This window comes from Ceratotherium simum, chromosome 20 (genome assembly GCF_057802395.1).
Source record: "Ceratotherium simum simum isolate JZ-2026a chromosome 20, ASM5780239v1, whole genome shotgun sequence".
Taxonomy (NCBI): domain Eukaryota; kingdom Metazoa; phylum Chordata; class Mammalia; order Perissodactyla; family Rhinocerotidae; genus Ceratotherium; species Ceratotherium simum.
This window is the reverse complement of record NC_141919.1, coordinates 4,172,391-4,316,569: the sequence shown is the minus strand read 5'-3', so window position 1 is coordinate 4,316,569 and position 144,179 is coordinate 4,172,391. Positions and strand designations below refer to the sequence as shown.

The 144,179-nt window shown below is 40.2% G+C and overlaps 2 protein-coding genes across 8 annotated transcripts; both read right to left on the bottom strand.

Annotated features, from left to right (window-relative positions):
• Nucleotides 1-17,083: 17,083 nt before the first annotated feature.
• Nucleotides 17,084-29,969, bottom strand: ISCA1 (iron-sulfur cluster assembly 1). The gene is made up of 4 exons (XM_004440806.3): nt 29,757-29,969; nt 22,961-23,014; nt 20,249-20,354; nt 17,084-18,801 (listed from the first exon to the last, which is right to left on the bottom strand). Exons 1-4 carry the CDS (start codon nt 29,967-29,969, stop codon nt 18,653-18,655), a joined length of 522 nt encoding a protein of 173 aa, XP_004440863.2. The 3' UTR covers nt 17,084-18,652.
• Nucleotides 29,970-33,994: 4,025 nt separating this feature from the next.
• TUT7 (terminal uridylyl transferase 7) lies at nt 33,995-99,111 on the bottom strand. 7 transcript variants are annotated; one of them, XM_087444315.1, is made up of 29 exons: nt 99,093-99,111; nt 97,148-97,698; nt 91,375-91,556; nt 90,941-91,057; nt 90,257-90,434; nt 88,325-88,413; nt 86,478-86,529; nt 85,471-85,540; nt 84,535-84,661; nt 83,280-83,399; nt 73,610-73,762; nt 70,590-70,770; nt 68,124-69,220; nt 66,986-67,136; nt 65,635-65,721; nt 64,937-65,037; nt 63,298-63,355; nt 58,732-58,835; nt 58,011-58,100; nt 57,490-57,603; nt 57,239-57,316; nt 56,444-56,621; nt 53,665-53,712; nt 53,492-53,583; nt 51,714-51,829; nt 50,000-50,325; nt 47,825-47,901; nt 47,409-47,472; nt 33,995-35,017 (listed from the first exon to the last, which is right to left on the bottom strand). In XM_087444315.1, the coding sequence occupies exons 2-29, from the start codon at nt 97,665-97,667 to the stop codon at nt 34,950-34,952; spliced, it is 4,638 nt and encodes a 1,545-aa protein (XP_087300441.1). In that variant the 5' UTR covers nt 97,668-97,698; nt 99,093-99,111; the 3' UTR covers nt 33,995-34,949. The 7 variants fall into 7 exon arrangements, with proteins under 7 accessions (XP_087300441.1, XP_014651055.2, XP_014651056.2 ...); XM_014795569.2 differs by lacking the exon at nt 99,093-99,111 and adding an exon at nt 98,789-98,949; XM_014795570.2 differs by lacking the exon at nt 99,093-99,111 and adding an exon at nt 98,852-98,949.
• Between the last annotated feature and the right edge of the window lie 45,068 nt (nt 99,112-144,179).

Below are 144,179 nucleotides of genomic sequence, written 5' to 3'. Positions count from 1 at the left end.
CGGGGCATAGAGAGTTTTCTCTCTCCCTCCTGAACCTAAAATAATGACAATAAAGGAATTAGTTAAGTATAAATCTACTACTACAACAAAACAACAAAGAAAAACCTAGGAGGTGGACCAGGAAGTGGTCTCCCAGAGAGGAGGTTTGGTTTTGCACACACCGCTCTCTAACACGTACATCTCACGGGGGTAAATGTGCAGACATGAAATCAGGGCACGGGAAGCAGTTGGCTATTCTGGGTTTATTGAGAGTGGCAGCTCAGGCCTCCCCAGCCGCCTCACGGGCTGTGCTTTCTTGCTGTCTGAGGTCACCAAGCCCCTCAGATCCTTGACCAGGCTCCCACAGGCCCTGGTAGCCTGACATGGTTATAAAAACCCCTTTAGCAAGCACATCTCCGAACCTAACATTCAAGTTCCAGGTTTACTTTCTCACATGCGTCCACCACCATCTCCCTGCGTCATCCTCAGGTTTAGTAATCATAACTGGTCCTCACACCACAGGCCATTGCATTACAACTACTGTATCGTCTCAACTTCACATTTTAACATCTCTGAAAAGCAGGATGCATTTTACAATCAATGGGGTCTCACAGTTGATGTTGACCCAGTGGCTGTCAAGACTATTCTCATGGACTGTGTCTGTGTGAAATTGGATATGGCTGTTGATATCACATCCATTCACCATGGATCTACGCATTATGGATAGTACAGGTTGAGCTTAATTGCTGTTTTCAAAACCTGCACTGTCCAATATGGTAGCTATATGTGGCTATTGAGCACTTGAAATGTGACTCGTCCAAATTGAGATATGCTATTGTATGAAAAAAGAACCAAACTATCTCATTAAGGATTTATATATTGGTTACCTGCTGAAAGTATACTATTTGAGATATATTGGGTTAAGTAAAATATGTTAAAATTAATTTTGCCTGTTTCTTTTACTTTTTCTAATGTGGCTACTAGAAAATTTAAAATGACTTGCATTCTATTCTATTGGACAACACTGATCTAAAACAAAGACCAATTTAGGAATGATCATAGGCAGGCGATGAATAGAGCAGCAGATATAAAATAACAGTCAATGTCTAAACAGTCTAAAAGAGCTCTTCTTCTCTAAAAGAAAGTAGGCATAAAATAAAAATACTTGATAACAAAGCATGTCAGAGTTTAAATGGGGATTAATAATTCTGAAATTCCATGTGCCCAAAACCCAGCCTAAGAAAAAGTGTCAGGAACGCCACTGAAGTCCTGGGATCACCCTCAACTCCGTCTCCTGCCTCTTCACTCCCAGAAATAACCCTCCTGAATTTTGTGTTGAGCATTCTCTTCCTTTTTTTCCCCAGCTTTCTTCTGTATGTATCCCTAAATGACATACTGTCTTTTTAGCATGTATTTGAACTTTATGTAAATAAAAGCATCCTATAGATTTTTCCTGCAACTTGCTTGCCTCTTTTAAAAATTTTATTTGTGGTAAAATACACATAACATAAAATTTACTGTCATAACCATTTCTAAGTGTACACTTCAGTAGTGTTAAGCAAATTCACATTGTTATGCAACCAATCTCCAGAACTTTTTCATCTTGCGAAACTGAAACTCTGTACGCATTGAACAATAACTTCCCATTTCCCCCCTCCCTGTAACCCCTGGCAACCGCCAGTCTACTTTCTGTCTCTATGAATTTGTCTACTCTAGGTGCTTCATATAAGCGGAATCATACAATATTTGTCCTTTTGTGACTGGCTTATTTCACGTAGCATAATGTCCTCAAGGTTGATGCATGTTGTAGCATATGACAGCATTTCCTTCCTTTTTTAAGGCTGAATAATATTCCATCACATGTATATATACCGTGTTGTGTTTATCCACTCATCTGTTGACGACACTTGGGTGGCTTTCCCCTCTTGGCTACTGTGAATTGTGCTGTTATGAACAGGGGTGTACACTTCCTCGTTTTAGTGTCAGCTGGAATTGAGTTTTCTTTTACTCACCTCCAAATCATTCTAATTGATCCATTTGGGGGATCACCACACAATTCTAGGGAAAAAGGAATACTTATCACAATTCTCAAAGCAGAAATATGACCTAAAAATGATTCTTTCCTATGAATGAGAGGAGATGCTCTTGTTCTTATCTTTCCCCCAGGAATCTTGATGATACTTGGGTCCTAGGTCTGTTTCCACATCCACCAGATTTCTTTTGACCATATTTCTATTAAATTAGAAAACCTCAGCTCCCAGGTATAGGTCTCCTGAAATGACAGCTAGTGTGTGGTGGCCCTGTCAGGGGGCTTACGACCTTAGAGCAAACAAGATGGGGCGATTTCTCTCTGCAGGTCCCTCCCACCACCACCTTATGGGCAGGAGCTGGACGGCTGACCATCTCAGCTGAGGAGAGTGCGGCAAACAGTGTGTGGATCCGAGCTTCGCCTGCACTGGACTCTGAGAAGGATTTCTTCAGCGTCTCTTGCAGCATTTTGATGAAATTGTAAAGGACTCTAAATTACACGCGTTGATTTCTTTCACTGAGGGCTGGAGGAATAAATCACAGGTTGGGCAAAAGTAAAACACTCAGCAATTCGGTCAATCATTCTATAATTTGGATTGTAGAAGCTTCATACTGTGTGCTCCACATTCATAGTCCGGATTTTTCAGTTGAGACGTGCAGGTTCAGGCTATGCAGGGTACTGATTTTATGGCAAAGATCCGCCTCATATTGGCATTATCAACACATGGCAGACTTTTTAAAAAAAAATCTCATTCCCATTTCAAAACTTTTCTTTCAACATCCGCTATTCTTGAGCATGAAAACAGAGTATAAAATGTATATGTATTATTTAAAGAGTAAAAATAAAAGGAACCAGCATGTACTTACCACCAAGTTAAAAACAGAACATTTCCAGAACCTTGGAACCCGTGGATGGCCCTCTCCAAATGAGCCCCCTCCCTCCGACCATCAGTCTCACTTCTGTGGACATCATTCTCTTGTTTTTCTCTGAAGTTTTACCATAGACTTATGTATCTGTAACACAAGAGTATTTCCTTTTGAAGACAGAATGGCAAGCCACTGTGAAACGAGAAAATACTATTGCCAGTCAGATGTGGCTCCAGTGGAAAGTGACCTGCACAGAGTCCAGGTCCTCGTCCGGCCTCAGCTTCCCTGCGTTTCAGGGGCCTCTGTACGGAAGTCAGAGGCAACGTGGGGACTGAGTCCTGGGTAACAAAGAGTTCACCCCAGTGGAGGCGTCTGGCGGGACTCTGAGGTGGGCCAGAGAAGGCAATCCAGCGGAAACACAGGCAGGGCAGGGCGCTGCTCCATAGTTTATGTATTTTCTGCAATTTCCACTCACGGTGGCCAAACTTCGATTCTCAGGAGTGGGTCAAACAGAACTTCTCGTTGGGGTGCAGTAAATACCTCTGTCCATCTTTTCTCTCTTGTTTTTTATCTGGCTGTCTTTTTCTGCTTTTTTGAGCATTTTCCTCTACCTCATCTCCTAACCCTTCATATTTTTGTGGCCATGCATTTAGTTTGTAAGAGCTCTTCTTATTCTGAGTGTTCCTGTTCACGTCATTGCTTCCTGTTTCATGATGCAATAGCTTCTCTTTTCCCTCTGAAGATGCTATGGCTGTTCTTTTGAAGTTTTCTTTTCCCAACATAGTCTCTTTCCCTTTTTTGTTAGTTTTGGCCCATAACTTCCAGATAGAGGCAGTCCTCCAATGTCTGGTGAGCTTTGTTTGTCAGCTCACAAATAAGAATGGGATGCTAAAAAGCTGGCAGGAAGCCCTACACACATTAATGGGGCTCGCAGACTTTGGATGGACCATGTGGGGGAGAGTCCCTTGATGTGAGTATCTTTAGATCTTTCCTGGGTTGGTAAGGTTCCCCAGAGAAGATTTCCATTCTCCAACAAGGAGGTAAGTGTCTCACTGCTAGAGAACATTGAATGCAGAGTTGGGGAAGTGGCCGGGGGTGCTTGTATCCAGCATTTATTGTGCATGTATTCACATAATCCCTTGTTTAGTTTGTGTGTCTGTTTGTGTTTTTTAGTATGATACTTACACCCTCTGCCGAGCCTGGCCTCCCCCTGTCTTAGCGTCTCCATAGAGAAAACCATTAGATTTCAGCCAGAGGCATCAAGCGGGGGAGGGCATGTAGGGATCACTCTTCTCACCCAGTGCTCACTCAGTCAACCTCCTGGCCCACCTTCCCCTTCATCCTTAGTTCCAGGAATACTCGGTGTCACCTGTAATGGAGCCGTCTGAGAATTGTGAGGCGTTAATAAGGTCACCCGGTTCCCAATTTTCTCAAGTCCACCAAGCCAGTAACCCCTCATCCATCTGCCTTCCAGCTTCCAAATGTTATTTCTGTTAGCATCTCTCCAGATCTCATTTTTGTGTTATGTCTTTAAAAAAATAAATCCTTGTATTGCAGTTTTGTTCAGGCGTCAAGAGTCATGAAATTACTCAGGTTTCAATCCATCATCTAAACTTACGTTCAGGAGTCTCACTCTTTCCTCATTTCTTTACGTGGCAGGATGAAAATGCAGTGGCCACAACTTGATTGTGTGTGCATTTTCACAGTGTCTTCCAAAACGAAATCAAAACCAAGAGGTAACACCCTGGGCGTGAGATTGTGTGTGGACGGACATTCAGAAACAGTTCCTTTCTTTCCAGATAGCGTTCCTCACTGCCCCCCTCCAGGTCCCCTTCCTTCACTGCGGACCCTTGGGCGTCTATCTCAGTCTACAGCCCACCCCTACGATGGCTTTTCAGTGGGGTTTCAGTGGCAAAGAGAACAAAGCATCACTGTGGCTTTCTTTTTCACGTCGGTATACAACATATACATCAGCAGCTGTAAACTAGCTCACATTCGCAATTTGAAATGCTGTGTCACATTTTATACTGTTAATATTTGTAGAATAAGGTCTTTGATGAAACTGTGTTGCCAATTGCTCATTGTTTCTCTCTGAGCATAACATATGTGATTAACTCTGTAGCCAGGTTCACAAGGTTCTTAACATTAATGTAACATGTACTTATTTTTGCTTGAGTAAGTAAAGCTTTTGCGTAACAGGTTGGACATTTTTGTCTTCACTCTGTGTTTAGCAATGAAATTAGTCAGTTTTGTCCTAGAAAGCAATTTTCTTGTTCTGGAAAAACTCCCTTGGTTGATGAGAATGTCACTGCCTTTGCTCGTTGAATGAGTCCAGACCTCTGACCAGGTTTGTAACTTGGGCAAGGGGAGCTTTGATCTAATCAAATTCGGTTTTCCGACATTCACTGCGGCACCTCCTGTGCAGTTTCAGTTTTCACCTGCTCTGTGTAAAATCATCGCCCCTGCAGATCCGCTCCACCCAGTGAGTCCTGGCTAACACTCTGCATCATTCTGGAGTCCGCGTTCCCTTGTGTGTTCATAAGACTATTCTGATCTGCAGGATCTACAATGCTGTTTCCCTCACGATTTTATGCTTCAGTGAACACTTTTGAGCCACTGATCCCTTTTTTAGAAATGAGATTGAGTCAAATATAACCCAATAGCAATAATAAAGAATGCAAATTTGATACACATAAACAAGCCAATGGTGTGAAGAATACCTGAACCAGGATGACCCGTTAACTGAATGTTAAGACAATCTGATTAATGGAGTCCTTGTGAAAAATGCTCAACATTTAAACATGCAATGGTTTCTGAGAACACAAGGGGATTTCTGTGAAATCATTACAGTCTTACATTTCTAATTCACAAAGTGCGACTACAACAGTTTCATTGCTTTTTCCTCCGAAGCCCCCAAGTGCCTGTGGCCCACTGGAGAGATTACTGGGTTCCCTGCTTTGAGAATGCTGCTCTAAGTGAGAAGAGCGCTCCTGGGGAAGCAGGTGAGAGCTCGCAGGGACTCGAGGATTCGTCTGGGCTTCATTTTCTTGCCTGACCTCTCACCAAAATGCCTAATGGGCTTTCCTGACGGATTCCCCTGGATTCCTTAGCCTTGGAGTCTGTCTGTCTTCCCATAGGGTCCACGTGCCTGGCATGGCAGCTGGCACAGAGTAGGTACTCAACAATTATAGGCCTTCTCTTGGGTTGCCAGAAGACGAAGTGAAGATAACACAATTGATTAGGGAATACAATTTGCTACTATTGATTATAACACACAATCAGAATTGGAAACATGGAGCAGATCAGTGGAGTGGCTTTGTTTATCAACACAATGGATGAGGACGCTGACAACATTGCCTCAGGGAGTGGGTGGTGGAAGGCAGCTCACACCCCCTCCTGGTGCTGATGGCCAGGAGAGTTCATCAGTCTCCAGCAGATAGTAGATGCAAAGGCCAGGTTGCTTTTTGATCTGTGGATTTTTATGGCTGTACACACCCAACTATTAAAAATGACCTTTATTATTGAAATTTTTGTAAGAAAATGAACTTTAGAGTATAAAACTCTCAATTCTCCCTTTGAAATAATTGCTCTTAAAATGCAATTTTTGGAGCCAGCCTGTGGCCTAGTGGTTAAGTTGGGCATGCTCTGCTTTGGCAGCCTGGGTTCGGTTCCGGGTGCGGACCTAGACCACTCATCAGCGGCCATGCTGTGGCAGCGACCCACATACAAAACAGAGGAAGATTGGCAATAGATGTTAGCTCAGGGTGAATCTTCCTCAGCAAAAAAAAAAAAAAAAAAAAAAAGCAATTTTTGAAAACCTGAGTTTTCTTAGGAATGCAACTATCCTATTATTTTGCTAATTTAATAAAATACTTCTTTTTATATATAATTATGGGGTTTGGCTTTTTAAGAGCAGTTTTAGGTTCACAGAAAAATTGTTAGGAAAGTACAGAGTGTTCACACATGCCCCTCCCACCATCATACACACAGTCTTCCCTATTATTAAATCTTGCATTAGTGTGATACATTTGTTATAATTGAGGAACCAATACTGATACATTATTATTAACTAAAGCCCACAGTTTACCTGAGAGTTCACTCTGTGTGTGGTACATTCTATGGGTGTTGACAAATGGATACTGTCAGGTATCCACCATTGCCTATCATACAGAACAGTTTCAGTGCCCTAAAATTCCCATGCTCCAACTTCTCTCTCACTTTCTATAAGCCTCGCTGGGTGACGCTTCCTAAAAGAGAATTCTGATCAAGATTTGCTCTTGCTTGAAACCTTCAGTGGCTTTCCCCCGGTCCACAAAGCATGGGCTCATCAGCCGAGTGCTCAGGGCTTTTCACAAGCTGCAACTCCACCTGGGCCCACCACGACTTCCCTTTCAGGCCGACTTCCCTTTCAGGCCGTGTGTTTCTGACACGCCCCACACATGCCCCTCTTTCCTGCTTCCCTGCCTGTGTGTGGGTCTGTCCACACGAGGGCCCTCTCCTCATAGCTGCAGTTCCTGTCAAAGCCCATCTCAGCAGCTGCTCCTCTGACAGTCTCTGTCCCTCCTAGTCATCCCCTACTCCTCTGACCTCCCTGACCATGTCCCCGTGTCTCCTCAATGGCATTTTTCATCTTCCACCTTGTTTAGTTGTACTCGTCATTTCTTCCCCAGTTGAGCTAAATGGATAAGAGGACATGCTCTGAGATCAAAGCCCGTAGTGCTGGCCTCTGGCCTCAGTGTTCAGGATACACATATGTAACCTGGGGCATGGACTACCTAGAGTCGTGTGAGGATTAAATGAGCTAGTTCACAAGGAGTGTTTACAAGACGGCCTGGCCCCCAGGAAGCGCTCTCATCAGCGTTAGCTGTTTAATTATGGCCACCCCCGCCAACTGCTACCATGCTCCTCCCCCTGTCCCCCACCCCTCCTCCTGGAGGGCAGGCTCTTGGGGCACTGGGTCCGTCACCCCCATCTTTGTGTCCTCCATACCAGGCAGGATTCTTACAGCAGGGGCTCAGTAAACACTTAAGGCTAAACTGCTGGAGCCTGTGGCCCCACACAGAAAGCAAGCTTAAAACAAACCACCGAGACCGATGTGCGAGTGGGAACAGCGGCATTTCTCAGAGCAGTCACCAACTGACCAGCCCCCGTCCTCCCGAGCCCACCAGAGAGAACGTGGTAGTGTGCACCTTGTTGTGATGCTAGCAGGTCAGAGCTTGTCGTGTCACAAGGCCTCAGGGATGGGAGCAGTTCAGGTGCCTCAGAAAAGGGCAATGGAGGAAGCCAGCATTTTCAGAAGTGGGAGGGAATCGGTATGTGGTGTAGGCTCCAGGGGAGACCTCTGCTCGCTTCTGGGTTGCTGGTTGGCGGCAGGAGCCCTTGACCTATAGATGGGAATCCCAAAAGGAAGCGGGATCCCCAAGGCGGAAACCAGAGGAGGGGGATACTGTCCCACTCAGCAACCTGAAGGAGGAGGCACAGATCTCCTTGGTGTTTCCTGAGAGTAATTCCAACTGTGCCTACCCATCTCTGCACCTACAGTGTTTCTACTCTGCTTCCTTTGATGCCAAAGAAAAGCCGTGCAGCTGCAGTGGGGCTAACCTCCCACCTCTCCTCCAGGGGACCAGCTAATGGACTGAGCCGGATTCTGGGCCAGTCTGGAAACACCGGCAGGGGGCACCAGCCTTAGCCTCCTGTGCCATCTACAACACCACGGTGTGCCTATAGGCGCTCTTGGCACCTGAAACGTAAGGTAGCACAGGGGAAGGGAAGAAGGAAGTGAAGCCGCTGGGTGGGCAGCAGCAGGGGGCGGAGAGGGTGGGGCGGATCAGAGCTGCATGGAAAGCCGTCTGTGCTGACTGTTCTGAGCTGTGCGCACAGTCCCCAGGGACCCGCGCCTGCTCAGGGCCTTCACTGGGTGGATGGATGGTGGCCTCAATGACAGCCTTGAGGGCTGACAGGGCTGCGGGGGCAGGGGGAGGAGGTAACACCTGGCAGCTTTGGGTGGAAGCCAGTTTGACTGGTTCTTTTATTTCCACCATTCAGTTTTGGCCCAAGAGAAGCAGCTTGTCCCCGTGTGCTGGTTCTGGAAGAGGGGAGAGGGAGCTCTCTGCTGGTCTTTGATCTCCTCCTCATTCAGATTCTCATCTCTACTGACGGTTTATACTCTCAAGGCTGGACGCAGGGAGAGGGAGGAAAAAGGACGCCTGGTGTGGCGAGAGCAGAGCAAGGTCCAGGCCAAGCGTTGGTGGGAACATGGTGGGGAAGGAAGAGGCACAGAAATCTCGGGAGAGGGCAGGGTGTTAGCGGAGAAGGCCCCAAGGAAGGGGAGATTGTGCAGGCTCAGTCCCCACCCCCCCGAGGAGATGACGGTCCCTCAACCCCGATCTGTAGGAATGAACCCAGCCACCATCTCATCTCTCTGCTCTGGCCTTTCCTGTCTCTCTCCACCACCCACTTCACTCCACCTCTCCTCGCCAAGCCCAGACTAGATTAATTTTCACTTTTCTGTTCTCTCATTATGCCCCCCGGGGTATATCAGTCATTGCACTTACCACTTGCTTTACAATTATCTGTTTCTGTGGCCATCTCTTCCTTGAATTTCTGCACCTGGGGGCAGGGGCTGGGTCTTACTCACCTGGTAGCCCTGGGGCCTTGCCCGGCATCTGGCAGATGCTAATGCTGAATAAGTATTCACTAAATGAGCAACTGTCCATTGTGACGTGTGGGCATTCTCGAGGTCACATAAAGAGCTATGTGACACGAAGGGTCAGGGGATTATCTTCCTGCAAGAGGGTAATGGGTGGAGGAAGGAAAGACATTTTTTAAAAAAGTGAACGTTAAATAGTTAAATTGTGGGTATAATTTCTAATAAGTTTTTCCTCCTATAGATAGCAGCAAGGTGCAGAGGAGAAATCGAGGCAGTTCAATAGACAGGAGACAGACCTGTGCTCCCTGCATCTGCCCAGGTGATCCGGCTGGAAGTGGACGGGGGCTGCATCGCCCTGCTGACTCTCTGTGTGGGCCGTGCTGCCATGCTCTGGACTCTGCCCCACCCTTGGATGGCTCCCCCTCGGGAGATTCGTGCAGCTACCACTGAAGACTTTCCAGATGACCGTTTCCCCAGAATGGACTCTGGGGATCCCAGACCTGATACATGTACAATATATAAATGTAGAATTGGCTCACACAATTATGGAGGCCAGGAAACCCACCAGCTGAAGACAGAAGAGAGCCAGTCATGTGATATGGTGTGAGTCAGAAGGCCTGAGAACTAGAGGAGCTGATGGTGTAAATCCCAGTCCTAGAACAGAGGATGAAATGAGATGCCTCAGCTCAGCAGGGACGCAGAAGAAGCGGCCGACTCGTCCTTCCTCTGTCTTTTGGTCTATTCAGGCTTTTGATGGGTTGGATGATGCCCACCCACATTGGGGAGGGAATTTATTGAGTCCACGGATTCAAATGCTAATCTCATCTGGAAACCTCCTCCCAGTCACACCTGGAAATAATGTTTAATCTGGGCATCCCTTGGCCAGTCAAGCTGACACGTAAAATTAACCATCACAATTGGGTAATTAAGCAGTCTGGTTAACTGAGAGTTACCAACTTTAAAAAACTGTGGCAAAATATATATAACATAAAATTTAACATTTTAACCATTTTTAAGTGTACAGTTTAGTGGCATTAAGTGCATTCACATTGTTGTGCAACCATCACGACCATCCATCTCCAGAACTTTTTCATCTGTTTGCACTAAACAATAACTACCCATTCGTCCTCTCCCACCCCCGGCAACCACCACTCTACTTACCGTCTCTATGAGTTTGACCACTCTATGTACTACATATAAGTAGACTCATACAATGTTTGTCCTTTTGTGACTGGTTTATTTCACTTAGTATAATGTCTTCAAGATTCATCCATGTTGTAGCATGTGTCAGAATTTCCTTCCTTTTTAAGGCTGAATAATATTCCTTTGTATGGATACACTATATTTTGTTTATCCAATCATCCATCAGTGGACACTTGGGTTGCTTTTGGGTATTGGGAATAATGCTGCTATGAACATAGGTGTACAAGAAAGTTAACAATTTTTTTTTTTTTGCTGAGGAAGATTGTCCCTGAGCTAACATCTGTGCCAATCTTCCTCTATTTTTGAATGTGGGATGCTGCCACAGCATGGCTTGACGAGCGGTGTGTAGGTCCACACCCGGAATCCAAACCCGCGAACCCCAGGCAGCCGAAGCGGAGCATGCGACCATAACCGCTATGCCACTGGGCCGGCCCCAGAAAGTTAACAATTTTATACAGAGTTCAATAAATATAGAAAACCTTAGACATGTTTTGATGTTGATGTAATCTTTAGTAGGCTGACCATATAATTTATCAGCCAAATGTGGTCACTTCTGAGAGTGGACGGGGCCTCTGTGAATAATTCTGCTGGGACATCAGGCATATACTAGGACTGTCAGGGCAAACCAGGCTACAGGCTCACCCTCATCTGTGAGGATGCAGCGTGTGTAGGAAAAACCACCCAGTCTTCCTCCTGCGTTTCTCCTTTAGTCTCCTCTACCATACTCACAACACTTCTCACGTGTTGGTTTTTCCCCACGGCAAGCAATTCTGTGACACAAGCTGGTGTCCTACAAATTAACTCAATTCTGACAGTGTCTACCTAGAGATAGCGTCAGACCCCACAGGCTAAGGGCTCACAAGACTGCTCCTCACTTCAGATGCCAGTTGCAAGTAGTAGGATGCCAGGTTACCCACAACTTCTTCTGTCTGACAACTACAAATTGGAGGTTCCCATGACCTCTTCCTCCTTGGACTTGATTATTTGCTAGAGTGGCTCAGAGAACTCAGGGAAACACGTTGACTGGTTTATTCAAGGATACTGGCGAACAGCCAGGTGAAAAGGTACATAGGGCAAGGTCTGGGAGAGTCCTGAGTGCAGGAGCTTCTGTCCCCATAGAGTTGGGGTGCGTCACCCTCCCTGTACATAGGTATGTTCACCCACCTGGAAGCTCACTGAACCCCATACTATTGGGGTTTTATGGAGGCTTCCTCATGTAGGCATGATCAATCACTAACTCCATTTCTAGCCTCTCCTCCCTCTCTGGAGAATGAGTGGGGCTGAAAATTCCAAGCTTCTAATTACGGTTTGGTCTCTCTGGTGACCAGCCTCCATCCAGGAGTCGCCTCATTAGAACAAGAGACGCTCCTAGTGCTCTTATCACTTAGGAATTGACAAGGGTTTCTGGAGCTCTGTGCCAGGAACCAGGGACAGAGACCAACATGTATATTTCTCATGCTCTCACAAAGAGGCAGCGTTTTGGGGCTGTTAATAATGAACGTGAGTGACTGCACACAGGTGTGGAGTGAGCCAGGTGTAGCCTTTACAGTGACTTGGGTAGATCCCTTACGTGCCTAAGCTCCTTTATTTTTTGTAACACAGACTTGATATCGTTTGTTGTTTTCCTCTAAGAGGAGAAAAAATATTTGAATTTTTGTAGTATTTTTGAGTTTAAGATATAGAGAAGTTTGCTATGTTGAGAGTAAAGAAACATAATTTCCTAAAACAATCTGGGTTTTCTTCCCTGTAAATTGACAATGCTAAATTGCTTTGTTTTTTAAAAATGCTATCTTTCTCTAGCCTGACAAATTTACCTTTTAAAATAAAATTTGAAAGAATCATAGGTTCTCAGGTTGGTAGGCATGGAGAAATCTATTTCATCCCACACTTTTGTCATGCATACACTTCTTCTGAAATATCAGATGCCCCACCCTTCTCCACTTGAGTGCCCCAGAGGTAGGGGGTCCCCCTCCGTGGCAGCCCCTGGCAGTTGTTACAGCCTTCTCTCTCTGCTTTCCAGAGAACAAACACCAACCTTTCACCGTATGTTTTACTCATTTTTAGTAAATTGTATGTGTAAGATCCAGAGACCTAAGATATAGGTTTTGTCAACTCTGGAATCTCCAGGGCCTCAAAAGGTCCTAGCCCATGCCATTCCTAGGCGTGGAATACATTTTTGTTGACTGATGGAATGAATGAGTGAATAGATTAAATATTGGAAAATAAGGAATAAAAAGCGATCTGTTGCAGCATCAATTAGTCTGCTTGACTTGATTTCCTGACAAGTGTGAGGGACTTCTTACATATTTAACTCATTTCATTACACCTGCTAACATTTCTGCCCCAGAGTCCTCATGAGGAATTTCATCTAGGTGAGTGGAGTGTTAATCTTTTGATGCTTTCTTAAAATGCCCCCAACCAGCAGCAGACGTATCATCAAAGGAAATTTCACAGCTGAATAATGAAGGATTCCATCAGCGTGGCTTAAATAGCAACAGGAATAGCCGGTCAGTATTTAGGCACTTCTCACGCTGACAAAGCAGATTAATATATATCTCCTCACCAGACAGAAAAGGACAAGTGTGTAATTCCACGGATACGAGGGGCCTAGAGCAGACAAATTCATGGAGACAGGAGGTAGACGGTGGTTACCAGGCTGCGGGGTGGGGGGAGGGGAGAACGGGAAGTTAGTGTTTGGGTACAGAGTTTCAACTGGGGAAAACGAAAAAGTTCTGGAGAAGGATGGTGTTGATGGCTGCACAACAACGTGAATGTACTTAGTGCCACTGAACTGTACACTTAAAAATGGTTAAAATGGCAAATTTTATGTTATGTATATTTTACCACAAAACAAGACTAACATATCTTCTGAGAAAGGTGGGGCCCTGAGCCACCTTATGTGGGCGTTCAAAGAAGAGCTATGCAAGCCTTTTCCCTTCCTGTTATGTCGCCCTGAGATGGCAAACTTAGTCTTTCTACTTGAGAGGACTCTGGTTCAAAAGTGTTAGGATAAAAATGACTGTGGACCCTCCACGTCGCCTGGTTCTGCTGGCTAAAGCAGTGGTGGCCGAGCTGGGGACCCCAGCTACCAAGGAAGCTACTAGGTGGAAATGGGGCTGGGGGTCCCGGAGATGCTTTTAGTGTTTCAGAATACCTCAAGGCAGTCATAGACAGCACTTACAGGTAAAACTGCCAGGCAAACTGTCCTGGCCTTCAAGTTCGTCTTCTCAGGGGGCAACACCACGGGAAACCCTGAACGCCATGGTGGGTGTTGAGAAAAACAAATGCTTGCATGAATTATCACCTAAATCAACCAGGTTCTTCCAGAGAAAAATAATTTAAAAGCTTGCTACTCAAAGGTGGTCTGCAGAGCAACAGTGGGGGCTTCACTTGGGCCTTGGCTAGGTGTGTGGGACCCCAGGCCTGCCCCAGACCTTTGGAATCAGGTCTGCATTTTAACAAGATCCCCAGGTGACTTATTTACACCTTCAAGCTTGAGAAGAACTGCTTCAAGACATGGACTCCACGGAGAACAATAAGTGAGTACTTTATAGGGAACAGTTTGGAATGACTTGTTTACGGAAGTAAAACCATGAAGTAACCCGCTAAGGCTGTCAAAGAAATAGGCGAGTTAGAAGCTGGGGGACTACTGCTGCCCAGAGCCCTCGCCTCGGAGAGGCAAAATTTCATGCCATTGATGAGAATCGTAGCCGTTACCTAAGATTTTGTAGCGGAGCAAGCGAATAAGTTGACATCACATCTCCCACAGTGATAACTCCCCAGTGGGCCCCACCTCTCAAAGGAGGCTGAGCGGAGGGGAGGGCCACAGCAGCCCTGCTCTCGCCCTGAGGTCTGGTGCCGGCCCCTCCCAGCCCAGGGCTTCAACCACCACTCCTCGAGTGAGGCAGGTTTCTCCCTACACGGGAATTCCCTAATAGTTAATCAGCCACTAAGAGAATACAATTTCTCTGTATGATTATAGTTTTTTTCAAACAAGTTACTGTGGTCATTTCAAAGAAATACAGCAAATTTCCCCTAGATTTTAATATGGACAGTAACTCTTAGAGAGTTCCACACAATTAGATTGTGTGGAAACTCGCATTTCCCTCAACTCTTGCTCTGATTGATAATTCATAAGTAAAGGGACCAGAACTCTGTGTTGTCTACTCTAAGCTGGATGCTGTTTATGTGGTTAGTTCATCAAATTTCCCCAAATGCTGAGACTATTTTACAGAAGGGGAAACAGACTTAGGAAGTTACCTAACCTGTCTCAGGTCACAAGGCCACGAGACGACAGAAGCCATGATTCAGATCCAGGTGCATTTCATCCCTGGACCTCCACGTCTGCACACCAGCTGCCCACGCACTGCAGACCCGGACAGCTGCCTCGGGCGGGCCGCGTTTGTATTCCCTCTGGGCTGAAGCCGTCTCTCTGGCCCAGGTCACGTCTGCCGAGGCACCAAAAGGACACTGACGGTTACAGGGCCCCACAGGCCGCAAGGGTCCTTACAGCTATTAGGTGGCATGGGAAAAGCCAGGCAGCTCAATAACACAGGCTTTTGCATTTCCTGATCTCTCAGGCATCAAACAAGACAAGAAACGCTGTTTTTTAAAGGTATTTCCTGCTGAACAAAACCTAGGAAGTAGTGGAAATCTTAGGGACATTTGATCTTGAAGGGATTATTCCAACCCCCGTTCTCGTCTTCAAGAAAAAAATGTGGCTCCAGATACAGGGCAGGGAGACGCCCTGGAGCTGGGCAGCACGGCAGCCCCCTCTCCTGAAATTCTTCAAGGGGTATTTTAGCCGTGGTGGCCTGAACCATCCAATTAGCACCCTGATATGGAAGAGTGGGCTTCCAACGGCGATAAACCAATGGCTCTGCCTCTTTTGAGCAGCTCCTCCCACAGCAGCGGATGGCCTGCATGTCGCAGAGCGCACCACGAAGTGACCTCTTGCAGGATGCCTGGGGTTTGGAGTGGAGCTTGAATGAACATGAGGCAGGACGGACAGAACACGACGTGGCTGAAATGGCTGTAGCAGTCATTTGCCAAAAATAATTATGACGTGCCTGGTGCTAAATGAACATCAAAGAAATGCTACAGCTCCTGTCTTCAAGAACCTTGCAACATTGCACAAGAGACAAAAACCTACACCAAAACACAAGTATTGCTAGTCGGCCAGCCAGTAGCCAGGAAATGCGGGCCCTGCTGAGGCCGGGCTGTGCATGGAGCCCCTCCGAGCAGCGAGGTTGACACATCTAGAAGCAGTTGTTTTGATGACTCCCCTGTAAAAACCTATAGTGGCTCCAGCACCTACAGAACCTAGACAGAGCCCCGGTGACCTAGCCCCCTCGCCCTCAGTCCTGTCTACTGCCCCGTCTGTGCCTCACGTTCTCCTGAGCGCTGAGCTCCTCTGTATGGTTTCAGACCTCTTCAGTTCTGTTCATTCTCTTCCCTCTTCCCCCAAACCTCCTGTCTTTGAAGACTCCGCTCAGGTGTTATAACCTCTAGGAGACTTTTTCACAAGTGCACTCCCGTCTTGGTTCTTACGACATGCAGTGGCCTAACTGCCAGGAGCACGGGCTGGGGCCAGACGGCGTGGACTGTCGTTCCGGCCTGGCCACTTACTGTGTTACCGTAGGTCAACTATTTCATCTGTGCCATGCCCAACTTCTCATCTACGAAAGACAGCAGTCAGACCTACTTCACTGGATTGTTGTGAAGATCATGTTAGTTAGACCAGTTCCTGGCATGTAGCAAGTATGCAATAAATGCTATTAGCAACACTTAACCATGTTCTCTTCATTGGTGTCTGTCTCACTTGTCACAAACTCTAAGACCTTGCAAGTCCGGGACTGTGTCTGGTATCTGTGAGACCTCAGGGCTGGTGGAGAGCAGGTGCTCACGCACATGCCTGGCGTGAACTGTGAAGAACCTTTGTGGAGGTGAACATAAAGCTTGGAAGACAGACTTGGAACAAGCACTCCAGGTAGGGACAAAGAGATGTGAGAATGTAAGGAAGAAATCTGGGTGGGAGGCCGCAGGAAGCAGCTTGGATGACATGAATGACCCTTATAGTGAAACAGGGAGAGAGACAGGCTGAAGAAGAAAGGGAATGAGGACGGCTGGAGCCAAGAGCCATCTGAAATGGTTCTGTCAAAGGGCCCACGAGGACTGTAGCAACTAAGACTGGATGCAACAGAATCAGGTGGAGAAAATTCTTGGCAGCAGGGAGACTAGTTAGAACAATATGGCAATTATTTATTAGCAATTATTTATTACTATTAATAGTAGCTATGACAGCTATTACCAAACCGTTCTTCCTTAAAAAAAAAACAACGCAATTTTATAATCAGAAAGAGGCCACTTTCTTTTATTGACAACCCGATCTCTACATACATCCAGTATTGTACAGATTGTAAGTGGACTGACAATTCTATTAATGATACAAACTCTTGAGCATTACACAGAGCTACTGCTCTAGGTTTCGGTGTATCTTATGCCAGGTACTTTAAGAGAGAGGACCAACATAAAGGAACCAGCTACTTTACTTCATGAGACTCAGCTTTCAAAAAAAGCATATATGTCATCTCACAGAACACTTAATATGTCTAAACCAGGAAAACCAGTAACTGAAAGACAAAAGGAACTCTGTTAAAGAAAGGTTGGTGATAAAAATGTTAGGTTTAAAAATTTCAGTAATTGGATTTAGGATCCAGAAAGTGCACACATACTGGGAATTTTAAGAAAAGCCCCCCAAGTTCAGCTTCATGATTACTACTACATTCTGAAAGGGTATTTCTGGGTTGCTCCAACGTCTCCCCTGCTACTATAAACCACTCTTTCATCGTTCTAAAGAAACAAGATGGTAATTCACATAAATGGATTTTACAATAACATTCTTCTCACTCAAAATAAAATAAAACTAAATATGATCTTCACCAAATTACAAAGAAATCTGATCAAAATGTTGAGCAGATAAAGAAGCCAGACCATCCACTTACCTTCCCTGACTGCCTATGGTGCAGAGCAGCGGTGTTGCCTACACAGAAGGGGAGATGTGAGTGGGCCCCGCCCTGCCCCTACCCAGCCTGCAGTGTGAGGGCAGACAAAGCCCTTCAGCTTTCCTGAGGTTTTGCCTTCCCAGGTATAGAATTGAGGGGTTGGGCCAAATGGCGCTTAAGAGACCTTTTGAATAAAAGGCTCTTAGTCAGCTCGAGATCCCACCTTTGAGCAAACAGTTAGCATGGCAACAGAAACAGATTAGAAACGGTGGGTGAAGTACTTCTTATCTTTCAATGCCATCACCCAGAACTATTCTGTACTGCAGTTCAAGGACATCTTCTTCTGATACGTTCATCTAATGGCTGGTGCTGCTAAAGGGTAAGCAAATAAGGCACCTGACAGCAAAATTTTGGATAAAAACGTAGAAAGGCTGTGCCAAGTTTGGATAGAAAACCAATGTACCACATCACAGCAGCAGTCAGGACTTTCTGCCTCTGAATTTTAAGAGCCATCAATCTGGCTGGGAGATGCACATTCAAGCCATTCAACAGAGATCTATGGAGCATAAGAATACGTTTCCTGAAATCCTCCCAGGAAGGCGACTTGCATGAAACTGGTTCAAACAGAAAGGATGCAACAGAATTACGTGCAGGGTAGGATTTTTTTTTTTTTTTTTACAGATAAGAAAAATGACCCAAAGAGAGTGATGGCTTCTCATTCTGGCTGCTAAAAAGAATACAAATATCATTTCTTCTGGAATCTAACACACTGGCTTCATTTTCAAAATGCATCACTTTATTGTCCTCAAAAGGCAGCCATACATGATAGACCTTAAGCACGTGACAGTCACATGATTTCTTCAGTGAGCCCCAGAACTTCCACGAGCTCTCCTGGGCTTACAGTCAGAGCAGTCCCAAGGAGTCAAATATTAAAGCTTTCTCCACAGCCACATGTTCCTTTGATGTTTGGGTTATTGAAAACAAACTCACTGGACAATTTGTCTTCAACATAGTCCATTTCTGTTCCTAAAAGTGTTAGCTGTGCCTTCTTCTCGATGAACACTCTGACTCCTTGGGGAGAAGAAAACACGTGTCACACGAAGCCTGCACACCTATGAAACCTGCTGATTCAAAGCACAGTGAACTTTAAACGGTAACCACTCACGAAAGCCACACAGGAGGCTCCAGAATCTGTCTCAGCATCTCCTTTAAGGGATTTAGTGCCCGGTTTCCCGTCTGTCCCCTCTTTCCCACACAATAATCTATGTCAAGAACAATTATATTAGGCTAGATAGGTGGACACGAGCAAATTCCACAATAATTCTATGCAAAACTAGAATTTGCTTTTCACTCTACTTCACTCATCTTTCCAATTTGCAACAGGAAGAAAATGTGTATATTCTCAGTGCGAGTTTTGTAAAGACGGAGTCAATAAAATGTATGAAAACCTTGCAATGACACCTGTACACAATGCGACCTGGAGACACACAAGGACTGTGATACACTGGGCTGGTTTAACAAGACCAATCACTACAACACAGCAGTTTTGTCCTTCTGCTTATGGGCTGGAAAACTGGTGACAACATAACCCCTAGTCATTACGTAGGGAGAGGTCGGCATCTTCGTAAATATAATTGGTTTAAGAAAACTTTCTTCCTTATAAGAAATCGGAGTAATTACTTAAATACAAACTACACATAAGTTATTAGATCTCTTCTTCTTTAGGATGAAAAATTTAAGGTTTAAGATATTTTATGTATTGACTTTAACAATGTATTCACAAACGTCTTTACTGGTCAGTCCCTTCAGTTTAATAAAGTGAACCCACACAGGGAGCACACGCACGCTGGCTAACGGTACGCCTCTGACGCACAAAGCACCCCCATGGAACCCGTGGACACTGCCGTTCCCCTCAAGTTGCAGCATGAGTTACTTTGTTTTAAATAGGTTTAATCAGATTACCAGGTAGGGGCAGGGAGTGGGGGCAAAATGTAATTAAAGCACTGAAATTTTTAATAAAAATGGGAAATACAGCTTCTTCCAAAGCATGAAATGACATTATTATTTGACATAGATGTCAAACTGGTGCTTCACACAAAAACAGTTGGTTCACTCTGAAGTTTCATCACCTTAAAGCCTCTCTGCACACAATGATGGTCTTTCATAACTGAAAGTTTATCCAATAACCTATCAGCTCCTAAAAGGACGGCCTCTGGAGCGAGCTTGATTAGGTTCAACTTTTCACTAGGTCACTTTACTAGCTGTGTGACCTGAGGCAAACGATCGAAGCTCTCCGTGCCTCAGTTTCTTCATCTGCAAAACGGGGACCAGATGGTCCGTTCTCACCTGGCTGCTCCGTATAAATCAGTTAACATATGCAAGTCTGTCAAACCACACCTACTCACAGTGACTACTATACACGCCATTCCTACTATTACTCTCATTATGCTTCATGCTGCGCAAGGCTAAACGTTTTAGGCAAAACACAGTGTCCAGAAAAAGTCTGCTCAAAACTCACCATCTTGAACAACTTCTTCATCAGAATCTCCTTTTGTCTTCGTATATTCTAGAGTATATGAAAGGCCATTACAACCTCTAGTTCGGACACCAACTTTCAAACCTACCTGAAAAAGTATTGTAAATATAAACTGAGTTTTAAAGTAGCACAGATTAAATAATTACTTAATAAAAATCCTGGCTATTTGATATTATTAATTTCTTCATAAGCGAAAAGATAAATATTAGATTTCTGGCTATAAAATGTCCCTTTAAGAAGTGTAAGTGGAATGGGGAAGAAGCATTAAAAAAATTTAACTTTGTACAAACATCATTACAACACTAGCAGGGATCCAAAAAGAATAAAACTAATTATATAGAAAGAAAATAATACAGACCAAAAAAACCCCCCAAAACCAGTCATGACTATCCTAAAAAAACAGATATTTTTTTTTCCTATTTTCTTCCAGTCCCTGTCATATATATAATCTAAACATAGTTTTTATTATAGCAGAGAGAAAAATTCTATTCTCTGTTTTTTCCACTTAAGATATCATTTTTCCATGTAATTAGCCTTCACAATGATCATTTGCAAGTAATGCCTAAATATCCCACTATACCAATGTACGTTTATTACTTAACCCTTAGTATTAGCCATCTAGGCTGAGAATAACATTTTTAAGGAAAGAGTTTTAATTCCAAAAATGAATTATCACTTTTTTTTTTAAAGGAAAAAGAAAAGTATCTGATGGCAGAGATGACTATCTAAAAAAATCAGACTTTCTCAAAAACGTTTGTGCTCCACCTCATTGTGCGAGATGTTCTTGGAAGTTTCTCTATGGTTTGGTTCACAAGGTTCACAGGCCATCACCTGGCAATCACACCGCCTCTCCACGGGCCTTAATTCTAGGGCAGATCTGTGTAAACATTCTCAAATACCAGAAATCAAAAGACTGCAGCCAAGATAGAGGTAAGAACTTTAAAAAGTGCCCAAATAGCACTTTTAAAATATCAGTCTACCTTAATACAATTTTCTAACAATATCTACTGAATTTCTATTCTTGGAGCCTATCTGCTTTTGCATTTAAGTATACAATAAAAGTATTATCATAAAAAGTATTATTTCACCAAGCAGATCCTGGTTCTCTTAAAAACAGCAATGTGTACTTGCTTCAGGAAAGCAGTCATCTAGTAGGGAGACATTTGGGGAAGAGCGAGAGTTAGAATGTTAAGCTGCCTGGGAGGTGTCATGCGTTGAAGCATTCAGAGAGTAGTTTCCTCTGTCCTTAAACAACAACAAGGAGACACAACTATGGTTTTATTCACCTTCAGAGCGACAGCTTAGAGAACGTGGGAGGGAATTTCACATATTCAGTATGATAAATAATGAACTGCCTAGCTGAAATTCTGGAGCACATATCACCAGTATTTGTTTAACTCAGCTTTTATCTTTGTAAACAGGAAGATTCAAGCCAGCAGGGAGTCCAACTATTAGGAATGGCTACAGACACTTAAAGAGTATGTGAAAATACAGCTTTAGGTAACTGGAGTTTGGAAAAGGGATTGCTTTTGCCATAAATTATACTCAATGAAGTGTTTGCTCAATCCTTTTCATGTCAATATGAACAAACATCCCTCAAACCTACAAAGCTAAACTCTTGTTTCATTTGGTCACTGCATATTCTAGTCAGTCTATCCAAATGGAACTGGAACACTGATACACTTGAGCATTTAATAATTCTTAGGAGGAATATGCTAGAACTTCATTACATTGTAATACAGGATGTACAACGGAACACAGAAACCACTCCATAGTCTAATTATGAAATATTAATTGTCTATTACTTGGAAGTAACTTACACTATTCCATAGGCAATTAACGCACTAAGATTAAGATGATGCCCACACTCCTTACTCCACAACTCTATATTCAGGAATACAGCCTACGTAGGTGCACTTCACAGGCTTGGCCCTCTACAACAACGGGCCTGGCACACTACAGACACTGAACATTAGCTGAATGATGTTTGTGGCAGCACTGAATGAAAACAACCCAAAGACCTTTAATATGGGGGATTGGTTAAATAAATCAAACCTGTACAATGGAATATGTTATCATATGCAGTCACAAAAAAGAATGAGGTGGATCTTTCTGTAATGATACGGGAAAATCTTCAAGCTATATTATTAGGTGCAAAAGGCAAAGTGTAAGTACAGCATGTATGGAATGCTCTCATCTAAGTAGGGAGAGAGATACACAAACGTAACAAGCATAGTCTACGCCAGCGGGTCCCCTCAGGGAATTAGTATTGGTTGTCACAGCTCAGGAGTGTGGCGGTGCCACTGGCTATCTAGTGGGCAGAGGCCAGAGACGCCAGTAAGCACTCTGCAATCCACTCCCAACAAAGAACTATCTGGCCCAAAACATAAACAGTGCTGAGCCTGAGAAATCCTGGTGGAGGCAGATAAAATGCATGGATTATCTCTGGAAAGACACTAAGAGGCTGCTGCTTAGACGGAAGAATGACCATGAAGAGTTGGGGGTCAGAGAATGACTTCCTTTTCATTGAATATGCTGTTATACTACTTGAATTTTTAAAAATCATGAGCATATTTTCCTTTTTAAATAAAAACTCCCAATCAATGAAAGCATACTGTTTATCACAAGATAAATTCATTGTGAAAATACAACTTCAATTTTTCACTAAATATTTTTCTGATTGGGTTTACTCACGTGTTCAGGCTTATCTTTAAGAAGTTGTTTTATCTTGTTTACTGCTGAAGGTGTCTGAAAAAAGAAAATGTTATTCAGTTTGCAGCCACAAAACCTGCATTCTTCAAAGCCTTATATTTCCTAGTCTTTAAGACTATTCAAGTCTACCTTTAGCAAACTCACGTGACAAATTTACGTTCCATTCTTTCTAGAGCCTTGTTGATTTTATACACAAACATATGAACTCTACTTAATTCAAAGCATTCTCTTTATTTTTAAAATACCTTCTAGGAACATCCTTTTAACCTTGCTCCCCCCAGTCAAGGTCAGCTCCCTGTAATAAGCTCTACGGTACTATCTACTTCCACCACAAATGTAACTTTCCCGGGCAGCATCTGTTTTGTGCTCCTACTGTATGTCCAGCAACAAGCACACTGTCTGACAAAACCGAGGTACTCAACAGCCAATGACTGAATCAAGTACCTCACTGGGAAAGCCAACCTCCAGGCATTTTTCCTGTTGGTTATTATTAACTCTACTGCTTTTTTGCTTACCCCAATTTCAAATCCATCAAAACGCATAGTAGAGGAAAGAGTGTACCAGCATCAACCCAAAGTGTGTTTCTTGTACCAGTCAGACAGATGTTCACACAGATTTCTAAATGTGGCTTAACTCAACATCTTACAATACCTAGATGAATACAACCAAGCTAGACAACTATAGAAACAAGAACAGGGAAGAGTCTTTTCAGGAGAAATACTGTTTAATCTAGCCTCATTGTCCTCAAAAGGAGAAAAATACCACAACGTATTGTATGTATAGGTCAGCATCACCAACCCCACTTTCCTGGGAAGGAGGCTGTTGGGGACATATGCCAGGGCATTCCTGGTCCACTTCCTAGCTGTGTCACAGCTCATTTCTTGGCTTAAATGGAGATAACAGTCCTCCTCTTCAGGGTTCTTGTGAGGATTAAAGAAATGAGTTCATGAAGAGCATTCAGAACAGTGCCGGGGCAGAGATCAATATAAGCCAGCTATTATTACAACGATGAGAGTCTCTCATCACCGGGAGACCACGTCCCTCCTACTTTCTGTTTTATTAGCTCCTCTAGCTGGCAATGCTGTGTTGGTCCTCTAGTTTTTGTATTGGCATTTTACCGGTTTGTGAAATCCCAAAGAGTGGACATTACGACCTGCAACTAAGTAGTAACTGTGCCCAGAGCTCCAGCCTGTGCTGAGAAAGCAGACCCAACGGACGGCCCCAGAGTGTGCTCTTCTGCCCCGTCTGGTGGGGGCTCGGCCAGGTGAGGATGTTGAAGCAGAGTCTGGTCCCAGTTTAGAGAGGTCATGAAACCAATTTAGAGGGTTGAGACTAGCATTTTTTAAAAACACAAAATAGAAAAGAAAACAATGCTTTACACTTAATAAAGATGAATGTTTAGTAAAACTTTTATTTCTTATTACTATGAAGTGAGTATGTACATATACATTTCTTATCTTTACAGTGACACTTTAAAAAAAAAAGGTTAAAAAAAATCACTACCAATAGGTGGTCTGTAAAGGCCTCGTCCCACGACTCCATCAGAACAGGAGCCAAGCAGCATGAAAACACAGGGGACAGCACACAGGGGAGGAAGAAGGAAACGCACAAGAGCAGAATAAGGGCTTTTTTTTGGAGATCACAGCTTATCAATATCAAATAGTTACAGAAATATTTATGAAAAAAATTTTTTTAAAAAGTGCTCATTTACCCTTCTAAATGATTGCCAGCAGAAACTAACTTTCATAATTTTCATGGTCATATTTCCCATGTGAGTTTTAAAGAAATTAATCTAATTACTGTCAAATGGTAAAAGATATCTGATAAGTTTAAAAAAAGAAAAAGGCCCAGCCATGGGAAACATTTGTTGGAACTACAACTGGATGTGTAGCTGGCAGGTCAAATTGCGGAGAGGCACCACCGGATGATCTGAAGGCACACACTACGCTGTCAACAGCCCCACGCGACTTTCTAAATGATCTAATTTGGTTTTATAAAATATTTTCTTCTTTTCCCAACTCTCAGTCGAAAACAAACAGTAAACGAAGGAAAGCACTTCAGAGAGTGCTCCACTCATTATCACACAGTGGTGATGTTCAAATAGTAGGCTGAAAGGCGCTTCAGGGAAAAGTGACCTGTGTGCCTGGGAACTGTGGTACCCAAACGTGTCAATTTTCCTGTGTCAGGCAAAACCAAATACACTCCATTGAGAGGAGTGTTACTAATGATGGACAACCCTGCTGAGTACTCACTTAAGGGGTAAGATACGGTTCTTATAACTTTCCAAGTGATGGATTTGATCTTTAGAACAAGTCAGAATGACTAAACTGGGAACATTTGGGACTTAAAAAAAAAAGTTCTAGCGATAAAAAGTACTTTCTGTATCTCAGTCCCAGGCAGAAGCCAAGGATCCCACTTTGCTCTAGGTCTGTTTGCATACTCTGGCAGCTTTGCGCTGAAGTAAAACCAACCTGGGAAACAGTAAGAACTTCAAGTCAACAACATGCTCAGGCCTAGCAGCCCTCCAATCTCAATGCACTCCCCACACAACTAAGAAACCCACACCTTTCCAAGAGATTGATGTACAATTAACAACTCTAATTCACCTGAGATCTGGCCAGTGAAATAAAATTTAAGAGATTCTTGAAACTCAATGAAATATAATGATGATTTTTAATCTGCTCATACATATTTGATAAGAACACAAAAATATCTTTGAGTGAGACATTTTGGCCTTTTAAAAAAAGACTTTCAGGGCCAGCCCCGTGGCTTAGCTGTTAACTGCGGGTGCTCCGCTACTGGGGGCCTGGGTTCGGATCCCGGGCGCACACCAACGCACCGCTTCTCCGGCCATGCTGAGGCCGCATCCCACATACAGCAACTAGAAGGACGTGCAACTATGACATACAACTATCTACTGGGTCTTTGGGGGAAAAAAGGAGGAGGCAACAGATGTTAGCTCAGGGCTGATCTTCCTCACCAAAAAAAAAAAAAAAAGACTTCCAGTCTATTTTTGTTAAAATTATGGCAAAAGGCACTGTAGATGAACGTATTTTATAACTGCTTCATAGCAACACACTTTTACTTTATCCAATGCCACAGGGTGTAGCAAAAATTTTTCATCCTCAATACTGTATTTCCTTAAGCATTCCCCAGGTGATTTTGATTTTTTTGCTAAGAACTCAAAAGTAAAACAAACTCCATCATTAATGTATACTAAACTTCTGCCCATGACTACAACCTATTTCAATTTCATTATAAAGCTGACATTTTTATTTTCTTCTACTTCTAAAACTAGCGTTTTAACATTTAAAAGATGCTAGATAACCAGTAGCCAATGAACAAGTTATGGTATATTTTGTTTAACTCATTCTTTAACGGGTATAGCTGCCATTATGGTGTTGTTTCCTTTCTGTCTTTTCCTGTTCATGTATGTGTGTATGTATATCTATGTATACGTATATATATAAAATCATATACACAATTTTGTAGCCTACATTTTAAAAGCTTAACATGTTTCTCATGTGATACATAGAAATAAACATATACTCACCACTTATTGAGTACCTTTTAGGCGTTTAATGGTTTATATGCACCATCTCTTTATTCTTACAATTCTGTGATTCAGGTATTAAAGATCAAAATAATTTGCTCAGGGCTAGTAAGTCAAAGAATGAAGAGTTGTGACTCACAAACTTAAAAAAAAAATCATTATTTACAATGACCACATAGTATTTCACCAACAGATTTTACTTAACCAATCGCTCATTGTAGACATTCAGGCTACTTACAGTTGTTTCCTGTGCAATACTCCTTAAATTGCCTACATATAGCAATCTTATTGCTTGGTCACTGTTCCAAAGGCCTTGTGGTGCTAGTCCTCCAATGAATTAACAGCTCCTTATTGAGCCCCAATGTATTTATCATCATATTGTTTCCCAGCTGCTCTCAACCAACTTAACTAGAAAGTTAAGCCCTAAGGCACCCACTGTACATAATGAATTAACTTCTCTCCTGTGCATCAAGAATGACGCTGGCTATGTACCACCACGTTCTCACAGTTTCGGGTGAGCTTTACGCACAGCTGTGGGCACATCTCTAATCCTAAATTAGGGTTGCAGTGATTCTGATTTGTACAATGATGGAAATAAAGGCCTCTGCCAGCAGGGTAATGTTAAATCATGGGGTTCTTCAACTGTATTTTACTCTGGCTCCTACAAATTCAACTCCATTTGTCGATTCCCAGGTATGTAGGGAAGTACGGGGAGGGGAGGGGTGACATCATCTTCTTTGGATGTTCTCTGCAGGTGTCCAAGGGTACTCACTTTGATGTGGTGGGTTGGAGTCTTAAAACATTCAATCAAGGAACCATCTCTGGTTTGCATAAAAGTGTGATGGGCAGCCTGTCACCAGTCTCTCCAGCAAACCATCAGTCCTCGCCTGGATTAACATCAGCTAATGCAGCTAATTTGGTGCTGACAACATGGAACCATGTTTTCATTTTATCAATTCCTTTTCAACATGGAACCATGTTTTCATTTTATCAATTCCTTTTCCTAGCCTCTCGCTGACCTCTGGTAGACTGCACAGGTACAGCCCTTTGCAAAGGTTGCAACATGTCAAATTCTTGATGTCAAAATTTATTATCTAGGTCACATTTACCTCTTCTTATCCATTTTATTGAATCGTCTCTAGTTTCATTTGTTCTCATCTGTCTCCACTCATTTGCCCTTTGATGACCTCACTGCTTTTGCACTGAACACATCTTGGGATTACAAATGTTGCAAAAGCACTTGAAAACTGAGCACAAACAGCAATATGTGCATGCCATAGTGTCTTGAGACCAGGGAACATATGCTAGGATTAAAATGACTGCAAGCCTGCTAACATACGCCCGTGGTGGAAAGCAGAACTAACGCGCTTTTTCTCTGTACCGGCTTCTAAGATCACAGGGAAAGGAACACCTAGTCACCAGGTAAGTAGGATGAGTTCAGACAATGGACTCCTACAAGTTTATCACAACAGCTGATTAAAGGCAACAGGGAGCCCTTGTGAACTGAGAACTGATATAATAAAGCAGTGCTGGTAGCAGAATTAGCCTGCTAAGAGGTAACATATGATGCAGCAGAACGAGCAAGTGTGGAGAGAGCCCAGGTCTCAGACTCTGGACTGTGTTATTATTCCTAGTAATTCCTAGAGGCGGCAAAAGCCAGACCTACGACTATCCCTAGAGAGTGGGAACTATATAACATTTACTTTGTGTCTTGAAACACAGCAGGTCTTAAATGTGTGCTGAAGGAGAACCAACGGAGAGGAAGGGGAGGACTCAGAAATTTAGAAGAAACAGGTAACATGCCAAATGGTGGCGCAAGAAAAGGCCAAAAAGTGTCTCGGCTCTTTCTGACTCCTCCTGGCTTTACCATTACCAGTGGTAGAATTCTTTCGAATTCCAAATAACTTTTACTGAGATTTAAAGGAGACACAAAGCATGAGTTGTGCTCTCCAGTTCTTGTGGTTTCAAGACCTTGGAGAATTCTAAGACTCAACGGCGTATCTTTCAGAAAATGGGCTTGGTGGTACAGAAAAAATATAGAATACATACCACATATAATCAGGATAACTTCCTTATGGGCATAAAACATTGATCCATTATAAAATGACTTCTCCCACCTTATCTCGACTTTCTTCTATTTTGCTACAACTGATTTTCTGGCAACAGGCCTTCTTATGGCATTAGATTGAATGGAATCCATTATTCAATGAAAATAACCTATTTTCCCAGTCTCTAGGTGGGAAAGCTTACACAAAGGCATCCTGACCAAGAATGGGGTGTGTGTGAGAAGAATGCTGAGTAATCATAAGCTTTCCTATGAAATTAACCTCTTTCAAAACTGCAAATACAGGGGACTGCTCAATGGATAGGAGATTTTCTTTTGGAACTACACAGAGGTGATGGCTGCACAACATTGTGAACGTACTAAATGCCACTGAACCGAACACTCTGGAATGGTCAATTTTACACATGACTTTTCCCTCAGTTAAAAAAACACCGCACAGGACGCCGGGGACGCAGCATGCACGGTGAATTCTCGATGCCTGGTCTGGTGCCCTTCGAGCGTCTGACCTTTGACCCGGAACACGCCGTAAACCCACGCAGGGCAGAAACCCTCACCCCGCTTTGTCCTTTGTCAGAGCCGCCCTCAGCCTGGGATGGCCCGAGGCACGGAGGGTGCTCTAGACGCCCCGGCCCCCGCCGCCAGGAAGCCCCCGCCGCGCGCAGCAGCCGCGATCCCAGGGCGGGCGGGGTGGCGGCCGCGCTCCCCGCACCGCACGGGGGTCCTCCGCGGGCTCCGGCCCCACAGGCACCTCCGGCGGGGGTTCTGGTTGACTCGTCCAGCTACGCCGGCTCCCCGCACACCCAACCTCTAACAACCCGCGCCCTGCAGCTCCGCAGCCGGGCATGGCCCTAGGGCGGGTCCCGCGCTCTCAGCGGGCCGGGTGGGCCGGGGGTCGCGCAGGCACACAGCCCCCTCCCCTCCCTGTTCATCCACCGCCCCCCCCCGCGCGGTGGCGCGCGGCCTGCTGGGAAACGTAGTCCCAGGGCGCCGGCCGCGGGGCAGCCCCGCCCGCACTTGTTTATCTCTGGCGGGGGCCGAGCGGGGAGCGCGGCGACCCTGCGGGGCGGGCCCGGGTCCCCGCGGACCCGCCGCCGCGACCTCCTCGCGCGGGGCGGAGGTGAACCAATGTCACGGACGCGGCCGCGCGCCCGGCCACTCACCAAGGTGAGGGCGGCCCGGGTGGGCTGCAGCTTCCTCTTGCTCACGGCCCGGACGGTGGCTCGGACTAACGAAGCCGACATCCTGGCCGTCCCGGCGCCCCGGCCAAAGCTCGGCCACCTCAGCCTCTCTCCATGGACACGGCGGGCGCATTGACGCCACAAGCTGCGGCGCACGGCCCCAGGCCCCGCCCCGCGCGGCCCCCGCGCCGCCATTGGGCGGGCCGCGTGAGTGACGGGCGGGGGGCGGGGCCGGGCGCCGGCCGTGGGCACGTGACTCGCGGCGCCGCGGCCAGGAGGAAGGTCGTCCCGGCGAGGACAGTCGCAGCGTGGCGTCAGGAGGGGGCTGCAACACGCGGAGTGACCGCCGGCCTGGGGACGCCAGAGGCGCGTCGCTCCGCGACTGCCCCCTGGGCAAGGTGCGGCGCTGCCGCTTAAGAACGTGAGGAGTGCAGCCAGTGCGGGTGCTGGTGCTCTCAAAGCAGCACGGTTCCACGCCCAGACAGCTACAGACGTTTCAGCCTTCCGTTTTGGTCTAGCTAGATCGTTCTCAAGAGCGTAGAACTACCGCAGAGAATTGTATAATAAATAAAGAACCCCCTTCCCCCGCCCCGCGTGCTGTACTAGTTGAGATGTTGAAGGATGGTGCTAATGCAATTTTCTCTTTAGATGCTCACTTTGGAACCCTACCCTAGGATGTGACTGGGCAGCTCCGTGAATACTCACACTTACAACTAGTACCAGTCAATACGCTTGTCGTTTGTCAGACTCTGTGGTGGCTGCTCAGGGGCTTCTGCCTTTTAATTCTGCCTATTCAGCAAATATTCCTGAGCACCAGGCCCTGTCCCCGGGCATATACAGGAAGCCTGGTAAACGGAGGTCCAGGAAAGAACGAGAGATGCTGGCAGGACAGAAGTGCAGCAGGGTTAGCAGATGGGAGGAGAGCAGGATAGGCTGCGTTTCTCAAGAAGTGCTAGAGGTGAAGAGAAAAAGGAAAGAGGGGTTGGTTTTGTGGAGTGCTGCTGGGAGGACAGATTCTCGCTGTGTTTTGGTGCAGAAAGAACTAATCAGTGCAGTGTGTTTTACAGCCCGGTTTATCTTTCATCCCCTAGAGCCAACAGGGTTGGATAGTTCAAAATTCCGTTAAGTAGTTAATGCAATCACATTGAAAATAAGAGAATGGTTTTTTCCTTAAGCCCCACTGCACACAAGAAACTGTGGGATTAGGAGATGATAAGAGTGGAGGGTTTCTCTTGGCTTCATCTGACTAGCTGGGTGATTTGGGATAAGGCATTTTACTTCTCATGCCTTTCTCCTACAGATACTGTGAAGATTAAATGAAAAGCCCCCAGAAGACTACATGGTACCTAGCAGCACTCAATAAATGCTGCTAATTGTCAGAAGATATTTAAAGATACCATACATTGTGAAACTGTTCTTTCTGTAGGATGCTGTACAGTGGTGGATACGTGTCATTCTACATTGTCCAAACCCACTGAATGTACCACTCCAAGAATGAATCCTAATGTAAACAATGGCCTTTGGGTGATAATGACGTGTCCCTGTAGGTTCATCAGTTGTAACAAATGTACCACTCTGGTGCTGGATGTGGATAGTGGGAGAGGTTGGCGCGTGTGGGGACAAGTGGGCCTATAGGAACTCTCTACATTATACTTAATTTTGCTGTGAACCTAAAACTGCTCTAAAAGATAAAGTTCATTAATACAAATCTAAAAAAAGATGCCGGGCATCATTTTTATCCATTATGGAAATAATGTTATACAGTTGTGTAGCACTTGACAGGTTTCAGAGGAACCCTCGAGCACATCATCTCATAGTAGCCTCACAACTTTGAGCTGTGTAGGGCAGGAGCACTGGCACGGCTATTTTACAAATGATCCTTAAATTCAAGCCTTTTAATATAGTGCATTAGATACTATTTTTAAAATCTAGTCCTAAATTTTCTGATTCAGGATCTGGTATATATTTACCAGCCTTCTTTCCTGTATTTAATAGACACTACAGTTTTTAACCTGGTGAGCTGTTTTGCATGTAAGTGCTAAATCACATAATCTACTTGTCAGTGGATCAGGCATACATAATGTTATTTGAAACTGGCACAGGTCCCTGAAATAAATTGGTGTGTTAGAAGGAAGAGTTTTCCTGACTATCTCAGACAAGCAGCTGTCCTGTGGTGTCTAAATGAGGTGGGTGTGGAAACTGTTGAAGGAGATTACAAGCTATAACCATTTTTAGATTTCCACTAATAGGTTAAAAACTTACTATAGGGAAATGTTCGACACTGCATTTCAGGATTTAGCTTCAGGGTTTTACACATTTAAAAAAGTGTTTTCCTAGTAAGACCTCACTTGATCCTCGCTATTCTGTGGAAGGGCAGGTATGATTTCCATTTTATAGGCAAGGAAACTGAACTGCCAAGAGGTTAGGGGGACTGCCCACACTCTCAGCTGGAAAACTGGCAGAGCCGGACCCTAATTAAGTCTAGAATTCCACTTAGTGAAAAGTGTGCTAAATTCTTGACTGCTGCTGTCCAAACAAGCCTGCTTTCAAAGAAAAAAGTACCGAGCACATCTTTACTTTCATGGGGGTTTGTTGAATTCTGTGTTTTCTTGTCATCAATTTTTTGCCTGTAACACTATGAACCCTACTAATCTATCTACTCAGGAGTTTTTCCTGTAGGTAAAGATTTTTTTTAACAGAACCATTTGTGAAACACACTTCAAGATGAAAAATAAACTGAAGTTATCTCAGACCATTTTGGTAAGATCTCTAACGTGCACGCTGCTGATACTGTACACGCTGAGCAAGACATTAAAAAGTGTAGACTGGGGCTATAAAAAATGAATTTCATAGTTTTGTTTGTTCCTGAAAGAAGAAATGAGAATCCTGGTAGTGGGGCATCTGTGGAGCTTGTGAAGAGAGATAGGCCAGCTGTATTTGAAAGATAACTCCGCCCTGGGAACTGGACTCAGCATGGAGCAAGCAGATGCACCTGCCCCCTTGCTGGGGCGCTGAGAAGGGGCTGCGACCAGCATCCAAGTACAGGAAGCAAAGAAGCAAGGGCAGGCCGTTCTCCAGGTCTGCTGGTAAATACTGGTCATTGTCCCACTGATCCAGTGTGAGGGGTCAAAAATCAAACAAAAAGCCCAATACACTGGCAGAATCTACTATAGGAATCAGAATAAAATGTAGGAAACTTTAACGTACTTAAAAAGATATAAGAAAACATGGTTTCTATGAAAAGGAAGATAATAAGAATAAACTAAAAGAAATGAGAGGAAAGGACAGTGAGTAAGTTTAAGAAAATTAGAAGTGAAATGACAAAATTCATGTTACAAACAGCAAACAGCAGAATGACACTAAAAATCAAGCCAGTGATGTGTGTGTGGAGATTAAACCTGAGAAGTTTTCCAAGAAGGAGAGAGATGATAGAGGGAGGAATATTGAGAAGAGACGAATATGTTTTTGAAAAAAAAATTAACAACAGAGATACTTTCTCAAATTGCAAAAAAAATTGGGTAGGGAAATGTATTGACAAAAGTCACTGACACAAAAATTACAGGGATAAATAAACACAGTAGCATCCAAGTAGAAAAATAAAACCTACAAGGGAACAAAAATTAGGCTGGCCTCAGACTTCTGCTATCCTGCATCAATAGGCTCTCCAAAGAAAGTGTGACAAGAATTGTAAGCCCAGTCAAGCTGACTTTCATGCACGAGGGCAAGAGAAGAAATCAGAAGAGGAGCAGCAGAGGAAAGTCATGTACAGCGGTTTCAGCCAAGGTTACATAATTCACCTGTTAATTCATGAGTTTGTGTTCATTCAAACTGAGTAGGGAATGATGACTAATTCCTTCTACTACAGCTTCCCAATTCTGAAGTTAATTTTGATATGATTCTTCTTTGGCTGGAATATGTCAAGTAATTTGTTTAAAAGAAGGGCACACAGGTGTGTATTTTCTGATCCCGCTCCTGTGTGAAAATGCTTGCCCCACAAGCTCTCTCTGCATCCTTCTCTAGGCAGTCATCCCCCGAGTCTATGCCTCCTACCTGCACGTTCCCAGTGCCTGTGTCAGCTGGTGTCAGTGCCCCCCCCAGTTGCCGCATGAGCACAAGCAAAGGGAGCGTGAGATAAAGAGGGACAGGTCTGTGCTGCCCTTACTCCTCAGTCTAATTTCCTCAGGAAATCTAGATCCTCACTGGAAGGAATGTGGATAAAATTACAGGTTGAAATTTTGATTTTATTTCAAAATGATAAATAAACCGAGGCGTAGTTCTGACCACGTACTACTTCTGAAGGGCTTGTGATGTTAGAGAAACAGTTCCATGAGGGCTCCAGTCAGACTCAAAATGATGCCAAGCAAACTTCTGATTGGCAGAGTTAGCCTCTTTAATCTTCAAGGATGTTTAAAAGTTCTCCACCCTAATTTCTGAATATCATAAAAAGTAAAAAGCACTTTTATTTTGTCATTTTTCCTTTGAAAATTTTTTTAGCAGCAAACAGGACTACTTGTTTTCCTTACTTCATTTTTATGAGCATAGTAGTTACATGTCAACTTACTTAAAATTAGAGAGGGAAAAAAACAGAAGCCCCTCAGTGGCACTGCTCATCCATGGAAGGCTCACATAAATAGGTACTCATGTTCATGTTATCTCTTCTACAAATATCAATAAAATAAAGTTTGTAAATCTGTAAATACAGTAGTAGCAGTTCACACATATTTGATACTCTTTCACACAAGGATTCAGTAAACAACAATAAATATAATTTCCCCTCGTCAAAACAAAAAAGGGATTTATAGGGAAAAAAAGGTTAATTTACTTGGGGTTTATCAGCACACCACTTTTAGTGTGCTTTGAAAGAATTAAAAACCATGAAATTGTATTCAGTAAATACTGGCTCACAGTTACTTATTTTTTTTAACCTGGCTTAAATACATATACATCATGGCTTTCTATTAAAATCCTTAAATCTGTGGGGATTTGTGGCAGGTAAGACTATATTAAAATTTTTTTTCCTCATTAACAATTTCATTAAGTTAAAAAAAATCTGACATTTCCCTTAAATGTTAAGTTGAAGCCTGATCTATGCTGCTGTGTCCTATGAAATGAACCTAATTTTCAAAGCGAATAGGCACGCCTGAGTGGCCATTGAGAGTGCTGCATTTCCTTCCCTCATGATTCCTGCTGGGTCCTCTTCGCTGAGGCTTTTCCCTGAGTCATATATTTACTGGAAAGGCTACCTAGAGGAGGGGAAAAAACAAAACCCAACATAAATAAAACAAGCCTCACTTTACCACAAAAGCCATAAAATTACTTCTTATTGTTAACTATTTACAAAAACTTTCACACTGGCATTAGTCATTTGTTTTGAATCAGTTAATTAGGCTAAATATAAAAAAGTTCTATATTAAACATAAGCCTAGTCAAAATTCTTCCTAATGCAGACAGTTGCTAGACTGACATCATTTTAATACAGTTGCATGTTCACTATCTCCAAGTTGGTGCAGAGGATCAGGTGAAGTTTTCAAAGGCTCTGCTTTGCATAAATCAGTGTCTTCATTTGCAAGCACACAGAACAGATTGCAAAGAATTCTTTGGTCAGAAATAAATATCTTGCATCATTACTCTGCAGACATGAAGCCATGAATGGTGACATTCTAGCAATAACTGATATAAAAGGAAATTTATTATATTTATAGGTGAAGGATAGAAATGAGGATTACTAATTAACACCATATCACAGAACAGTTAAATTTTATTCTGGAGTCTAAATAAATAGATCAATGAAACAAGAAAATTGAGAAATTCTTAAGTTACTACGTATAAGAAAGTAGTATATAATAAATGTTGCATTTCAAACCAATGGGGAAAGTATGAATTGTTCAATAACTGGTATTGTGTCAAATAAATTAATTTTGGGGAGGGTAGGGGGAGTTGGTTTCCTTCCTTACATCATCCCCTTCCTCCCCACCCAATTCCAAATGAATTACAGAATTAAACATAAGAGAGTCAAAGTACAAGAAGTAGTGAATACTGATATAATCTTGGGGTAGCGAAAAGTTTCCTAAGCATACCATGAAAAAGGCTTGCTATGCTTAGTACTAAAGAACTTAAAGCTCAATAGAGACAAGATGAACACCAACAGATGGTTGGGGAAAGAAAACGCAATATACGAAAGAGAAAAAAACAGCATATGGGGCTGGCCCCGTGGCGCAGTGGTTAAGTTCAGCGTGCTCCACTTCGGCGGCCCGGGGTTCACGGGTCTGGATCCCAGGTGCGGCCCTACACTACTCATCAGCTACGCTGTGACGGCAACCCACGTACAAAATACAGGAAGAGTGGCACAGATGTTAGCTCAGGGCTAATCCTCCTCAAGCAAAAAAAGAGGAAGACTGGCAACAGATGTTAGCTCAAGGCTAATCCTCCTCAAGCCAAAAAAGAGGAAGACTGGCAACAGATGTTAGCTCAGGCAGAATCTTCCTCACCAAAAAAAGAAAGAAAAAAAAAAAAAGCATATGAGTATATGAAAAAATATCAGTATCGGTAATCAAAGAAATGTAAATTAAAACAAGATACCAATTTTTGATCACCAAATTGTTTGAAACAAGAGCAGGACAGGAAGGTGGGTATAAATTTTGCTAAATGAATATTCATAGAAAGCTTATAATAACTTAAGTATGCAAACAACTTAAATGTCCAAAACTTGTGATATGACTAAGTATATTATAAACACAATAGAATACTAGGTATGCAAAGAAGGATAATTAATAACATGAAAAAAGCAGATTATAAAACCACATGAATAGTATTTTCATAAAAACTAACAAAAATAAACACACACATGAAAAACCCCACCAATCATATATTTGGTGCCTCATTTTCCTTATCTGTAAAATGAGGGCAATAATATCTACCCCTTTGGAGTAATTGTGAAGATTAAATCAATTAATGCATGTAAAGCAACTGGAACAGTATCTGGCACACAGAAAGTACTCCATAAATGTTAACTATTATTATTACATTGATGTAAAAAGATGGGAAGACTTTAACTCCAAAACCTAAATAGTAGTTAATGTTCGAGAATGGAGCAAGTATAAATGGCTTTTATTTTCATTTTGCTTAACTATACTTTCCAAATTTCCTAAAGCAAACGTATTAAGTATGCAAATAAAAACGTATGCCCCCAAAGCAAACTTTTCAAAGCAGGGCATCTAGATAGTCAACACACAGTGAAAAATGAGTGATACCAGTCAGGAAGAAAGAAAGCACGGTAGTGCTGGAGTATTTACACCACAGAACGTCTACTGGTCTACAGGCATACATCTTCAATATTCTGAACTGTGCAAAGTGTTGAGGATTATTAGAAGAAAATATAGACGGATATCTTCATGACCTCAGGTTAGGGAAGAATTTCTTAAAGATGACCCTAAAATCATGAACCACATGACCATGAAAACTAATCATGGAAAACCAATCATTTGATTATCTCAAAATTATAAACTCTGGAGTGGCAATAGACACAAGGTGAAAGACAAGATGGAGTGACATCAGCATCGTGGTGGAATGAGCTGTTCCCTTAGTCTCTCCCCACGAAGATACACCCAAATGGACACTCATTAACCAACAGAGGAGTCCCTACGAAGCACAATAGGAAGTCTGAGAGATCCACAGAGCCATATATCTGAAGGTGGGATACTGGATCCCTGGGAAGCAGTGCAAAGAGGTGAGGGATGCCCTCCCCAACCCCAGTGGCAGTGATCTAGGTCATGGGTCCTCACACAGCAGCCGGCACATGACTGTAAGAGGAGACAGGGGAGCAGGCAGGCCACGGCCCACTGCACGAACGCTTTTGCTTTCGGAGTTGCAGCCTGGCCTGCGGGACGCTCCACATCAAGTGGTGTGGCTCAGCCACTGTGTGGGTGCCCCAACCAAGCACAGCAGCCCAGGCAAAACCACCCCCTCCCCACCTAGCACAACAGCTCAGCTGGTCCCCAGCCAAGGCAGTGGACCCAGACCAGAGTGCTTGTGCGTGCATATATGGCCTGCCAAGCAGCTGTGGTCAGTGGACAAATGCAGATGAGCCCTATCGGGCACAACTTTCAGCAGACGTGGGGGGTTCAGAAAACACAGCACCTGTTCCCCCAGTAGTGGCAGGTGGAATCTGTGACCTGATACTACCACTATGTGCCAGCAAAGAATCACTTCATCAAACATCATGAAGAACTACAGTAACACTTCAGAGCAGAGGGAAAATGACAAGTCTCCAGAAATCAATCCTGAAGTCACAGAAATTTACAATCTAAATGACAGAGAATTCAAAATAGTTGTCATAAAGAAACTCAATGAGTTACAAGAAAACTCAGACAGTTCAATGAACTCAGGAATAAAGTTAATGAGCAGAAGGAATTCTTCACCAAAAAGATTGAAACTCTTAAAAAAAAAAACCAAACAAATTCTGGAGATGAAGAACACAATGAATGAGATAAAAAACAATCTAGAAACCTTAAAAAACAGAGCTGATGTTATGGATGACAGAATTAGTAATTTAGAGGACAGAAATACAGAAATGCTTCAGGTGGAGGAGGAGAGAGAACTGACTTTAAAAAATGAAGAAGTTCTTTGACAAATATCCGACTCAATTAGGAAATGCAACATAAGGATTATAGGTATTTTAGAGGGAGAAGAGAGAGAGAAAGGAACAGAGAGCTTGTTCAAAGAAATAATAGCTGAGAACTTCCCAAACCTGGGTAAGGAACTGGACATACATGTATATGAAGCCAATAGAACTCTTAATTACATCAATGCAAAAAAAGACTGTCTTCCATGCATACAATAGTAAAACTGGCAAAAGTCAATGACAAAGAAAGACAAGATAGGGGGCTGGCCCCGTGGCCTAGTGGTTGAGTTTGGAGCGCTCTGCTTTGGTGGTCCAGGTTCAGAACTACACCACTCGTCAGCCATGCTATGCCAGGATGATTGGCATGGATGTTAGCTCAGGGTGAATCTTCCTCAGCAAACAAACAAACAAACAAAACAAACAAAGACAAGATATACTGGAGGGAGATATTTAGAATGTACATAATAATAAAGGAGCAGTATTTGGAACAAATGCAGAACCCTCACAAATTAACAAGGAAATGATAATGCAACAGGAAAATGGGCAAATGATCTGAACAGGCTATTCACAGAAGAGGAACTCCAACTGGCCAGTCAACATAAAAAGGTGCTTAGCATCACCAGAATCAAGAAAATATACATTTGAATACCATTAAAGTATTTTTCACTTATCAGATTTGCAAAAATAAACACTGCTGATGGAAGTGGCAATTGTTTCAACCAATAGGAGGATAATTTGACAATATTTAACTAAACTGAAAATGCACATAATGCTATGACCTAACAATTTGACTTCTAGGTACACAAACCCCATAGACTCTCTCATACATGCTCCATGAGACTCGCACGAGAATGTTAACTACAACACTGTTTATAACAGCAAAGAATCAGACCCAATCTAAGCGCTCATGTACTAGGTAACGGATTCATAAAATATTGTGTATTCACATGATGGAATACTATAAAGAAAAAAACTAAATCTATATACAGCAACATATATAAATTTCAAAATAATTTCATTAAATAGATATGAAAAAGCAGGTTGTAGAACATTCCTATTATACATTATGATATGGTATTTAAATTTAAAAATCCACCAAGGATACACATGTTAGATGATACATATGTAAGAGCTTAAAAAAAGAACTGGAAGGGTACCTGCACTCATAATAACAGACGCCTCTGGGATGGAGAAGTACAGGACAGACAGAATGAGCCTGGGGATGGCAGTCAAAGGCGACTTCCATTATCTTAATCTTTTATTAAATATAAGTTGAAAAGAAAATGTGAAACAAATAATGCCAATTCTCTAGCAGATGGGTAGTTGTTATATTATTTGTATCTTTTGATATTTTTCTGCAAATGTTAAAAAATCATTCTTTTCTAGGAACAGTATAGTACTAATAGTCTTATTACTGCATCACTTAAACATCTTATCTGTTATACATAAAAATAAATCTCATCATACTTAAAGAAACTTCATATAAAAATTCGCAAGTAGGGGCAGGCCTAGTGGCATAGTGGTTAAGTTCGCGTGCTCTGCTTTAGTGGTGCAGGTTCGGATCCTGGGCGCAGACCTACGCACTGCTCATCAAGCCATGCTGTGGTGGCGTCCCACACACAAAATAGAGGAAGATTGGCACAGATGTTAGCTCAGCGACAATTTTCCCCGAGCAAAAAGAGGAGGACTGGCAACGGATGTTAGCTCAGGGCCAATCTTCCTCACCAGAAAAAAAAAAAAATTTGCTTGTAAAAAAACTACTAGAAATAAAATATGAATGAACTTTTATGTAATCTGGGGGAAGAACATGAAATTCATAAAATTGTGTAAGCATGACTTGAAACTACGCAGAAGTTGGCTGATCAAACTACTAAACTACCCAGAAGCAGATCAAACAACTAAAACAAACGAACAAACGTCTGTAAGGCAAAACAAATCATAAATGAGGCTGAAAGAATAATAAAACAAAAAGAAAAGCACTCATTAAAAAATACAAAAATTTAACATGAAGATATACAAATGACAACGTGAAAAATGTTATTAGAGTTCAATGGTAATAATAGAAATTCCAGCAGATGGACAAAAAAGATTACCCCAGTGAAGTGAGGGTACGGGAAACAGGCTGTGAATGACTCTCTGGGATTGTCAACAATCACAAGTTGGCATTATTGGTATCATTGTCGAAATGTGCACATTTTTTAACCTATCAGTCTCATAACTGGGAATTTATCCTGAGGAAATAACTAGGCAGATATGTAAATATTCATATAGTGTTTTACACAAATAGTTGGTTTTCAAACCTGGGTACATGTACTCCTGGGCCAATTTAACAGGACAAGTGGGCAAGGAGTTTTAAGATAGTCCACTGCAGCACCTCAATTTCTATCTGAATTCCTTCTGAGAACGCCTTTGTGGCCAAGGCTTTGGGCTGGTTCTCAGGAATCACACCAGTTTTCCTCCCAACTTCCCTTACATAATTTTTTCCTCCCACTTTATAAAAGAGAAGCATATCTCCTAACCATCCAAATCTGGAGTGAAACAGGCTGGGGAGGCAGAGAGGCAAACAAAAACGCTGCTATCTGTGATAAACGTGAATGCCTCCAATCAAAATCCAAATTTTTAGCTTTCATAAAATTACACTGATAGCTGATGATTATCACAAATAATTTCTGATGATACATTACTTTGTGATTTTGGTCATTCAATTAAAAAAGAATGAAAATAACTGAGTGGCATTGTTGTCATATGTCTTCCATTCCCAAAATCTTAAAAAGTATTTCTATTGTTTTTAATTTGCTGTCATAGACTACTGAGGTTTCTCAATGTTTACCAACTATAAAAACAAAAGGATAAGGAATAGAAATGATAAAGAACACTGTTTCATTCCTGCAATAAGTAGTACTGACCCAAAGATACACAAATGCATGAGGAACAATCCCATCAACCTCATTAAATGACAGTCATTGTCAGTAAGCAAACATAGAAAGTAATTTTTAATCAAAATTTGTAACATTTATTTTGACCCATTATACTAATAATTCTAAAAACCATTTACAAGAAATTTTTACACTTTAAGATTTAATAAAAAGTGTAAAAATCCAATTTATATAAATATTTTTGCTGCAGATAAGTATGATAGGCTGATCAATAAAATGCTTCAAATATATATGATAAAAATATATCATCTTCAGATAAAATTCTGTGGAAGTGAAACAAAGGAATTCAAAGAAAAAAGGAAATAATATAAAATTTCTGCAATGATATTTACATTTCATTTGATACATTTAAAGCTGATTTAAAAGTTTTATTTTAAAATGCAATATTTACAAGAAAAACCCCAGAAATTACATGCTTTGCAGCTATAATGAAAAATTTAGATGTCAACTTAAAAATATACAAGGAGCTATATGGGCTTTCAACACTTTGGGGGAGAGTATGCAAGCAAAAAAGTTTGGAAGACAGTGCTATACCAAATATTTGAAAACAGCTTGTCCATTAATAAGGAATGATTAAGTAATGGTATATTCGTATACTGGAATATCAAGAAGGTTATCCAAAAGAATGATCTATATTCACTGATGATAAGATCCTCCCATACTGTTTAAAAAAATACTAATATTATTTTAAATTTACTATCATAAAGACTACAGATTTGGTTTTGGCTTTGTTTTTTATAATAAGTAGGCCTTAAAATTCTGGTCAAGGAAAAAAGTGGTATAAGTATCATGAGGGAGCATCATGAGGGAGAAAAGATATCCACCTATCTCTTACAGCATCTCCAATTTTTAAGATTTCAAATAATAATAAATGAAGAGAATAAATAAATAAATGAAGAGAAATAGAATAAATGAAGAGAGAGAGGTTGTTTCTTCTAAAAAGTTCATTTTCTTTGCAAAAAAGGGGAAGATTAAGGAATAGAAAAATGTTAGCTTCTTGAGATTCTCATACTGAATAAATTGTTATATGTAAATGAGAGTAATTAACTTACGCATAAAAATCTGTTTATGATGGTTCTGCAATCTCCACATACTCTTGTTTTGTTAAAAATTTCCATTACATATTTGTCTTATAAGTTAGAAGAGAGAAATCACAGCAAGGTTGGAGACTTCCTGCTAATTACAGTAACAAAGGTGGCAACAATGTATTGAGTGATATGTGCCAGATGCTGTGTTAAGGGCTTTACATATATGAAGTTAATTCTTACAATTGCTCTGTGAGGTGTCAGCCCCAATATCGATAGGGAAACAGGCACAGAGAGGTTCGATAATTTGACAGGGGTGACACAGTTAGTAAATGCTTGGGCTGGTTTTCAAACTCAAGTATGTCTGACTTTAAAGCTCATGTTCTTGACCATTCTCCCACTAAGTCTTCTGTATTCCTTCAAAATGAGTACACCTCTAATCAATAAAACTTATTGAATATCTAAGGCATTGCGTTAGCTGTGCGTAGACAGAGGAGAGAGGTAACAATGAAGAACAAGGAAATTCATGGAATTTTCTATCTACTACTAACTCGTTTGGGAGTTAAGAACTATTTGCAGCCTAGTGGAAAGGAATGGAGGCAGGAATTAGGAGAGGAAAGAGAACTTGGCTGAGTGCTTACTACAGACTGGGTGCTTTAATCTTCACAGACCGTGGGAGACATGGTGCTGTCACCAATTTTACAGATGAGACATCTGGAGCTCAGAGAAGCTAACCTCTTGCCTAAGTTCAATAGAGGCGATGTGCGAGAGCAGGGGCTGTCCATAACAACAGGCTCTCGCCAGGAAACTACTTGTGAAATGATTTGTGCGTCACTATGGAAAGGAAGACCTCTGGGGAAACTTAACAATATGTACAGTTGAGACATATTTCACATTTATAACAACATAGATAATTTGGATAAATTTATCATGGAGAAATTTGACAGCCTTAACAGCTGTCATATACTTACTTGAAGAATTTATTAGAAAGGCTAGCTATTAACCACCTATACATGTTGCCTTTTTTTCTGATATAAAGTAGACATATTTATTGTAATAATTTTTTTCTGTAGTAAACTTTTTAAGTTTTACAGTTGCTCAAAAGATTTATAAATATGTAAGTCTTTTACTCAGAAGATAATTACAGAAATCCTAACTTACTATCAATTGGTAATGCCATTTCTAGGTATATGTCTAGCATCTGTATTTCTCTCCCACTTAAAAAAAAAAGTATGGGGACCTGCCCCGTGGCCTAGCAGTTAAGTGCGTGCGCTCCACTGCTGGCGGCCCAGGTTCGGATCCCAGGCGTGCACCAATGCACCCCCTGTCAGGCCATGCTGTGGCGGTGTCCCATATAAAGTGGAGAAAGATAGGCACAGATGTTAGCCCAGGGCCAGTCTTCCTCAGCAAAAAGAGGAGGATTGGCATGGATATTAGCTCAGGGCTGATCTTCCTCACAAAAAACAAAAAAGTATGAAATTATAATAAAATTCTACTTTCAAGATGTGTAAACCTTTCAGCAGGTGCAATACTGATGGATGCCCTCCAGGAATATCAACACAGTCCCCACCCCTAAAATCTCTGCTCTGCTCTCACTATAGGCCGGTGCTGTTCTCAGTGCTTTTACACGGATTTCTCAACACCCCTACAAGTCAAGGATGATGATGATGATTACTATCCCCTTGTAACAGATGAGGAAACTTGAGGCAAGCGGAGGCTAAGTAGCTTTTTCAAGATCACAAAGCTAGAAATTATGCCATGCGATCTGACTGCAGAGCCGATGTTCTGAAATACCTTACCCTTGGCAAAATGAACATCTTGACTAAACAAGGATCAGTATCTTTCCTATGTAAAATGTTCTGGAAATATCTATTCAAGGCTGAAGCTTGTAAAAACAACACTCTTGGCTTGTTTACGTATGGTACCTATGTGACCCTCGAACTCTCAGAGGATCTATGGGAAACTATCCCATAAACTGCAATGGAGTCTGCTTCCCAAACACTTTCATCTGCTGAGGATGCTTCCAGAGGCAGCCTGTCAATCTCCTCATTCATCTTCAATGGTTGCCCTCACTGTCAATCAAATCATCTCACAATAGGCTCCATTCTCATTTTGCTTCTATTTGATTTGGGGGTTTCCCAGTAGAACTTTCCGTATTTTTAAGTCCATGCCTTCTACTGAGAGCAACTACAAAGCCGTCCCAGGACACAGCTGCTCTTGCACTTTCTCAGCGATTGAGCCTCCTGCGTCTTTCCCTCTCATGGACACCATTGCCCTTTTGGGTAAGGTGGCAATTCTGTGAAGATCGCTGTTTCTCTTTGAATCATCCAAGCTCATTCTGCTGACCAACCTCAACCCCCATGCCTTTTAAATTTTAATTGTAAAGAGATTTGATGTCACTTCAAATGTTTTCCCCAATCATTATAAAAAGAAAAAACCAACTATAAAATTCACGTATCATAAAAATCAATGCCTATTTCTATTTAGATTATTTTATATACTTGAGATAATTCATCTTGGTATGGATAGAAATGGAAGTACTTAGGTAACTTAATAATTCCATTTATTTGTCTCTTGTTAACAACATTCAAAGTAGACACAACCAAACAGTCCTTGCCTGGAGCCTTCTTAGCTCTCCCAGGGTGAGATCTCTGTGCCCTGGCTTATTCCAGACTGGGCTGGTGAAAGCAGGGAAGAACTCTCTAGTGTGGGGTGTAGGAGGCAGCAAGGATCTGGGAGCGCTATTCCTCAATAACTGACACCTGATGGTAGAGACAGCCTAGACCAGTCACACTCTGTAACTAACACAGGGATCTCTCCAGTCTAAAAGCAAACAGTGTTTGCATTAGCAATAAGATACAATACATAAAAGCTGAGCATAAAACTGTGGATTGTTTTACATTATATACAAAAATGTTAGGTTACATCAATGACGTTTTAAAATTTAAAAAATTTAACTTTTCCCATAAAGTATACATTAAAAGACTACACACGCTCTATTTGCCCTCCCCTCCCTTAACCTTGCTTTACTGAAGAAGATGAGAAAGAGATACAGGAGAGAGAGGAGGGAGGGGAAAGGGTAGGGGGAAGGGGGGAGAGGGAGAGGGAGAGTAAAAAAAAGCTGAAAAAGTTACTCAGTATGTTGAAATTACTTTGTTTTTTCTTTTCCCCCTCAATTTTCTCCCTTTCCTTTTAGGACTCAAAAGCACTCTTGAAATACCAGAAAAAGGCCTTCAGAGCCTCCCGGTTTCCCTTTCCTTTTAGCATCTGTCTGTAGGCCTGGGGAACTGGTAGGAATGGGGGCCCTGGCACGTTGTACCCACACCTGAAGTTAGGTTGCCTACAATTCCTCTTCCAGCATTTCTCATCAGAACACAGGTTTTCCTCCTCTCCACTCCAAAGAAATGGTTCTTTGCAAAGTCACCAGTGACTTCTGCGTTGCCAAATGCAATGCTTAATTCTCAGTCTAGGACCACAACAGACCTATGAGCAGCAACTGATAAATGGTCAATCTTCTCTTTGAGGCACGTTCTCTATTTGGATTCTAGGACCCAGCTCTCTTGCTGCTTCTGCTCCCTCACTGATCATTTTTTCCTCAGTCTCCTTTGTTTATTTTCCCTGAGTCTCTAAATGCTTTTCCCTTTTCTAGCTGCATTTACTTCCTAGGCGATCTCACTCAGACCAGGCCTTTGCATACTATCTATACACTGATAATACTCAAATTTTTCTCTAGCCTGCACCTCTGCTCTCAAGGCCAGGCTGGTATATCCATTTGGCTACTTGGCATCTCCACCTGGGTATCTAGCAGGTCTCTTAAACTCACATGTCTAAAACTCAACTCTTTCTCCCTGCAGTCTGCTCTTCCTGAGTCTTCCCCAGCACAGGAAATTCAACCTCCATTCTTCTAGTTGCCCAGGCCAAAAATCGTAGTGTCATCTCTGATTCATTTTCTGTCAGACTTTATCATCCGATCCATCAACGAGTCATGTTGGCACTGCCTTCAAAATATCCAGAGCATGACCAGGCCTCCCTTCCTCCACCACTTGCACCCACGTCTACGCCGTCACCTCTCCCCTGAACTACCCAGAGCCTGCTCGTTGGTTTGAGTTTCCACTCTCACCTCCTCACAGCAGCCATCATTCAGATAATACCACTGCTTTGCTCAAAACCCTCTAATAGCTGCTCATCTCAGAGAAAAAAATCCCTCTCTACCATCGCTAAAGGTGCTACGTGATCCAGCCCCATCTACCCTGACTCACCTCCTACCACGCTCCCCCTGTTCACTCCACCAAGCAGGGGCGCCAGAGGACAGCATCTGTTTTTAGTTCTGCTCTAACAGTCAGTCTAACTCCAATTGCCCCTTGACTTGTCCCTTCCTTTCATTTGATTCTTTGCTTAAATGTTACTTTATCAGAGGCTGCCTCTCTATCCAACATTCTCTTTCCCTTTTCCTGCTTTTGCATTTCTCAGCACCTGCTGCCACATGACATATTTAGATATCTCTTCTGACAAAAATAGAGAGTAAATGAGAGAAGGAGCTTTGCTGGTTCACTGCTGTATCTTTAGTGTTTAGGCCCACAGCCTGCACTTAGCAAGGGGGAGGTTTTAATAAACATTTGTTGAAGGAATGAATAAATGACATAGCTGAGAGAGACAGTGGAGTTCAGGCCAACAGTACTTTCTTACTTTGGAGCACAGCAAATAATCTCCCTGAGGAGAGTACATTGCTGACAAGATGGTGGCAATTTCAAATCAGAAACAAAAAGCAGGGAAGAGGAACAAATAATTAAAGACTATGGTTCCTAGGGATGGTATAAGAATCACCTAGAACACTTAAAAAACACACAGGCCCAAGGCTAACCACTGAAGAATCTGATTTAGGAAAGGAAGGTGGGGGCAGGGCAACTGTATTTTCAAGGGTTCCCCAAGTGATTCTGATGTCCAATCCCTGTTAAAATTACATATTCAAAGGAAGCATCTCAAAGGGCATGTGGTAAACAAACTATGCAGTAAATAAAACAACACACATTTGTTTTTTTTTAAACCCACATACCTGACTGGGGACTCAAAAATACAGTTGTTTTTTGTTTCTTTTTGTCTTCATGTAAAAGCACTGCCTAAAAAATGAAATAGACTGATTTACAAAATCGAAAGGAAGAGCATCAAAACAGCCTTAAAACTGCAACCATATCCAAGGAGAGCTGAAATTAGGCATGTGGTGGCAGAACTCAGCAAGTTAACTGAAAAGCAAGACACATAGGCAGGAATCCTTAGAGCAGGCCCTGCCATCCGCGGAGAGCCAGCCTCACGCACACAGCACTGGGCGGAGCGAGGGAGCCAGGAGGGGGAGCCAGCAGGAAGGAGGAGGGCAGGGCCAGGGGCCCGGCACAGAGCTGCTAGCACTCAGTAAGTGTTTGCTGAAGAGACAGGTGAGGCAGCACTTCCTGCTCAGGTCTGAGCTAGGTTTACCTGCACAAATGTGCCAGCTGGTCTCAAAGGACTAGGTGAAGAAGGGGATCCAAACACACAGTCTGATTTAGACACACCTGAGAAAGAAATTAGCATTTTTTCTTCCTACTTTAAACTGAAAGCAGTGGCCCTGTTTTCAAACTTTCACAGAAAGATTTTCTGTTGATATAACAGAAGCTCCACTCAGTATATTGTGTGGACAAAATAATAACATATTTGAAGAAAGGAGAGGGAGCAGCATAATTTTTAGACAGGAAGAAGCAGCTGATTACTTTGAATTGCTACTGGAGGAAATTCACCTACTCTAGCCCCACTCCTCCCTTCTTATTTTACTTCCATAATATGATGACTACTTGATTTAATGTGTAACTATTGCATTCTGAAGAAACCAAGACTCTAGGGCTTTCCCTTAGGTGTGATAATACTCCAGACTCGCCCCAGGGTAACCCCTCTCTCTCTGATTTGCTGCCCCCCCAGCCTGCCAGAATCACTGCTCTATTTGGAGCATCACTAGCAGGCAAATTAACTACTAGCTAGAAGGAAGAAATCCACGAAAGCTAGGCAAAGGCAAGGGCATTCCTTCACCACTTGGCTGTACCAGAGAGGAAGACAATGATCATGTGCTTCATGCTAAGTAAACACGGATCTTGAGTTCTTCTGAAGGGTAGCCTACAAAAATAGTTTTGGTAAAGCTTGATTACATCTTATCTATATGTTCAGTTTCCTCATCTGTAAACTGGGGACATCAATAATACCACATAATTGGGGCTGTGGTGAAAATTAGATGAGATTACCCATGTAAAGTACTTAAAATAGTGCCTGATCCATAATAAGTGCTTAATGAATGGAAGCTATTGCTATTATTTTCTTTTAAATATATTTATCTCTTATAACCATAAAGGAAAATCATTTTATTCTGGTATATGTCCCATGCCAGGACAAGAAAGTTTGAATGTGAATTTGTATGAGTTCCTTAGGAGTAGAGCAAGCTATATCTTCCACAAACATTTAAGTCCTACTTTAAAATAAATAAATAATTTAAAAATATACTTCTTTCCATATAAAGCGCCTTTAAAAAAAAATAAGGATAGGTGATCTATAAATTTTCTGTCTTAAAAAAAGAGACACTATTTTGCTGATATAATAAAATGGAAGAGAGGTATCAGTGTTCCAGGAACAATAAACACAGAGTGAGCATTTTAAGGAAACTGTCAGCAGGGCTCACTTTTTTTATGCTGTCCACAAACATATACAATTGAGGATAGGAATAGAGTTACTACTTTAATTAAAAAAAATGACTTCTCAGGGTCTCTTTTCTATGCTAATCAGATTTCACCCACTTTCACAGGTTTGTTCTGAGAAACAAAGTGAGAGCGTATAAACAGATTTGTAAATCTTATCCTACTATACACGTACAAGGTACCCTTCCTCTTAACAGTCAGTTAAAAAGGTGCCCACAAAGGACCCTTCACCCATTTCATAAAAAGGGCCAATTTAGATCCAACAACTCAAAGGGGCAGGATTTATGGATGATTTTCAACTAAAGACTGATAATATATTTTTCCTCATCATAAGAATAATCACGCTCACTGCAGAAAAGTATTTAAATGATAAAATCCAAAGCTAAAGCTAAATCCATCATAACACTCCTCTGCAGTTAGAACCACCATCAACTGTCTAACACATTTCCTTCTCGTCCTTTTCAGGCATGTGCATGTATATGTGTTTAAACAAACATACACGTGGCTCACTGCACACACAGTGTGGTGTCCTGAGATGCCGTGAGCTACGCACCCCGGCGGGCAGTGCTTCTATTCAGAAGCGCACGTGCTGAGCAGCGAAGCTCAAGGTGTAGCTTGTTTTCTGGTCGCCGAGGCTACACATTTTAGGTACTGGGGATGACCAGGTTTTCATCTCCTTGATAATCTTAGGAGAAAAGTCAACCAAATGACTTCCATAAGCCTCTACATAAAACCAGGAATAAGTGTTTAAGACATATAGAGGATCAGAATTAAAGATGGGGGGAAGGGAGATTTCACTTTTTTAAAAACAAAATCTTTTTGAATAAATAGATTCATTAAAGAAATAAATATAACTAAAATAGTGAAGAACTCTAAAAGAGAGATTTCCCTTGAGATGTGAGTGTAGACATCAAGGTGTGACTGGTGAACATACCTGGAGAGCCTTTAAACTGTGGGCATTCCTTTTTAATGTGCCCTTCTCTTCCACAAATAAAACAGCGTTTTTCTCTTAACTCTTTGTCATCTTGTCTCTTCCATTTTTCCACTGGTGGCCTGAGAATTTTCTCTCTCCCCAGGTCGACGGCTACCCTCACTGGCTTGGCTTTCTGAGGTGTGCATGGCACGGGCTTATCTTCTTTTGTTGATACCTCCCTCTCTGTGTACTTGTTTTGAATTTCTTTGTCCTCTTTGCTTCTTTTCTCTTTGTTCTCAGGGTATCTTTGGTTCAGGGTATCATCTTGATCTCGCCGTCGCCTCACTCTGTAGAAGAAGATATACTAGTAGGAAAAACCTAAACAGAAACCTAACAAAATATTAAGACCACTCCAAGTTTAGGATAACTAGAAATATAAGGTATCACAGGGAAAAACAAACATTTAACAAATTTAAATCCATCTTCTCTATTAAGAGGCAACCTCAGGGCTTAAGGGTGTAGTTTTTCTTTTTCATTTTCAAAATTACTCCAGTGCTGTAAAACCAGTTTTAGGAATTAGTGGAACTGCTTAGTTCAATAGCTACTTTGATACTGAGGCAATGAAACTCAAATTTCCTTGGGGGGATTTCTTGAACCTTTCTGGCCCATTAGCCTTCTTTACTAGGCACTGCAAATTCGAGATGTGAAACTTTAAGTTTACAAGTGAATAATGGTTATAAGGAGATTTATGTTCTTAAAATGTTAAAATCACTTCTTCCTTGCCCAACATGATCAGTGACTATTATTTGAATAAAAAACAAAAAAACTACTAAGCGCCTGAAATTCCAGATGGTGACTTATTTTAAGCAGCATGTTTTTAAATGAGAATATTATTGTCCAGTTAAAAACACCAATACTACCCAAAACAACAATATGTCCCAAGCAAGCAACCAAAAACACCCCCCGCCCCGCCCGCAATCATCACCAGAAGAAAGCATGGTGACGAAGCCGAGTGGGTCACCACAGCAATTATTAAGGGTTAAACTGCGACCAAATGAAGGGTTCTGTAGTCCAGTAAATGGTAGGTGAGTCTAAATCCCGACATGGCAGACCCCAGTTATTGTACACTAGAAGTGTAACTGAGATCCTGAAGGAACCCACTGTACTTGTCATTGACTGAAATGACTTTCAACTTCTCACTGCTGTAAAAGGGGAGAATTTTAGTTGCCTCTTTTCTTCCTCCATCCTGGTTGGAGAGGTTGATGACCAAGTGATTGAGTAATGATTAGGGCCATGACCAAAATCAGGAAAGGGGGCCAGGCCCAGAATACTGTCACCTATGTCAATCCTAGTCACCTGCACTTAAAGCCACATTTTATTTTATTTTATTTCCCCCCAAAGCCCCAGTGGATAGTTGTATGTCGTAGCTGCACATCCTTCTAGTTGCTGTATGCGGGACTCGGCCTCAGGATGAACGGAGAAGTGGTGCCTCGATGCGCACCCGGGATCCGAATCCGGGCCACCAGCATCGCAGCGCGCGCACTTAACCACCAAGCCACAGGGCCGGCCCTAAAGCCACATTTTAAATAACTTCATTCTCATTGTAAAAAATCTTAAATTTATCTAACTGCTGGATTTCATACAAGTTTATTTTCTGTTACAATAGAACCTCATTTAAAAACTGGTTACAATAAGAAAATAAAAACAAAACCATCCCTTTTGAACATTTACTTACTTTCTCCTCATAGGACAGTCCTTCATGAAGTGTCCAATTTTCCCACAAATTCGGCAACATCTGTCATTTGGGGCCAGCTCTCCTTCAGTTAGCACATCTGGATCAAAAAAGTACTCCTAGCAGAACATAAATATATACAAATCTGAACTATTAACAGGAGAGCAAAACACAAAAGCTAACCAGATATCAATCAGGGATCTTACATGTCAACACTGGCATTTCATTATTTTAATAATTATTATTTATACTGTTTAATTCCAAAATCTAAAACCATTAAGAAGTCTAATTGATAGTTTTACCTAAATTTGTTTTTATTTCTTTTCATCATACAGAACACTGTTTAACCCTAACCATAAAGGTAGCTTTTTCTTAAAGCAGACTTCTAAATAAAAGCACCACACATCCCTGTGAGTCAGCTTCCCCAGGACTTGAGGGGAGCTGAGGCCAGGTACGAAGACTTTGTTTTCTCATAAAATGAAAAGGCTAAAACCCAATGAGTTGACGAACATGATTTGCATTACACAGATTATAAAGAAAGAGAAAGAAGCTATGTGTTGTTGCTTTGTTTTGTTGTGGTTTCTCAGTGAAAAATATCAAAAGAAAGAAAGACAATGGTCTGGACTCAAGCTTCTTTGCTACTGAAATTAAGGTGGGGAGCAGCAACAGTGGCATCACCTGGGAGCTTGTGGGAAATGCAGAGTCTTGGGCCCCACCCCAGACCTCCTGAATCAGAATCTGCATGTTAATAAGACCCCAGGTGATCTGTTTGAACAAGCTTCAGAAGCATTAGTGCAGAAGACGGCCACAGCAATATCTGGCAAAAACTAGAAGTACAGAGATAGTCAAATGCTGACTGTGCCTTTACACCCATACACGTGAGGTTCATTTAAAAACTCTTTACTAAGAAAACTAACGCAAGAAAAAATAACTTTATTCTTAACATAATACCCTCTAGTTCCTAAGCCCCTTTTCTCTCACTGAAATGAAATTTTATAACGCAATTTTGTTTTGTTTTTAAAGAGTGTTGTTCCATAAAACCTGAGTATGGGGTTATATGAGAACAGGCAGTTCTCTATCACAGGCAGTACTGTGTCTCTCCCAGTCGCATTAAGGGATTTATTACTCTTTGCAAGCAGACTTAAAAATCTAGACTTCACATGAGGAGCTTGGAGGATGTCCTTAGATGTGTGCAAATTGAGCTTGGCAGAGGCTGGCATGGAGCTGATGCTGGCAGAATAGCAATGCCACCTATGGTGTTACCAAGGAAAAGCAACAACAAAATTATTAATTTTCCCACCCAAACTCCATTTCTGGCTATTTCTCCCTGTTCTCCTGATAAGTGGCCTCAAAACAGGGATGTTTCAAAAAAGGTTTTTAGGAATTACTTTGTATTGCAATCATTTATCTTGGCTAGCCTCTCCGGACTTTCAGAGTATTTAAGTTATTACTGAAGTAATGTGTACAAATTAGGCGCTTAATAAAGGCTTTTAGAATTGGTTTTTTGGTATTTCCAACAGACACTTACCTTTATTTTTGGTGAGGAAGATTAGCCCTGAGCTAACATCTGTTGCCAATCCTCCTCTTTTTGCTGAGGAAGACTGGCCCTGGACTAATATCTGTGCCCATCTTCCTCTACTTTGTATGTGGGACACCGCCAAGGCATGGCTTGATAAGCGGTGCGTAGGTCCGCACCTGGGATCTGAACCTGCGAACCCTGGGCTGCTGAAGTGGAGTGCGCAAACTTAACCACTACACCACTGGGCCGGCCCGACACTTACCATTTTTGAGGGGTAATCTTTCGGAAATCCTTTGACTGGAATACCAAATACTCTTCTACCATTAATAAATGCTTTCATTATAAAATTTGTCACTAAGAAGAAAAGAGTAAGTGCTCAATTAGATGGATTAAAAGGAAGAGATTGCATTAATATTTACAAACAAAGTAACTTACTTTTCCTTGATAATCCAGCTCCAAGATTATGATTCAAATCAAAGGGATCTAAGTAAAGAAAATTAATGAGAACAAAAAAGATAATCAAATAGGAAATGCCACTATGCATACATTAAGTGAGGTCTATACAATGAGAAGCAAGTGTTACATACTTCATCAAAAAGTATTAAAAGACTACAAGTTTCAACTCTGTAATACAGCTAAGTAGTATACATTCCTAAACATAAGGCAAGTTTTTTCCCAAAAGTGACCATCAGAAAAGAGGGTGTTGCCTTACATTTGAATCCATATAGAGTCCTTCATATTATGAGGAGTTGCTCCATTGTGAACAATAAAATACTGTTTGGAGAAGACTTATTGGTCTGATATTACCTAATGATGCTAGTTTTGGAGGCACATAGAGGTCACAAATATATTTAAAACGTTTCAGCACTAAAAGTTCCAGCTAACTAACAATCTTTTAAAGATCACTTTAGAAAATAATTCATCATGGAGATCATAAAACACACTTATAAGATAAATTAAAACACACACAGACACACACACCTGTCCCAGTGGCATGCCAATAGCTACTTGGATCTTAATTTCCAATAAAAGTTTCATATAAAGGACTCCCATATGATGATCTTAAATGGCTGCAACTCAAACATCTGAGGTAGGTGTTCTGGGATATTATTTGTTAGATGACCCAGAAAGTGGTAGGAATGATGAAAAAAGTGCTGATGCCAAAGATGTATGTGATATCTGAATAAATTGGTTCATGAAATAAATGGAAGTAAAGTACTATTTCTAAATCAAAACACAAATACTATTTTACATACATTACTTAAATATGCACACATAATTTAAACATTATGTGTAGACATTTAATTATTTCTGATAAATGCCTAAAAACATATTCAAGAAAGCAAAGGCAAAAAAACCCCAAAACCTTTTTTGAGGAGTATCTCATTAAGAAAATGAGGCTCATATGTATACAGTATATACAAAAGGAGTAAAGAACTTCCTGTTGTCTGTTAAGCTTCTAACGTATAATAACTGAGGTACACCATTTGGGAGATAGACTCACTAACAGTTTACTGGAGTGTAGGACCCTTCACTCAGTTTAACCTTACACTAAGAACTGCTATGACTTCGAAGGTTACCTTCCTAGTAAGACTGGTCATGTTTTCTCCTGGTGATCTTTATGTATGTGTGTTTGGCAGTATTTTTGGTTGTTTGCTGGGTATAGCAGAGATACTACAATGTTAGCTACTGTACAGTTACAAACACTACTACTACAACCATCACTGCAATTTCTCAATTCTAGAATAGCTGCTTAGAAGTCTTCTTTCTGATTTAGCCTATTACTAATGGCTCATCTGAAAGTAATGTGAAAATTAAAAGCAAAAGACAATGAGGCTTCAAAAATCAAAAACAAAATATTAGTAACTGGCAGATCATAAGAACCTACTGTCACAATGGAAAGGTTTAAGACAAAGTTCTGTTTTTGACATATGAGATCCTAAAAAGTTAGAAGCCTTTCTATAACCCATTGTGATCTGAATTTAATTTTACACATGTTCACAGTATTTTAATACTGCCAATAGGCAGAAGTAATGATGAAAGTATAACCTAAAGTAACACATATTAAGGTGATATGAGTATATTAAAAAAGTAAAACAATAAAAAAAAGATTAGATGGTGCCGGCCCAGTGGCGCAGCGGTTAAGTGCGCATTCTCTGCTTTGGCGGCCCGAGGGTTTGCAGGTTCGGATCCCGGGCGCGCACCGATGCACCGTTTGACAAGCCATGCTGTGGCGGCATCCTATATAAAGTAGAGGAAGATGGGCACGGATGTTAGCCCAGGGCCAGTCTTATTCAGCAAAAAGATGATTGGCAACAGATGTTAGCTCAGGGCTAATCTTTGTCACAAAAAAACACACATTAGAATCAACAAAATATTTCTTAAGCCATTTCTCAGTGCATTTTTAAGCATTTAAACTCCGTTTTGTCTTTAAAAGTAAAATCTCACAAACTGGAAATAAACAATCAACTACAAACATAAATGGCCCGTGGATCCTTGCATTCAATGGAAAAAAAGGCTTTAGCATGAGCAAAATAAACGTCAAAATTTATATATAATTACTTATAGGTAAACTCCTCCACCAATAAAAAGCAAACAAGGATCTTGAAAATTCACTCTTAGTGGCACTCTTCAAACCCTGCATTAGGAAGTTTGTAAAAGTCCCACTATTTTGAAGCTGGCATATCTCTATTGCAACCTTACCCTCCAGTGCATGTTCAACAAAGGTAAAGATCTGTCGTGGTGCACAAAGACTTGTGGATTTGTGAGAAGCCCCACAGGAGGGCATGGGTCATTTAAGAATAAATCTTCAGGGCCAGCCCCGTGGCTTAGCGGTTAAGTGCGCGCGCTCCGCTGCTGGTGGCCTGGGTTCGGATCTCGGGCGCGCACCGACGTACCGCTTCTCCAGCCATGCTGGGGCCGCGTCCCACATACAGCAACTAGAAGGATGTGCAACTATGACATACAACTATCTACTGGGGCTTTGGGGGAAAAATAAATAAAATTATAAAAAAAAAAAAAAAAAAGAATAAATCTTTAGGCTGGAAACAGACAAGTCTGCCTGCTGTGAACAGTAACAGGATGGCTGCGCTCGCACATCCCAATCAGTGGTTCATGGCTGCTCCGGAAGAGCGCTCTGTCAGGATGAAGAAGAATGCCCTCATAGTTCAAACTCTACGATCTATTCAATTTTAAGATTGACTTTTATTTGTACCTTCAATAACAATGTATTTTGAAGTCCACTGTTTCTTAAAAGTTGTAAGCAGACTTTTTCTCCTGATGCTAATAACATGTTCTTTAAAATCAAATTCCTCTGTGTAGAAACGAAGAAGTCCCAACCATAGCTGCCCAACAGATTCTGTATTTTTTCCATAGTCTGGCCAATAGGTGGGCTAGAAATAGAAGGGAACAAGTGATATCATGCTATCTATTAAAGTGTTAATATCAACAGTCATTTGTATCTTAGGGAGTAAATTTGGACTTAATTTTAATTAACCAGAGTTTAAATACATAAAAATATAATTATATAACTTTCACATTTTAAAATATCATTTACATGAGTTTATTAATCTCTACTTTATGACCTAGAGATAGGGAGAGCTGAGGGTTTTAACTGTCAAACTTCAGAATGCATGTTTGTGGAAGAATCTGGAAATAAATTTTAAGAGTCTTGGTGACACCTGGGTTATTAGGTCTCTGTAACTTAAAGTCTTTCCAAACTCTCTGTAGAAAACCACAGAGCAAATATTTGTTCATTTGGAATAAAGTTACCTAACCATTTGGAATTTTAGGCATTAAAGAAATTTTGGACATAGTCCCTAGAAACTCACCTGGCTTAATAAAAATGTTTTCAACTTCAAAAAAAAATCTGTATATGCTAGCTTTTTACTATCATAATATAAATAAATATAATAAGTGATAACACAGTCGTTGACCATCTGCACTACAGCACAGTATAGCTAACTTTTAGTCAAGGATGTAAAATAATTTTTATTCTTAAAATACGTACCAGTTCATCTATTTGATCAAAAAAATAAATATTCCAGCCATCAACAAATATTTCAGGTTTCTTTTCACCTTTGTATATCTGAAATTAATTTTTAAACTATTAGTATGGATTACAACTTAATGCACTGATACAAAAACTTATAGGAAAATAGTTAAAAATTTAACTACAGAATCACAGAATTTTAGAGAAGGAAGAGGGCTCAAAGATCACCTAGCTATACAGATGAGAAATACAATTTCTTTTACTAATACCTCTTGAAGAACAGGAATGACTGGCGGATTCCTCTGCTGGAGAAAATATAGCACCATAAGCGTGTATGCATAGGACGATAAGCTGCCTCTCGATGCATCACCAATATCGCACATCTGGAGGGAGGGAACGAAGAACAAGGGAAAGATCAACAACGTTTTCTGCTAAGTTTGCAGCTATTCTATTATCACTAAAAGTAAGGTGCTTCTTTGGGCCCCAATATAAAAATTACATTTTCAAATGCTGAAATATACCAACAAAACGAACCAAAAGAACATCAAAAACAAAACAAAACAAAACACCCCAACAAAGCAGGGGAACTATTAGCCACAAGCAAAATCAGATTATCATGTAAATTTGAAGACCACAAAATTTCAGCTTGCTGAGTAGGGCTTCCCAAACAGTTAAAGAAAGCATTTGACATGGCTGTGGTTCTTTAAAGAATACAGACTAATGTTTTCAACAAAGTTTGAAGATGCAATGAAATTTCCTGATAAATCACAACAGGAAGCTTTGTACTCACCTTTGTAAAAACTTTCATGGTATAGCACAAATATTTCACTCTGGGATCAATGGCTGAATAAGCAGATAAGAGCCTTGTGTTATGAAGGGCCTGTTAAAAGGGAAATTAAGCTATAAGGCTATCAGAAGAAAAGTTTTAAGCTGGAATGTTCTGAAAGGTTTACACTGTAATTCATTTTAGGATGAAGACATCTAAACTGAAACTAATAGTTCCTTCCCCAAGTCAAGCTTCATTAACTTACTAGATAATAAAGAATTATAAGTGACTGATCTCATGACTTCCATTATGTTAATATGTCCTTGGTCTGAACATTCCTAGAAAATAAGAGCTATTAAAATAATCAGTTCCCTTTAAGCAGCTGCAAGATTCCACCACCCTGCCCTGACATTATTTAAATTAAATGCCCTTAGGGGCCAGAGAAGTCCCATAAAGCCCTGAGGCAAACCAAGAGTGAGTCACTCCAAAATTAAAACAAAGTTCACTCCAAACAAAAAGCACCTGTCACTCTGAACTCATGTTAAATGAATACTAATATTAACTTAGTTCTCTGTTACACCCCCAGCCTCAGAACACTGCCTGGCATGTAGCAAACACTCATAAATGACAATTGAAAGAATGAATAAGATGAAATGAATGGCTTAATTTTACTTGAGATTTTGTAAATTAAGAGACATTCATTCCCCTTAATCTCCCTAAAGAAAAAGCCTAGAGAAAATCTTACCAATGTGTTATACAAACTGATATCCACTTCCAGACCACTTCTCAAATGGAAGAACTTTACAATTGGTACCTTTGCTGTTGTAATCGGCAAGATGTTTCTCAGACCTAGGTTGGGAAGTAATACAGTATCATTAAATACAGCAGTTGGGGCTATAAATTGCTCTTACATTAACATTCCAATATAAAATGATGTAAACCTAACTTTGGCTTGTTTCACTGTAGTCACTAGGACTAGTCAAAGATTCTCTGTTAATTAACAAATATCTGGCAAGACTTGTGGCAAAGTTTACATTTGTTAAACACACTGATGTCTGAAGTACAACCACTGTCCTCCATGAACTCACTGGATCATGGGCATGTGTGCAGGGCTGTTAGGGTTTGATAAACAGCAAAACAAAGGAAACTACTACAGAGTCTGGACTACGTAGGCCCTACCTATTCTCTCCATATGATTGTATCTAATATGGAGCAAAGCCTATGGTGCAATCATCTGACTCCTCATGGCAAAAGTTACTCATCATGGAGCTAGAAGTTATGACAGTAAAAAAAAAAAAAAGGGATCAGCTTCAATATGAGAGGAGAAAATTGCCTGAGCTGGGCTTTGAAAAAGAACAACAGGCAAAAAGAGAGGAGGCTGAGGGGATTTACCAGGCAAGGAAAAATGCACATGGAAAGGGTAGATGCCTGAAACAGAATGGCATGTTCAAAGAACTTCCATGAAATTGTGCAGGCTGCAGAGTGGACTTGAGGGAAAGGAATAACGAGAAATAGAAGATGGGGTAGAAACTGGGAAGAGCTCAATTACAGAACATATATATCCTGCTAAGAATTATCCTTAGAGGCAAAGAGAAGCCAGAGGACTGGTATAAGTCGGGAAGAATCACTCACCACTTCTATTTAGACAATGCCCCTGAAAATGGATAGACTGAGGTACCTGGAATAGAGGCAGGGTGACCACTATGAAAAACGATCTGGGCCTGAACTCTCATGGTGGCATGGGGATGCAGAGAAGCAACAAGACATGTTTGAGAGCATCTGTAACTGGATGGGTTGGGGAAGTAGAGGCAGGGGTGATAAGGGAGAAGGAGTGCTCTAACAGTAAGAGCTACTGTTCCCCGAGTACCTAGAATCCTTCACAAACATTACCTCCTAAGACTAGTCACCCTCACCTAACAGATGAGGAAACAGAAACCCAGAGAAATGAATTTGCTTTGGAATATGCAGCTGGTAAATCGTGGAGCTGTGATTCCAATCTAGGTATGACTGGCTCTAAACTTCTACTGAAGCTGGTCTAGGACAGGCTAATCATCACTTCTTCCATTTTGGTGATTCCAAGGATGGCAATGTCAACAACCAAGAAAGAGGATTCAGAGGAAGAGTAGGTAGTGGTGGTTGTAGCAGAAGGGAGGCAGTAAAGAGAAAGATAAGTTCTTCTGAGAGTTAAGTGGTGATTTCTAGAGGTAAGATACATAGTGATCCAGAACTCATGAAAAAAGTATGTAGATGATAGTAGAAATTTCAGCAGAAAACGTCTGTGTGGGAGAGAGAAAGTCTAACTTACACTTCTGGGGAGGAGGGGCAAGGAAGCTCATTTTTACTGAATACTTAGCATTTGCTACACCCTGTACTTTAATGTATTACCTTTCTCAATCTTAAGTGCTATTATTGTTATTCCCACTTTATAGATGAAGAACTGAGTGCTTATAATGAGGTTGAGTGACTTAGTGGGATCACACAGCCAACAAGCAGGGAGCCAAGATTTAAAACCAGAGTCTGATTCCAGAACCCCTATTGACTACTTTGCTATATTGCCTCTAAATTAGATAGCTTTTTTCTCCATCTCCTTCCCATTCTAGAATTTGACACTGTTAACCATTTTGACACTTATAAGTCTGTCCTCTAGGATTTATTAACAGCACATCATCCTGGTTCTTGTTTTCTCATTCCAATGGCTCCTTTTTCAGTGTCCTTTCTTAATTTCTACCCACAGAAATTAAGGCTTAGTCCTCAACTTCTCTCAAATGATCACTTAGAATTCTGTTTTATTCTTGGTGTCTCTCTCCCTCTCTTCAAGGCTTTCAAGGCAAAACTGTTTTATCTTGTTATTCAATCCTGACAGACAACTCCATATTTCTAATTGCTTGCTGGACTATTAACTGTTGGAGATTACACCTTCCTAGCAAACTAAACACCCCCACACTGGTGTTCTCTGCAAACATCCCCATTTCTCAAGTACCCAGCCATCAGCCTGAACCCTTATTTCCTACTTATAGGTACCAAATCTAGGAAATTTCCCTCTTCCTTTTAGGACCACTGGCACCTGGTTAAGGTCCTTCTACCCTGGCATTTAGATTATACCGTCCCTAAGAGACTATACTAGCCACCCAAAAAGCTTAAGTTTTGCTTTTATTGAGTTCCTCCTCTCCTGAAGAAACTTCAGTGGCTTCGAACATCTAGACTTCACCTTATCTCCTAATAGTTTCCACTTGAAACTCCTCTCTAAATGTACCAATCTTCTCACTGTCCTCCAAAATATACTACAGTAATTCTCACGTTCACGTCCATGCACTCTTAGGAATGACTTCTCTTCCTATTCTTTTCAAATCGTATTTATCATCATCTGAGATCAGACAAGCCCATCTCTTCCATCAACCTCCTCTATCCAACTCTTTCCCAGAATCTCTCTCTCCTCAGAAGTTACTGAATACTTATTAGAGTCTCAGACTTGTTTTGATAAATGAATACTACCTTATAGTGCAGTCTGTGAGACTATCTTACCTTTTTTAAGATCTGAAAGCTGTCCAAGGAAAGACTTGTAGAGACCTGCTTATTTTCCCACCATCCCTAAGTGCCTAATACGGTGCTGAGCACAGAGGAGGTACCCAATTAAATGCCTGGGGAAGACTGCTTTTATTTATTTATTTTTTGTGAGGAAGATCAGCCCTGAGCTAACATCCATGCCAATCCTCCTCTTTTTGCTGAGGAAGACTGGCCCTAAGCTAACATCTGTGCTCAACTTCCTCTGCTTTATGTGGGACACTGCCACAGCATGGCCTGACAAGCGGTGCATTGGTGTGTGCCCGGGATCCGAACCCAGGCTGCCAGCAGCAGAGCGGGCGCACTTAACTGCTACGCCATGGGGCCGGCCCCCGGAAGACTGCTTTTAAAGATGTTAAGTTTTAATTATAGCCCTCTTGCTATTATCAAATTCTTGTTCCATGTAATCTGCATTCTATTGTTATTATCTGTGCGTATACGTCATATCTAGTCTAAAAATGACCTATTTTAACATGGTTCATTCTTAGGAAATATACACTGCAGTATTTCAGGGAAAGGGACATGATGTCTGCAGTTTAATGGCACAGAAAAAAATTGTGAGCAAGCAAGAGAATGATAAATCAAATGTGGTAAAATGTTAACAACTAGTGGATCTGAATGCAGGATATATACAGAGATCTTTATACAATTTTTGTTGCTTTCCTTTAAATTTGAAATTATTTCAAAATAAAAAGTCAAAATCTAACTCAGTACTAAATAATTAATAGTTGTGGGAACTTAGCAATTTAGTTTCTTTGCACAATCTTCAACAAAAAATTAAAAAGCACATGATCTTTAGAGGTAAAATTCCCCAAAATAATTATATCAATGTATATTAAAAACAACAAAAAAACTGATGCTCTAGGTAACTTTCAGTGGGAATAAACCCCAATTAAGTTTTTTTCCTTGTTTTTTAAATAACATGGTATCCTCTTTACTCAAACACTTGGAAATAAAAAATACAAAAAATGGGGGCACTCAAGGTGTATATTTGTGTGTGTCTATGTGTGTGCATGCCCATGCTGTGAATTTTAGTCTACTCATGACTGAGACATAAGAAAGTTTTTCATGGATAGACCACGAATTTTAAGTTCCATGAGGACATGGACTGTATCTTGTTCACCTTCATTCCCAGCTCTTAGCACAGAAATTTGATGAACCACTTTTTAAAAGATTCTCACTGTTAAGAGCATCCATAGCTGTCCCTGACAGCAAAGAATTTGTTAATGGCATTTCAGCTCTGTGCACAATTTACAGAATCCATATATTTTACAGCTGTAAATTTAGAAATTACCCAGTTCAGTTTCCTCAATTGACCGATGAGAGAAGAGAGATCAAGTGAGGTTAAATGACTTGTTCAGGGTCACACACTGTTGCTGAGCAGCACACCTGCACATACAACCCACAACCCCAGTCCAGTGCCTCCACTGTACTTCACACCACTGTTAGCAACCCCTACACTGTGATTTATACAATGTCAATAAGGCAAAATGATTTCCAAAATTTCTTGCCTGTTTGGTATATGCTTTGTCTTGAAATAAAACTGAGATAGGCAACAATAGGCTCACAAATTATAACCAATTTCTCAGACTGTCACACTTAATCACACAAGATTTTTTTAAAGACACCAATACCATAGGTATGCTATAAACGAGCCACTACACTGTTTCATTGGCATTAGTAAATCCTAAGTATGTAAAACACTAATAAAAAAGACAAAAATGTTTTTAGAAAAAGTTTATAGAGGTACCTGAATGTTTTTTGAGGACTCTTGCCAATTCTTCAATAGTTCGTACACAGTCCAACCCCTGCAACAAAAAATGGCACAAACTATTGAATCAAAGGAAGACAGGTTCCATTACCTTCAGAAAAAATGAAATTAATTTCAACTCGTTCTATATACATTTTTCCCTTTTAGGCGAGCATTAATCAGTATTCATAGTTAATATCCTAAGGACACAAAAACCCCCATACACCCTACTTACTAATTGCTTTTGGTGGTGCAACAAAGGCTGAAATCAGAGCCCCCAGAAAAGTCTCTGAACCATTGAGAACCTCTGTTTTTCCTCCTCTACGTAATTCTGTCACTCAGAAGTACCCTATGTGCCAGAATAAGTAAGAGGGAGTTTCTGTGCCCTGTCTTCTTCATTCTGGGTAGACTTTCACTCTAGTTTAAGAGCTGATGAACTGCTGTGAAGCCCAGATTATTTCTCGATAGAACTAGCCAAAAATACAAAGCACAAAATGAAAGTCAGACAGCAAATACGAACAATATTTCAAATAGATCATACTAAAAACATCTGGGCCGACCCTTTTCAACATAAGCCTTTCTGATGGTTATATACATCTCAGAATATATCTGAAATTTTATTTCAGAAATGCCCTCAATACTAGTTCATAAATCATGTAACAACTCAATTTTCTTGATGTACATACAATAAGGTCATTCCACACATCAGACACAATCTTGCTTATCCACCTCAGATACATCCTCAAAAGACAAAGACTTGAAACTAAGAAAAGGTATAAGAAGATCTTGAGCAACAGTAGACTCACTCATTTGGATATACAGCATTTGGAGCCTTGTTAAAAACAAGAAAAAGAGGAGGGATTCAGTACTTCTCAGACTTTATACCTTTTCACAGTATTTTATATTTCATAAATGCCTTCATATCCATTAGGGCTGGCAAACATTTTCTCCTCTGTGGGCCATAACACCTGCTGCAAATACTCAACTCTGCAGTTACAGCATGACAGCAGCTATAGACAATACATAAATGAAGGGGTGTGGCTGTGTTCCATTCAAACTATTTACAAAACAGGCAGTGGGCTGAATTTAGCCCGTGGGCCGGAGCTGACTCCCCACATGCATGATCCAAGCTGATGTGCATAACAATCTCCTGAGGCAAGAGGACCAGAAATGATCATGTCCATTTTATAAATTATCAACCAAAGACCACATGTCTAGGGACTGAAGAAGACCAAGTTTGTCTCAAATCCAAGTCTCTGGACTGTAAGTTTAGTACTCTTATCATTGTACCACACTGCCTGCCTGCTAAAAACCTTTTCAAAGATCTTACGTGGGTGTATGCATCTAAGTCAGCCTTGTGGCCATGCCAATAAGACACTGGAGTGGCTGGTTTGGTTTCTAGAATTCCCAGATGTCAATTTCCAATCCACTTTGTACTACAGGTTGAAAGTACAAGCCTTTCTAACTCCTCATATTCACCGCTCAACTTTGTAATGTATTTGGCCAGATAGATTGTGCCAAATGGCATACTCCATATGATATGCCCTGATAAATTTGGAAAAATACCAAGCTGTACTGTCAGTCAAGATTGTCAAATCACACTGCCACAGCAAATGCAAGTTTTATGTGGTCACTGTACCTCAGCAGTTTCAAGTCCATTAATTGTCATACAGACGTCAAGGTCACTCTGTTTGAACCCAAATCCATTTTTGGAGGAGCCAAACAAGCTCAATTTAGTTCCTGTTAGGGATATATGAAAAGTAATAACTAATTACCTGAGTACATTTAATTTTCTGATCAAAACGGCCCTCTCATGAATCAAAAATACCCAGTTGTTAACTATCCTACATATTAATCTTATTATAATTATGTTCTCTTATTACCTAGTCATTAATCATAAATTATTTTCTCTCAAGATTTACTTTAAATACAAGCTGTATATGGCATGAAAGATTACCAAGTGCCACTTTATTCTTAAATGTAAGGACATTTCAAGGAAAACGTGGATCTCCTCAACATATTTAACAATGTAAACTTGCTACTTTCTATACGAATTCACTTTTTAGAGGTGTGAACTTTGACTCTAAACATAATACTAAATGAAATTCACTTGTGGCGTCTGCTGAGAGAAATCCTACACTGCAACTGTCTTCTGTTGGCAAACTAGGACTGGGCACACCAGAGACCATCCCAGGACATCACAGAACAGCTAAGCCCTGTTCCCACCATCACTGCAAGAATACTTTATTCTCAAAATTAGTGTGCTTGGAACACAGGGACTCATTCTGAAGGAAGGTCACACTGCCTTTCTTTTCTTAAAAGTGAAAAATGATTTACCTGGAAACTCCTGTCTTATGAAACTTTCTAGGTTTTGCCGAATATGTTCACGAGCCTGATCTTCCAAAATAGTTGGAGAAAAATCCTCTGTTAAAATAAATAGACACATTCAGAAACAAAGATTGGTCACATTGTCTGAAAAAACTGTATTTTTAATAAAATAAAACCTAAGAAGCTTAAAAAAAAAACAAACCCTAAACGTTGTGTGTCTTCTCAGTAGACAATTACTAATGTAAAACAAAGAGAATGCCTTTCTAAACAAGAGTCTATCACCAAGAACTGCTTCTAAAATGGAAATGACTCTGAGTGGGCGTTCTGCATCTGGGTTCCACAGAGACCCAAGGCTCTAGATGGCGGCCTCAGGGAACTCCCCTCGGGTGTGAACACAAAAGTCCGTGCATGTGCATGTACATATTTTTCTAAAGAGAACCTATAGTTTCCTTTCATAGCTATAACCTCCAAAAAGGTTTAAAAAAAAAAAAAATCACTGGTTAAGAACAAGAGTCTTTGGGGCCGGCCTGGTGGCACAAGCTGTTAAGTGCTTGCACTTCGCTTTGGTGGCCCGGGGTTCGCAGGTTCGGATCCCGGGTGCGTACTGCCGTACCACTTGTCAAGCCATGCTGCGGTACCGTCCCACGGCCAATCTTCCACAGCAAAAAAAGAGGAGGATTGGCATCGGATGTTAGCTCAGGGCTGACCTTCCTCACAAATCAAAAAAAAAAAGAACAAGTGTCTTCTAGTACAGACAACTCAAGATGTAGCAATGTGATACATCAAGTTCTTCCACTGTTGCATGCCTCTCCTTTAAATGTTTTTCTTCGTAGAACTTTAAACCTCTGTATACCAATGCTTCCCCAAACTGGTGTTCCTTAAAGGGCTGTCATGTAGGTTATTAATTAGAGTTATTTAAAAAGTATTCTATGCTCAAATTTTGGAAATGTTGGATTTAAGAGTTCAATAGGTTTTCTACCATAATATTTCTCAGAAGCCTTTAGTATGTTAATGTGCCTTGTGACTCTCTAAGGGAGGGGAAGTATGTAGTTATTCCCTACTTGACCTATGGAAAACTTCCTGTGATGAAATACTATTGATCACACCTAGAAAAACATTTCAAGGAATAGCAGTTAGAAAATGCTAGTATTCTAATCTTAAGACTTAAAAGATCCTCTCTCCTTGTCTTTAACAATTATTTATTGTGTGTCCCAAAAGGAACAGGATGCATAGGGCACTGTGGATACAATGGAGAATGGAACAGATTTAGTCCCTATAACGAAGGTTAGTGATTCAGATGACTCTTGAGAAAACATCAATTTAAAACTTTGACAAATCAAAAGAAATGTTAATAACTTACTGTAACACTGCATGCAAACTTGATCTAAGATATTTGAAAATTTGGGTGTTAATGGCGGCAAAGGTTCCAGCTGGATTCTTTTGAAGTCTTCGGGACAGTCCTTCTTTAGATGACCCTCTCGTTTGCATAAACTGCATACTACTGTAGGAGACTGCAGGAAGACGGCAAAGCAAGACAAGACTTAAGATAAAACTTTATTTACCAAGTAAAGGTGTCTTGAATCTTTTTTTAAAAGTGCACAGTCGAAGTATGGAGATTTCTCAAAAAACTAAAAACAGAAATACCATATGATCCAGCTATAACACTACAGGGTATTTACCCAAAGAACATGAAATCAACAATTCAAAAAGATATATGCACCCCTCTGTTCGTCGCAGCATTATTCACAATAGCCAAGATGTGGAAGTAACCCAAATGCCCATCAATGGATGAATGGATAAAGAAGATGTGGTATATATACAATAGAATATTACTCAGCCATACAGAAAGACAAAATTGTGCCATTTGCAACAACATGGATGGACCTTGAGGGTATTATGCTGAGTGAAATAAGTCAGATGGAGAAAGACAAACACCATATGATTTCATTCATATGTGGAAGATAAACAAACACATGGATAAGGAGAGCAGATGAGTGGTTAACAGAGAAAGAGGTGGGGGAGGGCAAAAGGGGTACACATACACATGTATATGGTGATGGATAAAATCTAGACTATTGGTGGTGAACACCATGCGGTCTATACAGAAACTGATATATAATAATGTATATATTATATGTCATTGGCCAACATGTCCTCAATAAAATAATTTTTAAAAAGTACACAGCCTACTCTTCACTTCCCAAAGGAATGAAAATATAATGTGCAGCCACTCCGAACTACCTGACAGGACACCTTATGGGACACTCAGGAGAAAAAGGCAGTTATTTTCACTATCGACAGCATTGCCTTTCTCCTATGCAAATCCCCAGGAGCCTAAGGAGAGAAGTGGACGAAGTGGTTGTACTGGAGTTAAAGACCAACTCGTTAACCACTACCAAAACAGGGGAGAGCCCCGTTCTAGTAGACAAAATTGAAATCACATGCACTAAAACTGTGTCAAATCTCTTAGTTCTATGTCTAGGAGTGGCATTGATTACCTTGCCTTTGGTGAAGGTGAGTTTACTAAATTCATAGAAGAAATCAGACTGATCCACCGTTGAATTTTCCTCACATACATTTTCTTCTTTAAGACTGATTTTATTAAGTTCCATCAGTAGAGCTCCATCCACATGTTTTCCACATTCTTCCAAGTCTTCATACTTAGCAGACCTGCCTAATTCCTCATCCTCTTCAGACAAGGCATCCTCATCCCCTGATCCTGTGTAGATGTTGTCTAACTCATCTTCATTAGCAACGTCATCCTCATCTTCCCTTCGGGTAACACAGAGCCTGGGTTCTTCATCCTCCTCCTCCTCTTCCTCCTCCTCCTCTTCATCGGAGTGAATGATTCCTGATGTCTGGCCCTGTCTTGAAGGGGCAAAGTGGCTTAGAGCATCTTCAAGTTCATCAGTACCTTCCAGGCTTTCTTCATCAACATCAGCCTTGTCATCTAAAGTAGCATATCCATCGCACTCTTTAGCTGTAGGATTTTGGAAGCCTTCTAAATCCAAAGTGCTGTCCGTGTCACTATTTTGTGTGCTGCCACACACGACAAGCTCTTCACGTCTGCTACTGCTCAAACCTTGATCGTTGGCAGTCAAAAGATGCTTGCTCTCCCTTTTAATTTTTTCTTCCCCACTTTTACTTCCTGTTTCTTGATGGTGTACTTTAACATCCTCATAATCATCACAGCTGATCTCTGCCTTGATGCAGTCTGAGTTTTCCAAGTGGACACTGACGTGTGCGTTTTCTGTTTCCTCCGCTGGCGGGCTTTCAAAGCTCGCAGCAGTCTCTTCGAGAGTACGTGGCTGCACCTTGCAGGCGCTTGCAGTTGAACCGGCAGCACCAGAACCTTGAGCCAAAACTGCGTCAAGTTTCTCATCTTTTGCTTGTGCATCTGAACCATGCTTTGCTGCTTCTTTAGAACGTTTGGAAATGCACGGAACAGTGCTCAGAGGCTGTGGAAGGCTGCATTCTGTAATTTTGTGTGGAAGAGCAAAATATTTATATGTTGTCCTTAAACAATGAAGTATATATTCAAATACGGGCTGATTATTTAGGGTCCTTGCCACATTTCTTTTAACAGAGTAGGGATCTGTAACGAAAAAAAATCCACCATTTCATACATTTCTATTTCATGTTTTAAATATTAGCCTGCTATAAATAAAAATAGGCAACTAACAAACAACAGTAAAATTTAGCATGTATTTTACATGGTTTTTAAAAAACTGGGATGGGGAATAAAAAGATACAGTTTAAGAACAAAAAGAAATGTTTCCTTAGAAACATCTGCTCTATGAAGAGAACCCATTCTGTTCAGAACCAGTACCCCTTCCCTATTTTGTTCTATGACTGTGGAGGTAAAAAAGATGTCATCAGTGTGGCTCTTGTGCCCTCGGGAAGGGAGGTCTTCCCTCCAAGCTCTGCTGAGTGCTCTGCCTCCCCACTCAGCCAGGCCCTGTGGTTTGTAGAGCTTACCTCCACTCTTCTGCCCTGGGAAGCCCCATCACTGAACTGGCTGGACTGAATTCAGGGGCGAGAGGGAGACATCAGGAGGAGACACCACTTCTCTCAATCTTTTCTCCTCCCCTAGAACTCCAGCAGGTTAGGCAATTGGCCAGAAGAGCTGAGCCAGAGAAACTGCAGGGGAGGGTTTAAAAATGTGAGATCCCCATGACTGCACACAGAATTTATGCAAAATGCAAAAAACTCTCTTATGCAATATAAAGCTTGAAAAAAAATCAAGCAAAAATAAGAGAATTCCATTTAGGAGGTTCTTTAAATTATTTGAAGGAGGAGAATTAAGATTTCTAGAGGGGTTTCAACCTCCTGACTTTGCAAAGCTGAGAAGAGCTAGTTCATTTAATGAAGTCTACAGGGCACATCAGTGTGTCTTTTATACAACGGTCAGTTCAATGAGCCTTCACCACAAGAAGTGTTTTTTATGAATAGTTCTAAATGTTACTGCAGATATTCCAAAAATAACTATCCTTTCTCTCTATGGAGAGGAATCCAACAAAGAATGCTACTTTTCATGAGAAAAAGTATTTTCTCACCTTTGTAAAACTAAACAGCATCAACAATAACCCATAAAAGAACTAATCTAAAAATCCAGAAATAAGAACAGTAAAGAAGATACGGGATTCACACATCACTGGGAAAAAACTTTTTAAGCATTTAAGTTATTAAGCAATTTACAAAGAAAGCAAGGACTCAGTCAACCATTATTTTAGTTAAGTAATTAAGATGTTTTACTGCAGCACTTAAAAAATCCGGGATGAACAGCTTTGTCCCTCAGAATGACCCACTGTAACACATGCAAGAGTCTAACTATTTATTTCACTTTTGGGGTCAGGCCTACCTTACATGTAGGAGCTGAAAAGAGACTGAAATAAAAAGCATGCTGTTAGACTGGTACTTAAAAAAAAAAAAAAAGAAAAAAAGGAATTAACATTTTTAGATACCTTCAATGGCAATGCGCTTTTTGGGCCAATCCTTTGATTCACGAGATATTGACTCTTTGACACGGATACTAATCACTAAATCAGCCAAATTAAATTCTAAGGCATAGAATCGTAGCAATTCCACCCAGAGCTGCCCAACTGGTACTGAAGGCTGGTGTTTTAAATCAAATATTAATGATACCTATTAATAGCAAAGAGAAAATATACAGGTTATTTCAGATGTCAGCAAAATCTGAAAAACTCGAAATCATTCAAGCATCAAATTAAAAAAATCTGAAAAACCTTAGCAAAGATAGGAACCTGACAATCCCTCTAGATAAATCACATTCTAGATTCTATTTTGCGTGTGGGAAAATAGCTTTGCTTCTCTGCACTCCTGGGATTAGTCATGTTAAAATCTAATCATCATCACAGGAACCTACAGGCAGACAGAAGACTCCTTGTTCTGAAGTCTTAACGACAGGTGGAGAGCTGTGCGTGGATTGCTACTCCTCAGCACCGAGCTCTCCCTGTTACTGCCGTGGGATAGTGCCTTCAGTTACGCACACGGCAACGGGCAGCAGCAGCTAAAGGCGCAGAGCAAGAGGAAAACACTCCTCTCGTTTGCTCTGAGAAGCTAATAAGTTCACTGCATCTGTCCCTGGCAACTGATTTTAAAGTCAAATAACTCTAGACATCAGAAATTGATACTAGTTTTACATTCACAGACTCTTGACAAATTGGAACATACTATGATGTAACACATTGGAAAGTGCATAGAATTTAGAATAGAAAAAAAAAATTGGTCCAAATACTGATTCTGCCACTTCATAGCTCTTAATTGCTCTGTGACTTAGCTTCTTCACTCTCAGATTGGCAGGACAGCACAGGGGCTAAGAGAACTGGCTCTGGAAGAGGACACTTTAAGTACGAAATCCAATTCTGCCATGTCCTAGCTGTGTATGATCTGGTTAAGGTATAGAAGCTGTCTAAGCCTCAGTTTCCTCATCTGAACAATGGGGATCATAGTACCCACCTCATAGGGTTGTTGGGAGGACTGAGTGAGAGAGTGTCTGTAAAGAGCTTAGCACAGTGCCTGGCACACATGTTCAAAAAATGGTCGCTATCATTATCTGCAGAGTAGGGATGATACCACCTATAACACAGGATAGTTATGAGCATTAAATCAGAAACAAGGGAAAGCATCTGGCAGACTTGGTTGCGTTCTGTATTTTTTCACTTAGGTATAGTCTTTTAAGAACAAGAAATCCATTTATCATTGAAACATAATGTCACAACAGTAAGATGCTCTTAAGAGGTAATCTAGTTCAACTCCTGAATGTTACAAGAGAAGGATCTGAAGCCCAAAGGGTTGACGTGCCTTGTCATAGGTCCCACCACTTGTCAGTGGCAGAATGAGAACAATGTCTCCTGATCCCAGTACAGTGCTCTCTCACCACACCATGCAATTTCCACTTGAATGTAGCTCTCACTACATTCAAGAAGCAGCAGCATGATTAATCTCTCCACATAGCATGAAAATGTAGAGATAAAGTATTTAACTGCACTTACAGCAACAGCTTTTCCTTCTAAGGTGTGCAAATTTGTTTCCAAATGCACTTTATTGTATCAAGCTTCAAAACAAGTGGTATGGTATTTAATTAACCATTAAATCTCAACCACAAAGGTTCTGTCAAATAACATAAAGTCATTCAGTGGATTTACACAGCAGAACTGATTGAAAATGGAAGTTGTCTAGGTCCCAAACAGTGTAGTTATGGACACAAAGAAAACCTCCAGGAATTGAAAGCCTCTTAAACTTCACCACTTTATCCATAAGCCCTACTCAGCATTACCAAGGATTTTTAAGCATCTCACTGAAATGACTTGATAATACCCTAACATGGAACTTAAGAGATCTTCAACATGTCTAGATTAACGGTACTTAAGCTGTTTTTTTGTGATTGTTTTTATTTTTTTAATGTAGAGAACACTTTCTTTTTCAAAGAAAATAAGAATAGCAGCTGATATTTACTGAGTGCTTACCACATGCTCGGCACTGAGTTAAGCATTCTATAAATCAGTGACCCTACGAGAGGTACCATTATCATCCCCATTTATAGGTGAGGAAACTGGGACACAGAAAGATTAAGTCACTTGCCCAAGGACACACAGCTAGGAAGTGGGAGAGCTGGGACACAAATTCACATCTTCTGGCTCCACAGCCTGTGCTCTTATCCACTACTGGAACCCCAAACACAACAAGATAAAAGGGATGTGGTTCTGGTGGCAGCAAGGGTAGAGTGGCACTGCCTCCCTCTCCCCCCAGTGCTCAAGGATTCTGGAAAACACAACTGCAAAATCTATGAATCACCACCATCTCCTCAACTTAGGCACGGCCGAGAGGAGTGACACAACTTGTCTGTGTAGACCTAGGGTTAGAATCCTGGTATCAGGAGCATGTTGCGGATATGATTGTCATTTCACCCCAAGGGTTATGTGGAAGGTTGTGGGGTCAGGGACCATTTGCCAATTTGAGGCAGAATCCTATTTTTACTACTAGTATAATTACAATGCTCAGATTTTTGTTTGAAATGCAAATGGTAATTCTTTCCTTGTGCATAAATTCCCCTGCCGACCCCTAATGGTATGGATGAGGACAAGTACAGTAAACCATATACTTATTCACTGTTATTTTAGTAATTTCAGGTTAGATAATTTTTCATATAATTAAACCTCATAACACCGTCTAAGACCTAAGCTCTTTGAGGAGAGATAGGGATTTATCTTTGAATTCTCAGTATCTTTCACAGGACCCTGCATACAGAAGAAACTACATAAATAACTGAATTTAATGATCTGCATTTTACCTTTTCTCATTACTTGTCTATTCAAAGGACTGAAGAGACTAGGAAATGAAACAACCATGAAATAGTTAATGGAGTTGAGAAAAGAAGAGAGAACTAACTCATAAAATCCACAATTAACAATCAACATAAATTCAAAATAGATGGTAAAATGAGAAATCAAAGAGAACAGACCTGTCCCCTTTTAATGGGCATTTCTTTTGGTGCCTCTTCCTTTGCTGTGTCTGCGTCCCCTGTGGCATTATCAGTGTATTCCCAGAGCACAACATCTTTCTGAATGTTTTTAAGGTTGAAGTTCCCTAGTTTGTTTAACGAGAATCCTTCAATCTAGGAAAAATTAGACACATACTATTATAAGGTAGAAACAATTTTATATCAATCAGAGTAAATTAATCCTGGAAGAAATGACAAGATAACATAGTTCATTGAAAATATAAAAGGTATCAGTTATGGACCATCTCTGAGACATCTGTAAATTTAAAAATATTTTCTAAAGTAAAAAATAAGGTTTTTATTTGTAAAAGAAATGGTGACTTTGTGAAATAATTATTTGGTAAATAGTCTAAGAGAAGGCAACACGGCCTAGGCCTAAGGCCATGGCTGGAGGAAAACTGCCGGGGCCCGAATCTCAGCTCCCCTGTGCACCAGCCGGGAGATGTGAAGTAAGGCATTCCCTCTCTCCAGACCTAGGGTTCCTGGGAGAAGGGCCACACTAGAACCTCCTTCATGGGATGGCTGTGATATGAAATAATGGACATAACGCATTCAGACACAAGGTAGGACACGTAGAAAATGCTCAGTAAATGTAAGAAAGGGTTTCTATTGATATAATTGAGATGCAAAGTGCTAAAGAAAAGAGTCTGGGCTCAGAAGGTCTAAGAAATGTGCAGCAAACTTGAACAGGTTTCTTTATCGTACAATTGGCTTTATCACAGCTTTTAAGCAGCTTAATGTACATAATGAATTGTGGGGTGGGATGTGGATGTGGTATCCAGTTTCCCAAATGTACTTCCACTACTTCTTTGGTTTAGCAGAGTAATCCTTCTAAAATATAAGACATCATGTCGCTCCCCTGCTCTTAACGGTTTCCTTCTTATTCAGGATGAAATTCAGTCGTTTCCAGGGCCTAGGTAATCTGGCCCTTTGCTGTTCCTCGATCCACCTTCTCGATATATTCTCCCAGCTCGGAGCTGACGTTGGCTACTCCTTCGGCTTGGAAGGCTCTTCCCTCTAACCATCAGCTACCCTACTCTCCCTCACTGCCGTCAGGCTCTGCTCAAATATCTTTTTCTCTAAATAGCTCCTCCTCTTTCACTCTCTGTCCTTCTTACCCTGGTTTAACTTTCCTCCAAGAAATTACCGCCACTTGATGGTACTTATTAATCTGCTTCACCCCACTGGATCCATGAACTCGAGGTAAGGCTTCTGTTTGGCTCACTGCTCTCGCTCCAGCAACCTGGCACAAGGTAACTGCTCAGGACGGATTTGCTGATTGACTGCCTAAACCACTCTCCTACAGAAAACACTTTGGAAAACACCAGGTGTGGTGACTGTTAGATGTAAGTATTCAGTATTTTCTTCAGTTGTTTTTGTTTTCTTAATAATGGTTTTTGAGGAGTAGAAGTTCTAAAGTTTGACAAAGTTAAATTTATAAAATTCCCAGAAAAAAACCAAGGAGAAAATCTTTGCAGCCTAGGCGTAGGCAAGGATTTCTTAGGTAGAACACTAAAAGCGTAAACTATATCAATAGCAAAGAATATTGATAAATTAAACTTTTACATTTAAATCTTTGATCTACTTTGAGTTAATTTTGGGGTATGCTGTGAGGTAAAGATTTGATGTCCATTTTTTTCCTTACGGATATCTAGTCTTTCCAGCATCAACTGTTGAAAAGGCACCTTTGTTGCAAACCAAAGGACCACCACATATGACAACAATATCGATGCTTTCAATCCATGGACTTGGTGTGTCTCTACATTTATTTACATTCTTATTTAATTTTTCTCAGTAATGTTCCAGTTTTCAGTTTAGAAGTCTTGCGTGTCTTTTGTTAAATTTATTCTTAAATATTGTATGTTTTCAAGTTCTACTGTTAATGGAATTTTTTAAAACAATTTTTCAATTGTTTGCTGCTAATATATAAAAGTATAATTGATTTTTGTATATTAACTTTGTATTCTATGTCCTTACTCAATTTGCTTGTTAGTTTAATTTTGTAGTTTTCTGAGGATTTTCTATGTAAACAATCATGTCACCTGCAAATAGAGAAACTTTTACTTCTTCCTTTAGATTTTTATGCCTTTTTTCTTTTCCTTCCTTGTTGTAATGGCCAGGACTTCCTGTAAACGTTGAAAAACAACAGTGAGGGGGCTACCCTTTTTTGTCCACAGTGGCACAGGGAAAATGTCCAGGATGCCAACATTAAGTATCCTGTAAACTGCAGATGTTTTTCAGACGCCCATTTTGAGGCTGAGGAAGTTCCCTTCTGTTCCTAGTTTGCAGAGAGGTTTTCTTTTTGTTTTTTTAATCATAAATGAGTGTTGCACCTTGTCATGTTTTTTTTTTCCCCCCTGCATCTACTGATGATCATATGGCTTTTCTCCTTTATTCTATTAAAATGGTGAATTATATTGATTTTCAAAAGCTAAATCAACCTTGTATTCCTGGCAGAAGCCCCGCTTGGTTGTGATATATCCTTTTTGTATATTTCTGAGTTGATTTCCTAATATTTTGCTAAGTGTTTCAGTGTCCATGCTCATGAGGGATACTGGCATATAGCTTTCTTTTCTTTGTCTGATTTTGGTATCAGGGTAATGCTGGCTTCTTATTTCTCCTCTTTTATTTTCTGAATGAGTTTGTGTAGTTGGCATTATCTCTTCCTTACAAGTTTGACAGAATTCACCAGTAGAGCCACTTGGGTCTAGAGTAGCTAACATGTGTTGCCAATCCTCTTCTTTCGCTCGAGGAAGATTAGCCCTGAGCTAATACCTGTGCCAATCTTTCTCTACTTTATATGTGTGACACTGCCACAGCATGGCTGGTAAGGGGAGTTGGTCTGTGCCTGGGATTCGAACCTGTGAACCCGGGCTGCCGAAGCGGAGTGTGCGGAACTTTACTCAGCCACAGGGCTGGGCCCAGGAAGGTTTTTTTTTTTTAAAACAAAGCTCTTTTTCTTTCTTTTTTTTTTTTTTTTTTATAATTTTATTTATTTATTTATTTTCCCCCAAAGCCCCAGTAGACAGTTGTATGTCATAGCCGCACATCCTTCCAGTTGCTGTATGTGGGACGCGGCCTCAGCATGGCCGGAGAAGCGGTGCGTCAGTGCGCGCCCGGGATCCGAACCCGGGCCGCCAGCAGCGAAGCGCGCACACTTAACCGCTAAGCCACGGGGCCGGCCCAGGAAGGTTTTTAATTACAAATTAAATTTCTTTAGTGGATAAAGGGCTATTCAGGTATTTTTTTCTTGAATGCTCTTTTTGAATTTAGTCTTATAAGGATCTGCCCATTTTATCTAAGTTTTCCACTTTATTGGTATAAAGTTGTTTAAATATTCTCTTTTTATCCATTTATATCTATAAGATCTGGAAAGATAATCCCTCTTCATTTCTGATATCAATTTGTGTTCTCTCTTCTTAATCAGGGGCTTATCAATACTGTTGATCAAAGAAACAGTTTTGTTTTCTTAATTTTCTCTATTGTTTGTCTATTTTCTATTTATTGATTTTGCTCTTATCTCTGTTATTTCCTTTCTTCAACTTATTTTGAGTTTATGTTGCCCTTTGATTTCTAGCTTCTTGTGGTGAAAATTTAGGTCACTGATTTTAGACCTTTCTTCTTTTTAAATTTGAGCATTCAAACCTAGAAATTTCCAAGCAAACACTATTTTAGTTGCATCTCAAAAATTTTGATGTGTTGTATTTTTATTATCATTTAGTTCAAAATATTTTCTAATTTCCCATGTAATTTCTTCTTTAACCCTGGATTACTTAGAAGTCTGCTGTTCAATTTCCAAATATATTTGATTTTCCTAATTATCTTACTGTTATTGATTTCTAACTTAATTTCATTTTGTGGTCAAAGAATACACTCTATATGATTTCAATCCTTTTAAATGTATTGAAACTTCTTTTATAAACGAGCATATGGTCTATCTTGGTGAACGTACAAGATGCACTTGAAAAACAATGCGTATTCTGCAGTTGTTGGGTGAAGTGTTCCATAAATGTTAATCAGATCCAGGTGATTAATATTGTCTATCGAATCCCCTATGTCCTCACTCATTTTCTGTTTAGCTAACAGGAGTCAATTACCGAGGATGTGTGAAAATCTCTTACTCTGATGGTGAAATGGATCCCATCAATTTTTACTTCATGTATTCTGGTGCTCTCTTAATAGATGCAAACGTTTATGATTGTTTTTTGTCTTGCTGATGAGTTGACCCTATCATAATGAAATGTCCCTTTTTGTCTTTGGTAATATTTTTTCTTTTGAAATCTATCTCATCTGATGTTAGTAGAGCCTTAGTTTGACTTGATTCTTTTTTCCCCAGCTTTATTGGGTATAACTGACAAAAACTTGTATATTGCATATATTTAAGGTGTACAATGTGATTTGATATATATACACACTGTGAAAGGATTCTTCAGTGGTTTCTGATCAGTAGTTGGCCATCACTCAAATCACTTTTATGTAAGGTGATTCTCTGGCTGCTTTTCAGTTTTGCTTTTTATTTTGGTCTTCAGCAGTCTGACTATGATGTGCTAGGCATGCTTCTCTTTGAACTGATCTTGCTTGAGGTTTGCGCAGCTTATTGAGTTTGTAAATTTATGTCTTTTATTATTAAATTTGGGAAGTTTCTGGCTGTTTTTTTCCCTGCCTCATTCTTTTGTTCCTTTCCTTCTGGGACTCAAATTACTCATATGTTAGTTTTTTGAAAAAGGTCCCACAAGTCCCTGAGGCTCAGTTATTTTTTTTCGAACTTTTTCCTTTCTCTTCTTCAGATTAGTTTCTATTCAACTATTTTCACATTCACTGACTCTTTCCTATGTCATCTCCATTCTGCTATGAGGCCCATCCAGTAAATTTTTTATTTAAAATAATGCATTTTTCACTTCTAAAATTTCCACTTGGTTTTCACATTTTTTATTTTTCTGGCTGATATTTTCCTTCTCTTCATCTACTGTAGTGCATTTCCTTTACCTCACGGAGCATAGTTACAATAACTGCTTTAACATCTTTGAGAGTCCCCGCATCTGGGTCATCTTGGGTTCGGCATCTGTAGATTTCTTTTCCCTTGAGCATGGGTCGCATCTTCCTGGCTCTTTGCATGTTGAGTAATTTTGGACTGCATTACGGATACTGTGACACTATACTGTATTGTGAAAATTCTGGATTGTTACTCCAAAATGTGGATACTTTTATTTTACAGGTAATTAACTTGATTAGACAAACTGCAGATTGTCACATCTCAAGTGGACAGTGGCTCTAATCTCAGTTCAGTTTTTTAAGCCTTAGCTCTTAACTGTTTCTAGACTGTTTCACATGTGTGGTTTAGAAGTCTATCATTAATTTTGTAAAATTCTCAGTTATTATTACTTCAAATATTTCTTTTGTTCCTTTCTCTTTCTTCTCCTTCTAGTATTCCCATTACACATATATTATAACCCTTAGTAACTGTCCTGCAGGTCTTAGATATTCTGTTCCATTTCTTTTCCATTCTTTTTTTCCTTTTTGCTGTCTCAGTTTGGGAAGTTTCTATTGAACAAAGCTCACTAATTCTTTCCCCAGGTGTGTCCAGTCTACCGATGAATCCATCAAAGGCGTTCTTCATTTCTGTTTTTATTTCTAGTATTCCCTTTCTTAGAGCTTCCATCTCTCAGCTCACATTACCCATCTGTCCTTGCATGCTGTCCATTTTTTCCATTACGCCCTTAGCATATTAATCTTATTGTTTTAAATTCCTGGTCTGATAATTCTAATGCTTGCTCTGTCTCTTCAAAACTATGTTTTTTTGCCTTTTAGTATGCCTTGTAATTTTTTTGGTGAAAGCTGGATGTGATGTTCTGGGTAAAAGGAACTGAGGTAGATAGGCCTTTAGTGTGAGGTTTTATTTATCTGGCTAGCAGTTAGGCTATGTCTACTGTGTGCTATAGATGTACATGTCAAGAGGCTAAAACTTCCTCTAGTGTCTTGTTTTTGTCTCCCTTGTTGTCTTTGGGTTTCCCAAGAGGTTTCTTCCTGAAATTGAGGTCTTTTCATTGTACCACTGTTATACAGGAGCCCTAATGATGTGGTGGTGAGGTGTCGGGGAGGAGAAGTCATTCTACAGTCCTATGATCAGGTCTCAGTCTTCCGGTAAGCCTGTGGTCTTGGGCTGTGACTGAAACTGCTTCTCAGTTCTCCCCATCTGAGGTGAGACAGGAAGGCTAGAGGGTGGGCCGGAGTTGGGTATTTTCACTCCCCTCAGGTTGGTAAGGCCCAAGTAAAACAGTTTCCCTAGAGGACAGGCTTTTGTTTAGGGGGACAGAATGCTCCGGGCATATTTCAGAATGGCTACTTTTCCCCTCACCCTGCCAAAAGCATGAGGGGATTTTTCTTGGATCTTCGCCCTGAGAACCTGGTGGGGGCTCCTGGAGGTAAAACTCATGTAACCGTTCAGGGTCCCCTAAGACTGGGCCCCCTTGTTGTTTTTCACTCTCAAGCTCCTCCAGAGTGAGCATCCAGAAGCACAGTGTGAGTCCTCCTACCCGGATACTGGCTCCCGTGGCAGGCCTCTGCTCCTGGGCTCCTGCTTTGACAAGCTATAACCTGCTGTCTTCACCTGCCTCTCCAATTGTGGGGCAGGAGTTTTCCCCATGACCTCAATTCTCTCCTATGGCTAAGAGGGGTTGCTGATTTCAATTTGTTCAGCTTTTTTCTTTTTGTGAGGCTGGAATGATAACTTCCAAGCTCCTTATATGATGAATCGGACTGGTTCAGGAGTTAGTCAGAGATGTGCTGACTTTATACAGAGTTAAGGGTTCCACTTCTTTGTATTTTTCATTTCTGGTTTTTTCCCCCTTATTATCTGGTGGCCCTTGTTCCTCTGGCCAGAAAGAGAACCAGCTGCTATCAGAGCTGCTTTTAGGGGTAAAGCCACAGAAAAACAGAAACTCACTCTGTCTTGGCCACTTGCTCCAAGTTTTGACTTCTCTCCAAAGTCTGTTTGCATTTGTTCAGTCTCCAGAACCTTCACATTTGTTGTTTGTATTTTGCTGAGAATTTATAGCTGTTATTTCCAGAAGGATCACTTGGTTAGGAGTTCATGCCTCCATACCATAAGTGGAACTTGACTTTTTATTGAAGGGGAAAAGCACTACATTTGTTCTCTGACCTTGTTCCAGGAGCTTTACATTCATGACCTCATTTCAGAATTTTTCAAAGAGGATACAAAGGCTCAGAGATTAAATAACTCGCTCTAGGTCATACGGATATAAATGGCAAAACCTGGATGACTCGCAGGGCAGCCAAACTTTAAAACTACTCCTCTTTCTACTATTATATCTGGCATCCTTAAAGAGTAAATAACTGTTTGCTAAAGGGTAAGTTTATATAATCCAAAATAAGGCAGATTCCAAATAACATCTACTAGGAGACTAGTAAAATATTCTTGTACCGGATAAAAGATGCTAAGAAATCAGGGTTAAACCTCTTCATCATTCACAACTCACTATGATTAACTTTAATGATATCATGATCTAATGACAATAAAATGGCAATTTTAATTGGGAGTAAAAGGTCAGAGAGGATAGTCTCCAACATGGAAGAGATCTCAGCAGGCTGGAAGACAATGGCTAAAAGATTCCTGAAAAGACAGATCAGAGCACAGAGGCATGATACTCTAAACCTCCTGACAGAGAACTGAGCCTTGTTCATCTGTGTATTCCTTTCAGGGCCTAGTACAATGACTAACATACACAGTGCTTTAAGATTTTGAAAGAATTAACAGTTTAAATACTTTCATACACATAATTTTAAAGTCTTTAATGGGTTTTCTGCAGAAATAATGTATATAAAACACCTGGCATGAATAAGGTACTGAATAAATATTAATTCCTTCCCCCTCACTTGCTTTATATTTTTGACTAAGACTCTGGCAGAAGCCAGCACATCGATGCCTGATTCGTTTAAAACGCTGAAAACTGTAGATCATTTTGGTTCAGGCAGCAGAGTTTCCCTTATTTGATTCATAGAACTGAATCCAGTGTTTGGTCACCTCTTTTTGTCACTAAATCTTAAATAAACAAATGGTATAATCAAAATCAAATTCAGTGCCACTTTAGAGAATTTCCAGTATCACTGCCAAGAAAATAATACACGGGCCATAGAAAAGGGTATTCATACTACTCTCAAGCAAATCCTGAGGAGAATCTCATCAGCAGAATAGAAACACCTTTTTTCCTGCATCCTCATGTCAGTGACAGATGACTACTTAGAGGCAATCAGGACAGAAAAAAAGGCAGATCTCACTAAGACAGTGGTGAGCAAGACAACACATTTTACCAGTTCTGAGGCCCTTCTGGGCACAGGAGTCCAACTGGTATGGTTCCACCCTAAAGTCCTGTCTCTCTTGGATCACAGTGAAAGGCAAACTTCAAAGACTCTCACGGATGCCTATGGGGGGTCCAACAGGAAGGGTTACTTATCAACCCAGGGCTGACTCTGTTCTCTCACTCTTTCTTCCACCAGGAGAGGAGACTAGCAGTTACCTTCTCAGGGCCTGAATTCTTTCATTTCAGTGCCACAAGCACAAAGAGAGCTCCCTTTAGGCAACTGGGACACACACAGCAGACTGCAACCCCTTACACCAGGACAGAGTTTACAAGGGGTTTATTCTGCTCTAGTCTTTATTCCTCGGGCCTGGCAGATAAAGGTCTCTGCTTAATTCTCAACCTATTAAGTATAAAGAAAAAATCCCCTATAATCATATTTTTTTGATATGTACCCATACTTAAGAATGACTACTCTAGAAGATACCCTCTTAAATGATGAGAATCCTGTGTACAATAAGAAGAAAGGCAGATAAAATATCAAATGTGCCACAGTAAGCTTTTCACCAAGTGAGTCTTTCTACAAACTAAGTGTACACAAAAGATTTTACCAAGATAAACACCTAGGAATTAAAAGTGAGGTTTCCAAGAGGATGAGAATAATATCATTTTGACTTTGAGATGGCTTCTTATTAAATCTTATTACTTGAATAAATCAACTCTAATTTATCCAGAAAGAACAAGTGGTCACATTACCGAAGTCTAATTCATCTTAAAGATAATACCAAAATATTACTCAAGAGGTGACTAGTAAGTTCTGCATCTTGTGGTATAGGTAGCAATCTCAGCACTTATATTTTCTTTTGTTTCATAGGAAATGGGGAATAAAGAGAACTGAAGACAAGCAACAGAAAATAAGTTACAGTGAACCAGATGTCTCCTACAGTCTGTCTGGAGGTGATACGTAAATTCAAATATCAAGTTATAAAACTGTACCCAAAGAAGTATGTACCAAATAATAAATTTGATACAGGTTCACATTCTCTTGTTTGAAACCCTCAGGATCCTATGTGTTTCACAAATTAAGAGTTTTTTCAGTTTAGAAAAGTAATAATATTCCTAGCAGAGTACAAGGCAGCATCTTGTAATCAAATACACTACTATTTTGGCAGTGAAAGGTATGAATATTCATACTGGCAGCAGAAATAAATGCATGTCAGTTCTGGTTAGGATTTTAGATTTTGAAATTATGCATAAAGGATTATGGCCCTGAAATAAAACCAATATCTGATATATAAGCAAAAAAAGTTTTATACCCATGATCCTAGATAAACAGGCAGAAGGGGTTCTTTCCTCTGTTGAAGAAAGAAGACAGCCATCAGAGCAAACACATAAGGTGGCAAACCTCCTTCTTCAGGGCGATCTATACTGCAAAGCTACAAATGAGAGAAAAGAAGATAAGCATTCTTTTGTGCCAACTCATCATCTACACAATTTGGTCTAAAACCTGTAGCTTCACTTCCATGTTCTTACATGATTTGCTCCTCAGGATGAAGCACCACAGGACAAATACACTTGTGGAGCAACCACATATTACGGTTTTGAGTAACAGCTTCAATTTCACACTTTTCATCTTATTAACTAAACTTATTCATGGAGGGCCCTAAAATAATATTTGCTACTTCATTTTTTGACATCCATGGTAAATCCATTTCCGTGGTTACAACACTTGTTAAAGAAGTCAAAATGATGATTCGACCCCAAGTGCAAGCCAACTGGCTTTGCTCAGTTTAACAGTCCCCTCATCCCAACCTACTGCCTTGAAAATGCAGGCTTTGAACACAAAGGTGATCAGGGCAAATTCATTAGCAACAAGAGAAGTAACTTAAAAAATATGGCCTATTTAGTGATGAAGCAGGAGGCAGCTTTCAAAGGATGGCATATTTTAATTATCTATCCACCAAGTTAAGAGTGGGGCATCCTCTCTGTTCATCCTGGACCCAAGCAAAAGGAACTATGTATTGTTATTATCATATCTTAATCAGTAAAGTTTTGGCTTTTCGCTATAAAGCATCTACATAGAATCTCAATTTTATAATCATGTTGGGACCCTACATTTTAGGGCAATGGGATATTACATTTAAAACATTATGGAAATGTAAGTAAGATAAGATAGTGGTTTTCATTTTTTTTGAGTCTCTGGGTATATTATTGGAAAAGGTATGAGAAGCTTTATCTCAAACTTTCCTGTGCCTACGAATCACCTCAGGAAACTAGTTAAAATGTAAATTCTTGGGCCATATCCTCCGGGATTTGACCACAAATCTGATTTTTAATAAGCACTATAAATCATTTTGATCTTTTGAGCAATACTATTATAGTGAAATAGAAACAATGAATTTTCCTTTCTGTACACATTAAAATTTCTGTTCCAATACTCAGATGCCTACTCTCTTGATGACTATAAATATGTATCCTAATGTTTAAGATTAAATTAACCATGTAAAAATCAAAGCCTACTGCTTATACATACACAGAATGTATTCATGCATTTAAAGAACTCAAACCTACCTTGGCCCAGTACCTAAATGCAATCACCAAAGGAAACAGCCTTGATTCTAGTTTTCCAAGGGCAGTTAAATGATTTGTTGTGAGACAAGCATTTTCATTTCCTGCACTCACTTTACAAAGAAGACCACTGGTGGGGGTAGGGGGTGAGGATGGGAAGGAAAAAGAGGAAAATAAAAAGTGTTATACAGGAATTAGGTATCTTTTACACCAACAACTAATTTACACTGATAATAAATATTTTAAAAATGAAAACAAAGTAAAAAACTCACTAAATCTTTACAGGTCATTAAAGAAATTAGATAAAAAAAAAAGATATCGCAGCTATTTTCTGAGTAAACTTTATTTTTCAGAACTGAAACTTTATATTTTCATATATTAAGGCTATTTTTGAGGGGAAATGCAAATAAAGAAAATACCATAAAATGTTTCAAATGGGAGCATGAATTCATCTTTGTAAGACTAAAAGAGTGTTTTCCCATGAGTCAGAGGAATCTGCTTAATGAAGAATCATTACAGCCTACAAACCACCCATTTACTGTGGTGATGGTAATGCTTCCAGATGGAGGAAGATATACATGAGTGAAGTCACACTAATTGTTATTCAGCACTGCTAGAAATGCTGCTAAAAATGATGGCAAATAAAGGTGATTAGAGCAAGTAATCATCTGATAAAGTTGTTTTTTACCGAGTTGAAATGGGTCAAAATGCTTCCTTCCTATATTTTTTCCTTTTCAGTAATTTTATTTTTTAAAATAAAACACCTTTTCCTCTTGCATCAAATGCCAAAAGTATAGGGATAACGCTAGTAGTAAGCCTGTGAAATTAACCACATGAAGAGCTTATCATTCTAGAAACCGGACATTAAGATTCAGGAAAGTAACTTGTGCTTTCAGCAAGTTGATGTTTAATATATAAACAGCTTAAAGAAATTGAGACCTTTGCTTTTCTCTGCACACCACCACCGGCACCCTAGCATGGAAATCTGCATCAACATCAATAAAAGAGTCTGAGGAAAGAAGAAAATAACATTAAGTACGTTAATTAAACCTCTCTTTAAAAGAGAACTAGATCAAGTACAAGTACTAGTTGTGATTTATCTGTCTGGCCTGTGGAAAGACCGTTACTAAATAAAGCTCTAAGATGACTTGAAAAGGATAACACTATTATATTCAGGCATCAAGTAATCACATTAATTTAAACACTTGTTTTGCAAAATTAATGTTTAATTAAAAATGACTACACTATTAAACCAGAATATTTAAATGTTATGTGGATAACATAATTAGAAATACGGATAGGACTTCAAAAACAAAACTGCTGCAAAAACTACTGAAATGTTCAGAGTCAAAATACATACTGATTGAAGTAAGAAGATATGTCTAAATGTTTTACTCAACCAAAACAAGAAGCATGGGAAAAACTAATTCAAGCGATGAGTCATTTTGATGAGGCCTTAGGAAAGCACAGAAAGTCATAAAGCCTTAAGCTGGATATTACTAAGGACAACTGATAAACCTAATCGAGAACTACTACTGGTTCATTCATTAATCAGGGTTGGGTCATACCTGTTTACCACTTGTAAAGAATTATTTAAACAATTGAATAAAGTAGATTATCCTTTAGCTTTACCCTCAAGAGTAAATTTTACATATTTTGCATCTTTTTAGTCTAGGACTCATTTAATATTTACAAATTGTGCCATTATCATCAAGCTAAAAGCTTTACTTGTAGAATAGTTATTCTGCATAGCAGAAGAACTAACAGAACTCTGACTTGCTAATAATTCACGGGCATTTGCTTTTGTTTTTTTGTTTGGACATTATCCATATAAACAATTTAAAAAACATGACTTCCTGTTTTCAAAGTTTGAGGAATAAGATATATTCAAATTATAGACAAGAGAAAAATTTAAGAGCAAAATGTGGAATAGAATTTGGCCTTACCACTGTTCTTTAAACATTCTTGAACAAGTAAGAGAACGTCTGGCTGAGACATCTAGGAAATAAATCAATGAATACATCAAATAATCTGTAAGTACTTTTGCTTCACTGAGATAATACACAGTCATTTGAATTTACCTAAATTCATTTCCAAATTAAAAAGCACATTGCTACCAGAGGGGGGAGGGAGGGAGAGAGAGAGAGAGAGAGAGATAGAGAGAGAGAGAGAGAGACAGAGAGACAAAGAGAGAGACAGAGAGGAGACAAGCACCAAATACGGATAAGTGTGGGCAAAAGAGAGCTACCACACAGCTAACTCCTAATTAACTAATTCCTGAGGAAATTAGCCTCTCCGCAAATCTCAAAGTTGTGGCTAGAAGTTGTCAAACTGTTGACAATGTTACCTCTCAATCTCTAAGACTACTTAACAGATGGCTTACTGGTCTGGGGCTTTAGTCTTGCCTTTCTCCAATCCTTGTTCCACAGAGGAACTAAAAATTTAATATCATGAATTAGATCTAGTCATGCCCCTCCTTAAAACTCAATGGCTTCTTACTGCCCTTAGGTCAAAGTGAAATTCTTTACTACTGACACACGAGATCCAGCTTATTGGGCCCAGCCTCCCTTATTGGGCCCTCCATCCCGATCTTATGCTCTTCTTTGTCTTGGTCCCTTCACCAGAGCCACACACTCCTTCTTTTAGCTCCTCGAATAAGTCAAGTTCCTTATTGATTCAGGGTGCTTGCAAATGCTGTTCCCTTTGACTGAAACACTCTTTTAACACCTTTTACTTTGCCCCCTTTCATCTTTTAGAGCTCAGCTTAAATGTTATCTCTTCAAAAGGGCCTTCATGACTCCTGTATGTGTACATCTCTTGCTGTTTTCTGCCACAGAACTCTGTTTCCCTGCATAGCTCTCGTTATAATTAATCGTATACATGTACTCACTTATCTCCTTGACTAATATGAGTTCCTTTTTTGTCCTCTAGAATCTAGTGTAGTGCCTCGCATACAACAGGGACTCAGAATATTTGCTAAATGAATGAATGACATGCGATCAAAATAACTGCTATGCTAGTAAATTACTAATCAGAACTTAAGGTTAAAAGAATAGTAAAATCTATTGGTCAGCTGATCATGTAGCTATAGCAGTCAGGGATGGCAAGGAACGAGAGGTTGTGAAAAAGAACATCTGGGGTTTGGGCCCAGGATTCTGTATTTTCAACTAGCAATCCAGGTAAATGAGCATAGACCACCTGCAACCTGGCCTGTGGGAACCACCAGTGGACAAATGGATAATCTACTAAAGTGCCTTCCAGTTCTAAAATTCTGACTCATCAACATGCTTCTGAATCATGTTTAAACCAGAAATCTAGGCTAGGTGTGGTTCTTTAAAAGTATAATTATTTTAACAAAGTAGGTGAATAAAAGAGGAAACTGAGGAGTGAACTAAGTTTTCAGGTCATAAATGTTTACATGTCTACACTATTTAAAATCTGAAATCCTTTCCTGCCATTAAAAAGTTGACTTTACCAAGATAATTTAATCTTTTCATGTTAACAGAACCTAAGTAGCCCCAGTAGACTCACATGGTTAGAAAACCAGTGTTCGAAGTATGAAAGATCTGTAGAGTGAAATAAGTATGACAATTTGTAGAGCACTAAAAGAAATGCTCTAAAATTGAAGATAGGCAGAAAAACATAAAAATAGAAATTTTAGGGGGAAAAAAAGCTGCCACTATTACACTTAAACTGTCTTCAAATATCTAAAATATATTCATATGTAGCTCACATTTGAAAAAAAGAATTTCCATACCACTTTGAAAATTCCAACATTTCACTTTATACTTACAATGGCTGGAAATTGAATGTCAATGTTTATATCCGAATTTTTAAAACCCAATCTGCTACAGGATGACCCATATAACCTCAGAGAACAATCTAAAAAAAAATTAAATAAAAGTCATAAATAAAGTAAAATTTCTCGAAGTTATAACAAACCCCTGCTATTTCAGAAATGGAACCATCAATTAAAACTACACACAGGGCTGGCCCAGTGGCATAGTGGTTAAGTTCGCGTACTCTGCTTCTGTGGCCTGGGGTTCTCCAGTTTGGATCCTGGGCATGGACCTACTCACCGCTCATCAAGCCATGCTGAGGCGGCATCCCACACAGAACAACAAGAAGGATGTACAACTATGACATACAACTATCTACTGGGGCTTTGGGAAGAAAAAAAGAAAAGAAAAAAAAAAAGAGGAAGATTGGCAACAGATGTTACCACAGGGCCCCTCTTCCTAAAAAAAAACCAACTACACACAAATGCAAAACAGTATTCAAGTCTGGCATAAATGAAGGACAGGAATGGGTGACTGCTCTTGCATTCACTTCAGTTTATTTAACAGGGATGGCTGCACTCACCGCGGTTTAGCTTAAGAGCCGCTCTTTTCACGTCAGTTGTAAAACACGTTAAAAAGAGTCCTACATGATAATTTCACATTTTATGTAGGAAATACCATTTGCAGTGATTTTTAAAATGTGAAAGTTGAAAAGTGATGCCTAACTTCGTTTTACATTTATAAACTTGATAGTATACCAAAGAGTTAACGCAAACATTTCACCTTTTAGAAGGTGTAATTTACTATAAAGATTATGTTTCAGTAAAATAATAATCATAAAAATGATCTTCAGCATAAAGTTACTTTTCAATATGAATACTCATTACATTATGAACAAAAAGCATTTAACATAATATAATACCTTTAGGAAAACTTCTGAAAAATAATTATATCATTGATATAATTTAAAATGCTAGGCAGCACATGATTCACTCTTCAGAGGAAGATGTGTGTATGTGTACCACCTATATTTATTAACGGCATTTTCCCCCAATGTTTTGCTACTATTGTGCCAAAAAATTACCCCTTCTCATCAGGGGCCTTTGTGTTTTGTTTCAGGTTTGTTAAGTCAAGTGATTTCTTTGGGTTTTAAGAGTCTTCCATGACAAAGTACATTCAATTTTACAATGGATATCTATAGCAAAAATCACTGAAATTACAAATGACTTTTTAGGAACTTGTCTACAACATAAAGAATGAGATACCTATGTAATGAAATGAACAGATTCTTACCCTTTATTTTTATGAAAGTATGTATGAATATGAAGGATATCCTATATGAATGATCTTTCAGTACAAATGGCTCTATGGGTGATGCAGTGATAAATTTAAATAGTGATTCCAACTCTAGCTGTGGATCAGAATCACTTGTGGAGCTTTCTAAAAATAGTTTTCCATGGCTCCACAGATACAACTTGGAAATCAATTCAACAGCACATAAAATCTATCACAAATTTGTTTTCAAAACTCATTTGAGATGTTGCAACTCCTTTAAGTGTGGTTAAATAACCTTTTTTGGACACAGATAACCTGAAAATGACTCCAGGATACTTCTCTTTTTTTTAACTCAAAATACTGTGTCAATTTAAATAGGTACAAAGGTAAATGAATATATACACAAGAGTCCCATAGTGCCCCAATAATATAGGGCATTTAACTTAATGTACATGCATACAATGAAATTCACAATGAAGACAGGTTTAATGACAATGCACGTAAAAGTCTTTTGTTACCTTGGGGGAAGCCAGGAAAGACAAAAACAGACAAAAAATTAAGAGCTTCAGGACGTAGCAAATCAATTTTTATTAGGTGAAAATTCTTACTGGTAGGAAAAATGGATGAGGCACTTTTAGGTAGCTAAATAGAAAAACAAATCTAGAAAATACCTGGTAACTTGTGTTGGAACACATTTTCCATGATACGTTTAATTTCTAGTCTCTGTTCCAAGTTCTCATTGTGTAAGCCAAACTCCTGTACCACTTTGTCAATGGCAATACCAATTGCATTTATCTGGGAGGGTGTAGGCGGGGGTAACGTGGTGAGCAACTCTTCCTCCTGCTTCTCCTTTTAAGATCAATATTGAGATTAAAAATGACTCACACAGTTTTTACCTTCTGCCAGTCACTGAGACAACACCCTGTAGAATATTCTGGAATATTTTTCTTAGCCCTCCCTCTTGCCTTAGCTGTGTTAGTCTTCATCTTATCAAACATACTCACACTTCTTTATGCACATAAAGTGATAACAGAGGGAAGGCAAAAATAAGGAGAAAGTGCAAGGAAAGAGCATTAAAAACAGCAATGACAAATTATTTGCTTTATTATTACTGGCATGAGGACATATATCTAGGTCCTATCAATGACTTCATTCCTCCTGATACTATCCTTAAGGAAATCCACAAGACTGACCAGCAAAACATATCTGACCAGGATACAGTATTTTGGCTAAAATAAATTCAATAATATAAGTAGTAAAGTTCTTAATATTATAGCCTTAAGGAGATGAAAGTCACAAAAATGACAAGTAATAACAGCTGACAAACATACTTGTTTGGATTACATTAAACTTACCTTAATATTTTTCTTATGCCTCTTCTCTTTGATATGCTTATGGGCAAATGCAATGGATTCAATTAAAACATCACAGAGTTTGCAGGTGTACTTTGCTGTAGGGTAGTTTCTCGGCCGCTATAATTTGAGGAGATTTAAGAGACATACAGATGTATCTTCAAAAATACAGGCAAACAAAAATTAACCAGAGGATGATTTCTCCTTCACTTTTAAAATTGTTACTATATTATTGTCACTCTTTATCACTATCCTAATAGTCATTTTTATTTAAGTAATTCTATTAAATCAAACTATCACTTTTAACTCGTAGTGCTTAAATACTAATAACCAAAGTAGGATACCTAATTTATCAAAGAACATATTCCCAATTACTACCAAAGTTTAAACCAAAACAAGGACTTTCACTGACAAGTACACAGGTAGGAAGATGTTACCCTTTTCAGCCTGTCGATGCAGTCTCTCTTCAGCCGCTCCTCAGCCTGCTGTAAGCCCAGGAGCTCCTTGGTTGACAGCACAGACTCATCGATCACAGGGCCTTCCAGGTCTCCGTCCTGTTCATCTTCCTCATTTCTAGTCCTCCGTGGCTTCCTAGGTCTGGACCTCTGCTTCTTGTTTTCTTAAGTTGGGGGAAAATATTATTGACGACATTGAATAATGCCACTCCTGAGTAAAAAGCAGAACTTACATATTTCTTAATGAAATCATGTGGCATCTGAATGTCATGTGAACATGGAACAGAAGGAAAGGTACAGCTCTTCCATGGATCAAATGCTTGAATGCTCACAAAGCATCTCATCTGGATATATCAATCCACAGAAATCATCTTTTTGGAAAACTTAAAAAGAATTCTACTTCCATCATATGGTATGATTTTATCATCTCTTCCTGGTATCCTGCTGAGCATACTCAAGCAACAATAAAAATTACCCTCTGTGTAATTCTGATACACCTAAATATATCATAATATACAATGTACATCAATCTAATATATTCTAGTAAACTCGTTATTCTAATGAAAACTGTCTACATTTGCTTTCATTTTTTAGAAGTGAACAATCTCAATAGGGCAAAGACTGACAACCTACTTCCAGAGAACTCAGAAATCAACTACATTCTCATATGGAGGGAAAAATCCACCATTTAGTTGTAAATTTAGCCTTCACATAATTGGGCCCTCCTTCCACATTAACATCAACAAGTCCAAGCCTGGGCCGGCCTGGTGGCGCAAGCGGTTCAGTGTGCGTGCTCTGCTGCAGCAGCCCGGGGTTCGCTGGTTCGGATCCCAGGCATGCACCGATGGACCACTTGGAAAGCCATGCTGTGACGACATCCCATATAAAGTGGAGGAAGATGGGCACGGATGTTAGCCCAGTGCCAGTCTTCCTCAGCCGAAGGAAAAAAAAAAAAAAAAGAGGCGTATTGGCAGATGTTAGCACAGGGCTGATCTTCCTCACAAAACAAAACAACAAAAAAAGAAGTCCAAGCCAAAATTTTATTTACTGAAGACAGCTATTTTCCATTTTATCTTTACTTTCATTTTAACTTCTTTGAATGGCCTGCACACTGAGCACATTTCAAAGAAAAAAAAAAAACAATTAGCAGTTGAAATAAAAGTTTTCTATAAGTACAGACTAATTCATGTGTTTATAAACTCTGCTGTTCTACAATTCTTATAACTAATAAATTTATTTCTTCCTTTTTTTAAACTTATAACTTTTCAACCTGTGAAACTGAAGATGATTGTGGGATTGTATTACAAAAAATTATTTTAAATAGCTTTGGTAATTTCTATCAAGTTCTGAAAATGAACCTATTAGTAACACATAAGATTAATATAAAATTTATTTCCCCATTTAAAATTGTGAAAAATGGACTGAATAGTTTTAAATGGTTTACCAAAAATTAATCTTTGAAAATATAAACCTACTGAAATGCCCTGAGGCAATTCCTATGTCAAGTTTTCAGCGTTCCTCATTACTTGTCCAGCAGTTACAATGAATCAGTTGACTGAAACAAAATTCTGTGGCATTTCAAAAACGGAGGTAGGGAACACCTAATTTTAAAAAAGCTATTGCCAACAGCTCTAAAGGAAAAGCAGCAAGCACTGTGCTCAAACTACCATAAAAAGAATATATAAAGAATATATAATGAAAATCTACAAACAGCTTCTACACAAGAGTGGCAATTAGGAATATTAAATAACTATTAGAATGAATATTTTTTTTTTTAAAAAAAAGCAATTAGAATAGACCAAACAAATAAAATACTAAAAGGTAAGTAGTCATGTGACAGGAAAATTAGGCTACCTTAATATTTGCTTTTTAACACTCTCCTTACTCCCAATTAAATTATCAGTCTTTTAAGGACAATACTTTTGGTTTGCACAAACTTTTGAGATAATAACTTCTTTTAACATAGAGGTGTGTCTATTCTCTAATTTGCTTCTCATTACGTACTCTAAATAACTGCATGACTTCAGTGTTCATAACAGAAGTTTCTTACTTAGTCAAATGCTCATTAGAGATTTACATAACACGTGCAAAAGCCATTAGAAAAGTCCGTATTAGCTCATAAAACAGTAAAAAAATCACAAAACAGAAGAAAATTCCTTTTTTAACCTCTCCTCTCTCTTGATCACAAAGGCTTCTCAATATAACTATATTTGTTGTCATTTTCTAGAAAGGGTGACGTCAATTTCCCTCCAAAGAGCACAATTAACTCCTTATTGTTTTGTTGTTGTTTTTTTCTTTCATTTTTTTGCTGAGGATGAGTCACCCTGAGCTAACATCTGTGACAGTCTTCCTCTATTTTGTATGTGGGTCGCCACCACAGCATGGCCGCTGATGAGTGGTGTAAGGTCCATGCCCAGGAACCGAACCTGGGCTGCCAAAGCAGAGAGTGCCAAACTTAACCACTAGGCCACAGGGCCAGCCCCCGCCTTACTGTTTCTACACAGAGAAGTGGATGGCTGCAGAAATTTTGTCTGATGATGATGATAACGGCAGCCACCGTTACTGAGTATACTATTATGAGACAGGTGCAATGCAAACACTTTATGTGTACTGCTCCATGTAATCCCTATAGTGGCCCAGTCATGGACACTAATATTATCCCCATTGTACAGATGGGGAAAATGCTGGTCCAAGAAAGTAAGTAATTTGTTCAGGGACACATGACTAAGTCAAAGTAAAGGGATCTGAAATAGAGATTAAAGCATGGATGAAATTCTGAAATTCAGCATTCTATCTAACAACATAAGAACCGAAAAGAACTTAGTAAAATCCCTTCTTGTAGCATACCCATTCACATCTAAAATAGACTAGAACTTTCTTGTAGCATACCCATTCATATCTAGAATAGACTAGAACTGACAAGGTACTATAACCTTCTGAACTGAGTCTCATAAGCCTGCATGGTAAAAACAGTCAAATAAAGTCTCATTGGAGGGAATCTTGAAGGCAAACCTGGGTATTGCTAAAAAATACCCATAACTACTTAGAGGAAGACTACTTGGCTCATCCCAGGTTTTTTGCAATATGAATTCTCTATATATAGTCTTCCAAGTTTCTCATATTTTATTTGCATATGGTCCATTATTTCATTCACAAAGGACATGTGCATTTGAGTAGCTGTTTTCCAGCTAAGATCATTAATGGCATTGTCCCAAATACATTAAATTGGCAAGCTAGGATATTTCAGGGATGAAGTAGGGGTGGTAATGCAGAACTAAAAAATAGAAAGTTAGTATTAAAAAACAACTCTAAGATAACTCTAAGATATTTTTCATTTCATCTTCTCACATCATTTAATAAGACCCTTCCTTATTAAGACAAAATTTTGATTTAAGGAAAATTTTGGTCCCTTTAATGAGATCCTTTTTAGGATGCTCTGAGTGTAGTGCAAAGTTTATACTTTAAACTCACTTTCTCTCTATAGTAAGCAATGTTTACTATATCAAATACCAAAGCTTAATATTTCCTTTACGAAGATTTTCAAGAGAGAGCTGAACAAGCCTTCATTCAGTGAAAGTGAAAGGACATGCTAGTATTTCATGTAGAGAAAACACAGGAGCTTTGGGATTGCCTTCAATTAAAAGATAGTAAAAATGTATTTCCTGTTCAAAATCACTAAAAGCAATTCCTTAGTTGCTTTTAAGATGAAACAAGAATATACATAAGAGGTTTTCGTCTGTAAACAGTTCCCTTATTTTGGTGAGGAAGATTAGCCCTGAGCTAACTTCTACTGCCGATCCTCCTCTTTTTGCTGAGGAAGATTGGCCCTGGGCTAACCTCTGTGCCCATCTTCCTCTACTTTATATGTGGGACACCTGCCACAGCATGGCTTGATAAGCGGAGCATAGGTCCGGGCCCGGGATCCGAACCTGTGAACCCTGGGCCGTCAACACGGGAGTGCTCAAACTTAGCCACTATACCAACAGGCCGGCCTCTAGAAACAGTTCCTTTAAATATCTGTCTGGTTGCAAACTTTTGATCTGTAAATCTTTCTTTTTACAATGTTGCTCAAGATCTTTTTCTTTTCTTCAAGACCAACTGTTGGTAACTAAATTAAAATGTCCATGTCCCACCTGGACACATTAATATAAAAATACTTAAATATACACAAACTTTTAAAAAGAAAAACACAAATCGAAAGCCCAGAAATTATCAATATGTGTTCAGTTTCCCCGGTGTCAGATTCTAGGTCCAGCAAGGCTGAATTAATGGCCAGAGCAGCACAGCACAGGATTTCAGTTCTACTTCCTCATCTACCACTCTGCATAAACAAGCCTGGGTAAATTTAACCGCAGAGCCACAGCTGCCTGCTTTGTAAAACTGTATTCTACTTTTGATACATCAGGACAGAGCACTGCATCAGACAATTCCTTCAAGTTCTTTCTAGCTTAAAGATTTATAAGGCTAAGGTTTTATCTCTCCCTATTTGATTCCTTTATAACACCTCATTCTGTTTCAGCTACTTGACACAGAGCATTCTCTTGCTTTTCCTATCTTAGAAAACGTAAAACAGCACCTTTTCTTCCATTTAATATTCTCATAAGACCCTCTAAGGATCAAATGACTTTTTCTCTATTAGGTATTCTAAATGTCCAGGTCACAAATTCAAATGCCTTACAGGTAATACATATACTATATAAACTGGCCTCTGTGAGATAACATGAAGGAAAGAGGCCTCTGGAGACCTAGAAAGTGCCAACATTGCCTAAATGCATTTAAATTAAAAAAACTTTAAAAGTGCTGGCTAGTTTGCAACCCATCCTGTATGGCCACTAAAAAAGGCTTACAGCCAATAAACTTAAAAGCCCATTTTTCCAAGTATAATTTCCCAAGCATAATTTGCATTTTCAGACTAAATATTACTGTTTTATCTTTTCCTTCAAAATTATTATTTTATTTCATTTAAGTCATTTCATTTATTTATTTCATTTAATTATTGTCCATCAGATAAAAAAAATTTTCTGTTTATAAAAATCATTGTTACATGGACAAAATCTATTATTCACCTTTTAGAAAAACGTATAAATAATCACTTTGGGGCAATTATTACCAAGCATGTAGGGCACTTAGAAATGGGTTTTCATTTTACTAGAACTAAAAAGCAAAGCTTTTATCTGTATTTCTAACTTTCTAAATTTAATGTTTCTCAACCTGTTTGCCATGCTTGCTTTTGAGAAAAAAAAATCTTGGACTACCTTCCTCTGGAGATTGATGCTCCACCCCAAAGACATACATCCCTCTGTGGCAGGCGATACATGCAGTCTATAGTGTATTTTTACATCGAGTAAAGATTTTGTTTTGTCTTTATATTCTGTCACTTATATTATGGACACATTCATTATTTGAATACAAAATTATAACACATAATTTAGAAAATACATACACGCCACTCAGAAATTATAATATAGTCCTCAGGGGGATTATGACCACTCTCTTCTGTAAAAACCAGCAAAAGGAAATATGTTTACTAAAGCAAAATGAGCCTCGTGGCAAAGTACACTTTTCAAGGGACCAATATACGCAATGTGTTCAAGTTGCCCAAATATCACGATTACACTCCTTAAAATAATCACAGTAAATAAGCAGAAACTATGAAAAATTGGAACTGCACTGCTTAAAAATAATAAAATTCGGATGAAAAAGAAAAGACAGTGTTGACTTCGGGGTTGTAACTTGATAAGTTGGAACACATTACCAGGGCTTCCTGTTTCCATTTCTGACATGGTTTCTAGGCTTGTCAGGTCTTTATGAAATAATCGTCTTACAGTTCTGCAGCCTCTTCCATCTTGCCACCTATATCCATCTTCATTTTCTGGAAAGGAGTCTTTTCTTGGTCGGTTTATAACAGGAATTCTAGGTCCAGGTTTGAATTCTCTCCAACTGTCTGAATTACCAGCAAGTTCATCGGATAGCCATCTCTTACTTTGATCTTTGTGGTTGTCATTTATCCAAGCAGGCTGACTATAAATTGGGTTTTTAAATGCATATGGATTGCTGGAAACAGCATATGGTCCTTTTCTGGGGGTATTCCCATAGTTCCCTGGTGTTATTTTTTTTTTTGGAAGGCCTTTTTCCATTTTACTGCTATGGCCTTTAGCATAATCATCCACTGTTAAATAATCTTGTTGGGGGTGACCCCTTCTGAAATCCTCATCATCTATATTCCCTCGATCTTTAGCACGCCTCACAAAGTAAGGTTTTGCTGCATCTCCCATGGTCTTTGACTTCAATTTTCTTACTTTGCACCTGAAAGAAGGCATTTTGGGGAAAAGTCAAACTATAATAAGACAACATACCAAGTATACAAAATACCACCCATTTATTGCACAGATGCTCAGAAGCCTATATGAAACTCTTCTTTTCCTAATTTCCATCACATCCCAATAATCAGCGTATTATAACACAAGTTAGGAGGTTTAGTCCTATAATATTCTTCATGAAAATTAGTACTTACTATTTATTGTGAAGATTAAATCTATGAATACGGGAAGCTCCCTACAGTCTCGAGAACTGTAGTATAAAAAAACGTTACTCATACCAAGTAGGATGACTTTTACCTACATAACAAAAACGCAGCTCTTAAAAAAAAAAAAAGGAAAAAAAAAAAAAACCCTCATCCCAAGCCTATACTGTTACAGTCTTTCAAAGAAAAAGTTGGCGATTACTTTTAAGTGTTATACAAAGTAACCGAAACTCTCTGTGATCGTGGTACACCTCCTTCCAACTTCACCCTCCCGTGCCGCCTCCGCACCCGGGGCCGGCTCCTCTCCCCACCCCTCCTCGGACCTTCGGAACGACAGCCTTCGATCGCCCGGCTACGGACGATCGAAGCTCCTCTCCATCCAAGGGGCTGGCTTTTCGACCAAGGGACAACTCTAGCTAATCCCCCAGTCCTCATGCTCCAACCCCAGACAAGTTCGGCCCTGACACCAACAGCAATTCCCTCTTCGACCCCCATCTGACTGCCCACCCCCGATCTGCCTCAGTTTCCCCCTCCAGGGCCGGTGGCGGAGAAAGAGGAGGCGTCTCCGCACTCCTGGCCACGAAGCCACGGCGGGGACCAGGAAGCAGGAAGTGACCTGCCCCTCGACGGGGTTCCGGGGTCCCCCGGCCGCCCAGGGGGCCGGGGCCGGAGTGCCTAGCCCCAAGTCCCTTCTCTTCCTGCCCCCGCAGGTCCTGACACAAAGTGAAGGCGCGGACTCGAACCCGAGAGCTCGGTCCTCGCCGGCCTGGGGCTCCCCGATCCTTGCGACCGGGGCGGGCAGGCCGGTGGGGGACGGGGCCAACGTATCCCCCGGGCCGCGCCCGCCCCCACTCTGCAGACCGGGGAACCCACCGGAGACCCATCCCCGAGGCGAGCCTGGGAGGGACGCGGGGAGACGGGCGCCGGAGCACTCACCACCTCCGCCGCGGCCCCCGCCTCTTCCTGTCCCGGCCGGGCTCCCTCTCCGTGTTTTCCTTCGGCCCCACTTCCGGCGCTCAGCGCTGTCTCATTGTGCGCGATCCGGCACCGGCGGTGCCCCGCGCCCGAGCGCTCCGCCGCGCACGCCGGAAACGCGCGCCGCGCCCCGCCCCGCCCCGCGCCGCCTACTTCCGCCGCCGCCGCTCGCGGGTCCCGGGCCGGTCGTGGGGTCCCCTACCTCCCGGCTCGGGGCTGGCCTCGCCGCCAACTGGGGAGCGCCGTGGGGGCGTGGGGGGAAGCGCTTGTTCTCCGAGAGGCGCGGCTTGGCCCCTGGTGCCCTGGGTCTGCCGGGCAGGGTCCGCCTGGGCTGAGGCCTCGTGGCGCGCTCGCTAGTTTTTCTGATAAGTGCGAGTGATTTAACGTCTCAGTGAGGTCATAATTACCGACCTTCTAGAGATGCCGCGGTTAAGCATCGCTCTTCACCCAGTTCTCAGTGTGGTCACGGGAAATGCACTGCTTTTTTTCTTAGATTGTGTACGGATTAATTTTACTTAAAAAAAAAAGTGTTTTTTAGAATGTATGTAGTTGCAAAGGATGATCAGGGAGGGTCATACTCGAATTTTTGAACGAAAAATGCACACCTGGGAGTAGCAAACAACCCGGGGTTCTTTTTTTTTTTTGTTTTGACTGTTACCTTCCTTGCTGTCTGCGGAGTTTTAAATGCTTTGAAAGCCTCGAACAACTGGAAAATTAGGGAATGTTGACAAAATGTGACAGTTTTGATGTCTCTGCTTTATAAGAGCATTTCAGTTTAAATCCATGAGATTCTGTGGGGCATTGGTCTTAAAATAATAATGAACACGTAAGTACTGGCTGTTGCCAGGCACTGTTCTGAGCGTTACAAATAAGTACTCGTTTAATCCTCACGACAACTCCACTAGGAAAATATCATTATCCCTATTTTAAAGATGGGGAAATAGCATTTATGGTGAAGTATATGGCACCGGTGGAATCCCAACTCTAAGAGCAGAGTCTGTTTTTAAGCGCTGTCTATACTAAAGATAAAACACTTTCTACAGCTTTTGTGTAATGCCCTATCTAGATGCTTTGGTTTTGAAAATACATGAGAATCAAGCCAATATTCTGTTTGACAGGCAGACAATGGCCTTTAAAAAAGAGTCCAAAGGGAGTGTGGTGATACATGATTAGCTTAGCTTTATTATGGGACAGTAGCGTCCCACACCCAGTTGAGTAATTCTGAACAGAAGAACTGGTTTCGTGTGCTTCGGTTGTGTTCTAGAGGAGCAGTAGAGGAGACATCTTTTTACGGGTTTAAAATAGTTTTTTATTTGCATGTTCTTCAGTGTGTTTCCCAAAGCTTAACTGCAATTCTAAATGTGCTTTTAGGTTCATCTTGAGGATAAATGAAGCTCTCTAAAACAAGATGCAATACTAATAAAAAGATAGTGACGGATAGTGTGCCTCTTTCTGTCCATGTTATACTGTAATGGGAATTCAAATTGGTCACGGGGATCCATAAAATCCAGGTGAAAAGTTTGGTTTGATTATTCTTTGGATGTCACCAGAGGGCATGTTGAGCTTCTCAGAATCTTTGTGGTGATTGCTTCACGGTCTAGACATATTTCCAACAACTTGGAGCAGAAATTGGGGGGCTATCTGGTTCAGAGGACATTAACACTGCTCCACGTGGTACAGTGAGTCTTCTCTCTTGAACCAGAAGCTTAATGTTGTGGTACATTTTTGTGTGTGTGTGTGAGGAAGATCAGCCCTGAGCTAACATCAGTTGCCAATCCTCCTCTTTTTGCTGAGGAAGACTGGCCCTGGGCTAACATCCATGCCCATTTTCCTCTACTTTATATGGGAAACCACCACAGCATGGCCTGACAAGCGGTGCATCGGTGCGTGCCCAGGATCCGAACCCCGGGCCACCATAGCAGAGCGGGAGCACTTAACCACTACGCCACCGGGCTGGCATTGGTGGTACATCTTGACAAGTCAACCTTTAACAAACACAGTGCTCTCTTTCCTGTAGGGCCGTGGAATCAGAAGTGCAGGAGTTTTATTCATGGCTTTGTCAGCCAATTTTTTTCCCTAGTGAAACTGGGAGCCAACTTTTTTTTTTTTTTTTTTTTGGTGAGGAAGATCAGTCCTGAGCTAACATCCATGCCAATCCTCCTCTTTTTGCTGAGGAAGACCGGCCCTGAGCTAACATCTATTGCCAATCCTCCTCCTTTTTCTCCCCAAAGCCCCAGTAGATAGTTGTATGTCATAGTTGCACATCCTCCTAGTTGCCGTATGTGGGACGTGGCCTCAGCATGGCTGGATGAGCGGTGCATCGGATCTGAACCCAGGCCGCCAGTAGCAGAGTGCGCGCACTTAACTGCTGAGCCATGGGGCCGGCCCCTGGGAGCCAACTTGCTTTAACTATACTAAGTTGTCTGTTTGCAAAAGTAGTTAGATAATGCATTACTAAAGCCCATCCTATAGATAACATCTCTGACACCTGGGTCACTATGGTAATGGGTGCTTAAGTTACTTTTAGTTGACCCTCTGTCCAGTTAAGGCTGGTTAAGACCGCTGACTCATCAACTGGGCCTGTTTTAATGCATAGTAGGAGACCCTTTGACATCGGGGGCTGAAAACTCCCCCCTGAGGTCATGCTAACATCCCATTTTGTGAACATGTGTCCTAGGAAGAGCCATGAAGCTTGACTATCCTTGCCCAGAGCATCAGTTACCTCACTTCTCACCTCCAATCATCTATTCCCATGCTTCAGACCACCCCGCCCCTCTATCCCATACATATCCCTAATCCCCATTTTCGGGGAGGCGGATTTGAGACTTGTTCTCCAATCTCTTCACTTGGCTGCCTTGTGAATAAACCTTTTCTCTGCTGCACACTTGTTGCTGGTGATTGGTAAACTGTGTGGTGGCTAAAATGAGCCTGGTTCGGTGACACTAGTGCTTTCTATCTGTGTCGTTAGCGAATTGTGTTGATTCTTCCTTCAAATATGTCCAGAGTCCAATGGCTTCTCACCACCTCCACTGCGTCCAGCCTGAGGTCAGTCACCAACGTTGCTTTGCTACATCACTGCATTGCTGCTCTTCCTTTCCCCCCAGATTGCCTAGATAATTGAGTCAGAATACTTCTCAAGTCAGTTAGGATGCATACAGCTTTGAGTTTGATGTAAAACCTGATTTAAACTGGCTTACATAATGAGGAGATTTATTGGCTCACAAGACTGAGAGTTCAGAGGGGTGGTGCAGGCTATAATGCCAGCTTCACCCAGTGGTTATGCCCTCCTGGGTGTGTGGGCTTCATCTTCAGGCTGTTGTCCCAGAGTGGTGCACTGGCAGTTCCTGGTAACATATCTGTCCACCACAATGTCCAGCAGAAGAGAAGGCAGCCTCCAGAAGCCAGGACAAACTTTCCAAGACACTCTTGCAAACTTCATTTTACATCTTAGTATCCTTCATTGGGTCAAAGGTTTCTTCTTAAATCAGTCCCTGGTGAGGGAGATGCCATCACCCTTAGACCAGGGTTTTTCTACCTCGGGACTATTGGCATTTGGGGTTGGGTAATTCTTTGTTGTGGGGGTTGTCCTGTGCCTGGCAGGAGGTTTAGCAGTGTCCCTGGCCTAGTAGATGCCTTGCCCCTAGTTGTGACAATCAAAAATATCCCCAAACATTCCCAAATGTCCCTGGGGGGCAGAGTTACCAACAGTTGAGAACGATGGCCTTAGACCATCAGGCCCACCCTTGGAGCTAGGGGTTGGGGTCAGTTTGCTTTGGGGCATGTGAGTTGCCAGAGGGGGGATGGGATACTGAATAAAATCTGGGTCCCATTAGGAAGGAGAAAGGTGAGAGTGGATGGCAGCCAACAATATTCCTTCCACCTGTACTAAACAAATTCGTCTCCAAACTCTCGAACAAATTTTGGCTTTTCTGTAAATTAGGATATGAGTGGGAAAACTGAAAAATATGTGTTTAGAATTTGATATTTGGTCAGAGAAGACCCTCCAGTTAGATATCAGCATTTTCAGAATATCACAGGAGACAGATGCTCCCTCTGCTCCATGGAAGGCAGAGGACAAAGGGAGAAGAGCTATGGTGTCGTACTGGGGGCAGACAGCATCCTGGGGGCCTTTGAGGAGCTCTCCATAGAAAGTCTTTTCAAAGACCTTCCTCCGAGTGAGGCTTAGACTGGACTTTTCTGACTCCTGTGGCTTGAGGAATAGCAAAGGTCTAACAGAATCTCCTGCCTCTGCCTGCCTCCGAGTCTCTTAGTTTAAATTACTCCAGGACCTTATATTTACAACCTAAGGTACGTTGTGTGAAGCAAAACAATTTTATTTCCAGTGCATGTTTTCAAATCTTAGGAAAATCAGTGAGCTGGTGTACTCTAATAATTAAAACCTAGACTTTGCTGTTCTAGAATTAGCCATTTATTTACGGTCATTCAATCTATTCAACAAATATTGAGTGCCTCTGTGCCTGAAATGTGAGGAAAACAGACACAGTCCCAATTCTCCCGGTGTTGAAAAATGAGGTAAAGGCAACAAATGTCCTGAAATTGAAAATTTAAGACTTGGCTTAGATGAATGTACTTTTTTTCCTCTAAAATTGATCTAATCTAGCTCTGGGGCCCTACACAGTCTAGACACTATGGAAAAAATTTTTAACTTGCTAGTTAATGTGTCTCAGTCTCTTCTAAATTAAATCGTCTCTTTGATGGTTTAGTCTCTTTGGATGTAAGCCCCATCGTTCAGATTTCCTTCTCCACTTCCCTCAGATGCTGTCTGGGGATATGATGACCTGGAGTCACGTGACTGGAAAGAAGCATCCCTGGATACACATCCACAGGCTCGTCCAATGATCCTCTTGCTTCTCTGGTCTTTCCGGTCTCTCTTCTTTGCCTTGTTGGATATCTAATGCTGAGATCTGAGACTCATAGACTCATGGTTAGTTCTCTTGGCTTAGTCCATCTCCAGTGATTCACTGTTGTTGACTTGGACCTGCCCTGCACTTGACGGCATTGTGCATCCCTCTTGAGATCTAGCTGAAACTCCCGGGTGGTTTTCAGCATGGGTGGTCCACCACTTCCCCCTGGTTCTGGCAATCTCCTGGCTACTTTGCCATCCATCCTCCTTGGCACCAAGAAGAATCCAGAAACACTTGGAATCCTTTTAAGGACACATGAAAGCTCAAGTATGCCTGAAAGTGCCAGTTTTGGCTCTCTTCTGCTTGACCATGCCGTCCTGTTATTTTTACACTCCTGAAACCATCCTAGGTTTCTCTTGGGTGGTCTACTTCCCCCTAGTTCCAAGTTAGGGGTGGGTCACATACTTTAAACTTTCTCCTCAACTAATCTCACCCTCAGAGTAATGGAAAGTTCTGCTTCCCTTCCTGTTGCTATGGAGAACAGCCACCCTGTCGTACTTTCCTTTCCATGCTTCCAAGTCTCAGCTATCCCCTTTCCTGTGGAAACTGAATACCCAAGCCCCAGCTGTTTCTTAGATGCCACTGCATGCCTCTCAAACTGTCATCATGGAGAATGGTCCTCTCACTTCCACACTCATCAAATGTTGCACTCTAGACTTCTCTATGGCTACTCACAGCCCTGCCCGCCCCCAAGCCCCACCCCCCAGGGCTTTCCTGGAGTCAAACTTACCAAGACACCTCTGAGAGTTCAGTGGATCAGGAACCTAAGAATATCCCTGGGCTCATGGGCTACCCCTAGAGCCTGCAGCCCTTCCATTGCTACCCAAACCTGGGATTATGTGAGGCTTTCAGAATACATCTCTAGGCCACCTTCATCTTTACAGACCCAACCCCTAGAAGACGCCAGGAAGCTTCCGCCTCTCTCCTGGCCAATCAGCGCTGCACAGATGGAGTCCCTTCTCCCAGCACTGGGCACAGGTCAGTGATGGAGAGAAAACAGGGCTGGATTATTCAGAAAAAAAAAATCTGTATCTTCTTCAAAAGGAGATATACCTTGTCCTACATGGGTCTGTGGCAATGTTGGTGATTCAAATGAGAGAGGAAGGAAGGAAACTTCTACTGATTGAGTAACTGCTGGGCTGAGCACTCAGTACTTGTGTCTGATTGTCCTCTGCCAATTCTACAGTTTGTGAGTTATGTTAGAAAACAGAGGCTCAGAGAGGTAAAATTATGGACATATAGCCACACAGCTTTACTGGCCTATTCGAGACTTGACCAAGGTCTTTCTGACTTCCAAGTTTATATTCTTTTTACTGAACCATGCCCCAAGCTCCTGTCCGCTGACTGAGCCTCACACCTGGAAGAGCCACTGTTCCTCTCCGAATTCTCCCTTTCCCAGACCACTCTCTGAAACTGGGACTCAGTGGCCTCCAACTGTAGTTCTGTTAGTAGTTGGGCTGAGACTTATGCTGTGCTGAGCTTGGCTGCCTGCAGAGGGAAGCTGCTGCTTCCTGTCACAACTGCTAACACAACTTTCAGTTGTTTTTCAGATGAGATCACTGTTGAGGAACTAGTTTAAACCAACCTGAGCTGCCAACTCCCCTTCTGGGTGACGGAGTGTGAACCCCACTCATTATAATGCTAAAATCTCCACCCAGAGGCATTCCCATCCTCCCTTCCTATGAACATGTGATGTATGTAATAGCATGTGTACATGCTACGCATGTGCCTCAAAGGAACATGGCTGGTAAACAATAAACCCCAATTTCCTGCATTTTCTTTAACTAAATACTCATGAATTGTACCTTGATTTAACAATAAAAGGACCCCTCAAACCCTTGTTCAGGGAGGCACGGCTTTGGGGATCATTCTTGGTGTTCTCCATACTTCCTGCAAGTAACAAACCTTGTTTCGCTCTTGCATTTCCCTGCTGTGCTTTTGGGCTCCGCGCTCACCAAGGGGTGAAGCCACGGCATTCGGTTCCAGTTCCAGCTCGGCCTCTACTTTGCTTTCTTCTCGCGCAAGTTATCTTCCCTCAGGAGCCTCAGTTTCCCTAACTCTTCCTTATGGAAGAGACAAGGAACATGAAGCCAAACATCCACTATTCTTGACTGATCGTGAACGGTTCAGTTCTTCTCATTGAGCAACTTATTTTGAAGTGCATATTTTTATAAGTTTTTAAAGTTTATATAATGATTTGTTTTTATTGATTATTTTAAATTTAAGTTAAAAATTAAATTTTATATATTTTGGGTTTTTTATTTTTAGATTTCTATTCGTGATACTAAATTTCCATTTATAGTTGTGATATAACATTTTCTTTTAAGATATATAAATTAAAAAATCAAATCTATTTAAAGAAAATTATTAATGAATATCAAGAGATGTCAAAAACCATGAAGATGGGGCTGGCCCCGTGGCGCAAGTGGTTAAGTGCGCGCACTCCGCTGCGGCGGCCCGGGGTTCGCCGGTTCGGATCCCGGGCGTGCACCAACGCACCGCTTGTCAAGCCATGCTGTGGCAGCGTCCCATATAAAGTGGAGGAAGATGGACACAGATGTTAGCCCAGGGCCAGTCTTCCTCGACAAAAAAAGAGGAAGATTGGCAGATGTTAGCACAGGGCTGATCTCCTCACCATAAAGAAAAAAAAATCATGAAGATAATGTATGTGTGATTGAACTTTGGGAAGGTCTGGCCTCTCCAATGCCAAATGTACCAAAAATGCTATGTCAAGACATCCAGGGGGTCCCCTGGGAGAGGGGAGTCCCCAACCAGTCCAGGTCAAGGCATTTAACTAATGACATCGGTGGGGGGTTAACACAAGTGACTCAAATTTCCAGAGGCAATCCTTGCTATCATCTGTTGTTTTGGAACTATTCTCTCCTGGGCCAAAGAGGTGGAAGTTGAGAAGGGAAAAAGGTGGTGAAGGGGATGGGAAAAGTGAAGTATTTAGAAGACAAACATGGGACTGGGGAAAGCTTTGAAATTTAGTGAGAGAATACTGAGCATAAATTAGAGTCGTTCCAACAATATGCAGAGAGAAAATATAGCTTAAAGAGTAGTCTTCATTAAAAAAAGTGGAGAAGAGTTTGATTAAATAAAAATAGTAAAAAAAATAGACAGCCCTAACCTTGAACGGTCTTGTTGTTGTACTGGTGTGCTTTATCCCCTGGGCATGGAACAGGTCAAAGTGCCTTGCAGGGTGGGGCTGCCAGACAAAATCCTGTGTGTCCTAGGCAGTATTTGGGACATATGTATACTAAACAATTGTTTACATATACTAAACAATTGTTTGTTGTTTATCTGAAGTTGAAATTTAATGGCTGTAATCACCAAGACAAAAAGCAGCAAATGCTGGAGAGGCTGTGGAGAAATGGGAACCCTAATCCACTGCTGGTGGGAATGCAAACTGGTGCAGCCTCTATGGAAAACAGTATGGAGATTCCTCAAAAGATTAAAAATAGAAATACCTTATGATCCAGCTATCCCACTACTGGGTATCTACCCAACGAACCTGAAATCAACAATCCAAAGAGGCTTATGCACCCCTGTGTTCATCACAGCATTATTCACTATAGCCAAGACGTGAAAGAAAGCCAAGTGTCCCTCGACTGATGATTGGATAAAGAAGATGTGGTATATATATATATACCATGGAATACTAATCAGCCATAAAAAAAGACGAAATCGTCCCATTTGCAGCAAGACGGATGGACCTGGAGGGTATTATGTTAAGTGAAATAAGTCAGAAAGAGAAAGACAAACAGTGCATGATTTCACTTATATGTGGAAGATGAACCAACACACAGACAGATAGAACTGTTTGGTGGTTACCAGGGGCTAGGGGGTGGGGGTGGGCACAAGAGGTGGAGGGATGCACTTATACGGTGACTGATAAACAATAATGTACAACAAAAATTTCACAATAAAAAAAAAAGAACAAAACAAACAAAAAATTTACCTGGATGTCCTGTATTTAAGTAATTAATTAATTTTGTTGTTGCTAAATTTGGTTGTCTCTAGTGTCTCCCGGAGGCTTTCTGCTAGAGCTTGCACTCTTGGTCCACCCAGCTGAAGAATATCGACTGGTTCTCAGATTGTGTAACTACGCTGTCTTCTTGCAGTGACCATATAAAAAGCTCTTTTCTCCTCCCCTCACCCTTATTGTATTTTGAAAAATGTCAAACCCACAGAACATTTGCAAGAAATGTACAATGAATGTCTATATACTATTTATATAATTCACCAATTTTAGCATTTTGTCATGTTTTCTTCCTTTCTCTCCCTTTCTCCCTCTTTTCCTCCCTTTGTGCATCTGTGTATTCTTTTTTTTTTTTGTCCCCCAAAGCCCCAGTAGATAGTTGTATGTCATAGTTGCACATCCTTCTAGCTGCTGTATGTGGGATGCGGCCCCAGCACGGCCGGAGAAGCGGCACCCCGGTTCGCGCGCGGGATCCGAACCCAGGCGGCCAGCAGCGGAGCATGGGCACCCAACCGCCAAGCCACCGGGCCGGCCCCATCTGTGTATTCTTTAGCTGAACCATTTGAGAGTTAGTTGCAGACATCTAGTCATCTAAGCCCCCAAGCCCTCAGCATGTATCTGTCAAATATGAGGATATTTTCCTATATAACCACAATACAATTATCATGCTCAGACCATTTAATATTGACACAATACTATTTTCTAATGTGCAGTCCATATTTAAATTTCTGCAATTGTCCCAATAATGGGACACTTTTAACTTTTTAACTATTTTATTTTTTTATTCAATATGTGAGCAAGGATCATACATTGCACGTATTTTCATGTCTCTTTAGTGTTCTGTAAGGTAGCACAGGTTGCCAATCTTTTTTTTTTTTTTGGTTTTTCATTGGTGATATTGATATTTTTGAAGAGTCCAGGCCCATTCTTTGGTAGATGTCTGATTAGTTCCCCATGGTCAGACTTGAGTTAAACAATTTTTGGCAGAAATACTGCGTAGGTGATGTTGTATTACATATCTCACTGTATCACAACAGAGGATATATGATGTGAATATGTCATTTTAATGAAGATGTTAAGTTTGATCATTTGGTTAAGGTATTATCTACCATATTTCTCCATTTGAAAGATCCCTTTTTCTCCTTTGTAATTAATAAGTAACTTGTGATGTGATACTTTGATCACATACTTTGTGATGTGAATATCTTGTTTTCCCATCTTTCTCCCAAGGGTTTTAGTATCCATTGATGATTCTCTCCTGAAATAAAATATCGCTATGGTAGTTGTTAAATAGAGATTTTCTATTTATATCATTTTTTCTATGTTTATTAGCTGGCATTCTTCTATAAAGGAGGGCTTTCCCTTCTCCTCCTAATCCCTTAAATTTTTTTTAATATTGGTGTGGACTCATGGACTCTATTTTATTCAGTGTGTTATAATACATTTCTGTCATTGTCCATTTTGATGCTCAAGTTGTCCTAAATTTGGAAAATAGCAGCCCCTTAAAGTGGTTCTTATATCTCTTTGACATATCTTCCTCAGTTTTGAACACTTTAATTTCTGGCACAAGGTTTTCCAGGCTTACCTTAAAATCAGGCATTTTCCCAAAGGGTTTGGGGAGTGGTGTTTAGAAAGCAAGATGCCTTGTGTGCTCGTTGTTGTAGGTTGAAATTGCTTTTGGGTCCTCCCAATGGACAGAACTAGGAAACACTTTTTAAAAATCCTGAGTTCATAATGGTACCTCTGATTGATACCCAGTCCGATAGTATGGGATTCTTCCTCTCCTTCCTCCATTCCATATTTATATCTTTGTTCTCCCATAGTGAACTCTGTGCTTCTTCAAAAAATCAATATATTTATTCATTTGTTCAATCCCACAGTATACACAAAACAGTTTCAGAATTGCCTCACTAACATCACTACCCCAAACACGCCTACCAAGTAAAGTTCAAGACTTTGTGTCCTTAGAATATATTTCACTGAAAGTGTACGGTTAGAATGCTCTGTTATGTACAAAAGTTTTTTGGATTAATTCTTTTTTCTTTGTAATTGTGTTATCAACTTGGTTATTATCAAGTTTATTTCTTTCATTTTCAGGTATTCCTATCCTCCTCATTCTTGTTGATTTAATTTTATTTTTTGAATGTGTAAAATGCTAACATGGTTCAAAACCCAAAACTAAAAGGTTTTATTCACATAAGTCCTGTCTGCTTTCACTCTCTTCCATTCCATTTTCCCAACCCCCATAGGTAACCAAATTCATTTGCTTCTTGTTTATCTTTTTTGTGTTTCTTTTTTGTAAAAATAAATGAATAAATATATATTTTACCTTTATCATACAAAATGTAGCATACTACATATATTTAGCACCTTGGTTTTTTTTCACTTAATAATCTATTCTGGAAATCAGTTTGTGTCATTTCATAGAAATCTTTTTTTGTGTATGTGTGTGAGGAAGATCAGCCCTGAGCTAACATCCATGCCAATCCTCCTCTTTTGGCTGAGGAAGACTGGCCTTGAGCTAACATCCATGCTGATCTCCATCCACTTTATGTGGGATGCCGCCACAGCATGGCCTGACAAGTGGTGTGTCAGTGCGCACCTGGGATCCAAACCTGGGCCGCCAGCAGCGGAGCACGCGCACTTAACCGCTACGCCACGGGGCCAGCCCCCATAGAAATCTTTTTTGTTTTTTAATTTTCCAGCTATATAGTACTCCATTGAGTAGATACACCATGGTTTATTCAATCAAACTCCTATGTGTGGGCCTCTGGGTGTTTCCAGTATTTTGCAATTACAAATAATGCTGCAATGAATAACCCTGTGCATGTGTTTTCTTGTGTTGTTGGAAGCATATTTTCAGGATAAATTCCTAGAAGTGTGATTTCTGGCCCAAAGGGTAAATGCATATGTAGTTTTGCTAAGTATTGCCCAATTCCCCTCTGTAGGAATTGTACATTTTGTACCCGACAGTAGCAAATGAGAGTGCCTATTTTCCCACAATCTGTCCAGCAGACTGTTTTGTCAAGAGCTTACATTTTTGCCAATATGATGGGTGAGAAATAGCATCTCATATAGTTTTCACATGCACTTCTTTTTATGAGTTGAGCATCTTTTCATTTATCCTTTTCCTTTTAAAAGTAGATGTAAAACTTTGGTGATAATACTTAGGCTGAATCTTTCATCTGTACTACAATAAAATGAAACAAAACTTTTCTTCTTGAAGAATCTCCCTCGTGGTGGTTTTATGTACACAAGTTGTTTTATAATGTATTAGAGGGCAATGACTTTCAAGACAAAGCATTATTTTATAACAATATTGCAAAACTGATTGGTACGTGGTTAAAAAAACCCATTATCTGAATGGAATAAGTTGCCTATTTTCCTGTGTATTTTGGAGAAAAGTTAATCATGATCTCTTTACTTGGTGTGCTGCTCTATTGCAAAAGGCTCTCACTTTAATCCTGTGGGTACGTTTGGCAAGGGTTATTACTCCATTTTACAGATGAGGAAGCTGAGACTGCGAGAGGTTTGGAGACTTCCCCAAGGCCATGTGACTAATAAGTGGCCAAGTCAGAATTAGAGGTCAGGCTGTTAGACTCCTAATCCAGTATTTTTTAAGTAACTAAAGATTAAATACTGAATTATGAATTTACACACTGGGCATTTGTGTTTCAAGGGTGGTTCAGAATTGGGAGTTTTTCTTGTATGTTGATGGAAAATTTATTTTAAAAATACCAATTATTTAAATGAAATGATTAAGTTAACAAGGTTAATTAAATGTTTTCTATTATGATTTTGGGCCTGCTCAATTACTGAGGCTAAGCCAGATTGATAGTCAATGGAGATGCTGAGGAAAGTGGGGATAAAGTGTAAATAGGGGTCTCATTTGCCATTTTTAGAGTTTCTTGGGGGTTCCTGTCAATTTCCCTCCAATGGCTTCCTACTTTCTTGAGATAAAGACTGACTCCATCACAGGGTCTGCAGTCCCCGAGCAGCCTGGTCCTCTGCCCTCTTCTCACGTCATGCTGCCCATTCTCCCCGGGCTCTCTTTGTCCTAGCCACACGTTGCCTTCTTTCAGTCCTCAAACGTGCCACCCCAGGGCCTTCACACATATTCTTCTTCCTGGCTGCTTTTCTCTCCTTTCTTCACCCAGTTAACATCTTCTCATAGTCAGTGCTCAGATCAAACATCACTTATTTGGGGACACTTCTCTGATCTCCTGCCTGTGCCTGTCTCTCTGTTAGGTTCTCTCACAGTACCAAGTACCCCTTCTTCATGGCAATTGACAATTGCAGTGTTACACGCTTGTGCAACTATTTGATCAATGCCTGTCTCTCCTACTAGTGTGCAAAAACAGGAGAGCAAGAACTTTGGCTTTGCTCACAGTGGTGTTCCACAGCCCAGCGCAGTGTCTGGTACGTGGTAAGAGTCCAGCCAATACTGATAGATGAGTGATGGTGTGCAGGGTTGCGTGCACGACACAGGCAGCTCCCTCCGATTGGCAGGCCACTCTCGGACCTCATCTTCTCTAGGTCTTTTTTCACCTCTCCATGTCTGCTTATGACGTTTGAGCCTTTAGCAGATGTACGTGTGTTTAATCACAGTGTCCCTCTAGCTCCTACTTCTACATGTATGTTCTCTGTTTTGTAACCTATCAACTCAGACACAAGGCCTGCACGTACTCATAACCCCTTCCTAAGACTTCGTGGGGTTAGGGGTTTTGGTGAGACTGAGGAGTTGTCCCTTCCATCACTGCACAGCCTTCCATCATTTTGCTGACTCTTCTTCTCTCTCTCCCAACTATCTCCTCCCTCCTGACTGTTCTTACTTTTCCACTCAGGAGTGTCACAGGCATCTCGCCCCACACAGGGTGATTTTATTTTACAGAAGCCATGGTGCCAGCCAACATTCATGACCCTACAGGTAGTCCACTTCCCCAAGTGGGCTGACCCGGGCCTTTTCCCAACAAAGATGCATCTTGTGCAAGATGAATTCTGTTACCAGCTACTGAAAGTAAGTAATAATAAAATTATACAAGTTCATTATGTTATACTGGAAGGATATTTCTGGTCAAGTTTGAAGGATATCCAGTGCCCTTGCTCGTGCCATCTGGGGAGAGATTGGTGGAGGGGAGGATGAGAGGAAGTGAGAATAATGAATAACCTTCTCACACTTCCTGAGACACATTTCTCCTACCACAGTCCTATCACAGGTTCTTCCCACGATTATTTTCCAGCCACCCCCTACTCTCCCCATTTCTACCCTCAGACAACATAGTGGAAAAGATTACGCTCTCAAGAGATTCTCTGAGGGCACTTGGGCAAAATCAGGTTCAGGCCATTTTAATTTCTGGAATTACCAGGTGGGACCTGCAGCAGTTCAAGGAGTCCTGATCATAATGTGCCATCTTTCTTTAGCAAACACTTGTCGTGTCTAAGTTTCCAAAGTGAGTATTTCTGCCCTCCTCACACCTCCTGTCAGGTTTTGTTGCACTTCTTTACCCAAAGCTATCTTGTGCAAGCATGATGTTGTTGTCACTTTAGAGTTTGAGGTTTTAGTGCCTACTCTGGAGAGCTTTAGTTTTATTCTGTACCAGGTGTTCATAAGCATGAGCCTTTGTTTAGAAAAATTGACAACAATAAACTGCCATTTCTCTCCACCCCAACAGTCATCGAGCACTGTGGTGAGCCAGGAGATGAACTGTGGCAGTTATACGCATTATCTCATTATGTCCTTACTACTGCCCTTCGAGATGGATCAAACTATTATCCCCATCATATAGGTGCAGAAACTGGGGCTCAGAGAGGCTGGGAAGCTTCTCCTGAAACACACAGCTATGAATAGCAAAGCCAGGATTTGAACCTCCAACTTACACCAAAGCCTATGAGCCTAAATGTCAGGCTATTTACCGTGGCTGGCAGAGAGGAAGGGATGGGGAACGAAAATCAGTGCTTTGTTAAGTCCACAGATATGTTTACACTCTCTGTGTAAACAGTGAAATGTCCCCATAGGAGTCACACAAGAAGAGACAGTAACTCCGCAAAACACACTGGTGAACTTGGCTCGGCCCTCCCTGCTGTTAGCTCTTGTTTTCACTCGTCAATGTCCTACTTTTCTTTCATCATCATCATTTTGTTACTTATTAATCAAAAAGCCTCAATCAGCTCTATTTTGGAATAACTGTTTTTATAGTTTTCTTGAAAAAAAGTTTGCCTCCCTTTTCACTTTTTCCTAGTATCTCTTCCCGCAAAAGGCAATATCCCTAAATTTGTATCAATCCAGGCATTAGAGAACCAAGGTCAGAAACCTTTACAGGATTTTAGAGTTATGTGCTTTCTTCTCCCCCCAAAACACACACATACACGTGCACGCGCGCACACACACACACACACACACAAATGTTGCTTTTGTATAGTCACTATTCAAAATGTAGACGTAAAAACTCTCTTGGCTGCAGGCAGTCAATAATTCATTAAGATGACTTCTAAATATGTTGAGTTTGTGTGAGAGTGGGGAGGGGTCAGTTGCCATCTCAAGATATAGCATATCATGAACCAGTTTTGTAGTCTGCTTACAGACCATAAACGTTTATGCATCCGAGGGCTAATGGCAATCTCCCTTCTAGAAAGATGGAGTGACTCAGAATACAGATATTCTGCCTACCCCTGCATTTGTAATTATGAGCTGGCTGTGGCAGTTCCCAGGGAGTCTTTGAATCATCTGTTCCTATATTTTCTCATGCTGCTGCTCTTTTTAGAACAATCTAGGACATGTCAGCTGAAAAATGCACCAGTTGCTTGCAAAGAGAGAATGGTTTTTTATGTGGGGTGGGGACACAGAGTTCTCTTTTTCCCTCTCTGCTTGGGAACAGGGTAGGGAGGATGAGCTAATAATTTTCAGAGAAATATATGAGTTCTGATGAATCCAGACACCTGGAGAACATCATGAAGTGAAGGCAGTTTAGCGTAACTTTTTAAAAATGAAGACGACATGATAATTTTACTTTAATAAATAAATACTAACACAAAGGAGATGAACCAGAGAAACCTGAATTCATGGCAGCCTCATGAGGTAAAAATAAACTAGGTACCTATTGTGAAATCATTTTTGGTGCAGTGTGCCCCAGGCTGTGTCACTCCTAGTATTGTTTTCCATCTGCATATGAGTGTCCCAGTTTAGACAGACCCTGGATTCAGATAAACACAGGGAACTTTAGGTCACATGAGTTCCTGGATCACCCTGGCACAGGAGAAAGGTCTTATTTTTTTTTATTTGTGGAGTGTTTATCCATACAAAACGTTCCGCAAGGCATTGAACTTGCACTCTAGTCTTTTATTATCCCTTCGGTTCCTGGGATTCTGGGAGGGGTGGCGGAAGCAGAAGCAACAATGTTAGTATCAGAGAATTTTAGAGCAAAAAAGTGCTTCAGAGGAATACTCCTCAAATGTTCCTCAAATGTAGGTTCATGGACTGGTGATAATTAGGAAATTTTCATCAGTTTAGACAAAATGAAAAACAAAGAAACAAGAAAGTAAGTTTTGTATAAAACAAAATATATTCAATTCAAAAGGAAATTTAAAAAAAAGAATGTCTTACTTTTCTAATTTTTAAAAGGCCATTTTAAGGTGATTTTGGGGGAATGAAACCTTTATTCTCTACCCTTTCTTTGTTGTCACTTTTCTGTGAAGGAAACCAGAATATCTCACCAAAATATGCCTCTTTGACAGAAAAATTATTTTGACCTGAAAGCCAGGAAGCAGCAAATGCAGGAAGAACTCCCTCTTTCCGCCTAGAGGTGGGTATAAATTCTCCTTTTACTAAGATAGACTCTTACTAGCCCAGAGACACCAGAGGAATCTACAAACAAACCTTCCTTCATTAGTTTCCTCCCATATATTTACCTTCCCACAGTTTGCCGCCCTTGGAAGCCTAAAACTGCTTTCCTTTGTCCTGTCATTTCTCTAGAAATTTGTTGTTCTTGGTTGAAGAATGCTCTATAAGCTGGAGTTCTAAGCCATTGCTTTGAGTTACTCTTTATTTAGGCTTCTCCCATGTGATATGTGCTGCATGCTTTGTTTTTCTCTTCTTGATCTGTTTTTTTCTGGTTAAAGAGCCCCAGATGAAAACCAAAGATGGATAGAGGTAAAGTTTTGCTTCCCTTGCACCTGTCAGATGAGAAGAAGCTCAAGAAACTGAGACCCAGATGGGGATCAGATCAAAGTGGTCCTGGGCTGGGTAAGGGCCCAGTAACACCCTGTGTTCAGTCCAGAGGGTAGCCTCCTCCTCCCTCCCCCACAACCAAATTCAGCCAAGTCCATCCCACAGGCTGATCTGACTCATATCCAGCCATAGGCAGAGGAGGTGTAGCAGAGAGAATTGTGGATTGCTAGAGTGAGTCGGGCTTAGTCGGCTTAAGCACACAAAGAGAAGGGCAGGTGCAGTGAACTCTCACCCAGGACCTTGCCCTGTAAATGTCAGCTCTTGCCAGTCAGCTTAGGTGCTTCTCTTCCTTTCGGACGGCAAGAATGTGGAGTGGAAGCTCTCTTCCCAGCATTGGCCTAGAGGTGGAAATGTTAGAGGAAGAACCTTTCTCCATGGACCAAAGTAGGGAGTGCAGGAGGGCTGGGTAGGCTATGGAATTTACTAAAAGAGCCTCCTGTTGCCCTGATGGTTTCATCGCATCTGCCGTCACTGGTTAGCTAAAGGTTGGAGAGAATCAAAGAAAGGTGTTCTTAGTTCCACAATCAGGCTAAGAGAGATTTTTTTTTATAAACATTTTTTTTTAAGATGTGGTAAAATACACGTAACATAAAATTACAATCTTAACCATTTTTAAGTGCATAGTTCAGTGGTATTAAGTACATTCACTTTGTTGGGCTACCATCACCACCATCAATCTCCAGAACTTTTTCATCTTCTCACATTGAAACTCTGTATTCATGAAACAATAACTTTTTCCTCCCTCCAGCTCCTGACAACCACCATTCTACTTTCTGTCTCTGTGAATTTGACTATTCTGGGTACCGCATATATGTGGAATCATACAGTATTTATCTTTTTGTGAATAGCTTCTTTCATTTAGCATAATGTCCTCAATGCTGATCCATGTTGTAGCATGGTCAGAATTTCCTCCCTTTTTAAGGCTGACTAATATTCTTGTTTGTATTTAACTGATTTTGCTCTACAGGAACTTGAGTCAGACTCTCAACATGGCAGCAGGTACCTGTTGCACCAATAGTTCTGGGAATGGCCTAAAACTGCCTGGACAGCCCTAGCATCTTCCTGAGCACAGAGCTGGGGAGTTGAGTAAGATGTAGGATAAATTCTTTACTTCAGCTGAGAAGCAGAGGTACAGCTATCAAGAAGGAGATACAAGAGTGCCTGTCAGTCACTGGGCACCATTTCAATGGCTCCTCTCTAGAATCCGTCCTATTGGAAGCTTGCATGTGGATGGTACCTCTAACCTCTGGCTTGCTCCTGAAAGTGCCTTTTGTTCTGCTGGGGTCCATGATCCTCTGTCTGTAACACTCATGAAAAAGATAGTTCTGCTCTCAGGATTATGTACTTGAGAAGGAGAGTCCTACTATACAGCAAATCTGAGTGAGAGAAAAAGTTGAATCTTAATGTCTTCAGACCAAAGTCAAAGGATTTCATCTTTGGAATTCAACGTCTCTTTGGAAATGTAATCATTGTGGAGTTGATGTTAAAATTTATGTGTTTTTGTGTTGCTGGCTTTGTATTATTTGGAGTATTTTGACTTTTGTCTGGTGTTTATTGTAAGATCTCTGGTGAATGATGTTGAGCATTGAGTGGAGTATCATTTGAGATGGAAAGTAGAAAAGACAATGAATTTTGGCCTACAGTGTGTATGGCCTTGAAGTTTTGTTAATATTCTGTTTTGACCTATTTCAGAGCCTTCTGGGGCAATAGCTGAACTGCTCTCTTCACACAGCCCCCAGAAGGAGCCACCAGGGGCAGGTACAGGGAACAGAGGCCCAGCTTCATCTAGTTAGAAGAGGCACATCCCTGATAGCTGCTGTGTATCTGACTGGCATTAGGCATGGTTGTTAAATTCAGCTCATGAGAGATGCCAGCTGGTGTTCCCTTATTTGGCTTTATGAGACTCCCTATTACTCTGTGGAACATTTGGCACTTGACCAACCCCTTAATAAAGTTGTTTTTGGGTCCTCATTTGGATCTCTGTCTCAGTTCTCCACTGGTTGGAGCCAGGATGAGAGGAAGGGTGAGTAGAAGGCTGTAGTTGTTGATATCTTGAATTTATTTCAAGCAATAAAGAGTTGGCAAGCATATGTTAATCCTTAAAATAAAAAAAAAAATTTCTTAAACTGACCTATGGATGTCTGGAATACACTGCCTTAAAGACCACACAGACAGGGGCCAAGCCCGTAGCATAGTGGTTAAGTTTGCATGCTCCACTTAGGCTGCCCAGGGTTCGCAGGTTTGGATCCTGGGCGTGGATTTATGCACCACTCATTAAGCCATGCTGTGGCAGCATCCCATATACAAAAAATAGAGGAAGATGGGCAGCAATGTTAGCTCAGGGCTAATCGTCCTCACAAAGGAAAAAAAAAGACTACGCAGACCTACATGATCATTTTATAAATAAGGAATCTGTAACTCAGAGAGTTTACTTAACTTGCCCATGGTCAGACAGATAGTGACCAAGCTGTGCTCATTGCTGCAAGCTGTTTCCACCAAACCATTTAAAATTCCCCAGTTTAGGTCTAGGACTCCTGCTGCATTCACCTACTAGGATTCTCAGTGTCATGAAATTCACTCCAGGACACACAATGGTCTGGTGGAAGGTGGGAGAGATGCCTGGCCATGTGTTGATGTGACTATCATGTCCATGACATTGGGAAGCTGACATGGAGACAGGAGAATAGGGTAAATCCAGCTTCCCTACTTAAAAGCCATGAAACAGTGCAGTTGAAGATAATACCTAGTCCCGTCTACCCTACGGACATATTGGGAGGACCAAATTAGATAACGAAGGGGTGAATGCTTGGAAAATTATGGTGTGTGATCTGAAAGCAATGTTAGTGTCAGGCTGCCAAGACAGATTTGTGTGAGCACTTGTAGAACCAGCATTGTTTTGCAAGCATGCCTCAAGGGCCAGATTTCCAAATCAGCCTTTGTATCTCCATCCAGTGCAAATCCACCCATTCATGAGATACTTGACAAAATTCTTTCTTGTTGATTTTTGAGTAGTGAATTGAGCTTCCTTTAATGCTTCCAATTAGTGTGATGAAGTATGCCAGCATCACACAGACATTTTTCAAATTTCAGATGGATAACCATCTTCCTTAATCTTTTCCTTTCCTCATCACTTCTTAAAGATTTTGATATCTTTTCATGTAATCTTCTAACTCTCAAGAAATTTTTTAAAGGAGCTCTTTAGAATTCTTTGTTATACTGATGGTCAGGGTTCAGAAATTCAGTTATCACTTTATCTGTTTAAGCCAGAGATTGGAAAGATATGAAGACGCTAGTATAATTTACAAGGAGGAAAATGTAGGGAAAAGAGAGATTTTAAATAGAGATATTAAATAGAAAGAAAGCAAAATAACCTTTTATAATTTGCTTTTCTTGCTACAGAACATTCTTTCTAAGATTTAGCCTGAAGTAAGGATTTATATCTCCTCTAGTTTGATTTGTGGTTTCTAAAAAGTGATTTGATTCTAACATTAAATGGGTCCTATCAACATTTCTGTGTTTGATGTCAGAATTTAACTTTCAGAAGCCACGTTGATTTGAGTGGACATATAGCCAGCGATTTCTAAATTTCATTTTTTTAAAAAAATTTTACTTATTTATTTATTTCCCCCCCAAAGCCCCAGTAGATAGTTGAATGTCATAGCTGCACATCCTTCTGTTGCTGTATGTGGGACACGGCCTCAGCATGGCCGGAGAAGTGGTTCCTCCGTGTGCGCACGGGATCCAAACCTGAGCCGCCAGCAGCAGAGCGAGTGCACTTAACCGCTAAGCCACGGGGCCGGCCCAGCCCGCGATTTCTAAGTAGTGCTTGTCTCCTCAGAAAGGAAGTGCCTTAGTCCAAAATACCACAGGCTGGGTGGCTTATAGACAACAGAATTTATTTCTCACAGTTCTTGAGGCTGGACATCTGAGACCAGGGTGCCAGCGTGGTTGGGCAAGGGCCCTCTTCCGGGTGGCAGACTTCTCACTCTGTCCTCACGTGGCAGAAGGGGTGAGGGAGCTCTCTGGGGTCTCTTTTACAAGGGCATTAATCCTATTCCTGAGGGCTCCACCCTCACGACATAATCACCTCCCAAAGACCCCACCTCCTAATACTATCCATCACATTGGGCATTAGGTTTCAGTATACGAATTTTGGGGGGACACAAACATTCATTCTATAACAGGAAGTATATCTTAAAAACCAGGTGGTAGCCTGCAAATGAAAACATGGTCAGCCCGGGAGGAACAGTATCACAGTCATAAAGCAAAGCAGGTGTTGCAAATATATCTTGTCAATTTCTAGATTGACTTCACCATTCCTTCATTTATCCAATAAATATCTATTAAATGTGTGTCATATATGTGCCAGGCATTGCTCTAGACACTTGGGATATAGCCGTGAACAAAATAGGGAAAAAAAGGCAAAAATCTTTGCCCTCCAGGAGGCTACATTCCTGGGGGTGGACAGCAAGTGTAACAAAGAAGCCAATTACCCTGTGAGGAAGGAGGGGTGAGTGCCAGGGAAAGAGCAGAGCAGGGGGGCGGAGCAGAGTGTGTGTGCGTGGGGTGGGATGTGGGCAGGCAAAGTTGAGATCTCTGAACTGCCCAAGGTGTGTGGGCCTGGCCTGTGGTCCCTTCTGAGGCGGATCAATGAACCACCAACTCATCAGCAAAACCCTTGGCTTCTCCATTTCATTTCTTTCCTGTTGTTATCTTGGATCCTCGCCATTTTCTCTTGTATTTCTCGGTCATCTAGGCTCCTGGGTGCCTTATTCTAACATTGAGTGGTTTTCCTTCTCCACTTGCTTTCTTGTATCTATGTCCCACAGTTTAGCCTCCTTAGTGTCTTTATTATTATCCTTTTCTATCATCTGCACCCCTGTCTCATTCTCTTCCTCTTTCCTTTGACTTTCTCTTTCTTTCCCTCTTTTCTCCCAACTCTTTTCAACCTGTCACACTGGAAGGAGGGAAAATACCATGCCAAAGACCTGAGTAGTGATGGAATGAAAGGGGAAGATGGAGGAATCCTTTGCGAGGCCACATGGGCCAGAAGGTTGCTGGGGAAATAAAGCTGATCACCTCACTTGTTTTCAGGATAATGTGAAATATAGTCTAATTTTTGAAGTAAGATTTTTTGTAAGAAATTTTACTTAATTTAAAGCAAAGCAAGAAGCTACAGTTCCTAAGAGTTCATTCTGCAATAAAACAGGCTTTGAATCTAGGTAAGTAAGCAAATAGTACACATTCGCTCTTTTTCCCAGAGCCCAGAATTCTTTTTTCTCACACTAGATGGCAGTAGAGTTAAAAAAAAAAGTCCAAAGCAGCTTTGGTGAATTTTTCACACAGCTGGGATGGGGATGTTGTCACAGCAAGATCTGTATAGAGAAAGTTAAATTACAACATAGATGTGATATGACACTCTAAACATGTCACATGCTCATTTCGGCAAAATGTGTTGGCAGAATCTCTCTCTCTGTCTCCCTCCATGTTGTGTCTTCACAGGGTAAGTAAAGCGTCAGAGATCTATTGAATCTAACTCCTAAAACATGATGTCACCTTGGGTTGGCAAGCTGAAGCTCTTCATTTGAACTTGTCCTTAACAGCTCCTGGGTTTGGTTATATATATATATTTTATATATATATATATATACATTATATATATATATATATTTTTTTTTGCGTCTTTTTCCTGCCACTCAAGATCAGTTAGGTCTCAGAGGACATTTAACGTGAAAATTGGAAACCCTGAGGAAGTCAGTTCTTCAGTGGTTTTCAAATGTTTTAAGAGTTAAGATTTTACAGTTAATGTTGTCAAGATTCTCAGAATAACAATAAAAATAATAAATATATAGGAGAGGTAGAGAAAGCAAACGTGTTAAACTGTTAGCAATTGGTGAACCTGGGTGGAAGGTATATGGTGATCATTGTACTACTCGTGTAACTTTCCCATGGCTTTAAGATTTTTCAAAATAAAAAAAAGAAAATAGAAACAAGTTATCACCAAATGTGTGGCTTAACTCGCACGCATAACACACGTGTAGGAGGAATTACTGCGTACCATAATCAAAACTACAGCAAATATACCAAATACATGAGTCAAGAATGAGACTTGGATGAGATCTATATCTTTCTTGCAAATCAAGTTCAAGTCTCAAGTGTTCATTCACGGGCCACAGTCTTGGTGTTCTTTCATTCGATCATTTAACAAATATTTATTGAGCAGCTACTAAGTGTATAACACAGGAGTCACAGCAGTGAATATGCAAAGTCCCTGCCCTCCTGAAGCTTACGTCCAACTGAGAGACAGACAAAGGCAAATACATGCGCAGTATACTGACGTGTTGGTCAATGTCGGACCACATACACGACAGTGGTGCCGTAAGATTAGTACGACATGGCGTAGGTGTGTAGTAGGCTAGGTTTGTGTAAGTATACTCGATGATGTTCACACAATGCTGAAATCACCTAACGACACATTTCTCAGAACGCATGACTGTAAACATTCCGCTAGGTTGAGCAGTGATGAGTAGGAAGAAGAAATAAGTAGGAAGTTAAGATAGAGAGTGACAGGGACGACCACTTTAGATAGGATAGTCAGGGTGGGCTGGCCTCTCTGAGGAGGCGACATTGGAGCAAACACCTGAGGAAGTGAGGCGTGGACCCTGTGTATGTAGGAAGAGAGTTCCAGGCAGAGGGAGTGTGCCTGAGGAGTCAGAGATCAACAAGAAGCCAGTATGACTTGGGTAAAGTGAGGGATGGGAACCAGGTAGAACATGAAGGTGACAGGTACCAGGGCCAGCAAGTCAACAAAGAAACAATGAGAAGAAAAATAATCATGAATACCCATCTACTATCAAATATCTTTGTTTGAAAAGAAGTTTGGTGGTCCATCAAAAAGTCAAACATATACTTACTGTATGATCCAGTAATTCCACTTCTAGTTATATACCCAAAATAATCAAAAGCAGAGACTGAAACAGATCCTTTTACACCAATGTTTATAGCAGCACTATTCACAATAGATAAAAGGTAGAAGAAACTCAAATGTCCATCGATGGATGAATGGATAAACAAATGGGGTATATCCATACAGTAGAATATTATTGAGCCTTAAAAAGGAATGAAACTCTGATATATGCTACAACATGAATGAACGTTGAAAACATTGTGCTAAGTGAAATCAGCCAAGCACAAATGGCAAATACCATATGATTCCTCTTATGATGAGTTACCTAGAATAGGCAAATCCCTAGAGGCAGGCAGGAGAATAGAGGTTAACTGGAGCTGAGGGGAGGGAGTAATGGGGAGTTAACGGTTTATGTGTATAGAGTTTCTGTTTGGGAGTTTGAAAAAGTTCTGGAAATGGATAGTGATTATGGTTGCCCAACATTGTGACTGTACTTAATGCCATTGAATTGTGCACTTAAAAATAGTTAAAATAATAAAGTTTATTTTATTACCATTTTACCAAAATAAAAAAATCTTTCTTCATTTTTCTTATCCATATTATTCAATTTATCCTCTCAAGATAACTAATTTACGGGCCGGCCCTGTGGCTTAGCGGTTAAGTGCTCGTGCGCCGCTGCTGGCGGCCCGGGTTCGGATCCCGGGGGCTCACCGACGCACCGCTTCTCTGGCCATGCTGAGGCCGCGTCCCACATACAGCAACTGGAAGAATGTGCGAATATGACATACAACTATCTGCTGGGGCTTTGGGGGAAAAAATTAATAAATAAAAATTAAAAAAAAAAAGATAACTAATTTACAAGGACTTTGAAGATATGGAATATTTTACATCAATATTAACTATCAATTTTTATCATCTCTTCTTCCTCTACCCCGATGAAGGAAACAAAGAAAATTGCTTTATTTATTATTATTTTTTAAATAATTTTATTTATTTATTTTTTTCCCCCAAAGCCCCAGTAGATAGTTGCATGTCACAGCTGCACATCCTTCTAGTTGCTGTATGTGGGACGTGGCCTCAGCATGGCCGGAGAAGCGGTGCGTCGGTGCGTGCCAGGGATCCGAACCCGGACCACCAGCAGCGGAGCGCGTGCACTTAACAGCTAAGCCATGGGGCCGGCCCGAAAATTGCTTTATTTACACTCATTATCACCAAAAGACTTTTTCTTAAGGAGAAAATACATTAATAGATTAAAATCATATTAAGAAATTCTTATTTGTGTGGGTGAAGAAGTGGAAATAAATTAAATGTTCAATAATTGGGAAGTAGTTAAGACATTTAAAAATACTTGTTCAAAAGAATATTATATGTCCATTAATATGATGAGGACATGTGAAAAAGCTTGTGAATGAATGTTAAATGAAAATGCCAGGCTATAAAACTTTATATGGAGTAGGATCTCATTATAGTTGGAAAACGCACACACTCCAGGAATTAAAAATAAAAGCTACTTTACCAAGATGTTAATGGTGTTAATCTCTAGGTGCTTGTATTATGGATATTTATTTTCGTTATATTTTTATGTATTGGCATTTTACTCAACTTTTATTGTGAAAATCTTCAAATATACAGAAAATTTGAAAGACATACAATCAACATCAATGTACCCTCTAATTAGATTCAACAATTGTTAATGTTTTCTCATATTTGCCCTATCTATCTATCTATCTATCTATCTATCTATCTATCTATCTATCTACCTATCAATCAATCAATCCACATTAGGAATTGGGAAACTATGGCCAAGGCCAAATCTGGCCCATTACCTGTTTTTGTGCAGCCCTGAGTTAAGAAGGGTTTTTACATTTTTAAGCAGCAACATTTTAACTGGTTATACAATTATCTATAAAATATCCTTGATTTTGTTTCTTGGTCTGCAAACCCTAAAACATTTACTATCTGGCCCTTTACAGAAAAATTTGCCAATTCTGGATCTACACATGCATGCACACCCCCACACTCCCCCACACACATACAGTTTTGCTGAACCATTTGAAAGTAAGTTGTAGACATTATAACATTTCTCCCTCAAATACTTCATTATGCATGGTCTAAAAATAAAGTAATATTCCTACTTGAGCATAATACTATTATCACACCAAACAAAATGTACAATTATTTCATATCATAAAATATCCATTCATATGCAAATTTATGTGATTGTATTTGCAAATTTTACAAAATGAAAAATGCTTAACTTTATAACAATAAAAACTTATTTTTTTAAAGTCAGATTTTTTATAGTCAGCATGAGTTTTTAGCATCAATTTTATTACGCAAGGTTTTAGGAAAACTGCTGTATGTAGCTACTCCCTTGGGCATTTCGGGTTGAAATGTAATGCATTTGCATGTCAACCAGCTCATATTATGCGAAGCATTCACTGTTCTGGTGTGTTATTGTTTGCTATAGGTGCAGGCAGGGCAAGGTAGCAGGCTGTGTAATCTTATCTTTTTATTTAAAAACATATTCTCTAATATCTCTAATAATTTTTGAAGCTGGGTGATTGGTATATGGGACTTTGTTATATTATTCCTTCTCCAGTTTTTGTGTATGGTTGAAAATTTCCATAATAAAAAAATATATTTATATGTATACATCACTATAGTAATAAACTTGATTTATGACCTACATCTACTAAGGCAAAATTGCATTTCAAATATGTCAGACCCTGAAACTTAGATGTGAAAACTATGTGTGTTTGTATGAACCTTTTATTTTAGATAGGAAACATGATGGTTATGTCAAACAAAACATAGAAAGATCGGCTTAAAAATTTGAACGCATTTGAGAAAAGGCTACTTTGTCCTTTGGGAGTCTTGTTTTTCTAAACATTTCATTTTTTGTGGGATGTGAATCATGTGTTGGAATCACCTGATTTAGCTGTGGTATAACTAAGTCTGGAGTTTCAGGGGAGACTCTGTTTTTAAAATTCCCCACCACGAATCATGATTATGGTTACATGAGATTCGCGTCTTGAAAAAAGAGATTTGTGTCCCAAAGATCTGGAATTATTTAAACCATGTACTTTGTAAGCTCATCTTTGTTCTGTGTGAGCCATAATGTTATGTCTGCTTTTACCACAATCATATGGATAAGGAACTGGTAGGTCAGGCCTTCTGCCATCATTGCAACACTGTAGAATCTGCTTTATAAAGTCAGTCGAAAGATCAAACAAATTCCTTCTCCTTGCTTTATGAAGAGCCCAAAGATAAATATTCTAGTGGCATTTTTCTTTAGAAGTAGAGATAATCACTCTGTGTTATTTAGTAAGGAAAAACAATAAAAAATTTGGAAAAGAGTTATAGTGAGACCTTGAAAACTGTTGTGGTTAAAAATGTGGTACTATTATATTTTTGCAAGCGTAAAATATACAGACTTTTAATATTCTCAATGAGATACAAAGAGAAAAGTTATTAATTACGGAGTGTTAAATTCAGGGCAGCCAGATATACTTGAATTTGCATAGTAAATATTCATTCTTTTGGAAAAAATTGTCACAGACCATTTTCTTCCCATTGAGTAGGAAATGTACACTTATTACCCCTTCTCCTTTGTGTGTTCTCCTTGGTATATGGTAATCTATTTTCTGCCTATACAACGTAATCTGGCGCTTCTTTATTATATGAATATAAAATTCTATTTATACATGTTTGGTTCATGTGGGTTCATGCAGCAGCTTTTCATCTGTTAATGTCATTTTCCCAGCAAATGTCTTCTATTCTTCATTCTCTCATCACACATTTATTTACCACCTACTACACTTAATTCTTCTTATTCACAATAGTTGTGTTCTTACAAAGCCCCCAAGAACACTGAATTAGCAATACTGAACCATTGCTGATACGGGAAATGCAGGGTTAGGTTCCCACCAACCTCTGGTCACAACGTTTGCCTAAACCAATCAGTATGTAACCTTGTTTTATGTGTGTTTTTGTTTAAGGACACCTTATTTAATATATATTGTTGATTTATTAACATTGAACTCATGCTGACAGCACTGTAACTCATGCTGAAGCTTATTTAACATAGCCTCTTGCACATAGGAATACTGGACAACCCTTCAGTACTATGCTTGAAGTCATTTTAAACAGTGAAATCACCAATAAAAAGCACAAAATTGTGAAAAATGTGGGACCACATAGACCGTGAAAAGGACACTTTTTTATGGTATGAGAACTGAAACAAGAAGGCAGAGGGTCGCCTTGCTGGACCTCAGCGTGGAACGTGCGAGTTGGGCGACTCAAATTTTTCATCCTCTGCACGTGTGCATGTCCACAAAAGTGCCCCAAATATTGATTTTTCGATGACAAATTTTAGCAAATTCTCAAATAGGAAATCCACGGATAATGAGGATTGACTCTATTTGCAGTTACTCTGCTGAGTTTTGAGGACTCAAAGATGAGTATGACTTAGTTCTTATGCTCGAGGAGCCGAAATCAATGGCAGAGGAGGATGTGGACACAACTAACTACTATAAGAGTGGTAACCACTGTAATGGAGCTATGAGCAAGATGCCATCAGAGTTTTAAGGAAAAAGCACTCTCCTAGGATTGATTGTGAAATAATGAGAAGACAAATCAACTTTGAAGTCCTCCCTGGGCATCAATTCTGGCTCTGCCCTGAAATGGTTGTGCGACTACTGTATGTCTGAGTCCTTCAAAAATTTGAGTCTTTGTCTACTCATTGAAGAAATGAGGATGGAAACACCTACCTTCCAGAACGACTGTGAGGAAAACATTTAATACCAGGCTGGGAAAATAGTAGGTACTCAGTTAGGTACTCACGGTAGGAGCAGGAAGTGGTAGCTTTACGGAGGAGGTGATATTTGAGCTGTGCCTTGAAGCACAAGAAAGGCATCCATGGTGCGCTGCGTTGGGGGAGCATTGGGCCTCTAAGCCCTTTGTGGTTTTGTACTTTACATGCCCCCACCTAGTCAAGGTGGTGCTAGAAACGTAACAGTTAATACATGTTGACGGGTTGCTTGGTTGAGTGAGTGAAACGTGAAGGATCCCTTTTGATCTCTTTGGTATCTGCTTCTTTGCTAAGCCACCTATTTTCATAACAACACATATTTTTAACATATTATATACCAATATTTGGAGATTTAGTCTATGGTTATTGAACAAGAGAAGGTGCATACTTCAGCTAGGAGTTGTATACTTCCAAATTGATTTTGAGTCAGAATGTGGCTGGAAAATGAAAAATGGAAGAAAAAAGGTAAGAAAACTTGTGTTTCTGCATGTGTGTGTTTGTGTGTGTGTGTGTCTGTGGGTGGGTGTGGGAGAGAGGAGGAGTAGAGAGAGAATGGGGGAGAGAGAAGAGTGATGTGCACTAGCATCGAGAAATCTTAGCAATGAAATATTAAGTGAAATAGCAATTTCCCAAAGAACATGTGCAAATATACAGTCTGGAGAAACTGGGCAGTACCATAACCAAGGGATCAAAGCTGATATCACCAACAAGCAGCCTCTGGATATGATTTACTGAGGAGGACATAGCACACAGTATCACTTCTGTGGTATTCCTGTCAAAAATGGATAACCTGAATGTAGTCAAAAGGAAACATCAAGAGAACCCAAATTGAGGGACATTTATAAAATACCAGATGAATGTTAATGTCATGAGGAGCAAAGGAAGGCTGAGGAAATGTTTCAGATTACAGAAGACTAAAAAAGCAAGAACTGAATGCAATATGTGATTCCGCATCAGATTCTGTGCTCGAAAAAATTGCTATAAACGCTATTATTGGGACAATTGACAAAACTTAAAAATGGACTATTGATAAGATAAAAGTCTATAAGTCTGATATCAATGTTAAATTTCCTCATTTGTGGTTATGTAATAGAATTTCCTTTTTCTTAGGAAATTCTCACTGATGTATTACGGATAAAGAGGCAAGATACATGTAACCTATTTTCAAATGATTTGGAGAATAATAACTCTCTTTCTATATATAAATAAACATATACTATATATAAAATATATATCAGTAAGGCTAAATGAGAGTTCTATATACTATCCTTGAAACATCTCTGTAAGTTTGAACTTATTTCAAAACGAAAAGTAAAAAAAATTATAAAATAAGTCTAAAACAAAAAAGTACATACAGCACTATACCTTTTAATAAATTTAAAAAAAACTACAGTAAAAAAATTTTGAGAACTACATATAGATACAATTATACTGCATACAAAGAAACAATGCCCAGTATTCGGCGCGGTAGCTAACCTGGGTGGGGGAGCCAGGGTGGAGTAGTGGGCTACCAAATGGTTTGTTATAAGGCATTGTGAGACCCTCCTTTTTGTTTCAATGGTTGTTAGATTTATTGGTGCTTATGACACTATTAAAAACAAGTAATTAGAAAAAATATGAACCAAAGAGAAGAGGGCCATGCATGGAACCTGCTCAGAGTGTAGTGAAACAATGTGATTGATCTGTTTGTTTTCACCTGAGGTCAATTAAAAAATAGAAAGGGAGTGGGAGAGAGAGAGAGGAGAGAGAAAGAAATCCAGAAATCAAGGAGCAGGGAAAGAAAGAGATGTCAGGTCTTTTGAAGGAAAAGAAAAATAATAAAACAACTCTGGAGAAAATAAACTGAAGAAATGAGTGAGGAAAGGCTGAGCATATTTCCAAGAGAAGAGAAGAACGGATTGGAAGAAGCTGAAAGAATGAGAAATGGGAATGCTGAGGCAGAAGAAAAGCCTAAATGGTATTTCTGAGCCGCAAGAGGGACACTCTGTCTCCACAGAAGAGTGTCAGCCAAAGGGCCAGATTCCAGGGAAGGGTGATGTGGTTAAACAACACACCAAGGTTTGGTCTAATGGAAGGCTGACACTCTGCCAGCTGGGCTTCTCCAAAAACTCGGAGTGTTGTGGTCACTTCTGGCTTCTTCAATACTCCAGGCTACTAATTAGGAGGAACCGCTGGATTAACCCGTGGCCATAATCACCTATGATGAGGGCTTATGCCCAGATGCTTGTTGCGGGTAATTGAGGGCACTCCTCTGGGAGCTGCCATCTTGTTTCAGCCCTTCTGGTGCCCAGTGTGGGAACAGTGTGTGCCGGGATCTCTCAAGGGAAACTGGGCTTATGCAAAGTGCAGATGCATTTATCAAGGACATTTGTCACTCCTAATAATTATCCTGCAGCCTCTGGGTGCTCAATGACGACTGACCAACGAAAGACTGGCCTTGTCAGCATTAAAATTACAAGAACACTTTGGAAATATTCAAGCAGTTTCAAAGGTTCAGTCCTTCCTCTGTTGTTCTCCATGGCCTTTGGAAACAAAACCAACTGAAGAAAATGTCTCTGCTGGAGGAGGGCGGGGGGATTCCCACTTGCCAGGTGATTCCCCCCTGGAGAAGGGAGAAAACAAGGCCTTCTGTGATCTGGCTCCTGCTTTTCTAGCCTTTTCTGTGACTGCACCTCACCTGGGATGTGTTCCTGTTGTGCTGAGCTAATCACAGCTCCCTGAACAAATGATGTTTTCCTCTTACCACTTGCTCCGTTCAGAATGTCCTATTTCCCTCAGCCTGGGGAACGAATAGCTTTTTTTTTTTAAGTTAAAGAAACTCTGTTCTAGTGGTTCTTCTTCCATAAAACCTTTCCTGATATCCTGTTCCCCTGCCCCTCCCACATACCCACAGTGTCTCTCTTGTGCTCTTTGGATATCTTCCAGAGCGTGAGAGCACTTTACTGCATTGGTTTGTTTACATGTCTTTCTACTTCTTTCCTTTGAGGGAAGAGAATTAAAATCAGTGCTCAATGAATGTGGAGCAGCTCAAGGAATGACTAGTAAGCACTTATCACAGGCCATGTGAGTGCCTTACACGCCTTACCTCATTTAAGCCTCACACAGTCCTAGAAGGTGGGTACTGTTATTAATCCTGGCCTTCCAGATGAGGATGCCTAGGCTCACAGAGGTTAAGTCATTCATCCAAGATCACACTGTTATTAAGCCCTTGGAGTTGGATTTAAACCTAGATCGTCTGACTCTAGAGTCCTCCCTTTCAGCCTGCACAGTGCTGGTTCCTGAACAATCACGAGTTACAGGTCTGTCAAGCTGCTGAGCAGTTCTACCCACCATGGATGAGATTGTATCCAGGCTCAATGGAATCCTAATGCAGTGTCTAATAGTGATGGGTGTTCACAAGACATCTGAGACAGGGGCTTTGCCTCCAGGAGTTTGAACCACTTGAGAAAGTTCACCTAATATTTGGAACAATTTGCGAGCAATGCAAAGTAATATGCACTTATGTACATATGTATTTTTGGCACATTTATGTACAAGGTATCCTGCTACAGATTGTGAGGGCTAAAAACAAAAATGGATACAATAACTATACCATCCCAGTTTTCCAGGATGGACTGGATTTTAAAAAATGAAAGCTTTATTTTTTATTTATTTTTATTTTTTTGGGAGGAAGATTAGCCCTGAGCTAACATCTGTTGCCAATCCTCCTCTTTTCTGCTGAGGAAGACTGGCCCTGGGCTAACCTCTGTGCCCATCTTCCTCTACTTTACATGGGACGCCACGACAGCATGGCTTGACAAGCAGGGCGTTGGTGCGTGCCCGGGATCAGAACCTGCAAACTCCGGGCCGCCGAAGTGGAGTGCACGCATTTAACCGCTACGCCACCAGGCAGGCCCCAAATGACAGCTTTATTGAAATATAATTCATATAGCATAAAATTCAGCCTTTAAAAGTCTACAGTTCAGGGGCTGGCCCAGTGGCGTAGTGGTTAAGTTTGTGCACTCTGCTTCGGTGGCCCGGCGTTCGCAGGTTAGGATTCTGGGCACGGACCAACGCACTGTTTATCAAGGCATGCTGTGGCAGTGTCTCATATAAAGTAGAGGAAGATAGGCACGGATGTTAACTCAGGGACAATCTTCCTCAGCAAAAAGAGGAGGATTGGCAACAGATGTTAGCTCAGAGCTAATCTTCCTCACACACACACACACACACACACAAAGTCTACAGTTCAGTGGTTTTAATCATATTCACAGAGTTGCGCAATCATAACACTATCTAATTTTTAGAACATTTTCATCATCCTGAAAGGAAAACCTGTCCCCAAAAGCAGTCATTTTGCATTCCCCCTGAAAACCCTCTGAGCCCCTGACAACCACTAATCTACTTTCTGTCTCTATAGATTTGCCCTAGCAAAATTGATTTCATTTCTATGAAATCTGTTTTATTTGTGGAAATTGACAACGTGATGATCCCAAGACACACATGGAAATGCAAGGGGCCAAGAACAGCCAAAATAATCTTGAAAAAGAACAATATGTGACCGTTCCTTTCTGGCTTCTTTCACTTAGCATATTTTTTTCATCTGTATTGTAGCATATGTCAATACTTCATTCCTTTTTATGGCTGAAAAATATTCTGTTGTATGGACATACCACATTTTGTTGATCCATTTATCTGTTGATGGACATTTGGATTTTTTCTACATTTTGGCTATTATGAATCGTGCTGCTATGAACATTCGTGTACCAGTTTTTGTTTGGACATACACTTGATTTCTCTTAAGTATATAGCCAGAGGTGGAATTGCTGCGTAATATGGCAACTCTATGTTTAACTTTTTGAGGAACTACCAAACTGTTTTTCAAAGTGGCTGCACCATGTTACATTCCCACCAGCAGTGTATGATGGTCCCAATTTCTCCACATCCTCACCAACATTTGTCATTATCTTTTTGATTATAGCTAACCTAGTGGGTGTAAAGTGGTGTCTCTTTGTGGTTTCAATTTGCATTTCCCTGATGTCTAATGATGTTAGGATCTTTTCATGTGCTTGTTGGCCATTTGTATGTCTTCTTTGGGGAAATGTCTATTTAAGTCCTTTGCCAATTTTTAAATTGCTTTGTGTTTTTATTGTTACATTGTAAGAATTCATTTATTCCACATACTAAACCTTTATCTGATATATAATTTGCAAATATTTTCTCCCATTCTGTAGATTGTCTTTTCACTTTCTTGATAATGTCCCTTATGCACAAAAGTTTTTAATTTTGTTGAAGTCCAACTTATCTATTTTTTCTTTTGTTGCTCATACTTATGGTGTCATATCTAAGAATCTATTGCCAAATCCAAGGTTATGAAGAGTTACCCCTAGGTTTTCTTCTAAGAGTTTTATGGTTTTAGCTCTTTAGGTCATTGTTCCATTTTTAGTTGATTTTTGTATATTGTGTGTGCTAGGGGCTCCATCTTTGTTCTTTTGCACATGCATATCCAGTTGTTGGGATCATTTGTTGAAGAAATTATTTTTTCCCGAATGAATGGTCTTAGAACCCTTTTTGAAAATCGATTGGCCATAGATGTATAGGTTTATTCCTGGTATATAAATATATATATATAGACGTATGAGTTTATTTATTTCATTGATATATATGTTTAACTATATGCCAATACCGTATTGTTTTGATTACTGTGACTTTGTAGTAAGTTTTGAAATTGGGAAGTGTAGATTCCCCAACTTTATTCTTTTTCAAGATTATTTTGCCTGTTCTAGATCCTTTGCATTTCTGTATGAGTCTTAGGATCATCAGCTTGTCAGTTTCTGCAAAACAAGGTAGCTAGGATTATGAAAGGGATTATGTTGAATCTGTAGCTCAGTTTGGAGGGTATTGCCATCTTGACAATATTATGTTTTCCAATCCATGAATATAGGTTGTATTTCAATTAATTTAGGTCTTAAGTTTTTAAAGTGATACTTTGTTGTTTTCAGTGTATAATTCTTGTGCTTCTTTTATTAAATTTATGCCTACATCTTTTACTCTTTTTGATGCTATTATAAATTGAATAGTTTTTTAATTTCATTTTTTTGTATCGTTCGTTGATAGTTTATAGAATACAATTAAATCTTGTATATTGATCTTCTATTCTGCAACATTGCTGATTCAATTATTTCTAATAATTTCTAATTAGTTCTAATAATTTTTTTGTGTGGATTCTTTAGGATTTTCCATATAAAAGATCATGTCCCTGTGAAAGAGAGTTTTACTTCCTTCGCAATCTGAATGGTTTTATTTCTTTCCTTGTCTAATTGCTTTGGCTAGAACCTCCAGTACAATTATTATTAGGAGTGATGACAGCAGACATTCTTGTCTTGTTCCTGATCTTAGGGGAAAAGTATTCAATCTTTCTTCACTAAGGATGATGTTAGCTGTAGGATTTTAGTAGATGGCCTTTATCAGGTTGATAAAGTTCCTTTCTATTCCTAGTTTTCTGTGCTATTGTTGGGTGAAGTGTTCTATCAATCTTTGTTAGATCTAGTTGGTTTATAATGTTTTTCAAGTCTTCTATTTCCGTTTCAATCTTCTGCCTAATTGTTTTATCTGTTATTAAAAGAGTTATTAAAATGTCCAACTATTATTGCTGAATTATTTATTTCTTCTCTCAATTCTGTAAGTTTTTGCTTCATGTATTTTGGGAATCTGTTATTAGATGCATATATGTTTAGAATTGTTATGTCTTCCTGATGGATTGACCCTTTTATAATCATAAAATCTTCTATTTTGTCTTAAAGTCTATTTCATCTAATATTGAGATAGGAACCTAGCTCTCTTTTGGTCACTTTTTGCAGGATATATCTTTTTCCATATTTTTACTTTTAATCTGTTTGTGCCTTTACAACTAAATTGTATGTCTTAAATGGAATATTATTCAACCATAAAAAATGATGAAATCCTACCATTTGTGACAACATGGATGAAACTTGAAGGCATTATGCTAAGTGAAATAAATCAGACAGAGAAAGACAAATACTGTATGATGTCACTTATATGTGGAACCTCAACCCTTTCCTCTCAAAAGAAACAAAAATCCCCACCAAACTCATAGAAAAAAAGATCAGATTTGTGGTTACCAGAGGTGGAGGGTGGGGGCAGAGGGAATTGGCAGCAGGTGGTCAAAAGGTACAAACTTCCAGTTGTAAGATAAACAAGTACAGGGATATAATGTACAACATGATGACTAGTTAACACTCCTGTATAATATGTAGAAAAGTTGTTAAGAGAGTAGATCCTAAGGGTTCTCATCACAAGGAGAAATTTTTTTCTTTTCTTTTCACTGTATCTGTTTGAGATAATGGATGTTAACTAAACCTATTGTAGTAATCATTTCACAATATATGTAAATCAAACCATCATGCTATACACCTTAAACCTTATACAGTCATGTATGTCAATTATTTCTCAATAAAACTGGAAAAAGACAAAGTATATACTTTGTGGACACCATAGAGTTGGATCTTTTTTTTAATCTATACTTCCAATATCTGCCTTTTGATTGGAATGTTTAGTCCATTTACATTTACTATAACTACTGATAAGGTAGTATTTATGCCTGTCATTTTGTTATTTGTTTTCTGTATGTCTTACGCCCTTTTTGTTCCTTTATTCTCCATTACTGCCTTCTTTTGTGTTAGATATGTTCCAGTACGCCATTTAAATTCTCTTATTGTTGTTTCTTTTACTATATTTTTTGAGTTATTTTCTTAGAAGTTGCCCTGGGGATTACAATTAACACCTTAACATAAAACAAGCTAGTTTGGATTAATAACCAACTTAATTTCTAGATAAAAATGTTGCTCATGGACTGTGTTTAATGTAATATTCTTCTTTTTATGAAAGATGGGTTGTTAAGTATGATTTATTTTTATGCCTTTTCAGAACTTCTTTTTTTTTTTTTGTGAGGAGATCAGCCCTGTGCTAGCATCTGCCAATCCTCCTCTTTTTTTGCTGAGGAAGACTGGCCCTGGGCTAACATCCGTGCCCATCTTCCTCCACTTTATATGGGACGCTGCCACAGCATGGCTCGCCAAGCAGTGTGTCAGTGCGTGCCTGGGATCCGAACCAGCGAACCCCAGGCCGCCGCAGCGGAGTGTGTGCACTTAACCACTTGCACCACCGGGCCAGCCCCTAGAACTTCTTATATAATTCTATGTTAGACTATGTGTTTCTTGCTTCAAAGAACTTTTAATTTAGTTGAGGAGAAAACACAGACATATGTGAAAAGTCAGATGGCAGTAAAATCTTTTTTTTTTAAATTTCTTCTGATTTTATTTATCTATTTATTTTTAAATATAGGAAGTATTTTTTGAGGAAGATTGGCCCTGAGCTAACATCTGTTGCCAATGTTCCTCTTTTTCTTTTTTCTCCCCAAAGCCCCAGTATGTAGTTATATATCCTAGTTGTAAGTCCTTCTAGTTCTTCTATATGGGATGCTACCTCAGCATGGCTTGATGAGCAGTAAGTAGGTCCACGCCTAGGATCTGAACTGGCAAGCCCCGGGCCACCAAATTGGAGCGCGTGAACTTAACTGCTATGCCACCGAGCCAGCTCCTAATAAAATCTTTAAATACTAATTCAAGGCAATAACAGACAAAAGTAACATCTAATTTGTTGGCATACAGTTGTATGCCAACACATGTCTAGATAAGAAATGTGTTGTGGCTTAATGACAGGACATTTCAGAAAATCAATGTTGGTGTGACACTCACGGCCCAAGTTGGTCAAGGAAGACTTCACAGAGTTGGAATTTTGCCTAGTATGTGCAGACATGTACAAACTCATTGAGATATAAGAAGAATAAATCTGGCCTCTGTATTTTCAGTTAAACAGAGGCTGAGGCCATCTGTTCACTGCTGTGTCCACAGCACATAGAACATTCCCTGACACATTGTGGGTGCTCAGTAAATATTTTTCAGATGACCAATTAAGTGAATTTGGTTGAATACATCAGTTAAGGGTGAATTTGGGACCTTGGAAGAGAGAAGATACATCCTGGAACATCAACTTTGGACCACTTGCTAGGTAATCAATAAGCGAGAAACACAGCCATTAAACCATCTGCGTAACAATTGCTAGCATCGTTAGACCACTGCCATTATGCCAATTAGTTTTCAAGAACCAGGGTTCTTGAACCATGGTTTTCACTTTTACTTTAAAAAAAATCTATAGATCTATACTCTTTTCTGGGAGTTCAGAGAAAATGGAGGTATGAGGACACTGTATGAGTTTGTACATTTCAGTGATGGAAGAACGGGGTGACAGAGGTTCTGCAAGCCCTGAGAGGAGAGAGAATAGGAAATGCATGGGAACATTGCTCTCAAACATCTAAAATGGCTTTATTATTATTTTCCTTTCTTAAATTTTCTTCTAGTCCTTGACTCTTCAGGGTTGTCAACAGCAGAAAATTTCAATAGTTCCAGCAAATATCAGCAAAAATAAATGACTAGAATTTATTTTTAAGGATTTACACATATTTATGTTACGTCTTTAATGTGGTGTTTGCTAAAAGTTCTGTAAGTCTTTGGTTAAGGTTTACTTTAAGAAACTTACACAGTCCTATTTCTTGGTCATTGGAGAAAGGAATCTAGCTACAGGGCTGCGAGTTCTGAGGTTAAACTCATCTTTAGTTGCAGCTGCAAAGCCAGTAGAGGGAGCAGCGTACCTACCCTTTGATTTCTAGGATTGAAAATTAAGTACATAGATTCTCAAATAGTCCAGGTAACCAAGACTTCATTTCATCTAGAGAGAAAGGAGTCTGGGACTGTGATTTGGTTTATGACAACCATGATTTTATGTTAAGGAATTCAGAGTTATAGAACTGCTTTATTACCATTGAGAAATGTTGATGAGGGTGGTGCATAAAGACTGTTTTTCTGTTTTACTTCCCTGGTGAAAAGTCATTTGAGCATTTTGTACCAAGTCCACAAAAAACTGGCCTGAATAAACTCCTCAACTGGATTAGGTGCTGGGTATCCAGGATTGCTTGCGCAATGGGTTGGGCATTTTTGCTAATCCTTGAAATCTTTGATGTGGCTGCAGAGTGGGAGCTGGGGTGCATTCTTCCTCCCTGTATCATCATTTCCCTTTCTAGGAGTCTCCAGAGTCTGTCCCACATTGTCTCCACAGCTGACTTAGCGGAGATAGGACCCCTCCTGTTCTCTCCTATCTCCCCCGACTCACTCCCACAGTGTGATTCTTCCTTAGCAACAGGGCGCTGGCTGAGTGAGTGAGGCAGCACCCCTCCCCCCCGCCCCCCTCCTTCTGCAGCTGTCAGTTTGTGCAACCTTCTGCTTGTCCTTTCTCCATCGGATTCTCCCTGCGTCTCCAGTTACCAGTTCAGATAGGCTTATGTGGGGGCTCTTTTCTTTGCCTTTGCTTATCTTTTGCATTGAAATGAACGCTTTAGTAATATTTTCAGCCCATCTTTTTTAGCAATTCTCTTGGATACAACTCTTTTGACATTCACTTTTGGTTTTGTGATATCTCTTGTATTTCTTGAGCAGGTGTTTAAATCTCTTCTTTTCATTTAGCATTTTTCTTGTTTATGCCTGCTCTCTCCAGCTAGAATGTGAATTAACACCTGTGGCTGAAAAGAAGCTCTTTTGACGTAGGATCCTGGTCTTCTACATAAGAGTCGAGGTCTTTCTCATTTGGCTAAAAGTGTTTTAGAGAAAAAAATATAGAAATTCAGCACTAATCAGTAATTCCGCCTTCCAACTTTTGAAAAAAAAAAAAAGGGATTTGTGTTATTTAAGACTCAATTTATATCCTTCTTTCCTCTGACAGGTTTTAGTAAACGTCCAGCTCCGATAATATGTTAACATTTGCAGAGTTAATCTGGTTAAAAAGTAGGTGAACTCTGTTTTGTTCTTGTCCTCTTTGGCTCTTTCTTACTGTCACCTTTAGGTCTCTTTTTTTTTTTTTTCGTCTAACAGGTCAGAATCTGCCCTATGTTTGTTCCAGGTCAGTCTGCTTGGAAGGAGAGCTCCGTGCAACGCTCGGTTAATCACTAACTGCTCTCATGTGACCTGCTCTGTGAGACAGACTAACTGTTGGTCATTCTTAAAGTACAGTTACAGTGACAAGATCATTTCAAATGTCTTTTACCATTGTATTCAGAAAAGATCTTAAACATAAGAATTTGGGAAAGATGGCTTTATCCTTTTTAAAGGATCTGCTTTACTCTTATTTTGCAATTGGTTCAGAGGTGGAGAGGGAACTGCATCTACTTAATGGTGCCTATGAAATCCCGGACCCCAGGATGAGATGGGAAAGGTTGAATTTTGAGGGTTTGGAGACACAGAGTAGGTTTGGTGTATGGTGTTTTTGGAGAAAGAGGGAAAGCCAGAGGGTAAGGCTATTGTGGTTAGAGATGGAAGAACTGAGATGAGAACCTGGAGTGAGGGTCTAGATGTTGTGAGGATTCCAGCTGGGCTTATTGCAATGGGAAATGAAGAGAGAGTCTAAGGGGTTATGAAGAGTTAAGATAAAAAATGAAGTTACCATGTCTGAAGAGTCATTATTGTTTTCCTGGGAGTTTTAAACTTTGGTGAAAGAAGTTCAATTCATCATTCTACTCTCAGAAATAAAAACCAGACTATTTTGTCTGATATTTATATGGCTACTTTAATTTTTCTTTTGTTGGTATATACTTAGTATATATTTTCCCACATTTTTCAACCATTATATGTCCTTTGGTTTTTTTTAAATATATATTTCTTTATTATACTTTAAATGCCCTTGAGCTCTCTAGTGATATCTCCCTCTGTCATTATTATTTTTTTGCTGAGAAAGGTTGGCCCTGAGCTAACATCTGTGCCCGTCTTCCTCTATTTTGTATGTGGGTCACTGCCACAGCATGGTTGACGAGTAGTGTAGGTCTGCGCCCGGAGTCTGAACCCGCTGAAGCGGAGTGTGAACTTCACCACCATGCCGCCGGGCTGCCCTGTCCTTGGTTTAGGGGCATCACTTACAACCTGCATAACCTGATTCTTTTAATTCAGTTTTGTTTTCATTGTTATTCCTTAGTCCATTCAGCTTTATTATGGACTTTCTTTTTGTCTCATTTTTTCTAGATCTCCTCACTTTTTTTTTTTTTTTTAATTCTTTCTTTACATCCTTTGGATTTAGTTTTTATTTTTTTTTCTAATTTTAATTTGGTTTGGATGTTACGTCATCTCCATCTTTAAGTCCCTACCAAAGCTAACTTAACAGCTTATCAAAGTCGAAGTTCATCAATATCCTTGATGTTCTCTCACAAAATAGAAAGACTTCAGAATGCTTAAGCCCTGTTCACTCCGCTTCCCCTTACACACTATTGCAGGTGTATTTTATCTCTAGAGTGTTTTCTGCCACAAACTAGATTATTATTACTGTTTCAGAAAGTGAATTTGTTTAGGTTTATTTACCTATTTACTAGTCCAGTATCTTTGCTCATCATCTTTTTTACATCTAATCCATTCCATCTTAGATACTCCTCTCACCTGAAAGACAGTCCTTACAATGTTTTAGTTCTTATAAAGTATTTTTCCAACATTTTATTATAAAGATTTGCAAACATATAGCTAAATTGAAAGAATTTTATAGTGAACACTCACATACACCTAGATTTTACCATTATTATTTGAAAAGAATATTTGTAGGAACTGGAGTCCTAGGTTGTTGGTTATTTTCTTTCTTTTAGTGTATTGTCTTCTGGCTTCCAGTGGATGGATATCGAGAAGTCAGTCGTCAGTCTTACTGCCATTTTTCTGTAGACAATCTTTCTTCTCTCTCTGGCTGTTTTTAAAAATTATTTTCATCTCTGATGTTCTTTAGTTTCACTGTGATATGTCTAGTATATAATTGTTTGGGTTCCATTGAACACAATGATCTGAGGACTGGTATCTTTCAGCAATTCTGAAAAATCTTATCCATTATTTCTTTAAAAATTGTTTCTTTTTTATTCTCTCTAATAACACCTTCTGCGACTACATTAAGCTAAATTCTCCACTTAAGATTCTTTGGACAATCTAAGCACGAGGAACTGGTACAGAAAACCCTGGTGAGGGCCACCTAGAGGGTGTTAACCCTCAGGGGAGAGTTTTCCTTCTCTCCCTTCCCTTCAGCATCAAGGATGGGAGAGGCAAAGTTTACATGCTGTCCTCTTCCTGTGTCGTGGAGTTCGGTTCTCTTTCACCCTCACGGGGCAGGGGTTACCCTTTGGGGCCTCAGTTTACTCAGGGATCTTCTGTCACCTTGTCCACCTTGGCAGGCCCCGGCTTTACTCACTGCCTGTCTGTCCTGCTTTGCCCTCCCTTTGCAGACACGAAAGTGGAAACTCAATGACTCTAGGGATGAACAGGAAACTTCAGGTAAAGGCGGTTCGGCCTTTTCCTCCCCCTCAGAGTTGCTGGCAAGTTAAGTAACATACGCATGGAGATTCTGAGTGGACTTGGTTGGATAAAATCTACAAAAGCAATGGGAACCATTTCAAGGCCATGATTATGGCCTTGATTAGAAGATTAAGCCCGAGGAAAGCCTCTTCCAATCAAATGCTGGATCTTCTGGGGACACAGATTCCCAGATGTAGCTCATAGTTACTCGGCTTTCTCTGTTGATGAGGAATCCATAACTTTTAGAAAACCACTAGTTCAGATGTACTAGTCCAGAGACGACATGCTGTCAGCCATACAGCAAAGCGGGGCTCCGTATGTATCAGGTTAATTTGAAACTTTTATTCTAGGGAAGCTTTCTAAGTATCTGGAAACTTCTTTTGTTTTTGGCATCAAGTTGACTTTTTTGGGAGACCAGATATAATCTCAAGACTTTTTTTCATTCTAATTGTTAGAATTGTGTTTATACTGGCTAAAACTGTGCATGTTATTTATAGCACAAATCGTTTCTAAGTGCAGTGTTAGTCATCATCAATAAATTAATCACTTGCCAGTTGACTACATTTCTTTTGGTAGCTTTTGCCAACTATATTTTGACCATATTTAAAAATTTTTTTTTGTAATTTGTTCTTTCGGAATATTTTATATACAGTACACTTTGGCAGTAAATGGAAAGAAATATGCTTCATGAAGATTTAAGTATTTACATCCTTATATCATCTTAAAATATGACTCAATGGAGAGACACATATACAAAGAAGAACTGTGAGTGAGTCTATGCTTTTTACATTAGGAGAGTAAAACAAATGATGTAAAAGTGAGCTAAATTGCTGTGTTGCTATTTATACTTCCTGAATCATGGAACCATGGTGGATATTCAGTTACATCTCTCATGTAACAAGCCAATAATTATGAAATCATTATTTATTTATTTATTTTTATTTATTTATTTTTTTTGTGAGGAAGACCGGCTCTGAGCTAACATCTATTGCCAATCCTCCTCCTTTTTTTTCCCCCCAAAGCCCCAGTAGATAGTTGTATGTCATAGTTGCACATCCTTCTAGTTGCTGTATGTGGGACGCGGCCTCAGCATGGCTGGAGAAGCGGTGCGTTGGTGCATGCCTGGATCCAAACCCGGGTCACCAGTAGAGGAGCACGTGCACTTAACCGCTAAGCCACGGGGCCTGCCCCTGAAATCATTATTTTTATAACTATTATTAATTGGCCACATGTGCCCTTTGGCAGTAGCATCTTATTCTTTTGAGACTTTGTATATTTAACATTAAATAATTCTTATTGTCTTTTATTATTTCATCCTGTGGGGTGTCAGCTCTATAATCATGTTCAACAAAAGTAAGAAACAAATGTGAACAAACGTATGAACCCCAATGAACAAAGTGGAGCCCTTAAAACACTAACAAATCTCTTAACAATATCTAATTTACTATCAGAGAATCATGTAGGCATTGGGTAATATGACTGAATAAGTAATTTGGGTACTGTATATTATTTTAGATGTTAGTGTAATTTCTCACATACAAGCCATGTGTTTTCAAAATTTATTTTGAAATAAATATATTCTGCTTACTGGCGTGTAATTTCCATGAGGACAGGGACTTGGTTTTGTTCACCCTTAATTTCTAGTTTGGAACATAATAGTTGCTCACCAAAACGTTTTTCAATGAACAAGTTAATACTTAATTAGGGACTAGTTAATGGTAGAAAATATTTTAGTAAACACAGAAGAAATCAAATGTAGTCTTAATTTCAGTCAATATTTCTTCACAACTATTTATTTAATATGTTTTGTGGCTACAGGATTAGGTGCATACAGATTTAAAGCAAGTATATTTTCTTGGTGTTTTATCATTAAATAATGACGCTCTTAGTCTGTAATAATGATTTTTTTTTTGGTCTTAAAGTCTCCGTGTCTAATATTGTTATACTGGCTTTCTCCCTCACTCCCTTCCTTCCTTCCTTCCTCTCTCCTCCTCCTCTTCCTTCTTCTTAGTGTTTGCCTGGTATATCCACTTTCATCCTTTTCATTAGTTTACTTTTGACCTTTTTGAGCCATGATAGATATGTTTATAGAAAACAGCATATAGCTGGATTTTTTTTGTCTGTTCTTTAAAAGTCTATTTGAGACTCTACTTGTAACAGGCACCTTTGTTCCATTTATAGTCACTTTGATTACTGGTACTTTGGGCTTATTTTCATCATCTTATTTTGTGTTTTTATTTATCATGCTTTTTTTTTTTTTTGCTTTCACTTTCTGCTTTCCTAACTTCTTAGAAAGACTGACTTTCTTTATTCTCACCCCTCATTCCAACCATTGATTTGGAATTTCTGTATTTTATTTCTGATCTTTTAGTGGTCAATATTAAAATTTTAACATTGATGTATGACTTAATATGATTTGATATTAATTAATAGGTCTGTGCTCATACCCTCAGATATGTATTAGCTCTCTCCTCCATTCCAAATTCCATCGGTTATTCTATTATTATCAAAATAACATTCTTATTTATTAGTCAGTGCTTATTTAGATTTATAAATAATTGCTAATCATTGCTTCTTGCATTGTGCATCTTCCTTCTGGATTCACTTTTCTTCCTGAAGCACATACATCTTTTAGTTTTAGTTTGAATCATACAAAATTGTCATTTTTGTGGGTTGAAAATGGCCAAATATCAGACATTTCATATGGTTCAACCTAAAAGTCATTTCAGGGAGGAATTATGGGCCATATACATTTTCAATCAGTCTATCTAAAAATGTTTTTATTTCATCATCATTTCTATATAATTTAGCCAGATATACACTCTACATGGATGGTTATTTTCCTTCATTGCTTTAAAGATATTTCACTGCCTTCTGAAATTATTGTTGCTGATGTGAAGCCTACTGTCAGTCTAATTGCCCTTTATCCAGAGATAATTAGTCTTTACTGTCTCATTTCATTGTTGCTGAAGTTTTGAAAGTTTTTTATAACATATCTGGGTGTGGATATTTCTATT

Bases quoted from the DNA above. Each gene is read 5' to 3' on its own strand.
- ISCA1 (XM_004440806.3), bottom strand. From the start codon at position 29,969: ATGGCGGCGCGGGGGCCGCGCGGGGCGGGGCCTGGGGCCGTGCGCCGC. The intron at 20,355-22,960 runs GTGAGTAAACCC...ATACTTTTTCAG, and splicing joins TTAAAGATAAGCCTGAACAC to GTAGGTTTGAAAGTTGGTGT. The intron at 18,802-20,248 runs GTGAGTTTTGAG...CTTCTCCCCAAG, and splicing joins TGAAGAAGTTGTTCAAGATG to GAGTCAGAGTGTTCATCGAG.
- TUT7 (XM_014795569.2), bottom strand. The intron at 53,713-56,443 runs GTACAAATAAAA...TTCTTTACTTAG, and splicing joins AAAATACATTGTTATTGAAG to ATCCCTTTGATTTGAATCAT. The intron at 47,902-49,999 runs GTATGTTCACCA...TTTCTTTCTCAG, and splicing joins ACAGTTTAAAGGCTCTCCAG to GTGTGTCTAAATCAGACTGT.